At 38.3% G+C, this 144,179-nt stretch overlaps 2 protein-coding genes and 1 long non-coding RNA gene across 5 annotated transcripts; 2 read left to right on the plus strand and 1 right to left on the minus strand.

The window, feature by feature from the left end:
* The first annotated feature begins 18,641 nt into the window (after positions 1 to 18,641).
* Positions 18,642 to 43,697, plus strand: LOC135413468 (uncharacterized). Its single transcript, XR_010430251.1, has 3 exons — positions 18,642 to 18,955; positions 23,399 to 23,447; positions 43,626 to 43,697. It is a non-coding gene; the product is annotated as an uncharacterized LOC135413468 (long non-coding RNA).
* A 6,211-nt stretch (positions 43,698 to 49,908) lies between these two features.
* CLNK (cytokine dependent hematopoietic cell linker) lies at positions 49,909 to 77,350 on the plus strand. Its single transcript, XM_064653229.1, has 14 exons — positions 49,909 to 50,062; positions 51,462 to 51,538; positions 51,843 to 51,888; positions 54,095 to 54,123; positions 54,466 to 54,485; positions 55,902 to 56,030; positions 58,948 to 58,975; positions 62,084 to 62,102; positions 63,062 to 63,125; positions 64,292 to 64,332; positions 68,207 to 68,340; positions 68,695 to 68,772; positions 68,904 to 69,059; positions 74,511 to 77,350. Exons 1-14 carry the CDS (start codon positions 49,918 to 49,920, stop codon positions 74,652 to 74,654), a joined length of 1,110 nt encoding a protein of 369 aa, XP_064509299.1. The 5' UTR covers positions 49,909 to 49,917; the 3' UTR covers positions 74,655 to 77,350.
* Positions 68,955 to 89,167, minus strand: ZNF518B (zinc finger protein 518B). Of its 3 annotated transcripts, XM_064653227.1 has the most exons (3): positions 88,980 to 89,167; positions 88,550 to 88,630; positions 68,955 to 81,766 (listed from the first exon to the last, which is right to left on the minus strand). In XM_064653227.1, exon 3 carries the CDS (start codon positions 81,553 to 81,555, stop codon positions 78,325 to 78,327), a length of 3,231 nt encoding a protein of 1,076 aa, XP_064509297.1. In that variant the 5' UTR covers positions 81,556 to 81,766; positions 88,550 to 88,630; positions 88,980 to 89,167; the 3' UTR covers positions 68,955 to 78,324. The 3 variants fall into 3 exon arrangements, with proteins under 3 accessions (XP_064509297.1, XP_064509298.1, XP_064509296.1); XM_064653228.1 differs by lacking the exon at positions 88,550 to 88,630; XM_064653226.1 differs by lacking the exon at positions 88,980 to 89,167 and having other exon boundaries at positions 88,550 to 88,927.
* Between the last annotated feature and the right edge of the window lie 55,012 nt (positions 89,168 to 144,179).

A 144,179-nucleotide genomic window follows, 5' to 3' on the forward strand; every position in this document is an offset into this window, starting at 1 on the left:
GACATGGCTCGGAGCAACCCAGTCAGTCTGGGTCTAGCTGAGCAGGTCGTGGGTTAAGATGGCCTCTGAGGGTCCCTTTTCATCCAAACTGTGATTCAGTAGCATTATGGTCACTGAGCGCTGACAAACAGTCCAGGGTACTGGTCAGCAATAAGGCAGTAAAAATGGACCTACAGTGTTAACATCATCCTTGAATGCTAGTTAAGGCAAAGCTTGTGGCATGAGCGATGAGGTAATAATATACACCTGATAAATGTTAATACTTAGATGCAAGTCTGAGAGAGCCTAATTCGCATGTTAAGCTTCTTAGAAGAGTTTCCTAAAGCTTATACCTGAATGCAGAACACAACAGATACCTGAGTAGGCGGGAAGCGCTGTTTTGACTTTATGTTCTCCGTGCTTATCAGCACTCAGTGACACCTCTACATGGGCAGGGAATTGGGCAAGGAAAAGTACATGAGAGGCAGTGTGAATGGGAAGGGCAAAGGACCTGTAAAAGAAGAAAGTATTTAATACTTGAAAGCAAAATTTAATGCTTTATATTTAGTTTTATAATAAATTCAAACACAAATCTATTAATAAGTTGATTATCAGTGGAACTTCTATAAATATGGGTCATTACTATTTAAGATTTGAAAGGCATTTCATTTACTTTAAATGACTGTATTTTTCTATTTACTGTTGAGAATTTGCCAAAGATATTAGAAAGAAGTGGTCTTTGGAGAAAGGCTCCTGCCATCCACTGTGTGCAGGGTTCTGCTAGAACCTCTCATAAGAGTCATCATGTTCCCACTAGCTAGCTCATGCATTTGGGGACTTAACTAGCATGTGTACAAACAGAAAGCTGCAAGGCCTTTCACACTAAGCCTAATTTTTCTCACTGGACCCTACAAACCAGGTCAGACCCCAGATGCTTTCACAGGAAGCTGTCAGATACACATATATGAGGTGTGTGAGAGGGCAGAGAAGATTTCTGACTTCCTGTGGGCCACTTCAGCAGTTAAAATATGTTAATGCTGATGTTTTTGGTAGTTAACATCTCCCCTATAATTCTGGCAAATGCTCCACCAGCAGCCTTACTGTCTCAAGCCCGTTGTTTTCTTTCCCTTTTTTTTTCCTCATAGAAAGAAAGCAGTTGCCCATAAGTTTAATAGTATCATGGCTGGTTCTACAGTAGTGTTTATCTAGGAATCACCCTTTCCTAGTGTCAGCTGACATCAGTGATGAAGCAGATGCACTACATGAGCAAACACACTTTGTAAAGTTAAAGCATTATTTCAGCCAAAGTTGTGATTCTGCAACAAAATCAACAGTATTAACTCCAGTTTCGCTGGGGGGGGAAATCAACAAGGTTTGTCAAAGTAATGATAATTTTCAGTCCTCTTAAAGATTGTTGCAGATGAGAAAAATATCTTACTTCATTCTCCAGTTTTACTTAACTAGTAGAATGCCTTTCTTCCTCATAACAGATTTTAGATGAAGAGGCCTTAGCACTTTGATCTGCATACATTGTTTTACTGTATTTTTGTTTTAAAAATTCCATGCAATAGCTGGCTTCACCTTCTTGTTTAGTAACTTTTCAACAGAAGAAAAATGTTAATTCTAAATCTTTTATGGATAGGTCCTAAAACAGAATGTGTTTTTCAGAAAGGAAACTTGGCAATGATAACTACATAACCTAGTGAATGTGTATTTGTTTAGCCCTGACTTCAGAATGGAAGAGTTTTAACTGTTCCTTCAGTCCTGCTTGTCAACAATTGGCACAAATTTCACAGATTTCCATTAACACTAATTAGAATTCATTTGCTTTGTAGTAAGTGACAATTTTGTCACCTCTTTAAATTTTTTTGCAGAGTTATCAGAATGAAAAATTTGAAACTATGTGACCTCAAATGTTCAACAACTACTTGATGCCAGCAAATGTCTATTCCAAATGGCATCTGTTTCCCTTTGAGATAAAAAAGGAAGTATCACTTCCAAGAATACTTTTTTATTTACATTTCCCATTCCATCCATGCATATAAGCCTAAAGAAAACCTATTATAACATAGAAGTAAATCAGATGAAATTTTAGATGTGCCTGTACTTTCATAATTATATAATTAAGTCTGAAACTTCTGCATGGTTCCCGTAGCTGTATTAACTCAGCTTTATTTCATTAGAAATGGATTAAATTATATCAGATGAATAGTCTGCTTCTTATTTTGATAGATTGCAAAGACAAAACAAAAAACAATGAGCTTATCGTGATTCCATTAAGAAGGTAGTTCCATTCTGACAGGTCTGCAGTAGCCATTGACTCAGCGTTAAGTCTTTCAATGCTCAAATCCCCTACTCCTAGTGGAAATCAAGAGTAGAGTGCTCCTGAGTGGCTAAAAGGCAATTTTAAATATTTAAAAAATGGAAGATATGAATGAACAAATGATTATTCAGTTGGGACAACATTTAAAGATCCAAGTGCTCTGGACATGCATTACGAACGTGGGTCTTCACAGTCCATTACTTGGTTCAATTAAATTGCCCATAAAATGTTTTAACTAATTTCCAAAGGCATTACAAATGCTATTACTTTTTCCCTGTAGACATACACATCTATCCTGATTGTTTTGAAATCCATGAATAAATAAAAATACCTTTAATCCTGCATGAATAGCTGAATTTCAAATTCCCTTTGCTGAAGAATGACTCATCACAATGAAAACCTACTAATAATTAAAATTAGCATGTGATTAAAAATAGGAAGAAATTAATATACATTTTAGAAAGTGATGATATTCCCTTCAAGGACACACTTGTCCCAGGATCTATCCACATAACTGCTCCAGAAGCTTCTTGGGCAGCATTAACTAGTGCAAAGCAATGCAGATAATGGAGCCCCCCCCCTTTGTAAGTAATGAATGTCAAGTTACAATTACTTGTAGCTCCACGACAGATCAGCAATGCAATAGGGTGAGTAACAGAGGAAGGAAGAAGATGAAATGAGAAATTTTGTGATGATACATAGTAACTAAACACAGAATATCAAAGATATCAGGTGGCAGAGCTCAAACTTTTACTGCCCTTTTCTTGCCAGAAAACTATTCTTAGAGCTGAACTGTTCATATAACAGCATCAGATATTTTAATTCGGTTTTCTTATAAAAATGAAGTTTTAGTTTTCCAGTTTGTTCTACTGCAACCTCTTCAGAAGAAAATTTTATTAAGACTTCCTTTAGACATTCATTGTAATGTAGATATAGAACATCTATATGAATATAATGTAGTCAAAGATTTACTGTGCATCTCCAGGGTACATTGCTTCAGCATTTAGCAAACTATAAGAACAGCTATGAATGTGTTTTGTTTCATACAATAATTTCAGAGATTCCCACAAACACCACAAGCAGGAAGAAGTGTGCCCTTCTTCCCCCATCTCCCACCTCTGATTGCCTTGACAAACAGGTTGATGTTAATTCACTGTTAATTCAGGTCTATTATTGATACATAGCTCATATTTCCTACTTAAACATTTTTCAATTTTGCCACAAGTTGTGTTGGGAACATGCTATCACTTATTTGAAGAGGTTCTGTAATTTTGTTTTGAAACATGAGCATGCACTGTTTTATTGTTTAATTCAAATATGAACCACTCTCCTATAATGCATTAATAGAATAGAATAATTTAGGAACTACATGGGCAAACATGGCATTGATCATTGGATTGTTAACGACCTTGTCCAAAAATACTGTCAGGAAATTTATTAGGGTATTCTTGGAAAAATTTCTTTCTGATTAATCTCCAAGGCATTTTGGAAGGGGATACTAGTTAGTGACTTACATACAAACCCTTCAGTAGACCGAAATGCTTATCAGCAGTGAATCTGAGGAATGGATTTTTCAGGGAGAGAGTTAAATCTCCACCCCCAATAAAACAATATTAAATGCCATATGATAATCTGATCTTAGGTTGTTCTATGTGCTCCTTATCCCTCTAACATAGGGTTAGCCTATACCTACACCTGGATCCAGACTAGTTTATTTTTATCAGTCATTAAAACTGGTATTTCCAGTATTTTTAATAGCTGTTTACTGTAACAGTGTTTGTTTTCCACCAACACCTACTTTTTAATGGAAATAATTTAAGCTTTAAGCTTTTTACCATTCTGTTTTTCAGCACATGAAAACACTGCCAATTGTCAGCTTTCTTAATAATTTTCTGTTTTAAATAGCCAAATAGCCAAGCACTACAATATTTCTTCATAAGTGAAGGGGAGTTTACATCTAAGTCTGCTTTGTTTCCTCTACAAGTCCAGTCCATCACCTTTGACAAATATCATCAAAAGCGATGCAGCAGGATCAAAGAGTCCTGAACAGGTGGAGTAAGGGATATGTACTCCAAGAACCCAGTCTTCTAACACTAAAATCAGTGATTAAGTAGCAAATACAGCTTCTAAAAAACTGAAACCAACTGCGACTACTATAAGGTATCTTTTCTGAAGAAAAGTGATGGTAGGAAGGAATGTCCTCATGAGAACATTGTGTCACTAGGATGTAAGAAGCATGAAAGTCCTTTCCTTCCCAGATATGAAAGCCAAAGTGAAAAGACAACCTTTAAGAATTTCATGATCTTCTAATTACTCAGATCAAGAGAAGGGTTTTCCTTCTGGATTTACAATTTCCAGATGTTTCAGTATTATAATGCCAGCCTAAATTCTGATTTGACATCAAAAGGAGAAAAAAGGATGGATAACAAATTTCAAAGGGAAGCAAAGGACAAAACATGTTTGTTGGAAACTTCATACATTTTTAAAAGGAATTATTGCTTTTAAATGTCACACGGATCTCCCTGCAAAAGTGACTTCTCCCAAAGCACTGATACTTCATACCCACAGACTAGACCCTGAGCAAATCTCTCAGCTATTTTATGTCTTCATTTACCCAGCTATAAGGCTCAGGAAGATAGGAGGTTTTCCAACCTCACACCCTTTTGGTTTCAGATTGTACAATTTTTTAATTTGTTTATTCACAATTACTACAAGCTTACACGGTTTTGCTCCTTTACAAAGTTATATCTGGGCAACAAGTAGAAAAGTTTCTTCATCTTCTTTGGCCCAGTATGTACACTGTGAGTCAAGAAAACCTGGAAAAGGGGGAAGGTTACTCCTTCCTCAAGGGCAGCAGGGGGGAAGACAGTGGGAAGAAAGTAATACTCAGTGCTGTGGTAGTATCAGATCACAGAATGATTTCTTGAAGGAAAAGCACCCTAAAAAATTCATCAATATCTAACCAAGCTGGGCATATGCTAACTTTAAATATACATACATACACACATACATACACATACATATATATATATGTATGGATAAATAAACAAATTTTGGAACACTTAATCCAGTATTACCCTTTTTTACTTGGATAACTGGTATTTCACAAAAATAACAGAATTTGGGATCTTTGAGTACAAACATTTTTTTTACTAAGCCTTTCAGGGATAAAGAAATAACGATTTTTTTTGTCTCAGAGCTGCAAGGCACTTTTAGTCAATACTCAGCCACAAATTCTCTCAAGGCTGATGTTTTTGTAGTCATAACAAGTTTTGGCATCATCGGTTTTTCCCTCTGTGCTCTGGCTTGCTTTTGCCTCTCTCCGAATACCTCCCAAATAAAAATAAAAAACATTCCACCTAAATAGCTTCAACCTTTAAGTGATTATACAAGTGCTTTTTTTTCTATTTGGAAAATTTTATCTCATGAGTTCTGCAGTCAGAAGTTCAGGACAGGGTTATGTCCACACTCAGATAAGCTTTTTTAAACTTTATTAACTTTGTATTAATAAGTATTGAATTCATTTCCTCTTCTTTAAAATAGGCTATTCTTTTATTCACTTTGAGCTTCCCATTAAGATGTTGGATTTTTAAACAACATTTTTACCTCAGCATACCAGATGATCTCTAAGGTCCCTTCTGACCCAAACCATTCTAGGATTCTAGGATTCTACAACATTTACTGTCTTGATAAAACTTGCATATTTAAAAATTGCTTAATATAATATCAAATATAATATAGATAAATACCAAATAATATATACGATACCAAAAAAGGTATTTATCAGAGCTCTTTGTTGGTATTGAGGCATATTTATTGCAGTGCCAACAAACCCCTTATCTTTCTCTGTGACAAAGAGATATTCTTTCATTCCTCTGCTGTGAAGAGGTCCTCAGGGAAGCTTAAAGAGTAAAGAAATGGTAAAGACTAGTGGCCTCCTTCCTACGAAGTGCAATATCTGACTTTGTTTCTTCTGCTTTACAGGATGGATTTGGATATCCAACCTCTGTGTGTCCCCGGCTCCTAAATACTTCATAACACTTCTCTTTTTTTTTCCCCTCAGAAGAAGGTAACTGATTCTTCTGAAAGAGGATTTTTCCCAATTTAAAAGGAGGCAGATTCTCCCTCCAGCAGCTCTCTTCTTTGAAAGTGTTACACAAATTCTTTTCATTGATTTATATTACCTTCTAAAGTTAGTCAAATATATATATACTTATACACACTCGTTGCAGTGACATTTTTGCTTAGTTTAAGTAATTCTTCCCTCCCTGTAAATTTCTCTCCTAGTACAGAGAATCTGCTCTCCGACTTTATTGTACAAATAAAGTTTTAAATAGCCAAATATTTCTGTTTATTTTCATCTAGTACGTGTGTTGGTCCCATTCTCCTTATATTCCACATTTCAATTTCTTATTTCCAGATAAGGTACTAGGAATCATTCTTGCTCCACACTAACCAGACACAAGATTTACTTAAGGACTTATGCTGGGAAACAATTTAATGAGAAGAAAGAAGTTGAGTATTGTAATTCTCTTGTTTTGAATTTCTGAAGAAAAACGGACTTAAGATCACTCAAAAAACAAGCAGATAAAAATGGCAACACAAATACATTCACATCCACCTTGGGCCAAATTTTTGTGAAGAACTGTCAATGATGAAGAAAAGTAATGAAAAGTTAAATCCTGTGGACATTCTGATAAAAAATTCACAGTGAAACTGAGGGTTATCTAGAATGATAATTATCCTCTGTTTTTCTTACAAATTATGAAGACAAATAGACATCACCCACCAGACCTTTTTATGCCCAGTTTCACATCTGTCTTCCTGTTTCACAAGCATCAAGTTATCTGCTTCACAGTAGCAGTTAAACGGGTACTTAACTTCTCTGCTGAATGAGCAGCTATCAGAAAAAGTAAATTGTTATCATATAGCCCACAATTTGGAGGATAAAATAATATGCCTAAAACTTTTCAGTCATGGTACAGCATTGCACTCAAAGCCAATGAAATTTCATGCAAACATAAAGACATGTCTGTGTCAGAATGATCTAAGACCAGTACCACAAACTGCAGGACTCTGAATCTGTTATAGAATAATGTTCAGAAGAAGTTAATTTTCCTTGTGATGTTCACATAGACTGAATGTGCAAGTAAACCTTGTGCAGTCTGAGCCCCACTCGTGTACAACTAATGAGAATGTTAAAGTTGAAAATGTTTGTTTCCATATAATCTTCCTAGATGCTTCTGTCTCTCCTAGAGAGACATAAAAAAATAAACTTCCTAGATGCTTCTGCAGGATATAGCTTATTTCTATCCCTACTATTCACTTCATATAAACTTGAGTAATATGGCAGCTTTTTGGGTGAAAGCATATCCTGATATTTAAAATACTAGCTGTTTCAATCTACAGCTCTTTGAGTTTGTTTTCTCTCAATTTTTTCAATTAGTTGTCTCTTTAAGTTCAGTTTCCCAACAAGAAATTATTCCAGGGAGAATTTAGTACTGAAGTCTCAGCCACAGGAATACAAGATTATGTGGCTGGCTCAGAAGATCCTCATTATTTTCTGACAACTCCTTAGGAACACTTGTTTTGAAAACACTGTGAAATAGGTTGCATTTAAATAATGTAGAGGTGGCTGTAAATGCAGCCTGATTCAAAGAAAAGCAACAAAATGTCAAGGCTGGCTAATTTTAGTACAGGTAAAACTGAATAGGTTCAAACTTATCTTTTCAAATTTTCAGGTTCCACGTCTGCCTAGATCCATCCTTCATCCTCTTTTTCCTTCTCCAAACCTTTACTCCTGCTTATCCCTGTCCTTCTATTTAAAAACCATCAAAATAAAACCCACTCTAACCTCAGCTCCTCAGTTCTGGCACTACACTCAAGCCCCCACACCTTTCCACACTTTCTTGATGACTACAAACCCCATATGGGATGATGCAGCCTGGATCTGTACCCCTGTAGGCAGCCTCGCTGATCCTCAAATTTGGACATTCAAAGCAATGTTGCTAAATGAGGACATTCAAGAGCAGAAGAATTTGGAAGGATTTTGGATGGGGGTGAAAAAACCCACCCTCATAATTTATTCCAAGGGTGTTTGAAATGTTTTTTTAAAGTATGGGATGTATATATTCAAGCTTTTCCTCTGAGAGGTAGAAACATAATTACCATTTAAAGGAAAGCTGAATCTCACATAACCATGTGACTCTGGGACTATGGCCTGTTAGAGAAAATATATTGTACTACAAGACTCACCCATGAGAATTGGCAGCAATGAGTGCAATGCTGGCATTTCAATCATCATAACAGTGTTTGGAATCAAATATATCAAATCAGAATAAAATGCAACAAATACTTCCGTCAGTCTCAATGGTATAAAAGTCTGTTTATATGCAGTCTACAAGTCAAATATAAGTTGGCATGGTCCCTGTAAACCAGAATGAGGAAGAAAGCTGTAGACAAACATGAATAATACTTTTTTAAGAATAAAAGCTTCTCTGAATCTCAATAAAAGTAATTCTGTTGAAGACAAGATAAACATTATTTCTTATTTTATTTTCTTTATGTCATGTATCTCTAGTGACTATTTAGAAAGCTGTAGAAATGGATTTTTAAAGGCAGAAGCATTAACATGTAAAAATGAATAAGAAATGTGAATCTTTGTCATACTTTTCATAATAGAAAACAGTCACACCATAAATTAATAATCACAAGCAATAACCTCTAAGAAATTGAGAATCACACTCTATTTGTCTATAAGATGTTGTTTTTCTCACAGTACTTAACATCATGATGCCTTATTGTGGCATGCAGTTAAGAAATTTACTTTTCAGTGACTTCAGTGTGCTTTGTGCTAGGCTCTAGCTGGAAATCCAAACAAAATATATTACATTATGTGAAACAGATGTATCTGTTATTTTAAAAATTCCAGCCACATATAAAAGTGATTATTTGAGCGCCCAGGAGCAATAATCACTGTCTGGGAAAAAAATACTGAAAAAATTGGTATTATTCAAATCAGTCTCTTGCATACACACAGCAGTAGTGGAACAAAGTATTCATTGGAAAATAGCTTGTGATCAACCTTCCTCCAGCAACACTGTTCATTTCTGTAAGTCAGTTCTCGTTCTGCAGACTGCTACTTCAGAGAAATTTTCATGGAGCCATCTCTCTTAAAACACCTGCTCTTTTCTATCACTATTTCATTTTTCATTCCACGCACTTTTAGAAATTGTTCTATCTGCTGTTTGAAGTAACCATCTGCATTTTATATATGTAGTGGTAAAGCACAGTACTGCTCACTGGTGTGTACTCCTGACACACATACACATAAACACACTGCCCAATTAGTTCATACAATCATTCAATTCAAAGCATCAGACATCAAAGTCCTAGAATACACTTTCAATAAGTTTGTCTCCTCAGTCACCTCATGAGGTTCAGAAATTGCTCTTTAGTTGGGAAGGTTTGGCTTTTGGTGGAGGACACTGTTGGAATACACCCAGTCAACAGGATGGACCATGTATATGCTGAGAAGAACATGCCAAGATGAAAACTGCTGTAGTGACTGCACAGAAGTGTCTTGAGGGACTGAACCTATAAAAGCAATATGAACAACAAAATGAAAAGCTGAAACCACATATGTGACCACAGTGTAAGAAGACACACTCATTTTTTACACCAAGGAACTTATTCTCATTGGGTTTGCTAAATGCTTTTGATCTCATTTGATAGGATGATAGGTATTTTAAGCTTTTGTACTCCTATGTTAGAAAAATTACTTTTTCTGTAGTATTCAGGGTGGAATTATATACAGGAGATTAAAATAATTTACAGATGATTTTTAACATATTAAATATATAAAGCAAATCCAAAAAAATAATAAATATACAAAGTTCATCTGTAGATTTGCTTGCAAAATCATGAATACATTGTATGCAGCTAGAGCCCTAGAGGAGTATTTCCTCTGTATATTATAGGAATATAATAGAAAAGTTAACTTGGACAGGATTGTATGTAACACTAACAGTATATAATAGACTCTGGCAACAGTGACAGGCTAATAAGAGGCTCTGTCAATGAACAGTTTTGGACCAACATCCATAAGACACCTGTGCTAGCAATGTTGTATCTTCTCTATTGTCCAAAGATGAAAGATGTAAAAATGCAAAGGCAGTTCAAAAGAGGGCCAAAATGATGAACTAAGGTATACGAAAAATAAACCCCATTATAAGAGACTTAAAGAGCTCAACTTATTTTATAAGTGCTTGATCATGAATACATGAAATAGCTTCTTGATAGTGGGAGGCCTTTGAACCTTGCTGACAATGACATAACAAGATCCAATGACTAGAAATGGAAATTAGGCAATTTGACTTCAAAGTAACTGAAATTTCACAAAAGATGAAATTTCAGAGAAATGACACTGATTAAATACTTCAACAACTTGGCTTTACTAACACCTTGAGCCTGTAAAATGAGATTAGATACATTTCTCCAGAACAGAATTAATCTATCTTTTGGAAGAAATTCCTTGGCTTGTGATCATGTTATGAAAGGAAGAGTAAGGCTGGAGAATCTTTCTGGGTTTGAACTCCTTGGATTGGATTGGATTAGTATCAGTCATGTCTTTTATTTCTGAGCCCCAGTGAGACCAGGACTTGCATGCACATCCAGTACATGCTCTGTAGTTCTGCATTAAGATAAGGATTATAAACTTCATGCTTTTGGATTTGTCAAAATGTCTGTAAAGAATTGAAAATAACAGTTTTACCATGACGCTTTTTTGGTGCAGTGGGGCAAGGGTTCTTACCTCCCTCAGGGCAACAGAGTTTAGTTATGGGGGAGAGTAAGACATGGAGAACTATCACCCTCTGAGCCTCCCAACTAGCTTACTTACTTACTTACTTAATTAATTAATTAATTAATTAATTAAGCTGATGTAGGGAAATAAATTTTGTCTCCACTGAGGATGGCAGAAACCTTAATTTTCCACAATTTATGACTTAAGAAGAGTAATTGTACTCTCTCCGTGTCCTTTTCACTGCAGAAAACTCAATTCATTGTTATATATGATAAGCATTTATTTTCCAAATACTGAATTCCTTAGTCTTGCCTGATGACCTGTAATATAAACAAGACCTAACAAGTCTTTGATCTAATAAATTAATTTAAATTAAATTAATTAAAATTAATGTAAAAATCTTAAAAACTCGCATTTAATATTTAGCCAGTCAGTGCAAGCAAAAGGTGATACATAATACCTACATACATATGTATACAAATATGATTAATATGCCTAAATAGAGCAATTTGACAAATGGAATCTTCCTTTTCCTTGTGCTACTAAAATACAATTTCTGTACGAGCTGTTATTAACCCATTTATTTTAATTTTTATATTCCTCCTGCACTTAGAAACTCAAAATCTGAACCAAGGAAAACATTTTTATCATTTTCTGCCTCAGCCCAAATGACTCAATTATTTCTAAGATGGATACTAAGGATTATTATAATATTTTGCCCATGTAAAAAATCTCTAAATATATTTTAACCATATGAAAATTATTTTCACCTTTTTATGTAGAAATCTAGTATTTCAGCACTCAGACTTTAAAGAAAGCCTGTGACAGAGAAATCATATTTATGTTAGAGATTTTTTTTCTACTAGGAAAAAATACCTATATTTCAAAATTTTATGCAAACTAAGTAGTCTCACCAATCTATAGGTGCTTAGATAAACTGAGCTGCAAGTTTTCCAAATGACTTCTAGAGAAATCTTGACAGCTGTGACTGAGAAGTCCCCTCCTTGCAGACTATTCCGGAGTCTTCCAATGTCCCAAGGCCCAGCTTCGCAGGAAAGAATATATAAACAGGGAAATGTGACTTACGCTGAGTGGGCTCCAAAAATTAGTGGAAGTTTTTACCTGAATTCCTCAGTTTCTCATTAGTCAATTGGATAATATCAATTTGGATAATACCATGCCATCCCCTTCCAAGGGTGCCATGAAGATTTATTAGCTAATGTTTATGAAGCACTCAGATACCACAGCAATCGTGCCACAGGAAAGTGTCAAGCAAATACTCCCTCATCAAAGCAGGTTTCCAACAATATGAAGTAAAAAGGTGAGGCACAAACTGAACAGTGAAGAAAGAATAAACTGTTTCTGAGCAAATACACTGAATGCACTTAGCGAGCCATCTTAATGCTTTTTTCTTTTCTTTTTCTTTTTTTTTTTTTATCTAAATAAGAAATTAAGTTGGGGGAAAGAGAATCTGAATAAGTTTGCCCACACAGAAATTACAGCATTTCTTAATTCTGAGTGCGGACTGTGCAACTTCCAGAAAGCTCTTCTAAAGCTGAATTTTTGTATAATTCTCAGAGATTAATACACATGGTTAGATGCGGTTTACCACATCTGTTTAATGTCTTTATCACACATCCAGAGATATGTTTCGCTCTCTGCTTTTTATTTAAAAGAGAATCTATCTGCTGAGCTCTACAGTGAATGTCTGTGTAGCAGGTAGTTTATTAACTGAAGGCTTAGTTCTAGTAACCTGTTCCAGGGAACATGGCCAACCACAAAAAGTTTAAATTCAAAAAAAGTACCCACACAAAACATGAGCATATGCAGAGTTTTTCAAGCATTTTAACTCAGTGTAAGTTTTTACTGACTTGTCGATTTCTAAAATTGGTCTACTCCCATCTAAATTCATCAAATTCAATGTAAAATTTTAAGTATTCAGTCTTGGATCAGACACAAGCATGGGAACTGTTAATGAAAAAACTCTAAAATTACAGTGTAGTCATACAACACAAAATTACAGTGTAGTCATTCAACACAAATTCAGTCTCAGCCATTGACTTATTTTCTGAACAGAAACTTATGCTTCTGAACATAACATCAGCTAAATGCTACTTCTGGTAGAAAACAGCTGAACTGGGGGATGTGGGCAAAACCAAATGAGAGAGTCTGAATTCTCATCTAGAAAGGTCAGGTCAGCTCAGCTCACCAAGCATTACATTTCACAATGGCAAAGATAAGTGATAACCTTGTCAACAGTATCTTGTGGTTCCTGACTTGTGCTTCCTGCTGAGCTTTGTGCTCAGCATCAGCAGAAGGTCTGTTATGCTGGGGATGGACACAGGCTTTTGGACAGGCAGCATGTCCTACCCAACCTTTTTTTCCACTGCATGTCAGGACAGAAGCCCATGCTCCTCAGGGTGGCAAAAAGTCCTTAGCCAGCTACCAGTGATCCTTTGCACTGCAGAGGTTAATGCCTGATGAGAGCTGGGCATCTGTGCTGGACAGTGTTAAATCAGTGTTATATTGGTGAAACACTGTATTTATGTCTTCAGTACTTGATACCGAGGCACACAGCGTCCAGGTGGGCTAATTGTAACTGCTTGAAAATGCTCTGTATGCAACCATTTCAGAGCTTGCATAAGAAGCAAAAACTTTAAAAAAAAAAAAACAACAAAAACAAACAACAAAACAAAACAAATAAAAACCAAATAAACAACAACAAAACAAACAAACAAACAAAAACGCACAAAAAACACCATGCTTCTTGTCTCTGGAATTTGGAGTCCAGGTTGACTGGTGGACTGCTTTAGAAAAAAATGAAAAGACATAATATGACATTACTTTAGTGCCTAGTGACCGTAACTGTGACACTGAAACATAGATAACTGAAAAGATACAGAAAAGCAACTGCTCCAGTTGTTCAGTTGCTCCTTCATGTCTCAATTAGACATGAGACACTGAATAAGTTATCTCACCACATCCACTGATTGGGAAGAGACAGTAATAAAGTAGGCTTTTGCATGTTTCTAAAGGCAGAGAAGTCAGTAACCCTTTCATGACTTTTTGGCAATCCCACATTAATACCAGGCAGCCGTGTGACAGAGTGTTCCGAAAGCATGCTCACATTGATGGGGAATTTCAAAATATTTCACAAAAATATCACTGGGTTTACTTGAAACTTTCCATTGAACTCCTTTTCCCCAGCCTCAAACTTGATCAGACTCATTGTAATTTATGTGAACTAACTCGAATGCACTTCTTTCTGCAAATGAATTGACTTCAGCAACTTTTACCCAAGCCCATATTTGGTAACTGCTAGCTGAGTACAAACAGCTACCTAAGTTGAAAGGAACTAAGCTGCTAACAATTTATGCTACATTTTTAATTAGTATATTCTATAGGAAGCTGAATTGGAATTAAATATTAATAGATACTATTTTCATTGTTCAGCAGGCTTGATATGTTTTTATTTCTTAAACAGTGCTAAAACTTTAATCTGATTCAAGTCAGGTTTCCCGGCAGCACAGTGTGCTGATTTCAAAGCCCATGTCTCTGGAAAAAAACAAAACAAAACAAAACAAAATAAAATAAAACCCACACAAATGAGCTAATCAGCATAACATCAACAAAAATTTGATTTGTTACCAGTCAAAACCGCTATCATTTTTTACAGTACATTTCTGTACCTCACAGACCTACATTTTTGCTATGTGCAATTATCACATTTCTAGTCAATTTGGAGAAAAGGAAGTTGCTGCAATGCAAAGGAGACCAAAAATATTGATAAATTTGATCAAAGTATGATGTCCTGGTCTAAAAATTGCAAAACTTATTCTGCCAAGAAAAATAATAATGTACTGCAACCTCCCCTGACCAATAACTAAGCAAAGGCTCCCATAAGGCTTTCCTGGCATTATGGTCTTTGAATTTAGCTTTGAAGAAGAATACATTTGAATTAAAAAATATATGTTCTGACCTCATATATATTGGCAGAGTTGATCTATTACTGCAGAGCCTGTGACCTTGATAACACATAAACATTTTAATATGGAGATGGTCTCCAAAATATTGCAAAGGCATATTGTACACAGAGCTTCCCACCCCGATACACCAGCCTTGTTTTTACTAGCATAACATAGAGGAGGACTTGGCCTTGTAAGGGACACTGATGAATGTATAAGAAAGAAAACTGAGAAGTCAGCAAAATGCCTTGTAAATAGAGGGAAATACTTTGCTTTTCAAAGCAGTATTACAAGCAACAATAGTGAGAACAGTCTGTAAGTGATTGAAGAATAACCTTCCTAGAAAGGTTTAAATCCAATTCTGTAATGCGACAAGTAACTTATCATTGCTTTGGGGAAGAGATGCAAAATAGACATGTTCCACGTATACTAGAAATTCCATTATAAAGATGATCTACCCATAAAACTATCCATCATCAAAGCATAAAACTGGGGGGAAAAATGGACAGGCATGTGTTATGGGGTTTTTTTATTGATCAAAACACAAAGAAAATGTCTGTCTTACAGGATGTCACCTGTAGGGCACAAACATAAACAATGTATAAATAATAGATTTTGCCCTGCCATTTACTCATTCCTTTCCTGGGCATAGTGTTTAGATAAAGCCAGGTAAGACAGAAGGTTCCTGCTAAGCATCCATACTCTTAAATATTTTTATAGTCCTTTCACTGAAATAGGAAAAGCAAAAGGTTTTTATTCCATACATCTCAAATCTGAGTTTATTCATCATTCAAAATTGTGTTGCAAAAGCTGTCTTTCTGTGTTTACTTTCCCATCACAATTCATCAGCACTGACACACAACAAAAATTATGTTGTTAGAAAATGAGTTTGGTGATTCTGGCATTTCATCCTGCATTGATGGCTGCCTGTAGTATCTAAAAATATGAGGGCTGTCATGACTAACAAGATAATTTACTAAAAAGAAAAATAAAGGTGCAGAAATGAATGTGAAGCAAAACGGAGACCCAAATGTAGGGCCTTAGTTCTTCATCCAAGAATCAAAGGGAAGAAAGAGAAAAGGGAATGTCCTACAACACAGAAAAGCCAATGTCCTCCAAAACACAAAAGGCAATGAACATTCTTCTCTCTATCTCATGGAGAAAAGTGCTCTATGCCCATATAATTCATTAAAGAGCACTTCTACTGGCCCTATTAAGGCTTGATTCTTTAACATGGTAGGCCTGCAAGAGTGGCTTTACCTTGGCTAGGAAGCCTTCTCCCCAGTACATGAGAACTTGCATGTCCAGGGCTGCCCAGCGTGTTTGTGTGCATTAAGCCTCTCCCACGCGCAGTCTGCAGGCTGTACCAAGGCATCCATGCAGATGGAAAGCTTGCAGGAGGTGAACCATGTTGTGTTTACATCTGTCCTGGGATGCTGCTCTTTCAAAGGCACAAATACACGGCCATTGAGTCCCACCACTGTAAATGAGACATTTTCTCACAGTGAACAGCTTGGATATTAAAGTAGTAACATATCATTTACTAAAGGCAAAGTAATACTAGTGTTACTATTATGTTAAAAGAATATTTTCTGAAGAAAAGAGATTTTGAGGGAATTTAGAAGCTAATCATTTAGAGACACTGAGAAATTTTCTGGAGAAGTAAGATTTTTTTAGCTTCCCCTCATTGAAATAGGAGCTCAGGGCTTACAGATTTAAGCTTTGGTCAATGTCTGTTGCTGGGATGAAGTTTACACAAAGAAATTGTGAGATGGGTCACTCCATAGCAGTAGCATGTACCTTATTGATCAGCCTTAAAGAAGATACATATTTGTCACAAACACTTTCGTATGATCCACAAAGTCGTTCAGGAAGGTTTGTTCCCTGGATTCAAATAGTGCTTTTATAAATCGTACTTCTGTGAACTTTCTGAACATAGTCTGAAAAATGTTTAATTTCAGAAATATCAAAATAAAATGTATCAAAGATTTTATTTTTCACTTTTTCTTCAGCTGAATTATTACTGGAACCCACTGGTAACAGTGTCTGCAAGTAGATGTGGGTAAACTGAAATTATTTTTATCAGCAATTAAAGCAAATAAGTGCAGGCAAAAAAATACCATAATCATAGAGTCATAAGTACAGCACAAAAACACCATCTCTCAGAAACTGCCTCACAGCTCCAGAACTTTCTGTTCTGTAAAACATGAGCAAGGACAGACTTCTGGAACAAAACCAAAAATCATGTTGTCATTCCTTCAGTCAGATGATACCCTGACTTGAACAGAAAGCAAGAGAGGGTGAGAAGCTGTGAAAGCACTTCTGCAATATACAACCATAAATGTCTATCCTGCAATGGACAGTATTAGCGTCATCATGCACTGTTGTTTCTCCATCAAAACTCTTCCCAAGAATTCCTGTAGTTACCCCCCCTCAGCAGGATGGCACAGACTGCCCATAGAACAGCAATAAAAGAAAGAGGAAAACTGAACTTGCCCAGGTATTTTACTAAGGAAGTAGGAGGGTTCTTACTCATTTTCTAAAACAATTCAAGAGAACAGAGGGACTCATGTTGAATCCAGTTTATGCTAAATTGAGACTCTGCAGTTTTATAGATAATAATTATAAATTTGTTCATCTGCCATAATTGTGGTTCCATGCAATATTTTAATTATAATATTTTATTTATGCACACAGTACTGGAAATGCTATGGCTTCAAATATTTGCATTGAAAATCTCAAATAAAAACAAAGCATGCTTTCTGAATACAGACAAAATATCAGTTGATTTGTAGGTCATTTGCTCATTTGATTGAGAATTGGAAATATCTATTCTATTATTGACTGATTTCTTGCATGAAAAGCAGATTTTCAGATAAAATACTCTTTTTTCCTGAATAACACAACAAGCTTGCAGCAAAGCTGTTGTAAGAGGAGTCAGCTTATCACAGATGTATTTCTTTTGGAAATTCTATTAAAAAGATTTGCTTGGGCTATATTGTGAGTGCCCCATGCATGTTAGTTTCTGGACTCTCTCAAATGCTGCCATGCTCTTATACTGGATACCATTCCTGTGTACTATGAACAGATGTTTTCAGGATGTACAGCTTTCTCCCACAGAAATATTAACTTTTTTTACGAAATGCTGTTTTTAACAGAAAAAAAATTTACTAAATTATATCTTTTTAAAAATCTCATTCATCTTTTCTATTTAGATATAGGTCTGATGTTTTAAAATACAAAGAAAAACGTTCTTCACATTCTACATAGTAGTCCTATACACAGGTACAAAAATCTACAGAAATACCTTGAAACCATAGTGTAAGAATAAGCACAACATTCCTAAATTATTAACTTTGTTCTGAGAAACAGATAATGAAAATAGTTAAACATATCTTGAAATAATTTATAACCTGTTTTAAAAGCTTTGGAAGAGGAGAAAATTTTAAATCAGGAGGTGTATTTTTGCCTGTTAAAATTAATCAGCAGCCTATCAAAAGAAATTATTTTCTCTGTGCTAAAATTTGAAATGGCTACTGTCACAGAGACAGAGCTGTTGAATATGGGTTAAGGGAGATGAGAGTGAGAGAGCATGTTGTCTGTCTTATCTCACTTTGAGGCAGATTCACAGAGCAGAAATGCTGAGTATCCACCACTCGGGTCTGACAGTGCTGATTGGTGCCCAGACTGTGGTGGCCATGCACAGGAAACTCACCAAAACCCCACAGAATATCTGCCTACTTGCACTGTTTCTACCTATCAGTACCACTGACCTTGAGACAGCTTTGTGAAGCATTTACCAAGGCTGTAAAAATTTGCTTTACAGGGGAAATCAGCTTGGCATTTTGTTAGCTCTGAACCCATACACCGTGAAGGAAAACATCCGTGAGTTGCCCTTGATTCTTCCTATTCTCTTCTGCTTTTAAAAGGTTTCTGCCAAAGAAAGTTTTATCCAAGGGATTATTTTGGGTTCCGCAGTTTGCTTTTGCTCCAGTAGATACCTGCTATGACTTGAAATATGTGAATTTCATGGGATGAGGGTCCTAGAAATAGCCTGCCACCTTGGGCAGCCTCATGGCATAGAGCAAAAGCTTGTGCCTACTTTTTTAACTGTTTTCTTCCCTTATCCCTTAAGAAAATCAATAGAACCCCTACTAAGCAACTGGAACTTTTTTGCATAATACCACTGCATGTTTTTTCTGCATTGCTAATTTATGTTTCAGGGTAAAAGTTATGCATTAGAACTGTATTATAAAGTTACACTTAAGAAACTGATGCAAATAGTTTCCTAATAGTTTCTCTGTCTTTACAGAGAACTTTGGCAGCTCCTGTTAGATATATTTTCTTATTGTTAAGCTTCTGGTTGCATTTCTGGCAAGAACAGGAATCAAATTAATGTGCTATTAAAATAAATAAATTAAAATAAATTGAGCAACATGCTAATTATTGCCAGAAACAAATCAGTGAAGCCAGACGGTATTAATTTAAATCAGATAAATAACTGCTTCCTCCTACATGTAATTGTTTGCTGTTGTTGTGAAGACAGTCTTTGAAAAAAGTCTTGGCAATGCCATTTGATGACTGCTTTTTACTCACTGGTGAAATGACTCTTTCAGTTTCTACCACTGTTCCCTCTTCTACCAAATGCAATTTGCCTGGGAGGATAAAGCACTTCAAAAGGAGATAGAGCAGGACACTGGCAGCATAAAAATTAAGCTTCCCAACAATTCCTTCACCTTAACTCTAACTGCACAACTGGTTTTCTGAACCAGGCACATAGTAGCATCTACAGCAACTTCTACACATTTCCATTACACTCTATTGTGAGAATACAGATGGCCAAATGAGCAAGGATAACCAGTGACAAGTTTACATAATGCCTCTGTAGTGTCACAGTGTCTGCAGACTATGAAGATCTGGCTCCTGGCAACCATTTTTAGCTGTTTATAGAAATTTATATGAGACAGGTTCAGTTAATTATTTACAGAACTGACAACCAAATTCTTCAATTCCTCCTTCAGTGGTATTTGACAAGGAATCTGGCTATGTGGTTACCTGGATTTTCAAATCTGCTTTTCAAGGGTGTCTAAATGATTTCAGAAGCTTATATCCCATTTTCAGAAGCAAATTATGTGTTTGTTAACTCCCCTCCCATTGGGGGAAGAAGTCCTTTTTTTTCTGCACCCACTTCATGTAGGTTTTGTTTTTGTTATTTTTCTGTTGAGTTTGGGGGTTTAGGGAGGGTGGTTATTTAAGAAAAATTTAAATGTCCAGAAGAACTTGTACATTTTCTTCTAATTCAAATAATTATGGCAAAAAAACTAAGTAACTAACTAACTAAGATGTACTGTCTAGCAAGTTATTAACAGAACAAACTAGCACTAACTATTCACATGAACACACAAGGACCTTCTCAATTACAAAATGAAACATTTTTAAATGCTCAGCATTTTAATATATTCGCTCACCCCAAGGATAATGTAGGTTCCTATGATTTGCTCCAGTTTGATGTTTGGACAAACAGCTAACAAAATTTCCTGCAGGGGCCTGAAATCTGTTTGCATTGCACATCCTTCTTCTGAAAGTAAAAGCCTCGGGAAATCTGCTGCCTTTTGTGCAGCAGAGCCAAAACAAAAGCAAGACTACAGGTTTTCACATTTTTCCCCTGACTTTCATTTTGAAATTTCATTTAAGTAGCAATAATTGAAACTTTTTGAACATTTTTCACTGTTGTTGGCAAATAGTACTTGGCTGGCTTTTTAACCATGCTTCATGTGTCAACCAGTCATTTTTTTAGACAGCATATAAAAGCTAATTTTCATTTTCTCATTACACTTAGTTATGCTTTTTAGAAACTCTTGATGGCTTGTGGTCTTTTATTTCTTGTGCTTCTTTTTAAGTTGAATAGAAGCACCCCATCTGAACCTAGCTTATAGGAGACTAGATTTTTTTCTTGTTGTTGAAATGAGATAGTCCTTTTAGGACAGGGACATGATTGGCATGTGCCCTGTGTCAGTTTGCTTGGCAAGGGCCCTCTGCACCACAGGGTTTTAGCCAAAAGAAACAGACCGTCTCCTTGACTCCTGCAAAATGCACTGCATGTCTCCATGTTCCTGGGTTTGATGGGCAGAGGGAGAAAGGCAGAGTAAAGCACACCATGAGGCCCCCAACTCTTGTTGTCTGCAAAAGATTTTGTGGTGTTGCTGAAAAGCAGACACACAGCTATGGTTTGTTTTCACTACAATTTGGGCCAAGTTTACCAGACTAAATGGTTGCAAAACTTTTTCTTAATCAATAACAGGCATGGTTGGTAATTTTACTAGCTGCATTTATTCAAGATTTTACTTCCAAAGGCCCCCCATGCCCAGAGTAAAGGCAGCCACCCAAATTCTGTAGATGTAAACTGGCAGAAAATTGGCTTATCAAAACACTTGTGTAAGGGAACTTTGTATAGTGTTATTTCTGTACTCTGAGCAATTTCCAGCTTGGTTAAGTTACAAGAAATGAGGAGGTATTTCTGTGATTCATCTGAATAGGGTTTAGATGATCCTTCAGCTAAGTTCTACTCCTTGCACCTTTCTCAGTTGAATCTGCAAATTTATTTGAAGTTTTCTCCCTACTTCATCTTACAAACCCACTAGTGACAACTTCAGGCTTTTCATGCTCTCAAAGCAAGCCTTAGAAAAATGGTAAGGTCTAATTTTTTTCATGTGAGTTTTTTCTTTTGTCATCCCTCTAATTTAGGCTTTGTACTTTTAAGCTCCAATCTATACCAAAATGTCTATAACTATTAAAAAGATATTATTACATAACTATGTATTAAATTCATAATAACTCATTTGCAATACTGTGAGTTATTACAATTTGGTTCATGCCATCTTTGAACACTTTGCACTTTAACAAGTGCAAAAACCCAAAGAAAATGTAGACAGAACTGTTTCATAAATGATCTTTTGATCCTATATCTCACATTTGATTTTCAGGTAGCTTTCTTCAGAATATTAAGGTCTTTTCAGATGCCTGAAGCATAATGTCCGCTATTTAAGGCAGAAAAAAGAGCTTTTCATCCCTTAGTATGTGATAAGTGAAGTCAACACTCTTTAGTGACCTTTTTGAAAAGGAGTTGTTTAGAGAAAAGTGCAGTTTTCTTGCACATCTGCCAAAATTTTAATCCTTTCTTACTTTTAAAAAGTAATTGAGGAACTCTTTGTGAAAGATATCCATCTGCTTCTACCAGTGCTCCTTACTGTAAATCACAAGCCCTCATTGGCCATTTCTACTATCATACACCCTATTATTGTGATTTCAGAGAAAGAGCAACCTGCCCTAGAAATCTACCATGTACCCCACAAACACTGAATAAATATAATCAATACAGAAAAACAGCAGGAGAAAATTACCTGTAGAAAAATAAAACATTTTGTTTCACTACCAATACCATTTGGCAATAGCTAAAATTGTATTAAGGTATTTTAAACTAAACTGAATGTGCACATACATGGGTTAAACAGAAAGCTTAAGAATTTTTGTCCATGAATTTACAATTGTAAAAGAAAATGTAAAATAGGGTGAGGACAGTAGAAAGCTCCAAAACAGACAATGGCAGAGTAAACTGAAAAGTTATAAATTCCATTTTTATGTCTAAATTACGTGACAACTGAGGTTTCTATTAGGAAATATCAGGCAGAGACAAGCAGACAATTGGAAAACTGATTGAGTTATCAGCTTAAACATCTTGGCAACACAATAGCTGAAAATTCTGTTAGATTTCTCCAACAAAATGGCAAAACCAAACTTTTAAAAACTGTATGTGCATGTGTGTATACGCACACATATTTTAATTACCTCTTTTGTGACCAAGGAGTTTCACAGACACAAAATGTTCAGATTTGGGGTTCAGAGAGACTTTTCATAATTTATGCTTGGTTTGTAAAACTTAAAATCCACTTCACAGCTTCTCATATAAGTACAGACCTGTATGTACAAATTCCATTACTGACTGCAAAGACAGTAATGGTAGAACAATGTGTAAATAAATGAAAACGTTTTCGTGTACAAATGGAGATATCATTAAGGCCATCTTTAAAAACATGACCACGCTATACACTTTCTGATGCTGGTCATAGCTATCATCACACCTTCAGACTGATTAACAGCCGCCAAAATTGAAACATTTTCTCCTTAGAATAGCAGATAATTCAAATTAAGTTCTTTTCTAATTTAGCAAAAAGTTTTCAGAAAAAAAAAATTTAAAAAAGTACTGCAAATTCATACATGTACATTTTTAAGATTCTAAACAACCAATATATTTACTTTTTCATCACACAGGCTCTTTTGAAGGTTTGCATTTCCCTGAGTCAGGAATCATGAACAAGGAGTAAGTACTGTCCCTGAATGTTTGCCAGCCTCTTTTTGACACTCAATACTTAGCTGTTATTGCATTTGATTATTGATGTTAATTTTATGCTTCACTCCAGGATGATTTCTGAAGAGTGACCTTAATTTCACTACACTTACCTTTAATATTCAGTATATAGACCTCATTTGTCTTTCTAGCAGAGCATATCAGGGATTTTTAAAAAAACCTTGAGAGCCATCAGCCTCATGCTAGTCAAAAAATGTCATTGCCAGTGCTGAGGGGATGCAGGGAGGCAGTGAAGTCATGAACAAATTACACACATACAACTACGGATCTTCCAATACCTGGGAAAAACAGCTGCAGCACTCTAGAGTTAGCCTGTAGGAACTTCTAGTAGTAATTGCTGACACCAAAATTGAGGTTCGATTTTGAAGCCAATTAAAATATGTTGAATGCATGGCCAGAGAGATTTACCCAAGGTCATACAGGCATTCAGCAGCATGTTCTAGCAAGGAATGCAAGCTTTCCAAATCCCACTTGGATGTCCTTAACTACAAAATACTCTCTCCTGTGTTTCTTTTCAACTGGGATCTTTGAACATAAAGTTTTTCAAAACAGTTCCAGAGTCATATATTAGTGGACAGAATAGGTTTTAAATAACCTGGAGCCAATGGATTTTTTCCATGAGTAATAGATGGACTTTAAAATTATTACTGTGTCACAGGTTATCCCTAAAAATACTTCTCTTGTGTAAGCATACAAAGTGAACAACTCATCTGGGAGTTGGATTCGATAACTTTTCACTTCCTTATGAGTTTTTTTTTCTCTTGCATACTTCTCCAAATTTATGTCTGCCTCTTGCAAAAAATATTAAGACAGAAAAGAGAGGCAAAGACCAAAAGGGACTTCTGTGTTTGCTGTTGAGATATTTTCCCCAAAGGAAATCTAATTCACTAATAAGGTGACACATCTTTCTTCTACTGTGAGACATCTCGCCTCTTAATCATGATAAGTATCTGAACTTCTGCTCAGGGTACCTCACTTACACCACTTACACTGGTGTTGCAACATTGTACCATCGATGCAATCCCTTTGTCTTCATTTTGCTTCTGGGTAGCATCACAAAACCACTGTCCATTTGCTGCTCTTAGCCACCCTCTTCTCCTCTGTAGTGAACATCTAACAGCACACTGACTCATATCAATTGCCTGGAAGTGTATGTGTTGCATCAGGATTCAGCAGCACACACAGAAAGGAAATATTCAGCACTGAAATGTATTCCCTTTGCTGCAGACCAATTCATTTATAAGGAACAGAACAATTCATATGCTGCCAGGAATATGTGTTTTATTTCAAAACATATCTTAGGTAACTGAGAGCAATTACTAAATTGACAAAGGGTAACAACCCCCCACATTAGTCTTTTGGTTTAGATCTTTGTGTCTCAGACTTTAAAACTTTACCTTCCTTCTCCTTTATATTTCTCCTGCTCCACCCTTTGACTCACTTTTCACGGTTCTTCTTCTTCATAGTTTTTTTCCATGTCTTCTTCAGTCCTCCCAAATGATGGGAGCCACTATGTAGGCCTTCCTCTAAAGACAGTTGCATTTCTTTAACAGATCCTCTGACTACTAACATGAGAATGTCTTTTTGACAGTTGAAAAGCTTTAATTTGCTGTAATATTTAAGTGAACAAATCACAGAATGGTTGAAGTTGGAAATTATCTCTCAAGGTCATCTAGCCAAGCTTCAGGGAAGGACTCAAATTTGCAGGAAACATGAAGGAGACTATGTAATTTCTTTTTTACAGGCTTGCAAAACCCTTAGGTTTTGCATGTCACAGTGGCTACAAGAGAAGCTGTATTTCAGATGTTATTTGCAACAGCAGCAAGAGATTGTAGTTTCGGGAGGGGGGTAGTGGGGTTTTCTAAGCTATGACACTCCTTTGTTCAGACTCGGGTCCATCAGTCAGGATCACCTCACAACACAAAGACCAGAGGGCTTGCAGCTTCTGCCTATCACCACAACAGGAATTATAAGGAACTGTGAAAAAGTTTTTTTCCATAGAAAACCTCAGCCTCTATTTCATTTCTTTTGTGGTTATTTTTAGGCACCCCAGACATAATGAAAATGTTACTGCAGAAACATCCTGCAGATACCAGATCTTGTAAAGAAGCAGCTAACTCATCTTAAACTAGTTAGCTCACTACTGATAGTAACATACAAACAGCTCAATGAAATGAACCACGGAGGACTTACCTCCATGACCAGGCAAGGCTCTCAGTTAAAAAACAGCTTTAGCAGGTCCACCTTGACTGAAGTCCCTCTAAGTGTAATTAAATTAAAGATACAGAGGTAGGTTTTATGCACAGGATGGGGGGTTGAATTTGTGGTAGTGTAGGAGCACTGCCATAATAACCTATTACAAATTTGTGTTCTGGCAGGTAATGCTGGTCAGCTCTTTACAGCAAAAGAAAAGTTATGTGTATAATAGCCAATATTAGGTCATTCTGTCTGAAAAAATGATACCTATGCTGCACTTGCAAATTTTTTTCTTGTTCAGATGGGTGCAGGGAGACTTCTTCAGCTATCAGTGCTCAGCTGAATGAGAAGACTTCATAGATACCCATTTACTCAGCTATCACAAAAAACACACTTTATGTTTTAGGAAGCTGGACTTTCATGGGGCACTGGGCCTACAAACAAGAAGGCACAAACCCAAATTTGAAAATTAAGAAAATTAAAAGGTCCTTAGTTATAGACAGTTTTCTATATATTTTGCTATAGCTTTTACAGATGTCAAATATGTAGCTAGCCAGTTCTCCATCAGAACTTACCCTTCTTTTTGAGACTGTGATCCTTGTGGGTCCCTTCCAACTCATGATGTTCCATGATTCTATGACTGATCAGTGGCAGGACTTACCCAATGTGGGTCTATAATTTTGAAGGTGTTTAATAAAATCCAAAATTATGACAATGTATTAATTTAGACCATGACAGATAACATTCTGTAAATACAGAAATTCATTGATCACTGAATGGACTACTGTAGTTCCTAGATCTGCTGGCAGCAAAACACACGTGTGGGCCTGACCAGTAAAACCCTTTGTGGAAAAATCCCCTATGTATAAAGTCACTTAGCATTCATCATATCAGAGTTATAGTCAGTGAAACAATACAAAACACATCAGAGGTGCATATGCTTTTCTCTCCTATCAGAAGGTAAAGCCATTTTTTCCCGTCTAACATGGAAATCAATTGGAAATAACAGCTTTAAATACATGGGATTAAACTATGTTAAAGTCAACCTTCTCTTTCATCCTTAAGCAAAAGACATTTCCAAAATCTCTCAAAACCTTCCCACAGTCAGTCTTCTAGCAAAAAAAGTAAAGGCATAACCCAGTATTCCTGATATTTTTAACTAAGACCATGAATGAAAATAATGTTTCAAATGGCTGTCTTCGTACATCATAAAATAACATCAAAGAGCACAAACAACCTTTGTGGCTCACCCTTCCATATCCTCTCACTCTCAAGGTGCAGTACAGAAATGGGGTTAACACAGAGTTTTTGGAACAGTGCACTCATCCTCCTTTCTGTTTTTTCTATTTCATTTTCTCACAAAGCTGACCAGAGGGAAAGAGTATGCGGCTACGATTACTCTCTTCAAGGTCTAATAACAGCCATGCAATATATCACTTTAAAATACATTTTTTAAATGAACAAGTTGCCCTCGAGGCTGAAGACTGGTGAAATCTCCCATGCTAGATCAAACCACTGCTTTTGGTTTCAGCTGCAGCTCCTGCTGTGACTGCTCCTTTGAAGTGCTCGCAGGTAGGGGCAGCTCAGTAGAGAAAGCCCTGCTGTGCTAAACCAAGGAGCTTGAACCCAGAAAGCTTATTTTCTGCTTGTTCTGGAAAAAATCCTGCTGAGCTGCAGGCATAGGTATTCAAATTGGAGGGCTATAGGTAGATCAGAAATATTGCAATTGATTAAATGACATTTTGTATGGGAAAGAAGCTCAAATTTAAGCCAAGGTATTTGTGCCTAAGTGTAAGACAGCTACAAACTGAATTTTAACCTGTGTTTTAAAGCTGGTGGCTTACCTTCACTATGGCAGTGGGTTTTAACTACACCTGAGATTGAAGATGTGGTATCACCTGCCTCTAAAGTAGATGCAGAGTTCTCTCTCCACGTTGAGAAACAACTCCTTAAGTCAAGTTCCAGCTAAGCTACAGAAAATTTAAAGCCAATGTTTTCAGATAGTGGGTTTCTTTGTCTGCAGAGAGGAAGCTTCAAACTCAGCTGTGAGCACTTCAAAGGCACAGATTCCACAGCTGGTACTAGAGCTAGAATTAAGATGCCAGCTTCAACACATGCTAGATTTTATGATCCAAAGTTTTTCATCATCACTTTTATTAATGTACACATTTTAATAAATTGGAAGTAATCTCTAACACTAATTTGCAATTTTAAATATAGCTACACTCTAAAATATTACTTAGATGAGGAAGATGTTTTAAAATTTGTGAATTATTTACATTTTTCAGAGGCCTTCCCTTCCAAAGGATCAGAAATATACCTCCTGTAGTTTGGTAAGGTGCTGAAAGTAAGATTTGCCTTAGTTAGCATGTCAGGTAGAACTGTTCCTATGATCAATCAAGGCCTCTGAAATATTTATACAGTATACTGAGAAATGACTCCATATACTAGCCAAGTACAATGTTCAAGCTGGAAAAAAGGCCAGTGCTACTATATGTAGAGACAGCATTATTTCCCAGACTTTGTTCTGAAATAACCAAAACACTTCAAACACACAGCTTGGCATGTGAAGGGAGAGCTAAGAGCAACACTGTGGCTTTTGCCACTCTGTAAGTGTGGTAAGGCAGGTGAGAACAAGCTCCTCATCACAGAGACACTGCATCCAGAGGGAACTTGGTTCACGCTGGGGAAGAGCACACATTTCATAAAATTGCCGCAAAAAAAATCCCACCAATATGTGTTTAAATAGTATTTCCTACATTAATCCACACACCCCCTGTCTTATCCCTGTTCCACAAATAGGTAGTTCTGCCCGTCTCCATCTCCTGAGTTTGGAGCCTAAACAGAGGATTTAGAGGTGGACAAGAGACACAGTAAGAAAACTCCTGCTGGTCCATTGTCTACAGAGGGTATTGAGCCACAGGAGTGGAAAAATATCTTCAGAAAATGCTTTTGAGGGGCAGTCAATTCCATTTTTAGTCATGGGTTTTATTTCCTCTGAAATGAAGCCTACTTTTAAGAGTTTGCCCTTTTATTTTTAATGAAAAATCTAAGTCAATAATTTACAGCCATGGTGACGAAAACATCTCTTAAAAAACTCCTTAGGATTTTCTTGGTGAAATAGCTTTATTTTACTTTGTCTGAACTATTTGATGAACAAATCATTCTCGCGTATTTGGCTTTGTTTATATGTTTCTGCTCCTTCAAAATAAAATGAAAAGGCTCAAAATTGTAGAGAATGGGATGAAATCAGGAGGAAAAGCTAAATTAAATTGGAGACAGCTTGAAGCTTCCTGAGAGTCCTTCCTATATATTCATCACACCTCCCATTTCCTCCCTCTCTTCTCTAGCCAGAGACAACACTCCATTTCAGTAGCCCACGATAAGAAGCAATACGATGTTTGCTATCTGGCCAGGCTGGAATTACAGTCAATTAAGCTGCTCTCTGCAAGAGACATTAAAGAGTATCTCTTATTCCATACCAGGGTTTACGTTTTGTCTACAGTTATGAAGCTTTTTCAGTTAACAAGGGCAGTACAATGTCTTTGGAGGGATTATATGCTTGCCCTTTTCTTACTGCAACTTAAAGTATAATAGAGAACTATGGAGTAACTATAATGCTGTAATTAACTGGAGTGGCTCTGCTGATGTTATTAACCACGAGTGTATAATTCAAGTGGCTTCTGAATCGCCACAAAGCCCCGGGAGTGAAATACAGCTCCATATTCACTTCATAGCCATCTGTTATTATCAAAATATGTTGAATTTTCCAGTTTATGCTGAAAGTTTTAAAGTAAGGTATCACTGTGAGATGTTAGAAAATACTTTTCTGATTGGTCCGTGATTGGGGGAGCAGGCAAGAATTATAATACATTGGTACTAAATATTCATTTTATTATACTGTATCAGAGCAAAGATGGCTGTAATGCTGTTACCCTTTTTTTCCTCCTCCAATGCAATATTCTTTTTCATTCTAATTCTTAGTTCTGAGACATTTATGTACATCCAAAATAACTCTAGCCTGCATTAGGGAGGACTGAAAAACACATGGACAAAGCCATTATGACTCTCCCTGCTTTGTGGTGCAGAGCTCAGCTTGTGTGAGTTGTCATAGCTTTATTAAGGTCAACGTTCCAGCAACTGGTAGAGCATCTGATGCTCCTTTGGTTTTGATCTGAACATGCTCATGATTTCCATCACATCTGCTTTTCCTTAAATGCTAAGCTTTTATATTTCAAAACCTGTGTGCTTAGAAATTCACCTTTTAATTCACATGCAAGCACTTGAAAGTTTATAAGTTTTTAAGGTTATGCAATCTCTGGCTTCTGGGAAAGCAAGACAGGAACCATGGCTGGGAAAGCAAAGCTTTAGCAGGCATCAATACTTAAGTTTTTGGCAGACAACTGGTATTTCTTGGGTTTTTTTGCTGTTTTCCTTATTATATGCAACATCACTCTAGTTCTATTTTTTTAGAAATCAAAGGTATTTCAGGACAAATTATTAAAAACATAAAATGAGTCACAACAGAAATCACTCAAAGGAATTCAATAAGCTGGGTGAGGTGAACTATACCACTTCTTTTTATCAGTAGTCTGGCCAAGTACAGCCAAGTATTCACAAGTTTCTGCCAGGCCACTGTAGCTGTGTGAGAAGAACAGGAGGCTGAGTTGAAAACAGACAACAGACATGTGAATCCAATTGCTGATGGGTGGGGTGTGGAGATGGGATTATGGAGCATTGTTTAAATTTGGGACACAATCAGATCTAGGACAGGAGTTTAAGACTAAAGTAACTAGAAGTTGTTTATTACAGGACTCTGAAAGGCATTTGGGGTTACATGAAGGCAGCAGATGCTGCTGCTGCTATGGATAAAGATCTTCTGTTTGTTTGAGGCTATATTATAATTAGTAATAGAACTGGAGTTAGTGTAAAGTTATCAGACAGTAAGCACTGAAAGGATAATCATCCTTTGGTTATCCTTTGGTGTTGCTGAATGTTATGAGACCCACAGAGACAGCAAATGCACATTATGAAGGTGACTTTTACAAATGGATATGGTTTGTTAAGACACCGTAGCACCTGGGGTAAGGTAAGGGAATTAAATGAGCATGGATTTGATCAGCTTGGAAGAGTTAGGATGAGAACTATCCCAAGGGATGCAGAGCCAGGAGCCAAGGGAGTTGATAGGACCATTGGAGAAAGGGCCTTGCAAGGCAGTGCCCAACATACCAGTGGGATATGTGGGGGTGATAGTCAGATTCAGCCCAAGGATCCAGATCAGACAAGTTCATGGCAGTGAGGCAGGGACAAGGTTAAGCTGGGAAATCAGTTTGCTGGTCAGGGTTCCAACCTTGTCTGATGACAGAATCACAGTATCACAGAACATGCTGAGTTGGAAGAGACTCACAAGGATCAAGTCCAACTCCTAGCCCTGCACAGGACCATCCCAAGAGTCATACCATGTTCCCGAGAATATTGTCCAAACACTTCTTGAACTCTTTCAGGTTTGGTGCTGTGACCTCTTCCTTGGGGAGCCTGTTCCAGTGCTCAACCACCCTCTGGGTGAAGAACCTCTTTCTAATATCCAACCTAAACCTCCCCTGACACAACTTCAGGCCAATGAGGGTAATCAGGGCCTGAAGATATAGCCCTCTGGTTGCTGGTCAGGATCAAAGTCATGCTGAGAAGTCCTTTGTGGATTGGGGTATCAATCAACAGAGTCCATGCACAGACATGGGCATGGCTGTGGCTGAGCTGGAGTCTGGAACTTCTGTGATGTCATTCATTGGGTAGGGTATGACAGCCCCCACTGAGCTGAAATGGGGCTCCTGGGTCAGGGGTGGAGCTGAGCCAGAGGCCCCAGGAGAGGCTGGTCAGAGCCATTAAAGACTATTAGTGCCCTCAGGACCCTGACGGTACATGATGAGTAGTAACAAGAGTCTCTGACCTATCTTAAAGGTTCAGAATAGGCATTGAGGCTCAAGGCATAGATTTAGGAGATAAACTGTGTCGGATAAACCCCACAGAATGAGGATGTGGGCTGACAACAGCAGCATGGTTAGGTCTATATAAGGTTTCAGTCAAGAACAGTTCCACTCAGAGAATAAGTAACTGGTATAGTAAAAGGCACAGTTTATTGCTGGATCAGTATAGGCTAGGATAAGAGCTGTGGCTGGCTTAGTGAATGAGTTGTGCTTGGTTTTAGGATGAGAATAGATTAACTTGTAGTGTCTCTCTGTAGGGCTAATTCATATTTTTTGATGACTGAAAATGAAAACCCAGGTATTGGTTGAGCTTATTAAGAAGTTAAAATGGCTGTCCTGGCTTCAGCTGGGACAGAGTTAATTTTCGTCCCGGTAGCTGATATGGTGCTGTGTTTTGGACTTAGGATGAGAATAATGCTGATAACACACTGATGTTTTAGTTGTTACAGAATAGTGCTTACACTAAGTCAAGGACTTTTCAGCGTCTTGTCTCGTGCTGCTCTGCCAGTGAGGAGGCTGGAGGTGCACAAGGAGCTGTGAGGGGACACAATCAGGACATCTGACCTCAGCTAATCGCAGGGATACTATGGACCGTATGATGTCATGCTCAGCAAAAAAAATAGGGGAAGTTGCCCAGGAGGTGGTAACCACTGCTCAGAGGCTGTCTGGGCATCAGCCAATGGGTAGTGAGCAATTGCATTGTGCATTGTCTGTTTTGTATATTCTATTATTATTATTATTACCATCATCATCATCATCATCATTATCATTATTATCATTATCATTATTACTTTCCCATTCTTTTCTGTCCTATTAAACTGCCTTTATTTACCTCAGCCCACAAATTTTACCTTTTTTCTGATTCTTTCCGCCATCCAACTTGAGTGGAACAAGCAAGTAGCTGTGTGGGTTTTAGCTGCCTGGTGGGTTTAACCACAGCAATGGCCCAAAAAAAAAATAAAGATAGCTTTCTGGTGTGGTTTGTTTGGTTTTTTTTCAGAGCATGAACAGGAATAAGTGCAGATTGACTTAAAGCAAGGATGAAGGGGTTAGCTAATCTTCTTCCTTCAGAAAAATAGATTTTTTTTAATGCGTGTGTCAGTGGTCAATTTTGCATGGACAAATACTGAATGCTGATCCCCTTTTCAAAGAGGTTTTGGTTGTAACTGACATTGTTGAGTGTTAGATCTTACTAATATGATGTTTGAAGCTGAAACCAAAGCATCTGGGCTTTAGCAGTTCCAGTGATTTGTTGACTAAGATGGAAAATTGTCCAGTTTTTCACAGGACTTTTCTGAAGTCACTCCTTTGGGCACACCATGATAGTAGAGCTGTCTGGGTACAGCACTACCGATCTTAGCCTTGAAAGTAATTCATCTGGTAGCATTTTGAACATCAGCAAGGGCAAGCAGCAAAGCCTGCACTAATACTGCGCCAGTGGGTTAACTGAACATATGGAGGCACTATTTAGTCAGAATAGTTTGTGGTTCCTAGACTCTGCTTCTGCTTCCATTGAATGGCCTTCAAGGAGAGAACTGAGACAAGGATTAAACATCAGGCTGCAGTTGAAAGTGATGATTTAAGAAATGTTTTCCAAAAGCAACATTGTGCTTCTTGTGAAATGTGTCCGGTTTTCATCTTTGCAGCTACCAGAGTCAGGCACTTATTTGCAAAGGCTTCAGAAACAGCAAGATCTATTCCACTCCAGTACCACTCTTAGTAAGCTGTTCATGTAGACATCCAGCATTTCACCTAAGCACATCTGGAGTTGTCAGGCAGCGTGAACTGAAATCCCAGGAAGCCATGAGATTGGGTAGCTGAGCAGGTATCCAGCCATGACTTCTACAGAATTTTTACCCCCCAGAATGGGTTGCAACTGTAGATGAGTGGTCAAGAGCGAGAAGAGAGTTAATCTGAGATTTGTCAGGAACAGACACAGATTACAATGTAGGACTGGTCAAGAACATGAGTTTTTACACCAAGTTGGATAATTGAAAGACAGAGAGGAAGGAAGAACTCTTCCTAAGTGGAGGGGTTTGGGTGGGTTTTTTGTTTTCAGAGGCACATAGCTACAGCTAGAGAAAAGTTACTTTTTTCAAACATGTATGCTGACACTGAGTCAACAGTAGGTTAATTCAAACATGTAATTTATATTTTAAGACCCCAATCTGAGTGATATAAATGTTTAAATAAGCAAGTATAACCTATTCAGCAAAGCCCCTTCACCTTCTCCCAAATTTAACATTTCTCACATTTGAATTTTCAGTGTGAGTTCTACAGATTGCTAAATCAAGACACTAAAGTATTCTGTTAAATTTACATGTAATAATAAATATTGTTTTCAGTCAGACCCCTGCAGAAACCACTGATTTACTATTTGCTCTTTTCCCTGAAGAACTTTGTGTTTAGGAAATGTCAATGGCTATTTTTCTAAAAAACCACAACGAGGCAATAAAACAAACAAATTAAAATAATGAAATTAATTAATTTTGTTTGCATTTTGCTGATTATTCAAAAACTCCATCAATATGCATATAAATGAAAGAACCCATAAATGAGAGAATACTTGGAGCAATCATTTTCAACCCCCTATAAACTGGATTTCATTGGCAACCTGTAAACACAGTGTGATGCTGTTGAATTCACAGATACTAAGGACATGGTAAGGGTTTATAGGGCAGCAGCTGTGAACTGAATTGCTTCAGTGTACGCTGTTCTTTTCACTAGATACACATTTCTCTCCAACCTTGGTCAGGGTATTTTTATTCTCCTTGAATACTAAGAGCCATATTTTAGGTTAGATTCCATGTCTGTGAGGGAGGAATAAAGGACTTACATTATTACATTTATATGCAGATTAGCCCACCCTGTCTCAGATAGAGTGAAATTAAATTAAAAGCTGCTTACCTGTTAGCTTCTTCCTGACAGCAGGTAGCAAGGAAGAACAGAAATGGCATTTCCTTCAAATTCTACCTTGTTACTTGCCTGTCATAGGCAATAGGTAGGCTCAGTGTGTTTTATGATTTGTTGTTGTCATGTCATGGCTAGGCTTCACGAACGAAGATTTGGGAAGGGCTCTACCCAAATTTGTTACAGGCACGCTGGTGGCTAAAAAGGCCAATACGAGACAGGCACGTCCAGTTGCAAAAGGCACAGCAGAAAGACTCCTTAGGTGGTATATTCTGCAAGGCACGATTCTTTCTGTGTTGCCTTTTCTCCTCAAGAGTGATCCTGCTTGCGTTCTCAAAGGCATCAGCAGCGTTATAGATGATGTGTCTCCAGACCTCCCGATTGGAGGCCAGAGTAGACCAGTTATGTTGATCAATATGGCCAAGGCTGAGATGTTGTTTCAGGGAGTCCTTGTATCTCCTCTTCAGGGCTCCTCTCATGCGGCAGCCGGTGGCAAGTTCACCAGACTACCACCTCCCTGAGATCATTTGCTGTTGTAGAGAAGTAGCAACCATCGGTATAACGGGAGTAAGGAGAGCATTTTGATTCAGGCACTTAACTCTGAGTCAAATGTCTGCTGAAACAGCAGGTTTGCCTAGGGCTATGGGGAAGATTGCCAGACTCTGGTACATGCTAGAAAGAGCTGCACATATAATGACAACACCCCAGGCAGCGCTGAGTCTCACCGCACTTCCAGAGATTCTCTGGCAAGTAGCTGTAGCCAACATCGCATCCTCTGAGATCCACTATCATCTGCCTGATGTCTGCTCCCAGGATGTTGCTTATCTGTGAGCAACCTCCTCATCTGTGGAAGAGGAGGGAGATAATAAGCCTTCAGCTCCTCTGACCACTAAGGCTGGGATACCTAGGTATTCTCTAGGTGAGTGGAAATAGTGGAAAACTAGAAGGGTTTAACTTCCTTTTTCACATCAAGCAGTCCCCAAAAGGTCTGGCAGATGGTAACTCCAAGATTTCAAGGACTAGTGAGAGAATTAAGAAGTTAAATATTTTTCCCTCTGACTTCCCCAGGTGAATAGGGATTTGCATTCTTCATTACAAGATGCAGAGACAGAGATAAGCAATATATTCTGATGTATGGACTTAAAAAGGCAGTAAAAATAACTTTGTAAGTAAAACCACAGAAAAACTCTGAAAATTATGAGAGAGACAAAAGAGAAAAAAATTTAAAATACATATATGAACATTCAGAAAGACACATGTTGTAGGCAGAATTATCTTCAGATGGCATGTTTTCAAATTCTCTGTCCTCTGAGAGTGTCTCTGTTACCAGGATCTTCATGAAAAAGTAAAATGCATTTGTTTCCCACTCACAACTTTGCTCTTCATTCCAGAAAAAATCCGCTACTATTTAAATGTGAAAAATCCCAAGGGTTTGCACAGAAGCTAGAAAATGTAAAAATGAAAGTAGTCACAGTGATGTAACCCTAAGCCTCTACAAAGTGCTAATGTCATCCCAGGATCAAATTCAGATGAGGCATTGTAATTCAATGTCTTCCATTTCTAAGATCACAAGCAACCAGTGCTTCAAAAGCATTTTTTTAACTGTTATTATGTTACTATAAACCATTTTACATGCATAAAGACATCTCTCAGTCATGTCCACTCAGTTTAGTATTTATCTGCTTGAACTGAAAAATGTGAAAACCCTGTCCACAGAATAGATTTGGTTCCGCTGTAGTCTTCCTCATCTTCTCATAGAATACATGATTTTAGGCCAGTTTAGCAAAACATACTTCTTAATAAGCACTTCTCTTTCAATCCTCTGCTTGCCTAATCTGTCTGCTCTATACTGTGCCATGGCAGAGCTGCTATTGTAGATAAGAAAGTGCTTGGCATAAGCAAGCGCAGTAATATGAACTGTAACTACAGGCACCAAAGCCTCCCACTAACATTCTTCCAAGTGTCAAATGCCTGTGATTACCTTTCAGGTACCCACAGCCCCTATCTCTCCCAACAAGTCACTGTCTGAAAATTTATTAGTAGTCCAAACTCCAGGAACCTGGGGTTGTCCTGTGCAGGGCCAGGATCTGGACTCAATCATTCTTGTGGGTCTCTTCCAATTCAGCATATTCTATGGTTCTATAAAAGCATATTGGTCTCACATCTATGGACTTGAGGTGACAGATGCTATGCTCAAACAGAACATATTATTAATGAAGCTCGTGGTACTGCCTTGTGCAATATGTGCCATTAAGAAAATATACAGGAAGGGTAATGCAAGGAGGAAGTAGGCTCATGGTTCATACCATTTTTTTCAGAGGTAAAATTTTCATGACACAACTCCTCAAGGAATCATTGAAACATGGTTCAGATTATATTGCAGCATTTGGCTTCAAATGCCCCAGACCACTCTGTTGCTGTGTGAACGTTTTTTCTGAATCAATACAAAAGTTGTGGGAAGAAAACCATGCCAAATACTGAATTTTTCCAGGCATTTCTTTGCAAGGCGTGGTGTCGTGCACAACAACAAAAACCAAATCTCAGTTTCAGAACATCAGTGGCTTAAAAGGGGCAGTCTCTGTCAGTACTTGCCATTAAAACTGAGTAAAATATTTCCTTCTTCTAAAAGATTTCAAACTTTTGGCTTGAAACATGCCTCAGTATAGTGTCAACTTTTACTTCAGCCACAGTGGCTTACCACTGGTTCTCTATTTCTCTCTCTCATCCAGTGCAAAGTCACCTGGCCATGAATCATTACAGCAATTCCACGAGTCTGTAATACAAATCAAAGTGCATTCTGCGTATCCTAATTTTTAGCCTGAATACCTGTATTAATCAGTACTAGAGAAGTGGGATTCATAACACATTCACCAAAAAACCTGATTCTCTGACAAAGCTAGTTTTGATATCTTTGTATGTGGACCTAGAGCACTGTATCCATCTATGGAGTCCCCAGCACAGGAATGACATCAACATATTGGAATGAGCCCAGAGAAGAGCCACCAAGATGGTCAGAGGCATGGAGCACCTCTCCTATGAGGAAAGCCTAAGTGAATTGGGATTGTTCAGCCTGGAGAAGTGAAGGCTTCAGGGTAATCTAATTGTGGCCTTCCTGTACCCAAAGGCAGCCTTCAGGAAAGATGGAGAGAGACTACAAGTGCATGTAGTGATAGAACAAGGGGGAATGGCTTCAAACTGAAATATAGCAGGTTTAGGTTAGATATTAGGAAGAAATTTTTTACTGTGAGGGTGATGAGGTGCTGGAACAAGTTGTTGAGAGAAGCTGTGGTTACCCCATTCCTGAAGCATTCAAGGCAAGTTTGGATGGAGCTCTGAGCAACACAGTTTAGTGAAAGGTGTCCCTGCATATGCAGGGAGTTGAAACTAGATGAACTTTAAGGTCCCTTCCAACCCGGGCTATTCTACAATTCCATGGTTCTTGCAAAGAGCTGGCACTTTGCAGCTTGTTAATGAAGTTTGGTACTACAGAAATATTTCTTTTTGATAATTTTTAAATCTGCATTTAACCAGTACAATAATTAATTACTGTTCATTGTATTTGTGTTTCTGTGGGGTTATCTGAACTGATAGTGTGCTGATTAGTTGCTGTTTTTTTACATATCATTTTAAAGGTTGCCAGGGAAACATAGAGCACTCTTTTTGGAAGAAAAGAATTCAAATTAATTGCACCAATCATAATTTCTAAGTAGTTTTGCAAGTGATCAGTTACATAATTTTGCTAAGATAATATAGCCTTTAATATTTATTATTATATTTCTAACATTTCCTCTAGGTATTAGAAAAAAAAAAAACCAGAACAAGTCTTCTTAACATACTTGGAGGACTATAGCAGTTTAAAAGTGCTAATTATACGAGCATCTGTTTTATGGAGTTTTTTTCTTAAGTCGCAACACTGAACACAATGCTGCTGTGGATGACCTGTGGATGACTGACTCATAAAACTGACCTTCAAAAACTTAAAGAAAAAAAGCAAAAAAACCCAAAATCTCCCTTTTAGGGCAGTAGCTGGGATATATTTTAGAAAAGTGGTTAGGCCTTTGCCTTGGACCCAGATGATATTTATATGCCTATGTCAAAACAGTGATTCCGAAACCTCCATCATCAGCTAAAGGTCAAATGGCTCTTCCCTCCCTTCCCATTGGCTCTGCTCACTGGGGTGCCTATGGTGGGTTACCCCATCCCAGGGGGAGATGGAAGAGCAAAAGTAAGAAAACCTGTGGGTTGACATAGATTCAGTTTAGTAAGCAAAGGAAAGAAAAAGAAAAAAAACACTGAAACAAAACAATGTTTTGAATACTATCACTGAGCAGTGGCTGTTTCCAAACCAACTCACTTGGGTTTTTTGCTGAGCACATGCTTTGTAGTGTGGGTTATCCCTGGGGTTAACTGGGTCAGCTGTCCCAGCTCTGTCCACTCCCAGCTTCTGCCCACCCTCAGTCTGCTCGCTGGGAGGGCAGAACAGGAAAAAGAGAAAGCCTTGGTGCTGTGCAAGCACTGCTAACAGCAGCCAGAACACGATGTGTTGTCAACACTGCTCTGGTCACAGCTCCAAAGCACAGCACCCTACAGACTGCTCTCAACACAATTAACTGCATCCCAGCCAGAGCCAGTACAGTGAAATTATCTCACATATGTAGGGAGGCTACTCTGTTCCTCTTCGAAACTACCTCAAAAGGGCTTAAAAGATAAGCAAGCTTACCCCAGGCAAGTCAGGGTATGGAAGCTGTGTCTCAGTCTGTTAAAGGCCCTTAATAGCCTTGCTCAGATCAGAACTCCCCGTCTGGACTTCCCAACCACCAGCAGGATTAGTGGCAAAGTCACCTCTCACTGCTGAAAGGAGGGAGCAGTGAAACACTCACACTGTCCTTTTGCACATCTTTACAGCATTCAGGAAGGTTCAGGCTCATGTCCTTGGGAGATGAGCCCTCTTTCTGGGCTTGGGGAAGAGGACTGCAGAGTATCCTGCCCATCACATGCCTCAGAACACCTCCCCTCCTTCATCAGGGGCATGAGCAAATTGTGAGGGAAGAGCCAAAGGGTGCATGTGCTCAGCTGGGGTGCAGGAGCACACACCAGGTTTCTGTATCTGTGTTTTCTTTTCAGTGGAGAGTAAATATAAGCAAGACACAGTAATAGTCAAGGTACAAAGCTACATACCTTCTCAGAGCACTAGATTATTTCATACAAAAGATGGTGGATAGCTACCCCTCATTTTTGCTCAGAAGAAAGCATCTGCCTGATGCTCCCAGCTGTGTACTGCAAGCACCAGGCTGTGCCTCATCTGCAGCCTGAGCAGCCGCCAAGACTGATTTCAGGCAGCTGCTCTTTACTAGCTCAGAACAGCTCCCTGTTCAGCAAGCTTGAGATTTTGTACCCTGCTTTGAGGTGTCTAACTCTACAGGCACCAGCCAAAGAAGTTCAATCCAAGATCTGAAAAAGACCTAGATCCCTCCTAAGAAGCATCTCAAGGCCAGGCAAGACATACCCAGGCATCCAAAATGGCAAGGCACACCTGTGTTCAGGCAACTTTGAAATCCAAGTTTATCTTCAACAGTGACTTAGCCCAGTCAATCCAGGTTCATAATCTCTCTTACTTGCAGGCCTCACTTTCAAAAAGTGAACTTTCTTCTACACACTCCCTTAGAGACTTTTGACAATGTTATCTGTTGCTTGATTTAAACTACTTCAAAATTACTTCTGCCCTTCTGACTTCACTTTTGCTTAATCAAGGCCACAGTTGAAGTGGCTAAGTCTCCTCCCAACCCAAATCCTGCTGTTAAATAACACATCCACAAACACAGATGCTACCAGAAAACAAATGAACAGTACAATGCACTTTCAAACCACCATGTAATCAAAGGACCTTGTGATTGCAAAGTCCCCTAAAGTCCAATCACACTGACACATGCAGTGCACATAGTACCTTTCATAACCATTTCAGGAAACAGGACGGCTTCTAAATAATCTTCCTGGCAAAAATTTATTCAGAAAATAGCTTTAAATCATGGATTGATATAATCAGAATGCTAAATAGTATGATCCTTTTGTTGTATTAAGTAGCCCATAAAATATAATACTGGCTTCTTTCAGTAGTGATAATGATACAAATGTGGTTTACTCTCTCCACAGGCCTGACAGGTGCATGTTTTTCAAACTGTGGACTGACCCCCTTCAGATGCCAACAGTCAGCACAGAGTTGCATGCTTCACATTTTATTCCTTTACCTCTAGCAAAATTCTTTTTACCTGCAGCTTGTTGTTTTAGCCCCATTTTTCAGTTGAATGTGCCTGTTTTCTCTTGGTTTATGAGACTGACTTTATGATTATGAGTCATCTGTCACAGGAGGATCTGTTCTGTGATGGGAGCTCTCAAACATTTCTGCAAAACCAAATAATTATGCAAATAACTGTAAAAATAAGTAAAAACAAACCCAGATAACCATGATACTGTTTAAGCAATAAAGAATTGCTTCTGGATATTTTGGGCCAGATTATGCAATCAACAGTCTGTCATGAGGTAGGATTTGACACACGAGTATGACAGGGCCTCTGGAATGTGGTAAATGATAGAACAAAACACTAGGAAATATTTAAGTGTTACATGCAAAATGTTGCAGTCAGAGGACAGCTAGTTAATATGATTGCTACTTTTGTTCTTGTTGTTTAACAGTTGAAACAGATAAGAAAAAATGGACTTTTTTCTCTTTTAACCACCTATACTTAGCCACCTTTTATTCCCAACAAGTAAAATTTACCCCAGTAACAATCCCCTTAAAGGCTGTGAAATAAATAAACTTTCAAATGGAGTGTCTTACAATTTATCTAATATTTTCGTGACTCTTGGAAATTTTAAGATCTTTGAAACAGACACTTTTATATAACCAATTCATCATAAATTAATCATAATTTATTGCAACAGAACCCATCAAGATGAATTCAGTTGACATTAATGTAAATGTCATTCTTATTTCTGTAAGTGATCCTTTACAATTATTGTTCATTTAAATATTAGTCAATCACCACTTAAAATGAAGTCTACCCTCAGTTTTTGTCCCCAGTATATCTTCTGGCCATATATAATACAACTTGAATCTGGCCATATATAATATAACTTAAATCTTGAGCAGAATGATTATTGCTGTTCTGTCTGTGCCACTAAACTGCACTATCACAGACACACAATTTAGGGGTTTTTATCTGATCAGTCTGATATGAGCATCATAAATGGAAAAAGCTATAGAATACACACAGTTAAATGAAATTCTACATTTCCCTTAAGTAAAAAAGGTGAAAATGTATTCAATTGCATAGGAAAAAAAATCCCACCTTTTTGCAGGAGAGAGCAATGTTGCTGCAGCATTGACAAGAGAATGAAGAAAATTCTGTGAAGGAAAAATGATTTGGCCCTATAATTAAACATCGGGATTTTAAAAATGGCACGGATGTATTTTAAAGCAAAAATGGTGAAAAACACTTTCTGTAATCTTTTTAAGCAAGGTGGGGGGATTTTATTAACACAGAACATCCAAAAGGGGTTGAATGTCCCCCCAGTCTGAGCCATGATATGTTTCTGACAAACCCTGTGCTTCTGACCCATTTATGCTACTAGTTACCAGTAACATGTATGCAGTTGTGATGGACTCATGGAGATACCAGTAAAACCTCTGTGCTGCACCTGACACACAGACAAAAACTAGCTAAACAGGCTAAAACAGTTCCCTGCCACAGGCAAAGGAGAACCTGCAGAAGGTCGCGCTGCAGGTGCATGTTGGGAAATTTGCTACAGAAGGGGTCAGGGAGGAATGCAGTAAATTCAAACATAAAAATTACATTCACTATGTGTATAATACTCGTATGCAATAGCCTTTTGCATTTGGAACACAGACTGTCTTGGAGGAGTTGGTTAAGGGTTTTGCAAGGAATGAAATCAATTTTTTAAAAGACAGAAAAAATTATACATGACTAATAAAGAGCATAGTGATGACAGAAATTGGTTACTTGTTCATATTCCCCATGCTCCAGAGACATGACTCAGCAGTATAGATTTAACCATTTAACCAAAATTCTCTATAGCTGTGGCAACTACTCAAGCATACCTCTCCTGTTAAATCCACAGCTGAAAATAAAATCATACCTTGACATTCTTCTAAAATTCGCATCTTTGCATTTGTGCCCCTTAGTATTTCCATACAGACAGAAAAATTAATTAGCAATGTGCACATTTAAATATTTATTAAAGGGCAGGAGGGAGATGTTGGTGTTTGTTTGTTTCTTTGTTCATTTGTTCTGTTTTAAATAGGTTGGGGGGGCATGTTTATAAAGAAAAACTGAAACCTGATTTGGCAACACTGATTATAGGATCTATGAATTTAAATGAATTTGGGCAAGACTGTGTCCAAAAGGACATGACCATCTTTTCAATCTGTAGGAATTATTCAGTGAGATAATACTAACTCTTCTGGTGCAAACACTGAAGTCTCTGCTAGTCAAATGGTAAAAGTGTAAATCATCTCAGTTTTTATTTTGAGGATTTACAGATCAGTATTATTTCACATGAGTGAAATATGGAGTTCTGTTTCTAACAGGGGCTCAAGAGTAGTCAGAAGTAGAGAGGCCAAGAGAACTGAGCTCTGTTGCTTTGTTAGCTACATCACTGGTGTTTAGCAACTACTTTAGTAGCAATAAAGATCTTGGGTAGGTTTCCCTGGGTTTTAATTCCTATTCAGTTGAAATGAATAAGTAGCCTATTCTAAAGTAACCAAAACACTGGATGCAGGAATTCAGTTTCCAGCTTTTCATTCTCTCAGCAGGAAACAGTTGTTCTTTTTTTCAAATAGCTGAAAACAAAAAAGTCAGGAAAATATTCATAGATTGAAAATGTTTGAGGAAGAGAGGAAGAGAAACATTTACATGTATGCATTTCCCAGTTTTGAAAATTACTTTATCAGCTCTGCTTGCACTTGCATTTCTTCCCCACTTACTGCCACTCACTAACAGTAAACTTTGTCCAATTCTGGCAGAGCCAAGAGGAAAACAGTAGTACATAGCCCAGCAGATACAAACAGGGGGAAGAGAGCTTTGCCAAAAATTAAGTAAGTAAATAAATTACCTTTTTTAAGCACTGGCAAGTAACATAAGTAAAAGTTTTATGATTGATGTGTCCATGCTATAATCACACACTCTAGTACACTTGTGCAGTCTACAGCCTGCTCACTGAACAGGAAACCACTCAGCTTCACTCTGTGTTTAAAAGTTCCTGCTAACCTAAATTATTTTGTAATTGTAGAGTGGGCTAGTTGAAACTCAGATGGTTGTGCTGGTATTTCCAAAACTTTGGGCAATTCCAAGGGTGGATGCTTAGTTATAGATAAAACAAGTGTGCATTAATGCAATCTTAATGTGATCCCTGGCCACATCTTCATTGCAAAATAACTCTTGGTGTTGTTTCTGAATATTAAGTACTTCTACTGCAATGATCCACAAATGTTACTGGACAGGCTGATACAGAACTAAGTGGGTAAAGAGGGTCACTGTGAGACAACCAACACCAGAGTAAGGCCTAAGGTCAAGATCTATTTATATGGTTCTTTCACACCCAATATATCTCCCATATTCTCTGTGGCAGACTACTAGCAGGATGGAAGAATACCTCACCAGGACTAGGGAAAATGTTACACTTATTTTGCTGGCTGGTAGAATTGAAAGGGAGCCATGTGCAGTGGCACAGCTGCATGCAAAAAGAGAGATTTAGCTCCTATCTCCCTATGGAAACTCATCCCTTCAACATCACACTGAATATACTAAAGTATCAATAAGGCTGTTATGATATTTATGTCTGAAATGAATGTTTGCAAAATGAGTAGCACTCTCTGTAAATGCACCAAACTTGGGGCTGAAAGTGAACAAAAATATAAGGTTTGACCCAAGATTGTTGAATTTCCAAATTTGCCCAGTCATTTCTCAACTGTAGCTCTTATCCTTGCAGCTTCCACTCATTCATTTAAGCTGAAATATTTGAGCACTTTTATAGAACAATGGCAATTCCTAATATTTAATGAAGTTGATGGTTTTTTTCTTTGTTTACGTATTTAGATCTAGCCCAAACATATGTGAAGCAATGAATCCAGATATACATCTGAAAGGTAAAATTCTTTCAGCGGTGAAAAAGGATGTACCTATAGCACGTCCATCTAGCATACTTATTACTCAGAGCCAATAATAGTTTGTTACGTGCAAGGTGTGGCAGACATGAACATTGTAATATTATAAACATTAGGATGAATTGTAAGATGCCTATATACTCCAGCAGGACAAGGTTTTGCACCATACTTTTGGACCAGACAGTAAAAAAGTGACTCTGAAAATGCCTATGCAGTTCTTCTTTGCAGCATTTCCAGCTTCAGGGTTTTTTCTACTGAAGTGATTAGGAGACACTCTGTCAGGATAACAGTGTTTATTAAAACACAAGCCACAATACTTTATCGCTTCCCAACACTGGCTGGGACACCACAGTGACTAAAAAACCACTGTGCATTCATAGACTCACAGAAACCAATGGGAACAGGTTTACCTTCTGCTTTCTCATTTAAAGAAGGGCTTTGTTTCTGATGTTGGGTTTTCCTGTATAAATTGCTAACCTGTCACCCTTTTAAACAGAATTTTTTTAGGTCTCTATGAAAAGCAAGCAAGGTTGCCACAAAATGCACACATTGTTTTATTCCCTTGCAAATTAAAGAGAAGTTAATTTTTTCCATTTTGTGCCTTGACATCAGGCATTCTCTGTCAACTGTAAGAAACACACCCACACATATGCCATAGCAATGTAACACCTTCCTAGTGTTATAATTTATATTCTCTATTTATTAGTTTCACATAAAATGTAGCAAAGCAACAAAAAATTTTCAGACTGAATAAAATATGATCAGTTCCTATAGCTTGAGGAGACTCTAACCCATGCCAGCTCTAAGTCTTTAGATTGCAGCGAAAAAAAAATTTTGCCAGAAGGTCCAGCTGATTGCAACAACTTGCAACAAAGATTCTGTCCTCTTTCATCCCTTTACAACAGCCAGTGCACCAGAAGTGAGAAAATTTGAAGATGTCCCTGCTCATTGAAGATGGGTTGGACTAGATAACCTTTAAAGGTACCTTCCAACTCCAACTATTCTATGATTCTATAATAAATTGGATGTTCCAGGGTGATCTATATATAGTAGACAGCAGAAATAGTCTCCCCCTAGATGGTGAGCCTCTGCAACAGTACCTCTTCTACTGCCTGGACAGCGTGCAGCACTTTTCATTCTGAAAGCCTGTTATGTACAGCAAGGCGGAGAGAGTGAGATATTCATCTTCACTTCCAAAATGACATTCTTAAATATCAGGAGGAGTGGTTTCTAGCTGGTTTGCACTCCTCAGATAGCATGGAGTAAATATTTGGGCATACACCTTACGTAAAAGGCACACCCACAGGAAAGCAGCACCAGTGCTGCTCCCTTCACTGGCCCTGTGCAAAGGAGGAGTAAGAAGAAAAGGAGAAGGAGGGCTGGAGTTCCTCCCAACTCCACTGATTCATTCACAACAGAATAGATTATAAACTAACTTGGGCGTCAAATTGTAAACCGGTATTGAATAGCAATACATCACCCCAAAGCCTTGGGTCAAACAGTCCCCCTTCAGCATTAAGCCATGAAATCAGTGGATAATGGCATTGATGTTTACCACTGTTATTAATTTTTTATTGTTGAGAATAAAACAACCATTTTTTTTATTAACAGAAGTAGAAAGGCTACAATTTAAGACACTGAGCAGAGATTAAAGTACTGCATGTATTAAATAAATGAACATTCAATGCCATCTGCTGGGGTATACAAAAATATGCAATACCAGGCTTACAGAACAAGAGCAACAAATGTAAAAAGGGTGTTCAGGCAGAAGCAGTCTTCTTTCAAAACACAGTTGTAAGGGAGGGTTGTGGGATACTGCCTGTCCTTAGTACACTTCAGCACCAAGGTACAACCCCTGGACAAGAAGTAGATTTGGTTTTAACTCTCTCCTTGACACAAAAGCCTTTCAGTGTGCAATTATCCCTTTTTCCAAAGTATTAGAGCATGTTTTAATTATATGTTATTGATTAGTCTTAATAGAAGGACTTTCACGTTCTACTTTGGAAATCAAGCTATTACGTAGCCACAGATGCAAGGTTTGTGAGGTTACAGGCAGTGTAAGAAAGGATTGCAACAGTCCAAAACAAGAGCAAGTACTGGGCAAGGTCATACCATGGCTGTTTTGCATTAAATAGACACTGGATTAAATGTGTAAATCAGGTTAAGTGCAGAACTTGGGAGTCGCTTCTGAAGTGAACTCACTCTCATGTTCACCAGCTCTTTGGCCCTTGTGCTCTCCTGGCTGTACCATTAGACAACTTTGTGGGCAGACAGACACCACTGAGAAAAGTTTATAGCCTGATAGCTGGAGTGTTCTCAGTTTTGGGGTTTTCTTCTGCTGCTAAGGGAACAAGACACATTTCTATTCACAAAGGGATTTCCAGATCAGGATCCCCAAACTCATCATGGTGAGCTCTCACAGTTCTGCACCAAGCAGCAACACTTAGGAGAAAGAGAGGAGTTCAAGCACATCCTTTTTTGGGTGTTCTTGGTAGGCAGGCTTAGACGTGCTTATGGTTGTGAATTCCATTTCCACACAGCTACTTCCTCATGCACTGTATAGGTCAACAAACTCACGGGTGGATTTGCTTAATCTCCTTTGTTTCAGTATCTCTAAAATACTGTGCAGTTGGCAGATTTTTATTCTGTTAGATAAATTATTAGTTAGTGTATCATTTTCTACAGAATGAGATCTGCTGACAGTTTTTCTCCATTTCATACAGAAACCAGAAGAACTATTCCTGACAACACCTATCATTCTGTAAGTACCACACTGTTCTTCCTAAAATTTTACTTTTGTAATTTTAATTGTAAAACACTTCCTGGCATGTGATAATCTTGTCTTGGCTATAATGCTAGTAACAGCAAATGCAATTGTCACTGTTTGCTAATGCAAAATAAAGCATGAGTATTTTGACATATGTATGAGCTAGATTGGAGAAGTGACTCACTCACTAGTCAGTTCTCCATTTATGGGCTGAATTTAAAATACACCTTTACATAAGATCATGTGAAAATAACAGGAGTGAAGTTGAACAAGTATATAAGTCATAAACCTCAAGGTTTAATATGTAACTGATGCAGATGAAAGCCTAAAAGCCAACAGTACACATTTCAATGTCTTCCCATTTTTATCTGAACGCTGGTTTTGAGCTTCAGTTCAGACGTATAAGAGTGTAAATACCTTTTAAATCACAGAAAGATGAAAATAAAGCACAGGTCTATGGTTAATAAGCAAGATGGACAAGTAAACGTTGACTAAAGAAGGTTGATGGAATCAGTACTTTGACTGCTTTATATCTCACTGAAAGATTAATAATAATAAGATGCTATATGGGATTAATATCAAACAGAAGGGAGTAATAGTACAGAGCAGAACAGGGAAAGAACAGTCAGGAGAATATTTATTTAAGCTAAGGCAGTTAAGGAATTATTTGAAGAAATTTCTGAGACATTAATTGATTATCTTTGGGAACTCTCCAAGGAGTCCTGAGTTCCTAAAGTACTGAAAAAGAACAGTGGTAACATCAATTTCTTATGAGAAAGCCTGCAGAGACTACTAAACAAAGTCAATCTGAAAGGATCTTTTGGAAATAATAGGTCTGATCATGTAAAATAATTGCTAATGTGAACATGAAGAACATCTCATCAACTCCTCAAACCAAAAGTAATTTCCTTTTCAGCAGAAATATGACCACAGTAGCGAGAAAGAAAATAGTAGATGTGATATATCTAGGTTTTTGTTAGGCCTCTGACATTTCCCAGAAGACAGTCTCACAAGCAGATACCTGGAAACCTGGTCTAGATGAAAATGCATGAAGTGTTTGCACAACTGATTGAAAAAAACAGTCACCCTCAGCCTAGCTGACAGCAGTCTGCTACTGAACTAGAGAGATGTGCAGAGAAGTGCCTGAAAAGCCAGATACCCTGCAGGGGTCTCTCAAGGGTGTGGTGGTATTTTTTATGTGCTGCTGCAAAAATCCTGCAATGTACTGTCAAGAACACTTCTTGGAGGTCCGATTGATGTTGTAACAAAAATGTGTACGACCTGGAGAGAGATGTGTACAATCAGGAAAGTAACACTTTCCTGATGAGGTTCAAAATCTCTTAAATTGGTTGACAACTCAGGAAAGCTTTCAAGAAGTATATTTGCTTAGTGAGAAGACTAAAAGGAAATATAATTATAGGCATTAGCATGAAAAAGGTTGAAATGAAGTGGATAGTAATCAATTTTTTTTAGTGTCCCTGGAGGGTAAAACAAATTGGTTTAAATTTTAGCACTCAAGAGAAAAAGCATGAACTGAAAGGGCAGCTAACTAGCAGAAGAAGACATCTCAGGAAGCTATTGATTCCCCATTGTTAGTGAGTTCAAGAAGAGAATAAAAAAACCATCAGGGAAGATCCAAGTGCATGATGTACCTATATTGCTGGTAGCAAAATATGACTTACAAAGACTCGGGGCACCCTCAGCTGAGTTCACTCGGCAGCAATCTCAGCTCTGCGCTGAAGGAAGCCAGCAACTGTGTTCCAGCATGTAAACAGTGAGTATGAAGGGTGGAGCAGGACTCCAGAAAATAACCTTGGACAAACCTAGTACAAGTGTATAGACACATGCAGAGACATCCTGAATCACTCTCAGCATCATATTCTATGGATTTCACTGTTCAATATATACTTGCTATCGCATTCACTTCGACTGCACATTTTCTAGCACAAATTCCCCAAAATACTGCATGGTTTTATTTTAAAGTGTCACATTTGTGATGAGCTAGTTAATATATTCTTGCAAGTAACATATGTAAACAGTCAGTACAATATAAATACCACATGGATAATACTATAATGAAAGACACAATTTCAAGTTATCATAAAATTAAACACTATCATTGTATTTTCAAGATCAGACAGGCAAAATTCAGAGAGACATCTAAACTGCCTCCCAAATGGCTATTTTATCAATCTAAATTTAAAAAATTTAGGTACTCAAAGCACTTGCTCACCTACTTTGCAACCCTTCAATTTCCATCAGAAAATTTCCTGTGTACCAAAATATCTAGTTATGGTTATCAGATATTTCCAAATCTGAAATTAATCTTGACCTTAATTATATCATCTGTATATCTCTCCTTCTGTTCAGAGCAAATATCTGACAATGAAGGGAAGGGCTGACTTACAGTCTTCCCCCAAGTTATCCGAGGAAGAGGATGATTACGAGACCATAAGTTCTTCCACTCTGCAGGCCATCCATGCTTTAAGAATTCTTCCTGCCAAACCTCTTCAAGAATCTGAATATGCAGGTAACTTCTGTCTGTGGAAAGTGAGAAAAACCTAGACATATGTAGGAGCAGTACAGACTTAGGGTTTTCAGTGTGGATATCTTTTAGAATTAAATGGTTCAACTGAAATATAACACTGGTAGGCAGAAATAGAGAAGAGTTTTGTCTGCATCTTCAAATTCAAAAGTTACCCTTATTTCCATTAGATTATGTTAAATTAATAATTACACACTGTTTTTTTAATTTTAATATTACCCTCATGGGAGAAACTCTATTATCCCATTCCACCTTGAATGTGCAAAAAACCTGACTGATAAAACTCACAACTGTTTCAGAAAAGCTCACTGCTATTTAAGCCTAGAAATTTTTAAGATGGAAAACATATTAAAGAACACATGAAACTTCCCTCCAGATGATAATTTGCAGATGAAGAAATGTACCCTTTTAAAGGTGTTCTCTGCTGCTTTCAGTAACTGTAATAGCTATTGCTTTATGTTTATTTCTCAGGCATTCTTAACCTTGCAAGATAGCTTCATTAATCCCCTTTTGGTTTACTAAAATGCCCAAACAAATTTAAATGCCCTAACATACAGAGCTAATTAATATCCTGTTTATGGATGTGAAATATCATCATAGCTATCCATTGCTCAAAGCCATTACAAACAATTTCTGGAGGTTTTAAATCATTAAAAAACTGGAGGGAAATCCTAGATGAGGAAGAATAGAAACCAGAAACCAAAGAAATCTGAAAATACAGGATCAATATATTATGAAAGCTTGCTCCAGTTCACATCAAAGTCAGCAAAGATTTATCTACTGATTCTTTGTGGGAGTTTGTTTGATGTCTAAACAAATAGATGGCTTTTAAAGTGAGTAAATTTACCAGTGTCTGAGCAGATTACAATCAGTCTGAACATCCAGATATCCTACATTATGTTCCAAAGACTAATTTGCACATTTTATTTGGAAATCTGAATTCCAAATACTGTTTTTGTCTTAGTTAGTAGTAAAAACTTTCAGTCAGCAGTCAGCATCTTATGTTGCTTATGTAAGACTGTCCTGAAATACCCAAAAGATGCAATTTTTGTTTTGTGAATTCAGATAAAACACATTAAATAAAAAGCTGCTTTTCTCCTGTAATCACAGTTAAGGTTAAATGTCTGCCTTAACTGTGTACCACCTTATGAAGGCTTTTTTTTTAACCACAGTGAGGAGTTAAGCATGAAGCTCTTATGAGGGTCATGCTTATGTCCTAATGCAGCTGCTAAAATGACATTTACATTTTGAAAAGGAAAATTTAAAATGCTATAAAAATGGCAAGACCTGATCTGAAAAGCATATTTTGAACATTAAAACCTCTTCTTCTTAAAACCTCACAGTACCGAATTACTCAGGCTTGATTTTTCTTCCTCTTTTACAGATAAACGTTGTTTAAGGCCTTCAGGTTCCACTTCCCCAATGAGCGAGCACCCATCTCAGCCCCCTCAACACTCAACTGTAAGTATAGATACTAAACCTTATTCACAAACAGATTTCCCCTTTTCTTTAATATTCTTTAAAGTTAAGTGCAGTCTATTTAAAGTCTTAGCCATATAAAATTCACTCGCACAAGGGCACACACATTCCTGTGAGCCGTTCCTGTTTCACTTTGCACTGATGCCTTCACCACTGACTTCACTTGTTGGCTGCAGGGATCCTCTAAAGTATTAGAGGCATCCCAGTCAGGAGCACCAACCCTTCTACTAGACAGAGTTTTAAGGGTGATGACTAACATCACATCTTTACTTTGTTTTATTAACAGATTCACACATCTGTTCCGGAGGGGCAGAGAGTGCCATGTGTTAGAGGTAAAATAAAAAAATCTACCCATTTCTGCAAATAGAAATAGAAATAGTTACTTCCATATTTATCTTTTGTACACAGGAAGAGACTGCAGATGATAGAATAGACAGGGTTTTCAGAACAGCAGCTGCTTTTCCAAATAATCATACTGCAAATTTTGCAATACTGTTTCAACTATCTAACATCAAAGTAATTATTTACTAGAAGGAGATATGTTTTATCTCAGGAGCTCCCTGTTCCTCAAGGGGTAGGAAAAAGCAGCCAATCAATTTAAAAATCAGATTTTCCTTTTCCTATATTATAAGGACATAAGGGGACAGGGGGAAGCCTATGTCTCCCGAATTCCTCCACCAAAGGCTGCAAGATTCCTGCTAAGCTTTACTTCACCTCCTCATGATCTCATGTTTTTTCATTCCCTATGCTTCTCAGACATTTCATCTGAATATATTGTAAAGGATAACCCAATAACAATTTTTAAGTAGCAATATCAACTTTAGCAATTCCTACTAGGTTTACATCCTAGGGTAGTTATTTACAAAGGCTGTCTGACAATGTTCACCTACTAAGCACATGTTAATTGTGTGCTACATCACCTAGAATATATTTTTTCTCTGCTGCTTTACCTTTAACTGCAAATTTGCTTCAAAATCAAATGTACCTTTACTTTTTGTTCTGTTTTGTTTCTTGTGGTGAAATCACAGACAGATTGCTATCTTATTCTTCAAGAATCTACTAAAGTGTCCAAATATTAAATACTCTGATTGATGGTTTTACTCAATCATAACATTATTTTTAAAGTAGTTTCTATACACTTTTTTATATTTCATATACTTTGATGTAGCAGTACATCATGAGGTCAACCACTGAAGGATTAAATATCTGATTAGCTTTGAAAAGGAATATTTTTTTCTTTTACCATTTTCAAACCTTTGAGCCGTAAGCTAAATATTGTCAAAAGGACTGCAACTGCCAAGCCAAGAAAATATGATCCTTTCTGTGTTTGCTTCAACAGTTGATTTTTAGAAAGTAAGTATTGCAATTGATCAGCCAGAAAAATAACTCAAAGATTTCCATATAAAACAGAATTTGCTTTTTTTCCCTTCTATTTCATACTATAATGCAAAACATAGATCCAAATAATTCCTACAGTTTATGAGAAAGTAAACACTACAAAGTTTGAAAATTAAAGATTAGATTGACTCTTGTGTGCAAATCTTGGTGTAGATTAAAAAACATCTGAAGTAAGATAAATTCCAGTAAGCCAGCTTCAAAACCTGCAGAAATCAGTAAACAAGGACAGTTTGCCAGTTTATCTAAAACTCTGAATTCCACCAGGATTTAGTAGGTTGGATTTACATGCTTGTCTGCCTCCATGTGATGTGTGCTGATGTTAAGATGAACCAAAGCCAGTGCAGGCACACAAATTAAACTCTGTAGTTTTAGAATGCAACTTATAAGTATTTTTAATACATCCTGAGCAATAGTGCTTATAGAGGATGCTATTATTTTTAGATAATGACTAAACATATCTTAGTCTTAATGAATAAACATATCTTAATGTTTATTCTCATGCCCAGTGCTATAAAGAGGCCTTGCCACAAGATGGCATAAACAGCACAGAAGAATTTTTGTCAGAGTATTTTCTAGAATTGTTAAACACTTAAGGTACCATTATTTTAGTTAGACCAAATTGTTATGGTTTACTTAAAGGAGAGCTTGAGATATATTGCATCTCCTTTACATTAGTTAGGATTTCAGCAAGTAAAACTTAGGAGAATATTTTCAATATCAAAATCTAATGAAAATATAGTACAAATATTTTTTATTAGCAAGACATTAATTTAAATAATCAGACATATTTTGGTAAATTTGAAAACAAAAAAGTATATTTACTTTAATTGTTTTTCAATATTTTTATTAATTTCTATAGAAAAATTAAGACAGACAAAAAATGCATCCCAAATCTGATAAGCATATAAAGTCTCTGCACAATAATTAAACAATAATTAAATTTACAATACCTGAATAAATATCACCCTCAAATATTTCATTCTGAAAGCCAGAGCAAAGAGTTCTGGAGGTAGAGCTGGGGGAGTGCAAGGAATGGGACTGGACTGTCAGTAATAATAACAATAACAGAATAAAGCTATAACTTAATTTGTGAATTATGTAAGTAGCACCCTACTAACAATTATTAATAATTATTTTTAGGGGGAAGAATGAAAATACAGGGACACCAGGTAAGCAGAATCTCTCATCAATTAAAATTTTTATAGGTCATTTTGCCATTTAATAGATTTTTAAAAGCAGGCTGCCATTTTGCTGGCACTAACTAAAGGATAAGAGAACTCATATCTGCAGTCCTACATTATCTTTCTTACTTGCATTCGTGGTTTATGTAGGTGTCTTTTATTCCTCAGTGATTTTAAAATGGCATGCTAAAGCATGATATTTTGTGCTGTAGAGCACACAAACCCCTTGACTCTTAACATGGGCATGTCTACTTAATCTAACTTCTTCACATTTCTCTCTAGTCAACCAAGGAAAAAAGTTTACAGGGATTTTTGTTTCCTCTTTTCCAGGAACCTGTGCCTCCCCCACGGTAAGATCACATAAGAGATTTCCTGCCTTCGATCCCTGGGGAACTCAGTGCCAAGGAATGCTCACATCCATCTGTACTGCCCATGATAATTAGGTGACTGGAAGTGAGCCAGCATTCTTTTACTGCCTGGCACTTTTTGGACTCTTACAGGTTCTGATGTGAAATTAGGGAGAACAAAACATGAGCTGTAAGTGTTTGTAAGGAGGATCTCAGGCCTGCATTTTCATAATCAATTTGGCTCTGCCTACAGACAAATCAAAAACCTAGAAATCTTGAATCTGGTTCAACCTACATATAAATTGCTAGGGGAAAAAATCTTGCATCAATTTGATTGGTGCCTTAGGCTCTGTTCACTGTGATAATATTGACTTCATTCCCTCTTAAATCATTCTGCCAATGTTTTTTGCTACAAATCTAAATCATGTCCATAGAAATCAACTGGAATATTTCCACTTACTCCCACAGAAGGTGGAACAAGCTCTATTCCACAAATATATTTTACTATGATATGCCCACAAAGAAAAAATTAATTGCTTCTTGATCTTTTCAACTTCAAAAAATAACTGCTACAATTAAAACATCCTTCCAAAAGGTCATCTAGGACTTACCAGCTTATTCCTCCATGCCTACACTGACTGCCCCAAAACGTATAAAGAATTTTAAAATATGATTATGTTCAGATAACATGTTCAGATTTTACTTTAAAAATGTGAAATAGCATAAAAGGGCAGTGTAACTTCACAAACTCAAAATTATAAAAGTGCAAAAATAAGAACATTCTCAATTCATTATTCTACAATATTTCACTGTTTATTTCTTTTTGTATTATGGTGGCCAGTCCCTCCCCAGGAGCCCACAACTGAAGGGCAGTTCTGACAGGTACCATGGATGCACCTCCAGTTTTATCCAGCCAGCCTCTTTGTGCTACAGCTTCCAACCAGAGTTGGGCTGTGGCTGCCTGGTCTCAGAGCATGGGCTGAGTGTGCCCACATCTGGCAGAAAACACTAGACCCATGTTATCTGTGAGTTTTCTGGGATGAAGAGCATTTTGTCCTCTCTGTCTGAAACTGCAGTGTGTTCTCTGGCTGGACCATATACACAGGCCTACCCACCCAGAAATATCCACTCTGGAAAGCTGTAAGTGATTGGCACACACTGATGAGGCACACAAAAGCGGTATTAAATGGCACATAACACAGCACAGAATTGTCTTACAAATGTAGAATATTATCCAATATTACTATTGCTATTGAAGGGCCCTAAGGAGCTCCTGGATCTGAGCTTGGCTCAGCAAAATACATTGAAATGCTCTCAGAAAATTCTAGTCTCTTACTTCTAGAGCTTGAACTTACAACACAGTCCCTCCACCTCCTCTATTCTGTAATAGTTCTTCAAATTCTCCTTTGACTTCTCTAGGCCTCCAAACACACTGCCAAAGCAGTATCAGCCACTTCCTCCAGAGCCAAGGATAAGCAGCCAATTCTTTCACAAGAGGAACACGCTCAGCCAAGCTCCCACCTTTCCAATATCAGCAAAAGTCTCAAGGTATGGTGCATTCCTCATCCTCGTTCCCTAAGAATCAAAACACTCTCCCTGGTCAAACCGCAAGACTTTACTTCCATTGCACCTCTGCTTTTACTTAAGAAATTATTCTTTAGACAGCTGTGAATAATTAAGAGAAGTGGTATTTAGTGTAATGTGACACTGGCATTTTTTTAAGAAAAAAACTGACAAAATAACAGTAAAGGAGTAGAAAAGTAGGCAGAACTTTCAAGAATACTTTGTTTAAGGTTTGTCCTATTTTTTTCTTAATAACATTTACAGGTCTTGCAACCACTTTTAAGCAGAAAAATTCTACTTATTTAGCACAGTTGGTGAATCAAGTGATGGGGAAATACACTGACTGCATCAGAGATATAGGAATACATTCCACATCCCAAGGATGCGACATTCAGCAAAACAAATTACTTCTCTGTAGGCAAAATCTGGCTTCAGCCCATGAAGCCAACAAATTCAGACTATGATTCGTTTCTTGCCCTCTCTGTCTTGCACTCCTGTCATACAATGCCCGTGGTCATTCAGGATCCTGACGTGGCAGTGAGGATGAGTTCTGCCAAGTCCTGAAGAACAAGTTGCTTGTGTCCAGCTGTATGACCAAGCATATGCATATGTCAGGTTTTGAGTCTGGTTGCTCTTTTCGCAAAACTTGTACCTGGTGGGATGAGCACGTACATACACTGCTCACTGTCATGTAACCAGGTGTGCATGTGGTCTTGCACCGTGACCAAAATGCACGTTCTTAACAGGGGATGGTGCTCAGACACATGCTGGGAAGGGGAATGACACAATTCCAGGGCCCACAGGGTATAACGCTCAAATGGATACTGACAAAGACCTATTGCAGCCAGAAGCTGTGTCAATCCTGTCCATCCTTCCTTAAATGATTTCAATTTTATTTCATCAGGATGGAATTTTGCTTCATTTTACAGAGGTGACTACAAATCCCTTGGAGGGAAAATAAGCTTACAAACCAAGGAAATAATCTTTTGCTTAAAGTTAAGCATGTACTTAATGAGTGAGCTCTAAGTATCGTTCTTGGGTCGGGTTTTTTCCTGAATGGTGCCTAAATTTTTTCACTGATTATGTTCCAAAAGCTGTTGGTTGCTGAGACATTTTATTAATGTGAAGTAGCTTCATATTCAATGCAAGATCTGACATGGAGCTGCAAAGTTCCAAATCCCATGACTGATCCCCTCCCTCAGTAAAGCAGCACACAGATCGAAAGCTTTGTGAGAAATGTTATAATATATGTTGTCAGCAGACATCAGTATGCAGAGCACTTGGATTTGAAAGGTCCTATTATAAAGCCAAATTCTGTAATATAAATACATGTCATGTCTATTGCAGTAGGGGTTTTAATCATATGAGTAAGAAAGGAGTGGCACAGCATAAGACCACACATGATATGGGGAAGGCAACTGACAAATTTCCCACAGGATCACTTCACTCAAAATATTTGTCCACCAACTTCAGTCCAGTTACAGCTTTGTAAGGAGAAAACATACACATGAGCTGCAGTGTGAAGGAGTTCAATGATACAGCCGGTATCTACCAGACTGTAAGCAAAGCTGTCAAACCACAGATGTGATTTAGGAGTGCAAGTTCTGTTTTTCAACAAGATTTGGAGGACTTCTAAAATTTAACACGTCATTATTTATACACGCTATAAATAGCTTCATTAAAAAATAGGTATGTGCAGGATCCTGGAATACATCTTAGAAGCTTTGGTGTGATTTAAACTTTTACATGCCTGTGGTAAGCAGGCCGTGCAAGTGGCATGTCTGTTCAAGGCAGAGGCCAGCCCTGGAAGCACACCTTTAATATCAGTAAACTTTGCCATGCACCCAGTGGCCTGAATATGGGCTTTCACACATGAAGTAATGGCCCTGGAGACCAAGCTAACAAATTGCAGAAGCTAACATAAAAGCAACTATCCAAATGCAAAACAGTTCCTCTCCTTTCCCCTAGCCTTCCTGAAACTGCCTGAACAGATCATTCCCAAACTTCTTGCCTCTCTATCCCTCCATGCTGATTGATATTTTCTGCACAGACATGATGAAGAGACCCCTTCTCACAGCTGAAAAATAGCTCTCAGGGTTTTCTGTACCAGATCTTCCTTCCGTGTTCCCTCTGATTGATTTAGCAGAATAACTCACTGTCATATCTTCTCAGTCCAGGAGATAGGCTAAACAGGGCCTGAATCACAGGGCTTTTCAAAAACTACTAGATGCTTATCCACATCTTATGTTGCTAAATAACTTGTAAAATCTGGTCCTCTGTCTCTTTTATTATGAGATACGTGATGTTAAAAAGCATGAGTGTTCACCATAACCAAAACATCTAACAAAAGATGTCAGAATCAATACTTGTCCATTATTGGAGGGAGAATATTTCCTTCCCAGGAAAGGATGATACTCCTGTTGATCAGCCACATCAGAAGAAGGCAGAAAAATACCTAAACAATTACTTGATTCAGGACCATGAAGAACATTCTCCATTCCTCTTCCCCTGGTTTTCACCTCCTTCCTTCTACACTTTTCATTCTGCCTCTGTGTTTCATTTTTGAAACTCTTCAGTCTTCAAGGAACTTACCTCTCTATATAGCTAACTCTAAAGTGTGTAATAAGACCTTTTGCCATGAGATGAATAGTGTTAAGAAAGCTGATACTTCTCTCTCTTATTCCCTTCCTCCAAAACCTTCTCCTGCAAATAATTTATGTAAAAAAAAAACCAGCCTCTGAACTTCTATAGCAGTAACAAAATCCTTCCCTTGCCAAGGGTTGTTAGTTTTCAGTGATAATGTAATCAAAGTATTTAAGTACTCAAAGTGATTTTTATTTTATAATAATTTATTTTATTTTATGATAATTAAAATTTTTGCATATTATTCTTTTTTTTCCAGACATTTATCTGTTAAAGAACTAAATGAAGTAAGTATTCATCTTTGTATATATCAGGACCATAAAAACCATATACATTCCATGGCTACACAGCATCTCTTGTAATAGTATGTTATGTAAAAGAACTAGTAGAATTACATTAGCTTTGAATCATAAAATGTCTATCTTTAACACGTGTTGCCTTTCAGTACTGCTCCCTTCTGAATGGCAGGTAAGTTCCCGAAGTTGTTTCCTGAAATAAAAACATAGATATAGTGCAAACTCCCCTTCCCAACTATCCACATAAAAGCATGTCTCATAACTGCCAGAGGCTGTGGATGCTTATGAACAGTGAGCAGTAGGAGAGACATTCTCCTTCAGACAAACATAGATTCCACATAGATTTTTAAAAGCAGAAGACTGAAATTATAAGGTCATTAGAGGAGTGTAATAGCGCTAATGTAAAATAAATACCTCAAAAATAGGATGACCCTTTTCAATAAGAGAAACAAAAAGAGACAAATTTTATATCCAGATTTAACAATGCCTGTTATCCCTCAGCTCCATTTCCCCTCTCCTCCCCCACTCCTTCCCCAGGGCCAAGCTCCACTGCCAGGCTCCAGGCACCACGGAGGCATTTCTGCTCCCAGTGCACTCCTGAAGCAGTGGCTCTGAGTTCCCCTCTCTGACAAGCTAGAAGGGCTCTTCCCTCCCTCTCTACACCTCCCAGCTGACCCCTTATCTCCCAGCACGTGCAGTCCCACCTCCAGTGACCCCCACACCAGCTGGCTCTGTCTAAGGGGCAGAAGCCAAGAGGCAATGCTGGGAATGCAGTTATAGGCATCTATAAAGCAGAAAGCAGTAACTTTTACACAGAGACTAGTAAAGGCAAGTGATTTTTTTTTATTACTTTTTTCAGATCCCTGTCTCTGTAAAAAAAGATTTTAACAAGTTCCTTCACTTTCTACCCAGACTAAGGAAGTGAAGCAGAGGAAATGGGTTTAGCAATAAGGGAGTTTAGTTATGACAAGTGGTTTTCCCTAAAACTTATTAAGAGATACAGTCCCTACAATCATGCAGTGTTGAAGATTGTTTGTAAAATTCAGAGATAGGTTATAACTTATGGCATCTTGTGCTTCTTACTGAGTGTTTTATTTACTGCACTAACATGTTCCTACTGAATTGGTTTTGATTTTTTTTCTCATTGCAAAGAAACAGAAGAAAGGAATCTCTATACTAGTTAAGTCCAACAGTAGGCTGTAGCACAGATCTATAGACTAGTCTAGCTCTAACTTTCATATCCATTGAGTTTTCCTTCTCCACAGTTCTGACTTGGAGGCTGCCCCAAACCTCACTCCTCTCGTGGTCAGAAATTCCTTTAGTTTGAAAGATGGTTACAAAAACATGGTTTGATAACAATATTGTAATTAACACTTTAATCTGTTGCCGAGAAAGATAATATTTTGAAACAAAAAGCTTTGTCTTGTCCTAGATACTGACTCACTACAAATATGAAAACACTCCCAAGTACAATAAATATCTTACACCTCTAATTAACATTTCTGTCTAGGCACTGTACAGTTGCACAAATACTGCAGCTCTTAACAGGCTCTTAGGTTGGCTGCTTCTTAAAGGAAAAATACTGTGTGTCTCCTGGCATGGAAAAGATAAAATATTCATCATTTCCCATTCATATAGATCTGAACATTTAAATAGTTTTGATGCAACATGGAGGAGGAGAAGAGCGGGTCCTTATCACGATTTCAGACACTGAACAGCAGGTCAATAGGTTTGAGAGAAGGAGTGCCCTTCACCAGAACCAGTCTACAGGAAAAAAGGGTGCAGAGGAGCGTCTTGAAATTGGAAAGGACAAATGCAAAATCCTGCCCCAGAATGAACTAAACCCCTGGGAAACAGCTCTGCTCAGAAGGACCCAGGGACCAAAGGCTGAGCATGAGCCACTGGCATGTCCTTGGTGGCCACAAAGGCCAACAACATGTCAAGCTGTATCAACAGAAGCATAGACAAGAGATCAAGGGAAGGGACTACTCCCTTTTACTCAGTCAGTCCCTAGACAACAGCTGGAGTACTGCACAAGGCTGAAGCTGACAGAGAGGAGAGGGTCAGCAGAGGGTCACCAGTGCAGCACCTGCCCTGTGAAATGAGGTTGATGGGGCTGGCCTCCCTTCACCTAGAGAGGGGGCAGCTCTTGGGGAACCCAATAGCAGCAAGCCAGTTGCTGAAGAGATGATTATAAAGAAGGCAGAGCATGGCACTTTGCGGAAGGCACAATGGAAGTACAAGAGGCAATGATCTTGAAATGATGGTTTCAACCAGAAATAAGGAAGAAAAATTAAATATGAGGGTATTGGTACAGGTTTCCCAGAGAGGCTGTGAAATCACCATATGTTCTGGGAGGTTTGCAATACCCAGCTGGTCAAAGGTCTGAGACCACAGGTCTCATGTCCCAGTTCACCATGCTTTAAGCAGAAGCTTGGGCTAGAGCTGAATGAGACTTTGAATTCCTAAGTAATGGATAAACATTACTGGGAAAGCAACTTACATAGAAGGCTCAAAGTGCAACATCTACAGAGTCAACAATTCTCTTAAATATTTATGTTTTATAGTCTTACATGTATCAAATTAACAAACAAAATAATTACTATTCCCATGTAATCAAAATAATATAGAAATAGTGTGAAAGTTTATGAGTCAAACTCTGGTCTTTAGAAACCTGTGTATCATTCACTTATATGTTACATAATATGAAGGATTAAGACTCTCCACACAGTGATTTTGAATGAAGTATCTGCCATGACAGTAAAAATAATTGTACTGTCTGCACTGTACAGTCAGAGTCTGAAAAGAAATTACTGATTTTACTCTTTGGATAGTGTCTCTCCAGTCAATTAAGACCAAGGAAGGAAAACCACATTTTAAGTTAAACTGGTGTACAATAGTCATCATGAATTGGTGATCATTGCAACAAACCATATGTTCACTTACACCTCTAAAAAATTCAGTTCTCATTGTCACCAGTGGACTGACATAAGCATTCAGCCTGGGTTTTTGACAAACTGAAATAGAGTTGGGTTTATTGGGGTAAATTAAAGTCACTAATCCAAAGAAAAATATTTACTATGTTATCATTTCATACAGGCACCTGGAAGAGAGCAAGGTCAGTATTTAATATATAATAATAATTTGATGTCTTTCTTTCATATTTCAAAACTGAAATAGTCTATCATTAAAATTCCAACTGAAGCAAGATCTGCTGGGAACAGAGAGATTTAGAGAGACCTCAATAGTTGTGGAAAATGCAGCAGAAAAAAGGAACTTAACTTGGACTTAGCTACAGCTATGTGGGGAACCAGGGTATCACATTTTTTCTAAGAAAATAACTTAAGGTTTTGGGAAAAATAAGTGTGTTGGAGACTAAAAAACCAAGAGAAGAATATCCAAAAGAGATCTGCACAGAGGACATCACTCTTCTCCATCTTGCTGCTCTCCCATAATTTGAGGGTGAGAATTTTGAAACAAAAGGTTTTTTTATTAAACAGCTTAAGCTGTTTATCTGTGTGTCTGTGAAGGTCCATGTGTGCATGTGTGTTTATGTATGCGTGCATGAAGGTCCATGAAAAACATTACTCCAAAATACTTGGAAGGTAGATACAGGTTACGTGACTTTTATGCTGTTTACAGTTCGTGTTAATGAGTTCATCATTTCCTCTGGCATTTCCTTTTGTGGATTAAGGCACTGTTTCCTGATTTTCAGCAAGAAATAGTATTGACTGCATTAATAAATTCAATGCCTATTCTGTTCTATAAAAAGGATTTATGAACCCTCCACATACCTCTAGTTCAGCACTCTACATTATTTACTATTATGTTCAGCCATATTTGGCATCAGTAAACCCTGTAATGTTCCCCATGTAACACTCACTACTAGGATAAATGTTTCCCACCAAAATCATTAGCTGACTCATTCAAGCCAGATTGATTGCAGCCTTTTAAGTTTTTCTATTGAACTGCTTCACCCTCATTTATGAATGTAGTTAATTTATTTCACAGTAGTTGCTAGATACTGTCAGTTACACTTAAGAGGAAATAATAAGTTCTTATCGTTTTTACTAATAGTTACAAGTTTGGGGAAGAAACCTGAAGTATCTTTTCAAGCACAACAGCATCATCCTGAAGTCAGGTAGGAATATAAGAATTTCATGAGTTTGTACTAGATGGTTCAAGGACTAAATATTCTGCCCTAGAAAATTATGCCTCACTATGCAGTAACAGCAAGATGATATCACTTTCTGATGCCATGCAGTGGTATATTATATTTTGCCTTGATGCATGACAAGAACCATCTTTGGGAATTGCTTTCAAGCTATTGTAATTGCATAGCCAATTTTTATCTTTGATAGCATGCTGCTGTATTACATTTCTGTTCCTATTTCTGTGATATGGTGTTAAATATACCGTATAAAGAAGCTCTGCTATCTCAAGCCTCAGAATTTTCTCTCCTACTCATTTTCTATTTTTATTTACAAAGGATACATACCTGGCCTTTCAAAGGCCAATTATTGTTCCATAGAAATTTGCCACAGTTAGTCCTATTTTTCTTTTCTAACCCACACAAATCTCTTTTCTAAATGTGTTTTTAAATCTATATTCTCCTAAAATAACAACAAACCAAAAGTATAGCTGACAGCATAGGAAGTATATGAATCATTTGACATCTTTCCTAGACAAATACAGAATCTCATATCTAGCCTTTTTTACAATGATGGCATTCCTCAAGATAAAAGTATTGTCTGGAGTAAATGCAACAGTATTTGTCACCCTTAGTATTCTGTTTCTTCTGGTATGGTACCAGTGGCTCCGTTATATGAAGTTATTTGGTCGATGCTCTTCCCAGTGTAACTGTTCCAATTAATAGCACAACAAAATACCAGCTGGGCACTCAGCAGAGGCCTAGAAAATCAGAACAGGCAGGGAACAACAGTTCCCTGGGTCTTCCTGTAGAGGGACTGGAAACATCAGGTGAAATTAGAAGGGAACAAAAGTAAATTGTGCTTCACTACACATGCAGTTAAAATGTGGACCTCTTATCAAATACTCTTCTGGAGAGTAAAAAAAAATGTATATAACTTCAAAAAGTGGCTGGTGAAATTAAGGGAAGAGAAATCTAGCAAAAGACACTAAATACAAAATTACCACCCAAAACCTGTGAAGGTCCAAAGCTGACATGAGTAGAGGAAAGGGTATTCTGGGGAAGCACAGCTATGCATTGCCCTCTAATTTGACTCTTACACTGCCACTAAAAAAAATATTTTTCTGATGATGCCTTCATTCAATGCTTTTTCCTAGCCCTCAATGTACATGGAGCCCTAAAACCAATTGCAGCTCAGGTAAGAACCAGAGATGGCTTTGAAAACCAAACTAAATGTGGAGAAATAAGATTAAGAAACAGATTTTGGTTGCTACGCATGTATATCTGCACTGAGGATTTTCAAAGCACTGAGTTAGTGCAAAGGGATTATTAAATAAAGGAAGCAGACAACAAATAAAACAATGGCACAGTCGATAGCAGCACAGAAACAAGCACTTACTTGCTATTACCCTATGCCTGGTTCAAGCAAAGAAATACCCAACCTACACTGCAAGTGTTAAACCATTGCAGACCCCCACACCCAGAACAGGAGAGGGATTTGGAGGACAATGGAGAGAGGAAGAGAACTCAAATTGCTTGGGAGTACAAAGAAAGGGCATGCTGTGAGCACAACCTTCTCTGCTTTTCCAGGCAGAGATGCAATCAGCTGGGCTAAATGGAAGCTAGAGATGTTTGGAACATCATAGATCAGCTACTATGGGGTAAATGCTTTTGTGTAAACAAATAAACCACTCTGAAGAAATTGCTTTAGATTTATCCCAGATTCCTAAAGGCAAGGACATGTAAGTGCCATTATCAGGCAGGTCTATCAAATTATGGTTGGAAATAGGACTTCCCCTGGACTCTGTGGCTTTACCTAAGGGAACACACTGGAAGCCAACATTAACATTGATTGCTGGGGTGCTCTGCCAAGAAACTGCCTGTGGTATGACTTCCCCAGGAACCAAGGCCATGTCTCTCTGCTCATTTTCCCTGGACTTCTTAAGACTGTCAGAAGTGAATCCAGCACACAGGAGTAGTTTCACTAGATTCATAAGCAAAATCTCTATAAGCTTGAAGACAATACTTCTTGTTAGTTTTTTGCTGTCATATCATAGTGTATCTGTTATTCACTAACCCCTCTACCTAATTTTAGAAAAATATGGTCTCATTAGTATTTAACCCAAAATTGCTATGTGGCTCATCCCTACCTTTTAATATACCTACACCTGCTTTAAAAAGTACTTTCATAAACCCAAAAGAGACCAAAAAAACAACTCAGCATGTACTTACATACTTTTGAAGAACAAGGCAAATTTGATTATGAATTTGTGAAAGCACAAGAAAACACTTATTCTGTTTTGTAAATATTATTTCTTTTTGCAGAACATCATAAAAAATGCTACAAAGGAAATTCCATATATTTATCTTTCACAAACAGATTGGTTAGTAAAGAGGTGTATCTGTACCTTACATGGAATACTTAGAAATAACATGACCTTGGTCTTTCTGATTTTTTGAATGTCATTCAGCCAAGTTAGCTCATGCTGTATCTCCATTCCTCAAAAACAGAGTTCATGACTTGGAAGACCCAGGGGCTTTGGGGACTGAGGATCTATAAGAATCATCCACGCTGGTGTCTTCCTGCTGTCCTTGATTACATAGCATACTTTAACTCTCCTGTAACTGCCTCTGCAAATACCATTTTCTATCAAAAAACCAAACCTCTAAGCTGTGCCAGGAACCTATGAACTGCATAATGTGAACTTATGGTAAAAGCAAATACCATCAGGAAGAACATATGGACGGTATTATTTGTTCAGATCAAGCAGAATTCAACTTAACTTTGGTCACTGCCATGCTAAACAAGCCCACCTCCCCCAGCTCTGTTTCACAGGTCCCAGCTCCCAGATTCTGGTGGGCTCCCTCCACTGAGCTTGTGCTAGCTGAGCACCCCTTCTTGTGCTAGGGGTGCAATCACACACATTCTCCTCTGGATACTTACTAAAAGTCATTCTTTACATAATTCACAAAGCTCATTTAGATCTCTGTTTGCTGCTGCCACTTCAGACACTTCCTACCATCACTAGTGGGGCTCTTTGGGAGCTCTCTGGAACAGCACAGTATCTTTTTCCCTCTGTCACTGCCTTGCTCTCCTGAAGCAACAGGGAGAGTACAAGTAGCCTTTCCCTCTGGTACCCTACAATTGTCTTTTATGTCCATATTTGTATTAAAAAATATTTCAAGACTTAATTTTATTAAATTTATACTAATATCCTTTTTTTTACTCCTATATAAGAACATGAGTCTTAGGTTCATGGTTGGACTTGATGATCCTAAAGGTCTTTTCCAAGCTAAATGATTTTATATTTCTCTCTCTGGAAGTTTTAGCTTTCATTATTAAAAACAAATTATTTTCTGTGCAAAAATCTAAAACATTCTTCTACAATTTCTTGACAAGCTGTTGTTAGCTCCATCCCAGCCAAACTCAGTACATGAGCATTACAATAGAATTCTACATGTCTTGTCCCACAGTCTAAGATGCAGCAGAAAAAAAAAAAATCTTTAAAACATACACAGCACAGGTCACAAAGCTGGGGATAGCCACTAAAAATACAATGCAAACAAAAATGTAAAAATCATGATGCAATCATGATCAGTTGAACAGTAACAATAAAATCATGATGTAATCATGATCAGTTGAACAGTAACAATATTTCACATTTTGACAACTCAAACTGATTACAAAAACAAAAGGCAGCTATCTGGTCCCACTGTTTATTTTGAACAGTGATTTAATTGCTGAATAGACTGATTGCCTGCTGAAGATCATGGCTGTTTGACTACTGCTATCAGTGGATGTTGTTTTAAAAACAAATATAATGCTATTATAAATCACAACTTGGTACATGTACGAATGGAACAGTGAAACACAGTGAAAACTATTACTCCTCTGTAAAAGAAAGTCTTCCAAGTAAAATGTAATATTCTATCATATGCTGCATATGAGCAGAATAATAATAAACTGATAAAGCTTGAACAGATAAAGCAATGAAATACTGCTCTGGCAAACAATACTGTCTCAGGTGACAGCAACCAGAAGGAAAAGATGGAAGCCATTGGTAACCACATTCTTCTCATTTACTCTTACAATAGACACTAGGTCATTTCTCCCACCAGCACTGCATGAAACAAACAAAAATGTTTTCTGTTGTATAGCAGGATATGATTCTTTTCAACTTCAATTTACAATCTTTCCCCATATCACGTACCTGCAAACTATATTTGATCTTCAAATTGAAAGGAAGTCCTTGCTTTTCTCAGGCTGTTTCTGCTGCATCCTGATCAGTTAACCCAAGCCTCTCATATTACCCCATGCTTTGTGTTCCTGCCCCATCCCCTGTGCTTGCACAGCTCCCCAGAGACTTGGGGAACTGGGTCTGTCTGTTAAACAGCAGCCATAATCTACAGACAGCAAATCACATTTGCTCTGGAAGGAGCAAGCTCTCTTCATCAGTGGCCCAGTATGGAGCAGGTGCACAAAGCCAAGGACCATCACCTTCATCTTAATGCAAGAGCAACCTCACCCCTCAGTCTTGAATTTGTTAATTGAAACAAGTCACAGAGCAGATTGAAATTCATCAACATGGCAGAACCTCTGAATCCGTCAAGGTTTCAACAGCTCGGTACAAACAATGCTGGCTGGCAATGGATAATGAGGGGATATAATATGATCCAACATAACAGCAACTGGGACCCAAAGCAAATAAAGGGGGCTCAAAAGGTGAAAACAGAACAGAATGAACCATTACCCTTGTCCCACATTCAGTATTTTATTAAGCATTTGCTATTTTATTAAGTTTATTATTTTGGTATTGTGCACTGGCAGATTGAAGTGAATTAAAAACCATCAGGAAACTGTGTTAAATCTCTGGGGACATCACAGAAAAGTCTGAAATCACTGATGCTGCATTAGCACAAGACCACTCCTCTGAATTTTAAAGGTTAATGTCACAATATTTCTAAACTAAAATTGCTATTCTCAGACTTACTCAGTAAAACATTGTGTAAAATGAAACTATGAGTTTAATTTAAAGAATACAACTCTTTTCCTTCTGAATTTACTTTTACAGGTTCCACGCTAAATGTAGAGAACTTGACAGTGAAGAGGTCACCATCTCCTACACCACACACAGTATGCAAAAATAAATCAAAATATTCACTTGTAGAACAGGAAATGCAATTTCTTACCCAACCCACTGAAGAGGTAAAGACCAGCTTTGCTTCATAAAAACACAAGTTTTTAGGAAACAGGATTAACACTATAGGGCACCACCCCCTCTGAAAGCTGTGGTTATTCAGCACTCTTCAAAACAATCCAATATGAGCTCTTGAAACCATAGATAAGAATTTGAATGTCTAATTTGACTAACATTTCCTAACAGGACTATATATCTACATCTATATACACCTATAGATATATATGGATATATGCATATACTTTTATATACTATGCTGAATGTGCTTTAAATGCAGATTAGATACAATCTGTTTTCACTGGCTTTGCTTCTGCCAGCTGTTGTTAATTTCTATACACTGATTACGATATCTTAAAATTAAGGATTTAAACAAATGTGAATGGTACGTTGGAGAATACGATCGCCATGAAGCAGAGAAGGCACTGCTACAGGAAAGCATTGTAAGTACCATTTATCTCAAAACCTGGGGTATAAACTCTTGGGGGAAAATTTCTGTAAATTGTCCATAATGGCTTACAAGTCTTGTTGTGAACTAACCATACAATCTGTAATTTAAATCTGTATCATACAGGATGAGACATTCTTGGTTAGAGATTGTTCAAAGAAATCAAAGGCTGAACCATATGTTTTGGTTGTTTATTATGGAAGAAGAGTATACAACATTAAAGTACGTTTTCTGGAAGAAAGCCAACAATATGCACTGGGAACAGGTCTCAGAGGAGATGGTGTAAGTAAAATCCCATCTGCTGTTACAGTCTATAGCTTTTATGTTGCACTTCACAAGTTCTTAACACTAAATATTAGTTACAAACTCTCCCACATAATGAACTTGCTGTTTCATTAGCTTCTTTTACAATACTCTCATTTCAAATGTCTCAAATTTTCAAGCAGCTTACATAATAATTTAAAACCAAATTTTACATACCATACTCAAATTCAGATTTACATCAATGTAAAACTTTCCTAAGTACTTACAATACTTCTATCTACTGTAAGTAACACCTGCAAAGTAAAAGGGAAAGAAAAGTTCTATCTTTTCAAGTATACATATTATTTTAGCACATTTTTAAACTTGTGATAATATAAGCAAACATTTTCAAATACATACAACTTCACATATCTGACAGCAGGGCCTGGTGCTGCTTTTGCTGTTTAACGTCTCTTGTTGTCTGTGCCTCATACAGCAAAAGGAGAATTTTTTTTTTTAATGAGGCAATGGGACAACAGTTGTCATGGATATTCAGAAGCAATTAAATCATGTGGGTCCCCAGCAATCAGTCTTTCAGACATTGTTAAATTTCAATTAGAAAATCCCTTTAGATTAGCAATGCTTTTTCACATAATTCAATTATAGTCATGATAGGAGTCTAATTCCTATTCCACCTATATTGTTAAGTAACACTGTATCTGCTTTTCTTTAACAAAAGAAAAAATAAAACATTAAACCTGAAAGTCATCTCTATAAAAATGTGATATGTGCAAAAAAAAAAAAATCCTAAAACTTCAAGAATGCTCAGCTGCAGAGCAAAAAAACAAAGCAACAACCTCCTATGTGTTATCAGCTATGTAAATGACTAACAAATCTAACTCAGGTTAAGCAGCAAAGCCTCTGTAGCTAAATCTTCAATTATGCCCTTTCCATGCACATCAATACTTCTCAAAACTTACCTTTTGCATAGAGAGACTTAAAAAAACCTGAAGTCACAAGTGACCGAAGCCAACTTCAACCATTTGACAGGTTTAGAATTTATATTAGAATTCTTATTAGAAAACATGGGATAGGATTTATGAGCTTTCACAAGAGGGACAAGGTTTACTGGCAGGTTGTTCTTCAGGAACATTGGTTTAATGATGAGGGGCGAGAGAAAATCCTTCATTATTCAAGCACATTTAAACACTTTGGGAAGCTGAACTGTAGCACAAATCGAGAATTGTACTGCAGGTACCATTGTCCTGGTGCTGCTGTAGTGACCATCAGTCTTCTGTAAAGGACTGACTGCATTTCTGAACTGTACCTCACAGAAGATTTCCTGGAGTTTAAGTATGATTTAGGAGAAAGCAAGTTTAGTTTTCCATGGTTCTTATATTGTTTAATCTTCCTGGCTCAGATCAGAAACAACTGAAATATGGCACACTGCAGCATAAGGTAGTATGTGTATGGTAGACTACAGAATAAAGACATAAAGCTAAATTTTCATCATGTTAACAGCTTTAACAATTAAAGCAACTAGAAAATTACTTGAACAGTACATGAACAATTTTTACTGAACTAAAAGGAAGGAGAACACAATCCCTCCCATCTCAGGAAATACCAAAATATATGTCTGTTGTTTGTTCCAACTTCTGCACAGACAGAACATATCTTAAGAGTGGGTCTGGAATGAAAACAGTCAAATTGGAAAGTAAAAATTGCAGAATAAGGATTCCAAGCACCTAGCTAACAATCAAGACTTGGCTCTACCAGGTCAAATCCATAATCACGGCACCTTACCTTAGGCCTTCTTTTTTAAGTACTGTTTCTCTTTAACTCAGAAATCCTCCTGTACTTCAAGTACAACAGAAAAATTCCAGAATCGTGTTGCTAGTCAGTTAATTAAGTGTTGTACCAAAGAATGACAGACATGGCAATCTCCTACTCCTGTGTATTATGCTCAGCAGCAAGACGTGAAAACAGAACTGGGTACAAGGCACATGGGCAGTAATGAACAATCAGTGGCACCAACATTGCTCAGAAGAGCTTCTTCCATTTCAGGCAGTCTCAAGGGATTCCCTAAAAATGCTCTTTCTTGAAAACTCTCATCTCAACTTCTGCAGCTCGTCTGAGGTTCTTTTCTCAGGAGGGTGAAAACACTTTGTAGGGCGGTGAATTACAGCAAATTGCTGCCTGTAATTTTCCAGTGCCTGTTAAAATGCTTTCCAGAGCACTCTGCATTGTCCCTCAGCAGGGATACCCTTTGTTACACCACATTTTGCACAGCACAGTGCAGCCAGACCAGCTGCTCTATCTAGATTAGCTGAATATTCCCTCTTCACCTGCCAAAGAGAAAGAAATCTGAACACCAGCAAACAGGTGCAGACCTACTACATTTCTCCCCAGTTGGTGATTTTGTTCAGAGGTTCAGTCTTAATAGATTTTCTGCAGTGTGTTTTCACTTTCAAATTAGTCTACTTTCATCCATTAAAAAGATGCTTTTTTTATATGTAAATATAATTGTTCAAAGTTTTCCCTATACTACTGCAACTTTTGATTTTTCACATACAGTTTACAAGTTGTTAACGCATTGTATCATCGAATAAGATTTTCAATTAACAATTACTTTTAAAACTTATTTAATTCAACTCTCATGAGTACTTCTATCATTAGCTCTGATGTAGCCCTATAAGGCCTTGAAGAGGGGGGAAGAGGGGTTGATGATCAGATTTTTATGTTTGAAGTAACTGAAGTTCCACGCAGCTAAATTAGTATCAAATTCTAATATAATGAATACAAGTAGGGATGGTGGGGGGAACAATCCACCACTAACTCTCTTGGTGAAGGTACATCTTTTGCTAGCAATTTAGCCACAGATGTTCACACCTAAATACATATTTAATATATTATACTGAGCTTACTAAAGGCCAAATCATATAAAGCTATAAAGATCAGATCCCCAAAGGAGGCATACATAGAATTTAGGCATTTACATTCAAAATAGCTGTCCTGAGCACCATTTACTTGGATATTGCCTTTCTCTATGCCAGACAGTTTCACTAGTAAAGACTCAGAGATCCTGTACTACTGCCTCTTTTCATGTGCACAACTCTTTTGAAGATGAAAAAATACAAACCTTGATCACATATAAAGATGATAATGACACAAAATTTAAATATATTTCTTATCTCCTTTGCAAAACTAGATCTGCTGCACACAAAATACAGGGGTTTAGCGTGTCTGCAGCACCAGGCTCAACTCCCAATTCAGTAACTAAAAATCAAAGGCAGAAGTAGGCTTCTCTTCAACTCCATGCCTATTTTACAAAGAAGCTTAGTGATGGCCTGCTGTAGATCTCTGGATCTCCCTGTTCTGGCCAGAGATATTTTCTCCATTCTCACCACTCCATTTGCAGCTAACTTTCATCTCCAAACTATCAGTCATACCAGCTACATCATTTCAGTCAGTTTATTTCTATGTGAGTCAAATGTATTAGTTCCACCTACCTTCACCAGCCATCAAACTGGCCTGCCTCATCTGAGTAGATTAGGGAGCACTTCCATGATGCCTTCCACTGACAGTGTTATGTCAAAAGTTACTGCCAGGAGAACAAGCACAGCAAACAGCCAATACTTCCAAATGAGAAAGATATTTACAAGGTAAACATCTTGTCCACAGCTTAAATGACAGCTCAAGGATGAACAGTCTCATTCAGGCTGTGTGACAGAGCCCAGAGTCCTGCCACCACCCTAACACAATTCAAAACTATATCTTTCATGAGCAATCCTTGAGACCCTATTCCCATCTCTCCAGAACAGTCTGGAGACCAGCAGATAGACATTCCTATGACAGTAGAGATTGCTTGAGTTTCTTCACACAGTGAAGGGAAACAAATCAAGTACTGAGTTTTCTTCATCTCTATGTCTTTAGGTGTCTTTACACCTAACGAAGTGGGGGGGGAGTTCCATTAAAAGATCTGAGGACATAAAATTCTAGACCTCATCACTATAGTGTCTAAGTCAACTTCATGTTCTAGCAGACATAAAGAAACTCAGAGCTTAATATATTAAAATTCATTAATTCAAATAAGAGTAGAGCATGAAATAAAATAGAAAAAAATACCTAAGTAACATCTGAAACATTTTTCCTCATTACCAAAGAACTACAGCTTAAAGGTACAGCAATGAATAATGTGACATTAGCCTAGTTAAATTTCCAAAGCAGGTGAACAATTACAGTAAGACTTTTTAACCTCCCAACCAACGAAAAAGCATTAGAAAGCAGGAAAAGAATTGGTGCTCACAAAATGTTTAGAATAAAAAAAGTAAGGGTTACTTTGTTATGGTATGAAATACAAACCACAGTTTTTGCCTGGATTTTCAGTAGCAACAGGGACTTTGAACATAAACAAAGACAAGACAGCAAAGTAGAACAAATGCATACAAGTAAAAATTATCAAAAAAACCCTAAAAAAATTAGCACAATGGCTTTCATCTTAATACAGAAACAGTTTCACCAAATCACATATTTAATCAGATTCTGCTGTTATAATCTAGGTGTGAAACAGGTGGGGATGAGAGAAGCTATGACAAGATACCACCAGGTGTACAATGAAGGTTCACACTCACAGTAAATGTTACATAAATACATGATAAGTATTAATGTCAAAGTAAGCTTGCATTACTGTGTGCAGTTCTAGTGATTTAATACCAATGAGTCCAAGGAATAGACCAAGAGGAAAAACAGTAATATGGTGAGAGCTTCGTGGTGTGATGAGAGCTTAGAAGTTACACATAGGGAAGAGAACTACTTAAACTGAAGGACTGCTAACCAGTGGATTGGGAGGATTAAGATGCCTTCACTAGGACAGATGAGAATAGACACCTTGGATAGCTTTTTGTTGCTGTTTAATCAAGTCAGCAATCTTAAACCACACCTTTATCACTTTAGTAATGTGCTTGGAGGTTGTCTTTGTTTTGAGCACAAGAGAACAAGACTACTACTCTGCTGGGATGCTCCTTGTTCCACACTTTTACAGCAACTTTCTCAAGAAACTGAATGGGGGGGAAAAGGTTACATTTAATAATGAAACTTGCAGCGTAAAGTATTATGTACTGCTAATTAAGTGCAACTTTTGCCAGCAAAAATTAGTGATGATTTATAGTTATTTTGTCATTTCAACATCTGTCATCACACCTGGCATCACAAACTTTTATAGGTGATATTGCATTATCAGAGCTTAGATATGCTCCCTTTTTGCCCTAAGCAGCCAGCTACTTTCTCCTACACAAGACAGAGACACACAAAGGAAATAAGAGGATCAAAATATGGTACTTTTCCTTTTATAATCACTTCCATCTAATCATAATTCTATGCAAAATACTACCTATTTTTAATACTGTCAATTAACAGTCTTTTAATATTATAGATTAAACCATACAGCAATTGTATTTTCAGTCACTGATTACTATTTTTTCCCCCCCCCAGAAATTTAATTCTGTGGAAGAGATCATTGAATTCTACAAACATGTTCCCATAAAACTCATTGACGGAAAGGATCAGTCAGGAACTCACAGAGAACAATGCTACCTCACACATCCATTCAAGTCACGCAGATGTTTTCTGCCTTAACATCGCAGATTCATTTGTACAGATGTAAACAGAACAGTTATTTAAATGTCTCAAAAATCAGATTAGCCTTTTGAGCGAGGAGCTCCCCATAATACGTAGCATTCTACAGATCTACTCCATTTTTGGATTGTTGCAATCTAACTTTGAGGATACAGGTAAAGTGTATGTCAACGTATTAATTCACAGAGAAGTGCTGAAACCAACTCCTGGTATCCTGACAACGATGGACCAATTTGCTTATCTTGCACTTTACCTTCTACCGTAAGATGGAAACCAAACTCACCCTTGCTCATTTAAATGTCATGGAAACTCCACTAAGTAGCAAAAGCTAATAAAGCATATCACAGTCATATAAAAAAAAATATTCTTATTTTTAAAAATACACATGAAATGCTACATGCCAGAGCTCTCACTGTCTAACAATTTCATGTGGTGTGCGTATGTTTGCTCAACAACAAGCTGTGCTCAGCCAGCACTGAAGGCAGCGAGTGTTAGCTGCTGCTCATAGGTATTGGAGCAGATTATAAAGATGGTTAAGTAATAGAATTTACATAATTACAGCTAACACTTACTCTTTAACTTGCGTAGCAGATACTTGTATTCCATCCCTGAGCCTTCAAACACTTACATAAGTAGAACAATTACGCAGTCACTTTGGATTCATACTATGTGCAAATATAGAGATAAAAATCAATAGGAACAGTAGATGTGCTTCAAACTCAGCAAGAAAACATGCTCCAGTGTGTATCAAAGAACATGAGAATGTGATTTTTTTCCAGCAAAAAAATAGCGTAATACTTATTCCTACAATCTGAGTTTTGGAAGCCCTAACTAAATTCCATATGTATATGAAAGGCAAACTTCAGATTTTTTTTCTGCATAGCATCCATAGTCTTCCTTTCTAAGCACACTCAGAAAGTTTGGCTAGGTAATTGGAATATACAAAAAAGTAACCTCAGTTACTTTATCCTTAAGAATAGGAACAAGAATAAAAACACTCAGGCCCAAAACCACAACATTCCAACCCAATTTATGACGTAGTAGGTGGCACAAACCAGCTCTAAAAAAATTTAGGTTGTTATTTTTTTGACACATTTTTATTTCTCGATTCTGCATCAAAATGCAAGAGAACATTCACTGTAATTATTTCTCTCAAGCTGATGAACCTGTTAAAATCAAAGGAAATTACTCTGACATAACATTTTCTAATAAGAATAAAATTAACAAAACAGAAGCTGCTAAAAGTAGAGTTTAGCAGAGCTCATAAAAAGAAAAAGAAACATGATGTAACCTGCTTTAAGAATTTCATAGCCACAATACAATTTAACTTACAAAAGACTTCCATGTTAAAAAACAAAACAAAATTCCTAATTAAGAACCATAAAACCCCCACATCTCAACAATTCAGATAGCAGGTTATGGCAGTGACATATCAAGTTTTGCAGATTTTTACTCAAGTAAACAGTAAACTTGCTTACAGACGAAGACAAGCATTACTTGTATACTTAATCCACCCAGAGCTTTTAAAGCTGAGCAGCAACACCTCCCCCACCGCTCCCCAGTACAACTTTCACAAGCAATGTTTTAATTTCGCCAGTGACAACTCTTACAAAGCAAATTCAAAACTATTTATTTAGTAGCTTCTACAGAAACAAAATTAATTCAAACAGTAACCTGGACTGAAGGAGTTTGTGGGGTTTTTTATGTTAACCATTTCAGTATTTATTGTACATGATATGCCAGAATTTTAAAATGGAAACTATTCTCACTATTGAAAATGCAAAGAGCACTGTTAGGTTTGGCATCAAAGTATATGAAGTGAAAAAAAAACCCTCTAGTGTACCCATCTAAAAAAATATAATTCCATTTGAATACAAAATGAGAACTGTCATTTCCTTATTATTGACAAAACAGGCAAAACAAAGTTTGTTCTGTGGAATAGGTTAGTCTGATACAAATGATACAAAAATTTTCAATGTGTACATGACAAAAAAGATCTGACTTAAAGCACCAACTGTCTGAAGGATTTTAACACTGTATTGCAAAATTATGGGAAAGCAATAAGTGGTTTTGAAAATAAACCTCAGTCAAATGTAGTTTTAAAATATTTACATTTCAATGCAGACATGACAAATACTTTATCAAAACAATGTATAATCTGCTGGAGTATATAAAAAAAATATTCCCAGCTTAAACTGTTTACAAAAATGCACCAACAGTGGAAAGAGTCAGGGACTACCAGTTTTTCAAGAGAAGTCCCAGTTCAAACATAGAACACACATCCAGCATTAGAGTCAGTATTGATTTTCTTATCCCTAAAACTGTAAGAAGTTATTTTAATTGTATGTGCTTCAATATATTTCATTCTATATGATTCTAAATTTATTTAAAATTGACAAGATGAAGAGAAACATCTATAGTACACGTCCAGAAACAGTAGACTTCAGTGTCATTCTTCCCTCTTCTTTACTAAAACTTGAAATTTGGCCCTGATTTAGAAATTTAAGAAACTGAGCAATGTTCACACTGTACTGAAGTCAGTAGGTACATGTTAGACATAATCTATAACTAGGCACATGCTTGTATGAATTTGAGGCTTACAAAAAATATATTCTAACATCTAAATTCTTAAGAATGATGAAAGATTGCACTGAAAATCTGATTCAACACTGTCAAAATAAAACTGTGCAACGTGGCTTTTCATTTTGAAAAGTCTTTATCTTCAGCAAGTTCCTCTGTAAATAAGCTCACTAACTAGAGTTCTAACCAAATGCTGAGTTCTGTAAATATTCTATCACACACATGGTCGTAGAGGGTTTATGTTTGGCTATTACTATTTCAGAACAGCCTACAGGCCATAGAGAAGTGCTTCTTGTTCCTATCAACTCAAGCCTGATTGTATATCTGGCTTGATGGTACAGACACCTGACCTGTCTGTTCTTTCACATCTACACAATACAGGCTAAGTAAAGTCTAAGTACTAAACAAAATTAAACTTATTAGTGCTATCTGACCTAGTGGGGAGTAACTGATTCCACAGATTTTTCACTTACACCCTTGTATCTCCTCTGAAGTCAGCAGAAGTGTTTTTACTCCACTGAAACAGAGCACTTGCATTTAACTTTTACTTTTTATGGATAGTGCTTAGTTTGCCACTAAAACCTATGATATACACTTGCTGTCCACGGAGGACCAAAGGTGCTTTTCAGTATACATGTGCTCGATCTCTGACACACCATGCTGTAATAAAGCAAACTAAATCCTATTATCATGGCTAGGTTTCGCGAACAAAGATTTGGGAAATTTACAAAGATCTCACCATCTAAGACTTTAATCCACAGAGACCTAGCACAAACCAGTTACAGCACAGTATCCTAGGGTAAGTAGAAAGATGTTTGCATAGCAAATCTTTTTCACATTTCTCCCGTGGAACAGATGAAATTGAACTCCAATACAAATTTCAAGCATGAGAGTGCAAAGCAGTACTTAATCCTTGCTATCGGCTTCTCTCTCTCTCTCTCTCTCTCTCTCTCTAATTCTGCTCTCTTCTTCCACTTTGCTAACAGCAGAGATCTTTTGGCAAAATAAAGCAGTTATTCCAATCCTCCATCCCGAGCATGTTAGTGGCACTCATTAAAAACAAGAGGGGAAACCTCCGCTAGTCTCTCACTTAATGGTTTTTTGCTTGAAGAGAAAGAACATCCCAACCCTTGGTTGCCTCTATTAAGTGCCTTTGTCCATGACTTATCCATTCTTCTTGGTCCATATATACTCTTCCACAAAACCAACACTTAAACAGACACCGAAGTGTTTCAGGTGGTGAGGTTTCCACCACCTGGTAGTTGTTTTTATGGGTCTTTTTCAGCTTCATTTTTAGCATACTCTGCTTTTTTGTTTGGTTTCCTATCTCAACATTCTGAAGAGTAAGACGCTTTCGATAACGTTTGACACCAAGACAACTACTTGTCCTTTCTGACAGAACTACTTTCAGGACTTGACCTTTATACTTGTTGATAGTCTTCATGACATTAATTATCTCTGGTGAATCAACATCAGGATGGTTTAGTACCACAACTGGCTGGTTACGACGAGGGCATTTTATCAACTGATTCATTTTCAGAGGGACAAGCCGAAGACGTCGTGCTGTCAACAGGTACGACATGTCAGAACTTGAAGTGGTTTCCAACTGAGTTCTTGTTTTCCTCTTAGGAAGTTCTCTGAAGCTTGCTTGTTTTGCCTTATTTTTGAGACTTAATTGACTTTTTGAATAGGGCTTGCTTGGCTTGCTCATATCACTGCTTTTCTGAAATGGTACCCCAGTTTGTTTGCTACTATTTTTAACACTTGCCTCTCGCTTTGGTCTTTGTCTGAGCGATATACTTCGGGACTCGGCATTTGGTTCACTCTGATTAGGCAAACATGGCAAATTATCACTAAGTGTCTCAGAAACACTGACAGGGACCGGGCGAGGCAGAAACATTTCATTGCAATACACAGAAGGAGCTGATGTTTCACCACTGTTTTCTATTCCAGCTGAGTTTTGACTGCTAGTAGCATTCAGCACTCTCAGCATTGTCCCTTTGGGGATAAATACGGGAGTAGCAACATGGGAATTTTTAGTCACCCTGTTTTTAGATGTTCTTGCAAATGTGAATAGCCGATCTTCACTGTGTTCTTTGCTACTAATCACACTGTTTCCACCATGCTCTTGAGTTACAGGTTGTTCCACTTCAGTGGCACATACAACTCTCTCACAACTTGCTGAACTTTCTTGAGGCAAAAGCACCTTCTTACGAGAAGTCTGACATCTCAAAGGCAGGGATTTCACGTTAGATTCAGACATGAGCTGAGCAATCTTTCTACACAGCAATGTTGCTGACTTCTTACTGCGTGTTTTGTCAACCCATCTGACATCCTCTGGAACGTTTTCAGCCCCAGAGCTAAGGGAAAATACAGATGAAATAACAGGTCCTTCAGAAGTACTGCCTTTATTTTTCATCTTCTGTAGTTCTAGTGATTCCAGAAGACAACTGTTCTTTTGACTTATGGTTTCAGCTCTCTTTACTTTGCTAAAGCCAAAAGTTATATCCTCAAAAGGTGGAGCTTTAGTGATGTGAAATTTTTTTCCTGCCTCAGAAGATGTAACACATTTTTTATCAAAACCCATACCAGCTAAATGTGCTTCTGTAGAGCTGACTGGCAGACTCTTACATTCTTTGTCATCCCTTTTCACAGGCAATGAATACTTTTCTTTTAGGACTGCAGAATAATTTCTGCTCTCCTTAGCAGCCTCTAATGAAATGTTCTTGGAACCTTTATCTTCAGAAATAGAAGCATATTTTTGCAGGTGTATATCCTCAGCTTCTTCATAATGATACAAATCACAGTGGAAATTACTTTTTCCATCTACTTCCCACCTTGAGGACTTAAGATCACTTTTTTTTTCAGTACTGTTCATTACCAGAGAAGGAGAACAAAGTTTTATAACACCTGAATGGACATCAACACCTTTCACCAAATGAAAGCATAATTTTGATGCATCTTCTCTCTGTATAGATACAGAGCTACAGGTTGAGAGTTGAGAATCAGAAGCACAAAGACATTCAGAATTCTTGTCATACGTACTATCCAAATTAAGCTGGTTACTGACACTGGATGATTTGTCTACATTCACTTCCATGGTTAGTAAGTCATTTTGAGACACAGATGATGGTTTTTTTCCTTCTGTAGATCGTTCTATACCTTGACTCTCAAGTTCCACTTCAGCACAGTTCACAGGTTTGTAAGTTGCGTCTTTCATAGGAATTAGTTTAAGAACCAGCTGTTGTGCTCCATTCACTATTTTAATCTCTACTATCTGAGCTAAACAGTTAGAAGGAACTACAAGTTCAGACGGCGCAATTACTGTTAAAGGCATCCCAGGCTGTAAAGGCTCTGTTTTTGGAGAATAAACCTCAACCTCCACACTTTGATTCTCACATACACTCATTTCAGATGGCTCCAACACTGTTTTGTCCCGGAGTGACGCTGCATTCACACTACATTCTACATTATGAGATGAACAGACTGTTTTAGTTGCTTTACCTGGAATCTCACAAACCATATTTGAAGACAAATTCGAAAATTCATTCTGAAAAGGAATTTTATTGTATTTCTGCTTTTTACATAAAGTGCTTTGACTCGGCTTCTTTTGCTTGTGTTTTATGAGAGTATTTGACAGCCGTTTTGTGGGTGTTTCATGTACTCTTCTCGTATGTTTCACTATATAGTCATGTCTAACAGCACCATATTCACAGTATTCACACTGATATGGGAAAGTTCCAGTGTGTTTCACCAAATGTCTCTGGAATTCTCCTTTGGTGTAGGATACATAACTACAGTGGGAACAAAGAAACTTAATTTCTTCATGTTGCCCTACGTGTTTCTTATACTGTAAAGGATCCTTTGTTGAAAATCTACATTTATCACAGTAGTATTTACCTGGCAGAAAATTTTTTACTTTAAATGTTTTCTGGGGTTTACTTGGGGTTTTCCTTTCACGTTCTTTAAAGTCTGCAGCATTGGCACCTGTGGGAACAAAATGGAAAGCTGGTGGTGTAATATGACTACACTTCTTGCAGATGAAATTTTTTTCTTCAGTCCACCCAATCTTCTTATGCTTCTCTATATCTTGCACTGAAATTTTCTGAACACTTCTGCATTTTAGACAGCTTATCAGTGACAATTTATTGTTCTCAGCCTCAGTTCCTTGGTAACAACAGTTTTGGTCATCCTCCCCATTTGATGGATTTGTTTTATCCTCAGAAGATTGCTTTCGGGGTGTAGTTAGGGAATTATTCCTATCATTAACTTGGCCAGGGTACAATCTTGGTAATAGTTCCCTCATTTTTTTCAACTGCATTTCAGAAGACGTGACTCTGCACCAGTTTCATCAAACACAGCAGCAACAGATAAAATTTTTTCTCGGTATTAGTCTTGTATATGCTGCTTATCAATCAATCAATCATTCAGGCTGCCAATCTGCAGAATATATGCTTTGGAAGAAACATGTTCAAGCAACTGCATCTGTATTATATTCCATGTTCTTAATTTTAGTCAATCAACTTGCAGCACTAAAGAATAAAAAGCAGAAGATTAAGTCAGTTAGGATTCAGTGATCACTTAAATACAATGAACTAATAAGTGAACTATTAGCAGACTACAGCTGAATTACACAGTGCACATACACCATTAACTCTACGCAAAAAATACCAAATCAAATAATCCTTTAACATTTGCTCTTATTCAAAAATTTCATAAATACATAAGTTATCTGCTATGTATCAAAACCTAAAGAGTTCGTGCTACTTCCCCCATGTCAAGAAAAATTTTACATTTAAGAAACGTTTTTAGAAACCTAATAAGAAAGATACTTGGCAGCAGAACTGAGCAGCAGAGTTTGACTTCAGTTCATGTACAGCTCTGGATTCAGGACAAGATATTATGAAACAGTGCAAGTGCCACTCATTTGTGAATCCCATCAGGGAAACAGAACATGGTTACAATGGTTACTAGAAACACAGAACTATTTGTTTGTTTTTAAATATAAGGACTTTTAAGTTAGCACAGAAATTCCTGACATATAGAGGGAAGTTCTTTTCTAATCAGTGCCAATGTTTCAGATCCAAACAGTCTTGAATGCCAATTCATAAGAAGATATGATTCATGATTCACATGTTCTCAAAGTAATGAAGTCAAAACAATCTGTGGCTGCAAAATTAATTACTTTCTCTTCTACTAATATCACAGTGTAATCACTTCTATATATGTGGACAAGCATATAAATAATTCATTGCATCCTGATAATACAGAATGTCAATCAAGCAAAATAGACAATGCAACATAAGGCAGAAGGAGAACAGCAATATCGCTGTAAACCACCACATGAACATGTGCAGTATATTTGGCCCCACAAGTTCCAGCACTCTGACTGTCTCTTTACTACATTTAACAGGAACAAGATCTCAGCCTTTAAGTTTTTGGCAAGACTATGAGACCACTGTTATTTGGAAAATAAACAACTAAATCAGGCTTTTGAGACATATATAAAATAAAATCCAAAGCTAACACCAACAAATAAAATCTACTCAACATCTTTCTTATTCTAACAGTTAATTACAGACATGGCATTGCACAGACCTGCATTCCACAGACAACAGAAATAATCTATTTCATGAGGTTAATTCTAGATGCCTTTTCAATACATCCAACAGAAGGCTTCTGCTTCTGAAATCCAGTTCCTCATCAAGTCTATCTACAGAGATCAAGACCTGATTTAGACTCCAAAAGCACAGTGCTGAGATCACTTAAGTAGCTTTCCATGACAATAATCCTATGTTAATGAAGAAATTACCCTATGGTACTGAAAAGACATTGAGGTACTGGAGCATGTCCAGAGAAGGGCAACAAAGCTAGTGGAGGGTCTGGAGCACAAGTCTTATGAGGAGTGGCTGAGAGAACTGGGGGTGTTTAGCCTAGAGAAAAGGTTGGTTTGGCAGTGCTGAGTTAATGGTTGAACTCTTGGAGGTCTGTTCCAGCCTAAATGATCCTGTGATCTCCCCAATGGCTTGATAGAAGCCAGCATCTCATCCAAACAGTTTCACCCACGTTTTATGTGCTCTCAGCCCAGAGAGCAACTGTATCCTGGGTTGCATCAAAAGCAGTGTGGCCAGCAGGTTGAGGGAGGTGATTATGCCCCTCTACTCTGCTCTTGTGAGACCCCACCTGGAGTACAGTCTAGATGTGGGACCCTCAACACAAGAAAGATGTGGGCCTTTTAGTGGCTCTCCTCTGGAATCGTTCCAAGTTGATCACAGGGCAGGAACACCTCTCCTATGAAGGCAGGCTGAGAGCTGGAGAAGAGAAGGCTTTGGGGAGTCCTTATAGTCCCTTCCAGTACCTGAAGCAGGCTCTCAAGAAGGCTGGAGAGGGACTTTTCACAAGGGTATGTAGTGACAGGACAAGGGGGAATGGTCTCAAGCTGAAGGAGGGTGGATTTAGATCAGACATTAAGAAGAAAATCTTTACTGTGACAGGTTGCCCACAGAAGTTGTGGATGCCCCATCCCTCGAGGTGTTTGTGGCCACATTGGATGGACCCCTGAGCAACCTGGTCTAGTGGAAGGTGCCCCTACCCACAGCAGGGGGGTTGGAACTAGATGATCTTTAATGTCCCTTCCAACCCAAACAATCAAGTGAATCTATATTTCTGTGCTCCATCTGCCAATATCCCTAACTGCTATAGCAATGCTGCCCTAAAGATGGGGCTCTGTGAAGAGTAAGTATATACTGAATGCAACTTCAAATAACTGCAAAAATAAGATAGAAAACTGGTTAGGGACAACATAATGAGCTTTTCACTCTTCAGAAGATGAATGGCTGCACACTAAAACTCCTTAGTAGGTAGTTCTAGGACTGTAGTAACCTCATCTCAGTGCAAGGCAGACAGCTGTGAAAATACTTATGAAAAATGTGAAAAAGAAGTCAATGGCAGCCTTGCAGGAAGGAGAAAAGTATACACGACTGCTGTATCATGATCTGGAGACTTTTTTTTTAAGCAATTCTAATCTGGGTGACATTATGCCCTCTATTATTCTGATTCTAAAAAGGAAAGAAAAAGCAAATGTGTAGTTCATATGAAACATTCTTCCTCTGCTACTACCACTTTTTAGACTTAAGATGAACCCGTTGACAGACAAGTGTGATGGTAGGCCTGTGTTCAGGAGATCCACTGTTTTGCTTCAAGAGAAGGATGGTAAGAGATCTTGATAAGCTCAATATCCAGACCAAAGATGCTTTGCACATTTCTATAAGCTTTAAGAAAGAACTAAAACTGCATTTGAAAGGAAAGGGTGACGTTAGGTCAGCACTTGCCTTTTTTTTTGCTGTTAACAGCTATCCATTGACACTGAAACTGCCTTCCATATGAACTGATCAAAAGCTACATATAGAGCACTTTATGCCACCAACATGCTTAACCACAAAAAAAAGTATTATAAATCCAGAGAATTTTCTTGTATTTTTTTAACATTGTAAACTTCATCTTAAGGGACAACATGAAAAACAATCCACATGCTTTAAAGGGCAGGGAAGTACAAGAAACACAGTCCAGCATTTTAAGAACACTTCACTTTAACAGAGAGATCTGGGCTGCTCAGTCCAAGAAGACACTAGAAAAATTGAATAGAGGTAGTTCAGAGAATAGGCTAGCAATCCTACTAAACTTTCCTAATTCAAACAGCTTTATGTAAGAAAGTGAAAACAACTAGGTTTGTCAGGGTTTAACCCCAAAACCAAGCTTTTATTCAGACCTGTGACAAATACCATGTTGCTAGAATCCAGGCTTCAAGTGTTGGTGTGTGACTGTCTTCCATGTGGGTTGATCCTAGCCAGCAGCCAAGCAGCCACACAATCTCCTGAGTACGAAGAAGAGTGAAGTAGCAAAAAAGTACAAGAAAGTTTATGGGTCAGGACAAAGGCAGCTGAATAGAAGGAAAGAGTCAGGGAAGTGACATAAGGGAAATCACTCACCACCTTCCACAAGCAGACAAATGCCCAGCCAGTCTCCAAGCAGCAGCCACACTGGAAGGCAACCCCACTCTCCCCTTCTTTTACTTCCAGTTTTCCTGGCTAAGCATGACATTATGTGACATGGACTATCCTCCTGACCAGTTCCAATCAGCTGTCCCAGCTGTGTGCCCTCTCAATCTATGGCCCACCCCATGCCTATTCACTGCAGCAAAGGCAGAGAGAGGGGAAAAAGAAAACCTCGATATTGTACAAAGACTGTTCAGCAATAACCAAGACACTGGTGTGTTATCAACATTGTTTTAGCCACAGATCCAAAACACATCACTGTACAGGCTGCTTTTTAACTCCATCCCAGCCAGATCTAGTACAAGGTGAAAAAGAAGTGAATAATGAGTTGATGCCAAAGTAATATCTCTGCTGTCTTCCTAGCTAGTAATTCACCATGTACCCTGAACACTGAACAATTAATAAGAAAAGTTTTGATACAAACAGGTCCAATTTATCATTATTTTAAATAAAACAAGGCCAAAATGAGATTGTAATTTCATGTTTATATTTTAAAAAAAATAAATTTGCTTTTTCTGGTTACTTCAAAAAACTGAGATCATCAATTTACAAAGCAAGGAGAACATTACATACACTCCATATCACTGGGGGAGGGCAGGAGAGGGAGGAATTCCCCTTAAGACTTGTTTTGGTGTTTAAAGGGCTGGCAGAAACACATTTCAGAAAATTTAAAGATAGATACTTGATTCTTCATGTGCAGTTCACACGGACCAATCCAAAGACATCATAAAAGGAAGACCTGAAAGTCTACAAGGAGTGAATGGTGAACATAGGAACGGGATGGATGAAGAATGGAGTAAGAGACACTAAGAGTGTTAACATCAGTTCCAGTCATTATCTTTACAGTAATGGATTCAGAAAAAAATGTAAAAATACTCAGAAATACAATAAAGTACTCGAATTAGATGAAAAAAAAAAAAAATCCAGAGGCCCTAGTTTGTTTTTTTTTTAAAAAAGGAAAATAAAGAAGTAAAAATTTAGAGGCACATGGAAAAAGGACAGCAGAAAAAAGATAAACCGAACTTCCTCATTCACTCCGTTTACCAAACACCTGAAATTCAGTGACATTAAAAACTCAGGCATTCAATGAAAAGAAGTATTCCTACCTTTCACACAATGCTAGCATATCTTGAACTGTGCTGCTCAACACACAGAGATTAACAGATCCACAGGAGTCAAAAGGTATTCCAAACTGTGGATATAACATGTATGTAATGGTTCAAAAGATCCATTAAAACAAAGGAAAATAGGATGAAACATCCTGTGCAGCCTGACTATGCCAAATTCATCCAGTAGAAGGGTTTTTCCTCTGCAGAAGATTACGAACTACTGATGTGGACCTGTCAGACAGGAAATTTCTATTTACTTCAAATACATTAACACTTTGTTCATCATTTCAAAGAAAAACATTTATATTGCAGAGGTTTAGTTCCCTTTAGCTCAAACTATGTGCTGCTATCAATGAAAAGGGTGTGATGAACAGCATTTATCCTATGTGTTCAAGCAAATGAGCCCTTACTTCAGCAAAGCACACACCTCTCACATACTAAGTTCACAGGCTGCAGCCAACAACCAAGGTGTGCTTTGGTAGTGAAAAGCCCATATAAGTTATGCCTAGGAGAAAGAAGTTTAAGCAAAACTGGAAGACACGTATGCATGCATCTCGTGTGCATGACTGTATCAAGAGGATGCAGTATGTAAAATTTGAGTCCCCGTGAAAAATTTAAATCTCTGTGCTTGCTTAAAACTACCTTCTCTATATTTTGCAATTATATATGCATACACACCATATACTGGCCGTTTAACATCAACTGACTATCTCTGTTAAGCAGTTAACTGTTCTACTGACTCAACTACAAAGCTGCCAATTATCAGTCACTAATTTTAGGCCTAATGACTGGGAGAGATACAAAGTGTTTCACTCAAGTATTGCATATTGTATTAATGAATATAATTAATTTTGTGTTAAAACAAACTATTCAAATACACCACATAAATTTTGTCTACAATTATTCCTTCTTAAAAAGACATTTTGTTTCACAGTAACAGCTAATCACAGTCATAACAGTTTTTGGTTTGTATCTGAAATTCACGTGAAGATTTTCAATCAAAATTAATGAAGAATGACAATGCAGAGAATTAAGAACAGCAAAGACCATGCATCAAGTTTTTAGAGCTCATTTTTATTATAAAATACACAGTTCTTTCACTCTACAGAAAAAAATCGATTACATTTAAAATGTTTACTACCTATAAAGTCATGCAAAACATTGATTAAAACACTATTTTTCAAAAGCATAAGTGAAAAAATGTCCAATCTACTGACGTTCATTGGCATTGTATGAAGGCAAGTACATGTATGTACTATGCAGTATTCTACTGAAATGGAGGTCTGCTTCCCTGTGGCTCTAGGACCTAGGCCTAGCTTTATTCATATCTGAAAGCTACCCACTTCTATTATATCATTCAACTGCTTGGTGGTCTTCCTGCAATAAGCTTAACAAGGCATTTCCAAATAACTACCGTATCAAAAGCAATAGTCTAGAGAGTGCTCAGAGATGTTTAAACAGTTGTTTATCATTACATCTATGACCAACTTTTTAAATCTATGCTGCTCATTTCATCATTTCACACAATTCACGACCATTTTGAGAATCTTTCTGTATATCCAGAGCATACTGACTAGTATGTAGCACTGCTTTTCTCTAAGCTCTAAGGCCTGTAAGCAATACAGCAAGGAAGTATGGCACTGAAGAAAATGGGAGTGGAGGGGGAAGAGTGTCATTAAAAGCACATATCCCTCCGTGCTCAGTTCTCAAAGCACTCATGCAGATGTTAAAACTAATTTCTACAGATTTCATTCCTGCTAAGATTAGCCACATCCTATCTGCATGTGCAAGAAAAGGGCCTTGACTGCAACCACCTACTGCAGTAACAATGCACAACAGACTGCTAGAAAAATCCTGTAAAACACCATTGGTTTTCCTAATCATAAAATAGACTTTTTTTAATTAAATATACATTGTAGGACACCTTGGCTACATCTATGATAACACTGGATCATCTATTTAAAAGAAAAGGTAATTCAGACATACAAAATGTTTAAGTGTCCAATGTAATACTTCTGAATGATAGATTCTCTTGCAACAAAACTCAACGTGAGATTTAATTAAGCGACTCTTACGCCCAAATATTCAAAAGAACCTCATTTGCACACAACAGAGAGGATGTTCTATTTTGCTCAGGAATACAATTACTAACCCGAGAGCTCCTTTTCTTCGGGAAGATGACCAAGACGACAAACCTGGACAACAGCCTTAGTCCAGACGAGTCCAAAGCGGCCTGATGGCGTCCACGAGACAAAAAAAACCATCAAGAAAAAAAAAAATCTCCTTGTCTTGGGCATCCAGCCCACCCACGCATCAGTGCTGCCGCCTCTCCAGAGGCCTCGCTTTCTCCTTCCCTCGCTCGCTCGCTGCCCGTGTCCCGAGGCCGAGCCGGGCGCTGCGCTGCGGGCGGTGCGGGCGGTGCGGCCCCTCCGCGGGCCGCGCAAACCTCCGCCCTCAGCGCCCCCGCAGCGCCGCCGCCGGCCCGCAGGGGGCAGCACCGCCGGCACCGCGGTGCGAGCGGGCAGGGCGGCGGCGGCGGCGGCGGCGGCGGGAGCCGCTGGCCCGGGGCAGGGGCGCCTTACCTGGCTCGGGAGAGGGCGAGGAGGAAAAAGAAAGCGCTGCCACCCTCAGGGCAGACCCCGCCAGCCGCCGCCGCCGCTCCCCTCGTCTCCGGACACACGCGAGCAGCGCAGCGCCGCCCCGCGTCCTGCGCGGGTGCCGCCCCGCCCTGCGGCACTTACCCCGGGAGGGCGGGCGCGCTGGCGAGCCCCCCGCCACAGCCCCGGCCCCGCGCGGCCCCCGCCCACCGCCGCGGCGGAACTGACCTCACGGCCCGCCCCGCCCGCCGCCGGGGCACCGCCGGGTAGAGCTCTACTGAGAGCCGCGGGGTTCTATTGAGAACCCAGCGCGGAGCTCCGCCGAGAACCAGGGAGCGCGGCCGCGCCCGCCCTGAGCACCCGCACCCGGTCACTTCAGGTGACAGCTAACCTTATCAGAGAGGGAAGTCTGGAGAAAAAGAATCCTCTCAACTATGAATTTTTTAGTTCCAAAATGTGATGTCGCCCTCAGAGTATGTTACATCTTTTGATTAGTAGTGTAAGAAAACACTCTTAATGGAGGAGTTGGGAACACTAGTTTACTGAAGATTTTTAAACATGTGAAGAAGGTCTTCGGGCTGATAGAGCCTGTTGGGATTTCTAGAAGGCTTTTGACAAAGACTGTCAAAGCAACTAAGCAGTAATGGCATAAGACCAAATATCTTCGCAAGAATAGCTGGATAAAGATGGAACACGGGGAGCAGAAGTGAATGTGTCATCCTCGTAGCATAGATACAATGGGTGTGCTGCTATATCAGTCTCTGCTTGGGCGTGCTCAATGTACAAGTGACTTGGAAAAGGAGCTGGGCGCTCGAGTGACAGCCTTCTGATGGTACCGAGCTACTCAGGGACTTAAGGACAGAAGCCCACTAAAGATCTGCAGAAGGACGTGCAACTGAATAACTAGGAAGTAAAATGGTGGTTAGATTTTCGGATGGCTAAAAGTGATGCACAGTGAAGAAAAACATCATAACTTCAAATATAAAATTATGAACTCTAAACTGACTAGTACTGTGCAGGAGCAAAATCACAAAAAGTTTCTGTTAAAAATCTCACCTCAGTGCTTAATAGAGTTCATAAAATCAACCTGTATGCTGAGATTTGAAAAAGAACAGAGAACAAAGCAGCCTTATGCTGCTGTGTAAATTCATGATTTACACATCTTGAAAGCTCTTTGGGTTTCTAAGTTCCCTCAGCTCAGGAAAGACAGAATAGTAGTGGAAAAGGTTCAATGAAAGGTAAAAAGGATGATCAAAGGTACTTTGCTCTCAACTTTCACATAAGGAACAATTAAGTAAGCTTCTGTCTGGAAAAAAAACATGACTATTGATATAACAAAGGGCTAAAAACCATGAGTGTACATTGTAATGTGAGCAGTTACATCTGGGAATTGTGTATGTGGATGTCATGAAAGATATCAGGGAAATTTTGTACTTACTGACTAGTGACAGCTATTCTGCAAAGGTGATTATGTAGTGTTATGAAAATTTACTTCCCTAACTATTGTATCAATCAGTCTTCATAATATGAAAATGATTGTCACTATGAATTCACTTTGTCACTATGAATTAGTTCACAGTATACAGTGCAACAGAATGAGATAGTGGAATTTTAGTGGAGTCTTTGGTATTGTTCTTACTCAAGTAATACAAGCTAAAGGACAGCCCAGCCCTGGAAATAAGGGCTTTGCTTCTTGGAAGCATAGAACTGTTCACAAAGGATGAAGGACACTCATAGACAACCTAGATAAAGCCAGCATCCTAACCCCTCTACTATGTCTTTGAAACCCTTCCACTGTTATCTGGCAAAACTGACCCCAGGAACATCTGGATCAATAGACAAGCAGCAAGAATCCTGCAGAAATATGGTTGCTTGGCAAAGTTCCACTATGATTAGAAATCAGTCTTGCGGGTCTTAGTAATTAGTCAAATCATGTTGTAGCTGAGTGGTTGAAGATTATAAGAACCCTGTGTAAAACCACTCAGGGGGACCCAGTTTGGCTAGGATACCTCAGGCACATGAATAAATATTTGCACTTGTAATTCTATACTCTGTTTCCTGGCCTCTCTTGGTCAGCACCAACTGATGCAATTTTCTTAACACACTTAGCAGTTCCGATTTTTTTAGTAGATCTGTTTTTTTCAAAACCAGAAAAATTAGAAACATTCCTAAAATACAACATTATAATCTTTAACACAAGTAATAATTCAAGAAATAGTTCGCTGTTTTTTTTATCTCATCTATCTGTATCTGAAAAGATTCAGTCTGCAATAAATATACTTCATATCAGTAAAATGGAATTGGTTATCTGATACTCAACACTGATTAAGCACTTTTACCTCTCTTTCTTAGGTATACATAGCTAGCTTGCTCTGAGGTTAGAACTGCAATTTCCTGTAACAAATGCAAATGTATTATTCAGTGTTTAAATAAGGCCAGACTAAACAGTGTCGTAGAGAAGAGGCTTTATTCCGGAAAGCTTGAGAGACAATTTACATCTTTCTCAGTGTTTTTCAGCTACATAAGTTGAGTCCCTCCTCTGCATTTTGTAAGCTTGCATTCAAACCTACTCCATTTCTTTTCCCTGTCACATGAAGGCTCTCTTCCCAAGGACGAGTCAGACCTGATCAGATCATAGTGCCTCTTTCTCACTCGGGCTCCAGCCCTGAACCTACTTAGAACACCAGACAAGGAATAATTTCCTCTGCAGTTTCCACCTTATCCTTTGGTTTGCCATTTGTAAGTCGTCTTTGGTGACCTCCAAATTCCCAGCTCTTTCCTGGTCCTTTGTTTCTTCTCAGTTTGTCCTGTGACTCACCCACCCCGAAAGTGCTAGTTAGGCATTTGTGAGTATCCCTGCCGAGGGCCCTAAAGGGAGGATTATCATTTAGTAGTGCTAAGGGTTGTTACCCAAGTAGGACCAAGTAGGAAACGCTGATAGTAATGCTACTAATTGGCAAACAGAAGGACATCCAAGCAAGTAGCCTCTTTTACTTCCTGCATCCTTTGCAGCATTGCTGTGCCTTGAAGCTGATCCTGTCACATGCTGTAGAACACCCTCATACCAGGACTGCACCGTGACTTCTCTGCTGCCACCACTGCCAGCCTGCATTTCTTTCTACCCTCTAACAAGATTATCTGACATGAAAAGTTGATTGTTGCTTGTGGATCCATGAGAACCACAGGTAGAAAGAATCACAGAATCACAAAATGGGCAAAACTGGGAGGGACAACAGTGGGTCATCTGGTCCAATCTCCCTGCTCAAGTAGGGTCATCCTAGAGCACATTGCACAGAACTGTATCCAGATGGTTCTTGAATATGTCAAATGAGGGAGACTCCACAACCTCTCCGGGCAAGCTGTTCCAGTGCACAATCACCTGTACAGTAAAGAAGTTCTTCCTCATATTCAGGTGGAACTTGCTATGCCTCAGTTTCTGCCCATTGCCTCTTGTCCTATTGCTTGGCAGCACTGAGGAGAGCCTGGCTCTGTCCTCTTGACACCCTCACTTCAGCCATTGATGAGCTCTCCTCTCAGTCACCTCCTTTTGGGGCTGAACAAGCCCAGCTCCTTCTGCTTTGAATCTCAACTGCAAAACTATGAAATAGCTATGTTTGGAGAACATGACAAAAGAGAATGAAGAGGGTAAGTGAACTACAAGATAAATCACATGCTCTAGGTGCTTCTCTTTGAACAGTTTTGCTTTGCGTGTTACTATAATCACAAGTCTCCCCCCCCCCCCAAAAAAAAAGTGAAAAGGCAATGTGCTGGAAAACCTAAAAAAAAAAAAAAAAAAAGAAAGAAAGAAAAATAAATCAAACCAAAAAAAAAACCCTCAGCAGTGATAACCCAAGCTGAAAATGAAGAAAGGCACTATTTTGGAGACAAACAGAATTTTTCTCTTGGCTATTGCAATAGCTGCAGTACCTTCACATAACAGCTTCTCCTATCCCTTTTCAGGACACTATCATAAAACCTTAGTCATCTGGATATTTTTTTTCACTCTATAGGCTGCAATAATGCAATAGCACAATCTGTTGAACTCAGGGAATGCACTTTGTAGATCTGAACTCTGTTGAGTGGAACATTTTGGCAGGGGGAAAATATACTACTTTGTAAGCCTTCAGAGCACTAAGAAAAGAGAAATGCAGTCTTCGTTTTCCAAAATGTGCAAGCACAAACTGCACACAATGACAATAGTCAGGATCTAGCGCAGCGGCAGCAGAAGTTTTAATTCTGAGTTCCCCAGCCCCACATATTGCAGTGTTGGACACTGAAACTGAAAGAACTAGCTTAGTTGTTGCTTTGTGTTTCTGCAGCTGATATTAACGCTCTGCCTCTTCAAGTGGCCAAGCAAAGTGCACGCATTAAATGAGCGTTCGGGAGGTTTCCTTAGATACAGGTTGCTGCTAATTACCATATCTCTCCCTCCTGCTAATTTGTTTGATTGTCAGGACCCTTAAGAAGAGTCAAGAGGGTAATTTTACATTATGATGTTCGTTTCTGCCTCCGTGTTTTGGAAAGCGCTGCTGCGGCCCCGAGCGCCCCACTCGCGGTGCTCTGCTGCGCTCTGGCGGCCGCCCGGGCGCAGCGCTGCCGCACCGCGAACGCGCCCGCGGGCGAGGCTGTCTCCTCTTCGGTTTAAGGAAATTGACACTTCGAGTACTGAGGAGAAAAAAAAAATACAAGTCTCTCGTGTTTTTCTTTCCTCTCTTGCCCCGACGTTTCTAATATTCCCACCTACTTCCCCATTTGTCGGCGACCTCACCGCCTCACAGATAGTGTCTCTTCTCCACCCCAAAGCGCACACAGACAAAGCCTCGCCCCTCCGTTCTGAGCTACGTGGCAGTGCCATATGCTGCCTCTCGCCAAGCAAAACACATTTTGACGGGCTGCTAGCAAGCAACGCAGTACGGCTGCGAGTTGGGTTAATTTAGTTGTTCTTCCAGCAGGTAAACTGGTTTCAGATTCTTACAGGCAACACTCTCACTTAGAACTCAGCTCATTTGTCAAATTTTTTTATTTGGAAAATAGATTTAAGCATAAGGGTGAAGGCTGTGGGCTGTGTGATCACATAAGCCTTGATCCTTTGGGAAACCAGGTTAACAGCTGAAAGTCAAAGCGAAGAAGAGAGAAGCCAGTTGAGAGTGTGGTCAGGGTGGAAACTGGAACGAGGTTCTGAGCTACCAGAGGCTGGAACTTCTGCAACAGCTTCTCAATCATTATTTGGGGTGAGCAGTCATTAATTTGGGGAGTGACTTGGGCACATTTTTGAAGGGCAGCACACAATGATTACCTGCAAGAAAGAGACCAAAGGTGAGCTAGAGACACTTCTAGCTCTGTGTTCCCTGCTGGTGGCAGAGCTGAGAAAAGCCCCCGGGGGAAGGGCCCGGGAACTGCGGCTGTCAGCCAGCACATCTCCACTGGCAGCACCCAGGAAGGAAGACAACAGGCAGTGGCAAGGATTCCAGTGCACACTACAGCTTCCCAGAAGAGAATGGGGAGGAAATATGAAGTAATTGAAAGCAAAAATCAGTAGTAGATCAATTAGATTAAAAACATATGCAGTTATAAGTCACCAGTTCTCTCCCACCCCTTATTTTTGTGGCTTTTAGCTATTCCTTAAAAAACATTTGAAACCACCTAAGGATAGAATAACAATCTTAGTCAAGCACTAAAGAGTGTTCATGGTGAAGATGTGTCCTGTAAACCAATACAGTAGGAGAAATCTGAAATAGTCTTGTATTTTACACAGTAATTAGAAAACTGCTTAGCTAAATACCATTAACACATCTTACTCTTCAGGCCTTTCATATACAGTCTGCAGGTGCTCTAGAACGCAAATTAGATAGTGTATTTTAAGTGCTATGAATACTCTGCTTGATATCTGTTTCACTTATATATATGCAGCAACACAATCCATTACTACTGTATGGTGGTATAATTTGTCAAAAACAAACCTTGCAGTAATTTTTTGTTTTGACTCCTCACAAACACCCAGTGCTTTCCTAGGAACCACTACCATCAACACTGGCTCCCCAGGCTTAATTCCTCTATTTCAGATTCTCTAAAGGAGTGTTCATACGAGGAAAAACAACCTATCTAGGAGAAATAGGAGAGCTTTAGGATGCAGTGATGACAAACATGATGACAAAATCAGTGTGGGTGTTCTCGTATCTGTGATACCAAAATTATGTATCTTTTTCTTTAGAAATAGTTTCATGTTTTTGTGAAAGCATATTTGCCCTACTGCAGTAGCCTCATTCCCCTAACTTAATCAAAATTTCAAATTTCATTGCCTTAGACTTCTTTAGTTGTTATAACTATTACAAGAGCTTTTTCAGATAACTACCCATTCTGTGAAATTTTTGTTTTGTCATTTATGAGAAAATTAAAGACAGGTAGATGATTATCCCTGTTAAATCTGTACATAATTAAACCCTGATAAAGCTATAGAGGTCTTAAATGGCATTCCCTTATTTAAAATAATTTTACTGTGTGACTTTTTCTAAAAGGATCCAGTTCAATATTGAAGAAAATATTCAAGAATAATGTAAATCCAGACTGCTCAGTGTGTGCCTTTTTCTTTAGAATAATGAGGAAAGGCCAAAGAAGAGTTTGGGACCAGTTTTGTTTTGTTTTTCTCCAATAGCTTAGAAGTTTGAGTCATCATTATCACTTGTGTTTCACTTTTGTATCTGTGGATTTTAATTCCTGAAGAAGTAAAGGTGAAAAATCAGTAGAAGGAAATGTTTTTAATAATTTTCAAGGTTCTAGAATTACTAAATATGTAATATTTAGTAATATTCTCTAAATATGAGAACAGCATTTTCTTTCTCCTACACAACAGCCCAAAGCACTGGAGCTGCTCTGTCAGCACAGAGCACTGAGAATGGCACAAGACAGGACTGTGCTTTATGAAATATGAGCCTTTCAATACAACCCTGAGACATGATGCAGTATCAAAACTGCCTGCATTAAAATCACATTTAAGGGGCACCTTTTAATTTCTCATCTTAGAAAGGATTAGAAGATTAAAAGTTTATACAGTTTCTTGTTTATTTTTTTTCTTGAACCTGTAGATGCTGTAAAGTATCTCTGACATCTAATAGTTAAGGGTGCCAACACTGCACCCAAACTATTTAAAAGAGAAGAGGGAAGTTTTTAGGACAGTCTTCCAGCAAGCCTACTGCTATGGAAGTTATTTCCAGCTTCTCATTTGATGCAAAAGAACCTGAATTTTAGAAAATGCTGCAGAGTCACAAATTTTCTGTATGGTTTTTAAGTTTCCTGCTGCTATGGCAACTTTAGCAATAAATGCACTTTAAATACCCCTTTGATGAGTCACAAGTATCTATTGAACTCTGTGGTGAACTACCATTTCATTTTGAATCAAAGAGTCTCATTGCTCTTCTAGTAGTAATCATTCACTCTCTTCAATCTAATAGTAAGGAACAAAGAGATAATGTCTCGTATTCATACAATCACAAAAGAAATCTTACCAAATTCCTTGATCTTCTGACATAATCATAGTGAGAGGAAACAGTGCATCACATTACCAAGCAACTGCAAAATAGAGCCTCAAAGGTCTTGGGTGCTCAAATATCTGAACAACAACTTTATAAACATCAGATACAACACACTGAATACTATAAATTCCAGGTTATCATCTCTACTGTTTACCAGAAATTAGAACTGATAAATACTGTGACGCTTGCTCCCTATACATTAGAACTGCAGATATTTTTATTTTAAATGTGCCCAGGAGAGTGATAAACAATAAATTACTTGAGATGAGGCAAAAAAGTAAGATTTTTAGTCTAACCACTTCTAACCCCACATATGTAAAGTTACTCTCTTCCCTTTGGAGTTTTACACAACTTGAGTTCTACAAAAAATCTCAAAAGATAGTTGGTGCTGTGCAAGAGCTTGGATAAGTAATTGGGGAAGTCTCTTAGGCTTTTACTTTTAGCTGCCTAGGTCTAGTTTGATGGCATCGCTCTGGACAGCTGAGAGAACAATTCAGATTGGGAGGATAACTGTGCTGACAGAGCGTTAGATACCTGGGGACTCCTGTTTTAGGACTGATATACCTCATTTCTTTTGCAGCTTTTACAAGCTACATTGGAAGGAAATAGATATAAATAGTTTATGGTGTGGAAAGACCTAGATATATATGTATTCTGAAGTGTATTATTCTTTTAATGTATGTTTAGTCTTGCAATCATCACTGAAAAAAAATGTGCACAGTTGTAGAAAGGATTTCTAGTTTTAAATAAAACTCAGTTAAATTAGTTTGAACAGATAATGGATTCAGGTAATCTTTTGAACACACCTCATGAGAATACTTGGCTTTTTGAAGTCAATTTAATGTCTCAACAGACATCTTTAGTGATATTTTTATCTGCAGTAAATAATTCCTTAAAATAATGAGGTTTGCAACAGAGTCAAGTATTTAGTCAAGTTAGAATTTCAAGACTAGAATACATTTCCTAGCAGCTGCAAATTGGTATTTTTTTCAAGAAAAATATAGTCTTCCATCTCCATTCCTGGAAACTGTTCGACATAAAGGGAACCAACAGAATAAAATTCCAATGGACACACTGCTTATACTGTTACTTTATTGTAGAGCATTTTATTCTCCACTGTTATAGCTAAAACATGGCCTGGAGTTAAAATTGATTAAATTTATTAAGTCCTTAAAATGAGCTACTCTGCATAAGTCCTTGAGTTTAGACTTGTAACTTTAAATAGTGGTTTTATTCTAGAAGCAAATCTATAGTCTGTTTTCATGTTATTGCTGAGAGTTTCTGAGAGTCCTGCCTTAAAAAAAAAAACTGAATGGTCCCAAGACTCCATCTACCTCTTCAGCTACCAACAGAACTTTAAAGCCCTTGCTCAGCACACATCACTGACCTATTTAACAGCACAAAGTTCTACATGGAATTGCTGGTCTCTTTAACTATATTTCTGCAGAACTAAAACTAAGAAGTGCAAATGGCTCCACCTTTTCCATTGTCCTCCAATTTTACCAATATTAAATTTATTTATTTATATTCCTAATTTCTTTATAACTAATGTTTATCAAGACGCTTCGTAACACAATTAGAAACATCATGAGATCTGTGTTCAATTCTGTATTTAAAAGTCAGTCATTAACTTACTAAAACAAAATATGGAAGTATGATCTGTTCTTTCTATGCACAGAAGTGGATTCCTTGCTCATTGCCATCCTTATTCCAAGTTTCAAATGCGGGATTCAAAATCCACTTAAGCTAATGGGAGTCTTTCCATTGATTTTCAATGGGCTTTAGTCAAGCCCCAGATGACCTGGATAATTATGTCAATAAACAAGCTGAAACTCTTTGAATCTGCTTGTTTACAGAAGTGATGAAACAGGTAAAAATTCTCATTTAATCTCATTATACTGTATAGGCTACTGATGAAACAGCGCACTAGCAAAAGGTGGATTTTAATGAGACAGACCTGAAACAACCTACTGTCCAAGTGTCATTTAATTACCTTAGTTCTCTGATCTTAATTTCTCTTGATACAACCTGCTACAAACTGAACATTTCAGAATTAATATAAGGTTATTTCTATTCCCTATCTTTGTTTTCAATTATTTTTGATGTTGGTAAAGTAGATGACTGTACACAATGTTATAGAGTGCAGAGTGGAGACCTGTAATCTTGAAGGGAGTTTTACCTTATGGCTGTGTGGCCCTCTCAGGTCACCCAGGGAAATCCTAACCTCCAGCTGCTTCCCTGTGCCCAACAATCCAATGTCTTTGTGTTGCACTTTTCTCTCATACACATGCTTCTAAGTTCAAAGTCAACAGCAAATAAACTGTCTCAGTTTTTTCTTTCTACCCCAACATACACACATTTTTCTTAAAAGTGGATAGTCAGTTGGATTATTACATAGGTTATGTAAAACTGAGTGACTTTTAAAAGACACCAGCACTGTTCACTATGCGGCAGCCACAACAATTTTAATGAACCTGTTCAGAGGGTGAATCTGAGCCTCCACACACAGAAGAAGACCCCCCCAGACTGCAGGATAAGTACAGTGAACAGACAGTACATGAGGATAGCAAAGCTGAGTATGAAGTAGGCATTGCATAGCAGGCACACCAGTTCTGAAACCCAGCATAACAAAGGATGAAAAGCCAAGCCATTGCCTTTGCACACCATTTCTAAAAGAAAACATAATTTTCACATTTTCATAAACCTAGATGAGACTGCAGGAGAAAGCGTTCCTGTGAGAAACCATCACAGCTTTGTTGTCTCCAAATCAGTGACCTTTTACATCAGCCTGATCCTGAGATTAGCTCAGTTCATTAGAGAATGGTGCTAATAACGCCAGTCAACAGTTGTGGGTTTGATCCCTGTATGGGCCATTCATTTAAGAGTTGGACTTGATGATCCCTGTGGGTCCCTTCCAACTCAGAATATTCTGTGATTCTGTCTGTCCAGAAACGTAACCCAAAACTTATTCCTCCTGAGGAATTTGCTTCTGTACTAAGGGCAGTACAGAAGCCTCATGTGGTTCTGGTTGATGTTCATCTCCAAGAATGTTATCATAACATTTGCAACTAGAGAGTATGATGGGTGGTATATTCATAATCCCAGCATGATCTTCAATTTACAGTCTTTCATGAGAGAAAAACCAAAAATTATTGAGGCCTCTGGTCCCTACTCAGAGCACACACACAAAAATTCTTCTGTTGCAAATATCAGCTCTGTCAGCACAAAAGGAGAAACTAATCATTTCAGTGTTGGTTATCAAATATGTTTGTGTCTATGTTTTTAAGAATTTTTAGAAACAGTTTGAATTTCTGTTTGGTCTTGTATCAGCTGTTATACAAGAAGGGGTCTACACATACTGCTGATTTTAGCAACTGAATGCTTGGATATAAAATGAGCAGACCCACTGAAGCAGATGAATAAGCCTCTACAGAACACCCACACATTACATTTTCTTCCATGCTACTGCAAGAACACGAAGAGAAAAAATAAACTCAATAGAAAACAAAATTAATTCTCTTTGGATTGTTTGAACCATTATTCTGAGCAATCTGAAAGCCTGAAAACTGTTAAATGGAAAAATATACTCTATTGATAGTACTGTACACTTCCACTGGAGTACTGCAAGTTGATAAATGAGATATGGTCATAAAAAAATTAAATCAATTAAAAGCCTTTTCCCTAGTTCTTTGGCATGTAATTGCACATGCAGTCTGAATCAGGTATAACACTGTTTCAGCCTCAGGACAAGAAATATGTAGTTTTTTCTTCTCTTCTCCCTATCCAAGCACTACAGGTGTTCGTCATGAAAGAAGACAGCACAAACGGGGAAAAAGCATTTGTTGCAATTTCCAGCTCTGTGGCACTGGCACAAGAGAGTCTTTTGTGCATCTGTATACTTAAGGCATTAAATGCACAAGATAGATATTGACAGGAGAATTAGGGTCAATATAGAATGTTATACGTCTGTGAACTCTGAATTGCTTCACAGATGCCTGAAACTCAAAAAATGTTGCAGCATGACCAAGTGCAGTTTGCCAGATGGCAACATAAGTTTTGTAAAAAGAAAGAATACAGAAAATCAGGAAATTTCATACCTAGTAGATTCCACTTGGAATATACATGCTACTGGAGGAAAACTAGATAGTTATGAAGGACTTTCCAGGAGAAAAGCAAAGTGGGAAAAGAATAAAAGATGATAAATCTAACTTAAAAAAAAATACTGATAGAAATTTCTTTGTGAGAAAAAGTATAAGGACATTTTATTTTTAAGAAAGAACTGCATATAGTCTAAGGTAGAAATCTTAGAACTATCTTCTGTGATGAAAACCTGGTTGAATTAAAATATGTGTCTGCATAAAAAAAGGGGATATTAACCTTTTCTATTCAAATTAAGCATGGCTTTGAAGGAGAATTTAAATTGAGTAGTAGCCTGGAAGCTTTGATTTACATCAAATAATTGGATATGTACTTTCAACATACAAAGCAGGAAGCAGCTGAAAATGATCTGAAGCAAAATAAGGTTTTCAAAATCATCACTGAATTATTGGGAACAAAGGCCATGAGTATTGGGAACAAAACCAAGAGTGAGAAAAGTACTAAAGAGCAGATGATTCACATATGAAAATCTTACATATAAAATAATAGTCTTGCTGCCTGCTACAGGAATTGAGAATTTTATTACAATGTCAACTAAGTGGTCAAGTGCTCAAGTCAAACAAACAAATCAAATGCTAAAAATGACAGAGAAAGGAGTAGAGAAGACAACAGGAAACATTTTTTCCCCTATATGAACCCCATGTGCCTGCACTTTGGGTATTCTGGGATGTTATGACTCTTCTATCCCAGGGACTACAACGTGTTCAGAGAAGGGCAGAGATGATCAGGGTCTGGACCAACTCTGTGAGGAACAAGTGCTAGCATAAAAAAGAAATGGCTGAGAAGGGAATACAATGGAGGCCTCTGCAGCCATTAGCAACACAGAGAATAAATGGAGAACAACTGCATTTTACAGTTCAAGGGACAGCAGTGTTATTCTCAAATAAAGCAAGCAGGCAGCAGATGCAGAACAAACAACAGGAGATGAACTTCCACACAGTGAGTAAATAAGCTATAAGAATTCCAGGGATATTGTTGTTCATTGCAAAAGTGTATGTGGATTCAATAAGTGGTTGGGCAAATAGATGAAGAAATATCCAGGGGGGACTAAGTAAAGGGACATCACACTCTGAAAATATCACTACATGATTTCGGGGTTTTGTATTCTATACTAGGCATCTGCTGTTGGCTGCTGCAGATTACTGGGTTGGAAGGACCATTGGCTTAGTGAGTCATTTTTATACTCAGGCTGCTGCAGGCTGTTGTGCTTCTGTCCTAAATTTCTTTTGTATTGTGTATCAGGTTGATGCACAACACAGATGATCTTACACCCTGTCAAAAAGGACGGGAGCAATGGAGAGCTGTTGCTAAGGATCTGTAAACTAGAATTAAATAGTAAGTTATTGACAGTGATTTTACCAACAAAAACAAGAATAGGTATGTCTTACATAAAAGCAGGTTTGTTACCAGACAAGCAGAAGGAATGTTAAAAAGTGATGTGACAAGATTGTAACTTAGAAGTCTAAAGGCATTTGGGATTCTTTAGCACATGGAAATTTAGGCTATCCATTGGTACTTGGCACAGATTTCAGAAAATAGCATAATTACCTTATAAATATTACATAATATGAATACTTGGCATATCTGGGTTTATATTATTCCTCCATAAAACAATTTTATAGCCCACGAGAACTGATATAAAGTTTGAGACATTTTGGTTGTGGACATTGAATATTAAATAAGGTAGAAGCTCAGAGTCAGGGACAAGAAGTTCATTAACTAAGCACAGGAATGAACAGCAGTGGTGTAAGTACTCTTTAGGAAAGTAAGCTATGAATAAAGTGAGAAAAAGTGAGTGCGAAGGTCTGTGGTGCAGGTGGGAGTAGGAGCTTCAGACAAAGTTTGTTAGAGAAGCCCTCTCATTGAGTCACAAGGGACAGAATGGACCCCCTTGCTTTCTAAACTCCTTCTCAGAGAGGAACCTGGGTGCAGCTGGATCCAATCTTAGCTCCAGATTTTGTCAATAATTTTGAGTACAACTTTGTTCCGCACAATTAAAGATAGCAAACCAGGTATATTTATTAAAAAAATGAATTATTTATTATGACAAATGATTAGACAAAAGATCTTAATCAGAATTATTTACTACATACTATAGAAGCTAGAACTACTAGTATAGTATAGGATTGGATAAGATAGGGCACTATATCAAAGCAATTATATTAAAACAATTACAATAAAGCAATTCTATTAAAACTAGCAAAAAAGAAATAAATTATTACTAAGTAGAGATTGATGTAACTCACCCATACCAATGGCTGTGGACACATCTCTTTCACTGGAGGAGGAACCTTGAGGGGTGTCCTCTGCTCAAGGGAGGAATCTCCACACATCCACCTTGAGAAGGGTTATGTTAGAAGAACCTGCTGTATGAAAGTGGACCAAACTTTTGTAGTATAAAGTGACTGACTGCCAGGTCAGCTTAGCAGCTTCTCTGCCAAATCTGTGCCTCACTATCAGGTTGTTAATTTGAGGTTGATGTGTCAGAGTGGTTTTAGCATAATTCAACACTAAAACCAGCAAGACATACCCTCTTCTCAGTCCACCACTGATAGCCTTGCAACCAGGGCATTGTTAGGGTTGTTTGACCACATTCTAGGGCAGAGCATCCTGCTACAGACTGTCAAAAAAAAATCTTTGGGATGTATCAGCAGAATGACTGATGTCTGAAAACAGTTAACAAAACCTGTCTGTACTTTAAAGGTTATCCAAGAAGAGTTCCAAAGACTGTAGTGATACTATAACATGACTAGCTGGAAAAATTAACTCCTTCGATTTTACTGGGATTAAAGTGTATCCTTCAAGTGTTACTATTCTTCTGTATCTTCAATAATTGAACTCATTTATTTGGCTGAACTAGTTCATGGGAGGATTTATTGCTCATAGAGCCTGTCAGTGCTGCTCAGCAATCCCAAAATGATTGATCCACAGGACAATTACTCTTCCTTTGCAAGGTTGTGGAGGCAGTAGGTGAGGGATGATGGATGTAGGCAGTATATTCAAAAACTTAACATCTTGACTTCTTCTAGCATCAACAGTCAGAGCTGGGGTCCTTCAGAAAGATTCAGGAGTGAAACTCCAATTTCACCACTTTGAATTTCTCTCTGGAGAGCTTATCTCTCTACACTGACTGTGCAGGGAACTAGGGCAATGGGGCTTATTATGCTAATATTGAGCTTTGGGATGCTACTGCCCTTTGAAGGTCTGTCACTGTGTGCCAGAAGCCTGTTGGATTTTGCAGTAACATCGCAAAGCCCCCAAGAGTGCCGGCAGAGGCTGAGAGCAGGGGCTCCCCAGTGTGGGGAACCACAGAAGGTCAACGACTCATCAGTGCAGGAATGCAGCCTTGGGAGCCAGGCAAAGGTGAGTTTAGGGCATAGCAAAGAGAACAGAGATGTATCTATTGTAAGTAAACCATCTCTTCTACAGTGAAAACACAAAGAATATAACCGGGAAATGTAAATAACCAACACAGTTCCTACTAGGTAACAAAGGAAGAGCAGAAATAAATAAGTTGCTCCAGCATCCTCTCTTCCAGTTACAGAGGAGTAATATCTGAGTAATGTCACTGCTCCACCATAGCTACCAACTTTAGTAAAGAAGGAGCACTTTCTGATTTGTCACCCGCTTCCTTTTGTTCTCGTGATCCAGCAGTTACACACAAAGACTTTTCTTTTATCAAACCCTCAGGTTAAGTAAATAAGTATGTTGAAGAGTAGTTTCTGTCTCTCTGTTTCCTACTCCAACTTTCCCACAGGACATTGTGATTTATTGCCACAGTGATTTATTATCAAAGCGATGTAAAATAGGTGCAACAGTTGTGGTGGTGTGGAGGCACTGGAAATGTTTAACGGTTCAACAGTGAAATTAAAATTATGAGATAGCAAAGTGAACTGTGAAAATGCCTGTTAGAGGAGAGACAAAGAAGAACCAATGACTCAATGAATCCCACTAGTTTTTCCATAGTGTTTAAAAAAATGGCACTTGGACACACACCAAAAGAATAATTTCCAGAGTAGATAACTGGATTCCATCTATTGAATGTAAAATAGTCACCAGTGACTGACTGCTGACCTGTGAAACTGTTGTTGTAATCCTTCATATATAGATTGTGCCACAAATATTACATTCCATTTCTGAGTAGACTGGATTTTGTTTGTCTGCCTAAAAGGCTTCATATGTATCAGGAAAAATCTTTGAGATGGAGTAAAGTGAACCTTATTTCCTCCTGTATGAAGTGATACTATTATGGCTGCAGCTTTCAAAGATAGGATCTGGACTTCAGTCCTCACAATGCAAATATCACCCTGAAGTAAGTGACTCCCGTACTGTTTGTTCTCAGCTAAGCACCACTGATGCACTGCATGGGTAAATCTCATCTGCCAAATGCCTGTCAAATACACAAACTTTATAGCTCACCAGGTACAAGTCAAGGAATGTTTATTTCTTTAGTAAACAAACAGAATACAACAATCAAGGCCAAGATATATCTGCTACGAGCTCTGTTGAAAGAAGTGAGAAAGTTCTTAGTTTAGGGAAGGAGCGTCAAAGCAATCCCTAAGGATGTTAGAGACGAATAAGGAGAGCTTCAAAAAAGGGACCCAATAAAGGAGATTTTTTTCTGATAAATGATAATAGTCTGGATGAAGAGAGAAGTTTCTCATTGTGTGGGCCAGGAAAGAGCCTACAATAGGTTGTCTGATTGCAAGCAGACTTCAAATTTAAATTTTTTATAAAAAAAAGATAAAATTACAGTTTTATTTCTTTTTTTACTGGTGCCTTTTACTAACACTTGTAACTGTGTAGCTGTACTGGCTGTTTGAGAAATTGTAATGTACTTTCCACTCCACTTATCTTAACCTAAATCAAGTGAAACAGGATGTCAGCCTTTGGATAATATTACACAACTTTAGCCCTTAAAAGTAGGAAACTGACATTTTCAATGAGGACATTGTTTCCCAACAGACTGTTTTCGGATATTCAGCTGGTAATATGGTGTTTTTTCACAAAAGCTGCTCAGGTCAGTCTGAGATGTAGGATCATAGGAGCCAAGAAAGGTATATACTCATTACTGAATTAATTGAAGTAATCAGTCATGATTTTAATGCTTATCATGTCATCTGTTTAAAAGAAGTGGGTATAAGCATAAAATAGTAACAACATTGGAAATGGAATTCAGTATAATGAAATTATACTAGTCTCTAAGCTCACAATGTTAAAACACAATACAAAGCAGAATAGGTAATTAGAATGAAGGCAAAAAACTTGTTATATTTAAAGTAAGCAACAACTCTTATAGGTTGAGTTAGTCTAAAATCATACAAAAATATAAACGAAGCTAAAACTTCCTATTGAATCTTACTTTAAGTGGAACTACAGCCTGAATTAAGCATATAAACAGAAGAACAGATCATGTGTCTCAACCAAGGGTATATAATAAAAGGAGAGTAGATAAAAGAAAAGAAAAAAGCCAGTGTGTTAAACTGAAATGACAGTTGTCTCATATTTCTAATTATGAATGAACTAAGTCAGAACAGAAACAAAGTCTAAGAAATATCACTATTCAGGTACTTTCATCATGTTTAATCTTTTTTTCACCAGATGAGAGAAAGAACTCCTTGAAAAGAGACAGTTAAATAGAACAAACTCCTTCATACAGTTCATATTGAAGAAAAAAAAAGAATCAAAGGTCTAGTAGTTAATAAGAAGAATACAGTATTACATTATAAACAGCATGCTAACAATAGGGGGGAAATATTGGAAAGAATAAAGGTCATATCCAGTCAATACACAGCCAAATCCTCCTGGGTTTCACCTTATATTTTGAATAATATAAACACAATTTTACAAATGTGTCTGAGCTCACACTCCATTGAAAAATGGAGGAGAAATGGTGCAGAGTGGTAATGGGCCAGGAGGATGCTTCATGCCTGCACCTCTGCCACTGCTACTGCCACTCCAGGCTTTTTGGAGGACAGTGGAAGTCTGAATCCATGCTTTTTGCTCTCTGTCTTTGTTTTTTTTTTTCTGGTTTTCTGCTGTGCTGCTGCTCTGATGAATCTGATGGATGCTGTTCAGTCCAGCAAGCGAAGGGGTTCCCAGTGCAGGACCTAACAAACTTGTTAACAGAACCACTAAACTATTTTGTTATGGCTCCAGCTAGGATATTTGCTAAAAGCTTCCTGCCCATGATACACTGCAAATAGTGAAGGCTTCAAACGTATTACAGCTGTCGGCCAGCTGTAAATAACAACCATTTTCATTCAATGAGTCAGACCAGTGTAAGAACAGAACTTGAGGAATCTATTTTTGTTTGGAATAGAACCAAACCTTAGCCATAATTCTGTCCAAATGTTTAAACTGAGGCTGCAGTCCATTTGAGAAATGAATTAGGATTACTATTAAATAGAAATTGAATATTGAAAACCTTCTTGCTAGGGACAAAATGTCAACTAAATGTACATTTGCAGCCAGGACACAGCTCTGGAAAGTCGCCACAATTTAAATTACTGATCGAGGTGTGGGAAGTAAAACATCACATTCCTGTTACCTCCCCGAAGAGGAGAATGGAATGAGAAGTCAGTATAACTGAAGTATTTGTTTATTCCCCAAATAACCACCAAACATGACTCTAGCATGATGCAAAATTTGCAGTTGATGATAAATGCCTGAAATAGTGAAAAACAAATCTAAAAGTAATGCAAAATGAAGCAGAAGCAGAGGAAGCACTGTTTGGGGAAGATGGTCAAGAAGATGCAGATTTGCATCACAACAGCTAACTCAAGTGGCAGCTGTAGCAGCAGTCAGTTGATCTGTGGCCGATGTAATAATGAAGGGATGTTGTTCCTTTGCCCAGAGAGTTGCAGATACAGACTTCTTATTGATATGAGTTCCTGACAAAGCAATACAAGTTTTAAGAGACACCATATTATATTTATAGCGATTATAAAATGTAAATTTTAGAGCCTAAAATTACTCAAACATTTATAAGGTTTATATCATGCCTGAGCTACTTCTTTGTGACTTCTGGCAGGAGATGGGCTTTCCCTGGCAGCAGCAGGATGTGATGCATTACCAGCTGCAGTAGAGTCTGCTAAAATAACAGCAGAGATTTTCAGATGCAATAGCTGTCCGGTGACTCTTATAATGCATTATTAAAATGCCAGCTGGAGACATCAACCTCTCTTGCCAAATAACTACCAGCTATAAACATAGAAAGGAAAAAAACTTGAATGGGCGATTTTGGCGTGTGTGTATACCCATTATAAATTTCTGCTACCAAAAGAGGTCAAGGTCAATGTAGAAGCCTTCACATTTTACAGATTAAGTCCCTCATTAATGTGTCCACAGTACATTTTAATTTTTCGTTTGATGAATACTGAAATCCTTCTGTTCTTGGCAGATTTGAACATTGGTGAATTTGAGATTTTGTGTAGAAAGAAGCAGATAATTTAGCAGAGCTGCCATTTTAACCTTAGTGGAGAACAGAAAGTTAAACGGGTTCATTTTGTTCTGAGCTTTGACAAAAATTAAAATATGTGTTTTTTCTTTCTTTAAAAGCTTGCTGGGAGAAGTGCCATCAAACTAAATCTTTCTACATAATTCTTTACCAATAAATAAATATTTTCAGCTTTTAATGCAGTTACAAACAAGACTAGTTCCTCCAAACTGGAATTCAAGATGCTTTTTATTCTCCCAGATCTCCCACCTGCTGCCCATCTGGAACCCATTCCGACTCTGTCTTCTGGAAAGTTAATGCAGCCATTGATTAGCCATTTTTTAAAACAGCACCAATTACATGACAGTAATAAGTGTCATTTCACTTTCAAAGGTTAAACATTTGCATGAACTGATTTTTCAGAGTTGTCCAGGATAGATTTGTCATTATTTTCTTGGGTATGGTTGTTAGCGTAATTTTTTTTTCTATAATGTCCCAATTCTTCTGGAATCAACAACACTCAGAGTGTTTGTTACACTGTAACACTCAGCTAAAATGCTGTACACTGTCCAGGATTTCAATTTATTCAAGGACAGTATTTTAGTTCATAGATGTATCTATGAATCTAACATTATTAATACATGAAATGGTGAGATTAACTTGTTTCTTAAGAGGGAAAGATAATCTCTGTCCTAAATCATTTCAGAATAGTAGAAGTTATTACTACAATTCAAGTCTTTCCTTTTACATGATTTACATCCTGTTTTCAAGTCCAGACTAGGCAGAGCTTCTCTATAGCCTTTGAAATCTAATCCCTGTCTTTTCATAGGACTGTGGGTGGGTTTGGCTAGGAAACTTCTCAATGGTAGATATTGTTATAGTGCAATTTCATTCTGAAAACACACCAAAATTTTCTGCTTAGTAGTCCACATCTTGTGGATCCCTGTTTGACAGCCAGGATTTATAAACTACTATGAGCCTTACCAACAGTGTATTTTATTCAAATACTTCATAAGTTAAAGGGAATTTTGTTCAGATAATGTAAGTGATGTGAAAGTTAGACCTCTTGTTAGGCTGCTTTTTAAAAAATTTCCTTACAGGTTTCAAGGCAATGAACCAATTCCACCTGGATGTCCCTTTACTCTCTATTTGCAGCACAGAAATGAAATCTGAATTGCATGTATTAGTATCAGAAAGAATCATAATTACCAAATTTGAGATCCACCAGCTGCTTTTTCCTAGTTCAGAGCTATTTTCTAAAACCTCAACCTGCCATTCCTATAAATCAAAATAATTTATACACTGCACTGGTAGAAGATTTCTTGTAAATGGCCCAAATAATAATGACTCTTGGGACAATATCTCTGCTTCTATTGTGGGCCATAGTTGATTTCCCAGCATTGCAGTTCTTGTATTTGTGTGGTTGTTTACTTACCTTCACTTTAGCAGAAAGGGAATGATCATATGCTGTGGCCTCAATATGACACAGGCAGAGCATGTTTCAAAAGCCACATGCATAATCTCTGTGGAGAACTCACACATGCTGCTACAAGGCACAGAAAGCTGGTTTCTTGCTAAATGTCATTATCTTGTCCCACAGGGCAAAAATAGAGGAGAAGAGAAGAGAACCACAAGCAGATGAAACTTTCTCCTACATCTTTCTCCTTCATTACTTTGTCATACCAGAGACAGGTAGCTGGTCCACCTTGGGTAGGTGACCCAAGATCAGGAAGAGGAATTGGCAAGATGACTTTCACAGGCGTTGAATCCCCATTAAAATACAGAAGATACTCTGTAGAAAAACTTCTTTTGTACTATGTCTTTCTCTGCATAACAGAAATATATTGTACCACCAAATGTCAAACAGGGATAAAAAGACTGAACTCCTCCAAATTTCTTTAGGGTATCTTTCAAAAATTAAACATGCATGGAGTTTTGTAATTACTGATCGTACCACAATACATAAGGAAGAACAAACATGAATGAAAATCTTACCAATTTACCCATGAAATTCAATAACACCTTTTTCATGATCAAGGATATGACTCGCGGAAACAAACAGTAAATATGTGCTTAGAAACTAATTATAGTTACTGTTGTTTTGGCTGACAGTGAAACCAGTCTTGTGGTCACCTACTGTTCCTACTCAATTTTAGACAAGCTTACTTAAACTCTCTATAGTCTTAGAAACATGAGTAAATAAGCAAATGGGAGAAAATACTGAATCAATTGCATAAAGAGATCAAAACCCTCAATAGATATTATGTAGAGAGAGAGAGGTGCAGTTATATCACTATATGGAGAGATATATGTATGGATGCATATACATATATTTAAATAAGCCACCTTGCCAAATTGGCTACTGTTTAAAATATATACACAAGATTTTAAAGAAATTAGTGCTCTTAGAAAACTGATACAAAACTAAGAATATGAGATAGGGCAAATTAAGGTGAGTGAGAAAATGTTTCTTGGGCCAAATAGCTTTATGATGAAAATTTATAACATGATTTGAAAGTTTAAAATAATAACTCGGGGTGTGGGGGGGTTATATCTCTGAGAAATTATACTATCCTAAATACTTGCACCAAGTTCAGTGCAAGACTGACAGCTATAATGCTAATCAATAAAATAAAAGCTTCTGATTTGCACATTTCAGAAAAAGTAAAGTAATAGTCTGAAAAATAATCAAATCAAGCCTCTTTATCAAATACAGAATTCATACAAAATCACATCTATAATCTCATACACCTATAGAAAGTGGATTTGCTTATGAAGATTACCACATTTTGCTAGTTCTTCATAGTTTAAACAGGTAATGCCTAAAATGGAGCATGACATAACTCCAGAAGCTGTCACAATAATGGCAAACTTACAGTTGGACCATCAAACCTGCTTGAGCCAGGCTTTAAGACATGCATGTATGAGCAAATGCTGATCTTGAAGTCCTATGGTTGCTCTAATCTAACAGTTAACCATAAAGAAAAAGGACATGACATAATGCTGCTACCGTGGAACATTAGTAATTCAACTTGCTACTCAGGTTAGATTTTTAATGATGAACAATGTTGTTTGGCACTTCTGGTCTCCAAATTACCATTCTTGTTTTGCTGAACTAATGAAACAGAGGCTACCCAATAAATCAGGCCAGTGATGTGCTGTCTTGCTCTGTAAATACAGCAGTTGTGTTCCTGGATTATCTAATAGGCGTCTGCAAAAGACAACAAAGAAAAATAAATACATTTTCAGGTTTAAATCCAATTCAAACAACTCTACAGTGCTGGAAGAAAATATTTACAGGCTTGAAAGTTGAAAATGGTAGAGATATTACGAGGAGATATCACCAGGAGACTTAACTTTGAAAGACTGAATGAAACCTGGAAGGAGGGATTGCAGTGTTCTGTACACCCTTGGAGACATTACACTAGCTTGATGTTAAAGTTGTCATGGACTACACTACAGGGTACCACATCTCCAAAACAGGCAATAGATTATTCATGTACTTCGTCTGTAATTGTCCTGAATACAACCACTGACTCCAGTAAGCAGTTGGCAATTCTAACTATGGGATTAATAACTGTGACAGCTATGAGCATATTCCTCTCCCAGTTAATGGTATACTATGACAGGAAATATGCATTTTTTACATGCTATAATGGTTAATGTGAGGGATATCTGGGGAGTCCAAGTATGTATGCTTTTCAGTCATCTTTGGACCAGATGCTACTAGTTAAATTGCATCCTGCTCCACACTGCTCCTGAATAACAATATAACTTAGGATTCCTGACAACTCATTAGGACCCAGATGGCCTATGAGTAAAGTAATGAAGAAAGAACTTGTATTACTCTCTACTGTTTGCTTACAAATCTCTGGCTTTTTCTGTGTATGCAGTTAGGGCTACTTAGGAAGACATGCTCCCTGAAAGTGCTGTTGTAGCTATATCTCTTTCTGCTCATCTGTTATGACACCAGCTGTCTCAATGATTGTATATTATCAGAGGCTAGGTACTGCTCATGATTTACGAGCCAGTATCTTATTCTGTCTCTCAGATTTAAGGTTTTTGCACACCCAAAGACTGTAAGCTACAGCCACGCTACAGTGTTTGCAAAATATCTTGTTCCAACCAAGAGTGCTGGAACAGGAAGTGACTAGACTGGTCTTCAATATTTCACTTTGTATCTTGCACCAGTAATCTGTGTGCCACCACCAGCTAAGCTTTTGTTAGCTTACATCAGGAAGGAAAAGTTTTGTGGGCAATCCAAGTGACCATGCTGACTGGATGAGTTCCCTTCTATTTTTGCTTGGGAGATACCTGTCACCCCCAAAGATGAAAAACTCCAAAGTGAAAAAGACACAGTCAATTTATATTATGTAAACAGTAATATAAATAGAAGGGAAAGGAAGTTAGGGGTGGCAAAAGTGTGTTTAATACTGTGTATTTTATTACTTTTTACTTTCTATTCTGTTAGCAATAAGTTTTAATATTATTCCTCATGTCGAGTCTCTCTTGCCTGTTGTGAAACCTCTCTCACCTTTGGCCCAATTTTTCCAAACTCCCAAAAAATTGCTAAGAGTAAACCCATGACATGGTGTTATGAAAGAAAGAAGTCGCAGTGGCTTCCATACTTCAGTTACTGAATGCTCTCCAGGGAAAATATACACAGAATTCTTGTGCAGCTTTTACCTTAGAGTTATCAAACCTAATATAATTAACATCCAAAGCACTAATTAAGCTGTCAGTCCTATTTTGTATGGCAATGCAAAACCCCTTTCCCAGTGGGTCCTTATGCAGTATTATTTTCACATAACCATTTTTCCCCATATAAAACAAAAGCAATTTGCCCCAGTGTTGATCACTGATTTCATAGCAAATAAATCATGATGTCAGCCCTAGCAGTGGGTTTCTAGGCATGCACTAAGGAAAGGCACAAATGAATAACAGTGTTTGTGACTGGCCAACTGCTCATTTGCTAATCATTAGGTTCACCTAGTTTATTATTTTCAGGATCAGAGAGGAATTATTCCCATCCACCCCCTTCCTCCTCTAGCAGACTGGCCTGAGATTTCATGCCCCAGGAAGTAGGGAGGGATTGAAATACGAGGTTTCTGCTTGTCAGTGGAGTGCTGCTGCTTTGCAGAGGGTAAAAGGACCCTCAGGGGTTCTGACAGACTTTATGAGATACTTTGAAATTTCACTGAAGTTCATTGGCTTGTAGGATTTCAGGTTGTCTGTCACTGGTCTGCTATAGCAACAGTCTCTGGATGGCTAACTTCATTCCAGCATCCCCAGCTGAAGTGTAGCAAAGAGACTGGTATTTTGTGAGACCTGAAAATAAGCTTCCTGACACTGGTGGACAAGATCAAAGTGAACTTTCAGTCATCAAGGAGAGGGTTGAGAATAAAGGAAAAGAGAAAGGGGGAATAAAAAAAAGAAACCAAAAAAAACCCAAACCAAATAAAACCAAATCAAAACGAAAAAACCCAAATCAAACAAACACACACACACAAAACAACAAAGCAAAACAAAAAAGAAAAAACAAACAAACAAACAAATTAAACAACAACCACCACCAAACTAGAAAACTCAGAGACCCCTGAGGGCACAAACAGGCTTCAATTGACCTCAAACCAGGCACCTAGGACCTCCAATTCAGCTTAGACCTGGGCACCCCATCCTTGCCCAAGCTACCTTGCTAGATGTACCTGTCTCTGGTCCTATTTCCTTGGCTTCTCAACAGACACCTGGGCTGGACCCTGGCTTTGGTGCACTGATTGCTGTTTCTGGGACTGTGGCTGAACCCTGTTACCCATTCCTGGCTCTGCCCACTGCGTTCAGCCTCCAGGGGACAGTGTCCTGTTGGCAAGGGCACAGCCTGTCAGTGTGCATCTGTAGAGAAGAAGCATCACTAGGAACACTATAATCTGGTAGAAGAGATCTGTAACAGGAAAGGAGAGATAAGGAAGTGAGATATAATCATAATAATGACAGTTTTTGAATTTTGTAGGTGTACTTCTTGTAAAATAGTCTGTTTCCTATGTAATCTTTTAAGAAAAAAAATATAATAAAGGAAAAACCTAATGAAGTGTGTGACACTTACTGAGCCTACTGTTCCTTACTTTATTTTAAAATTTTAGATTTTTGTCAATCCAGACAAGAAGAGAATGCAGTTATAATAAATTCTTAATGTCAGCAGACTAGAGTATAAGACGTCCTAGTGACTGGATTTTTTTCCCAAATAATCCAGGGCTTCAAAAACTAATTGCTGTATAACAAAAGGCAGATTTGATCTGCCTACAGAGCAAAGACATCTCTGCAAGAACTAGTGATTGCAGAGTGCTAACGGATCAATGTAAGCCCATCTGCAAATACCATGACTAACAAACTAGAACAATTGCAATTATGTTTGAGGAAAGCTCTATTACCTGACAATTTTGTGGTCAGCTTGTTCCACCTCTCCACTATTTGTCTCCCATAAGCAAGGTACAAATGATAATTTCAAAGCCACAAAGATAGACTATTTTTCATTTCACGAAATGTACCAGTTTATATAATCTGACAAATCTTCAACATCAGTAAATAAAAATGCTCAGAAAGGGTAAGGAAGGGAAGATCATGTCTTTCTTCCTTGCACAGTTCTGGGAAGGTTTGGCGCCAGGAGAGCATTTGTCTGTCCTTTTCTCAAAACACTTTTTTTTTTTCCCAAATAGTCATTTGGGAAAAACTGTTTACATGGTTCAGAGAATTTGTAATTTAAGTGACAGAAAGACAATAATCTGCTGCAAGAATGAGGGTATATATGAAGCTATGTTAACACTCAATTCAAGCATTTCATTCAATTATTTCTTTTACAACTAGCCAAGTTCTTTTAAAGCTATTATATTACTTTAGGGTGAGAATTAATTACAACTATATGTCCAGTGATCAAAAATACTAGTCATATCTCTAAAAGCAATTATACTATTGTAATCAGAAATCTGTATTTAATACAAAGAGGTGTTTTTCTTTTCTATCCAGCTTTCTTTTTATTACTGACAGCATTTTCAAAAATCAGGATTATTTTAAGACACTTCAAAAGCCTAATGGTTAAATCTTCTTATCCACCCTAACCAATTAATGCCAGCTAAAGGGACTAGGGTGATACAAATATTGCTTCAAAAACCACTGTTTTCTCTGGATAGACTCCACTGGGCAAAACATCCTGCCAAACAGCCAAGAACCTGCTTCCTTGGAATCCCCTTGCATGCAAGGCATACAGGGACCCAGCACAGAAGCTAAAAAGACTCTTTCTTAAGTGTCTTCAGGACAAGGACGTACGCATACGCTTTTGTGTCATCTTTCTTCTTATCTTAAATAGCTCCTCTCTTCACCTATGAAGTTTCTACAACAAGCATTCGCAGTCAGAAAACAGATCTCCTTTAAACCCTCCCTTCCGCAGCTCTCTCAGTAGCCTCTCCCTTTTCCAATCCTTTTGAAACATAAGTGGTCCTGCAAGGACAGTCCCTTGAGGAATCTCACCAGACCCTCTCTCACTGACATTGATACCAGCACTGCTGGAAATGCTTGTGCTGGAATTACACTTGCCTTTTCCATGGCAACTTAAAATGAGTGAGGAATACCTACCCTTCTTTGTGTTTGCTTTCTAAAGGAGCACTAAGCCTCTAGAAGGACTTATATCTGTCAGACTCTGAGTACAAGACCTTGTCTTTTCATTCTGTGCTCTGAATTTCATTCTAGCTTTAACTGTACAGTGGCAAAAGTTGTTTAGTTCTTTCTTTAGAAGTTCTGGCCCTCTTTGGTTTTGACAATGCATCCAAGTCCAATGCAATCAGAAATTTTCATTTTTAAGCATTTACTGAGTCTCAGTCATCAGAAAAGGCTTCAAACAAGAGCAGTTCTAGGAATGATGTTCAAGAATGGTCATTGCTCCATGTCCTGATGCATTCCTTTGCAACGCAGCCCACTGTTCTCTCCTTTTTCACCAGTTCCCTATCCATTGTCATACCAATTCCCATCTGTGACAACCCACCTGTAAAGGGAAGAAACCACCAAATCCACCGTGAGACTAAAGCCAACTTCTCTGGGACTCTACACCATCTTCTATACTGTACTTAGTACTTTCCATGTAGTGCCTTTGAACTACAGTAAGGCTACTAGGATAGTTCTTGATTAATAAAACCTGACAACATCCATCCATCTAAAATGTAAGGACTTGTACAGAAATGTCAAGCACATTTCACAAAAGAAACGAGTCAACAACATAGTGTTTACAGAAAGCCACATGAGATTCATATAATGTCCTTTCTGTAGGAAACTGGAAAGCACTATCAGGATAGCCTGATGCCATCTATCCTGGTATATCTATATTGCATTTCACCCTACTTTCCAGGTAGCTTCATGTCTTTAATTATTCTTTAAAACATATACAAAAGATTTATGTGCTTCAAAATTTATACACTTACTCTCATTGCTGTAATTGTCCTAATTCATGTGTTTTGTCAGGCTTCAAATTAAGAGTGGTTTTCTGCATTTGTAGGCTTTGAAGTGTTACAAGAAAAATCCCCCCAGCACAAGCACATCAGAGCAGGCAAACAAAAATTATCAGCTAAATTTTTGTTTATTTGTTTAACATACTTCAAGTGAATTAAAGACTAAAACTGATTAGGCTTGGAAGTATTTCTTTTGATCCACATTCATCATGGCTGGTGCACACCATTCACCAAGCTGAGGGGGAGGAAATATCAAATGTGACATGCAAAAGAAAAAGAGAAGTTACGTTATGCAGAGAGATAGGGGACAATAAGGCAGGCATTTTAGTGTCTTTGGCCCTTTGACTATGGTCAGACCTGCCTTTTTGCTTCCCCACATGGAGTACAGATCCAAGGCTGACTCCAGGCTGTGGGGATCTGAGCTGACCCTCTGTTCTTCTCCACAAGATCCAGTCAGGGCTGTATTTCAGAAAGAGCTCTGACATTTTCTCATTATTAAAGACCCTCCTCATTCTGTAGCTAAAGGGGCTTGTGGGGGGAGTTTTCTGAGGGGTGTCTCAGTCTGAAGAGACTGGAATGTTTGGTAAAGAGGATGAGTTATGAGACAGACCAAACTCCTCTCTCTCAGCAATTGTAAATTCAAAAATGAAGGGGCTTTAATCAAGGAAGTGTGGAAAAAAAAAAAAAAGAAATAACAACCCTTTATTAAAAGATATATGTATATTGGCAAGAACAGTAACAAAACATAAAAACAGCTAAACAACAGTCCTGTACCCAGAAGTTCCCTTCAAACAAAAGAAAAAGTCTGAACACTTCTCTGTCTTTAGCGCAGTTCTAATCACGGCCGGCAGGGGGCGCTGTTGGATCGCTGGAGGTCCCCACACGGGAGAGGGGTCTGGGGGGTGTCTCGGGTCACGGGAGAAGCCGAGAAAGAAAATGGGGGACCCTTCCTCCCCAATGGAAGAAAGGGGGGAAGGAAAGCAGTTCACCCCCAACAGGACTCACTGTTGTTCCCAGATGACGGTGTCTCAAAGCTCTTCTCTCTCCCTCTCCGATGAAAACACAGTAGGCTCCGGAGTCACGAGGCAGTGTGCAAAGCCAGCCGAGACCAGTGATCCGGCTTCACCAGGACGGGAAGCCAGAAAAGCCCAGCTTCCACGCCTTTTCTCCAAAAATGCCCACACACAGACTCTGTGTCTGTTCAAGAGAGAGAACTCAGCAGTCTGCCCCTCTCCCCTCCAAGAAGAGCCAGCCACCCCCTCCCAAAACTCCTCCCCTCTCCCCCCAGTCTCTGATGTGTCATCAGCTAGGAATGCGGTCCAGCCAGCCAGACCCTTTGTAAGGCTAATTGACCCCTTCCCCCTTTCCATTCAAACTCCATCTTTCCTACAGTGGCGGGGCAGGGGGAAGAAAAATTCCACTCTTAAATTTATAACCTATAACAGGGGACTGTTGCCTGGAGGCTGAGTGGGCATCACTCAGTGGGAAGTGATTGCTTTTGCACTGCTTTGAGTTGTTTAGTTTAGTTTTCCTTTTTTTCCTTTTTTTTTTTTAATCCATTTACTTATTAAATTGTATTCTCTCTCCCATCCCACTGAGGGCTGTGAGCAAGCAGCTCTGTGGGACTGAGCCAACATCCAGGGTGAGCACAACACAGTCCTTCCTGGCACCCAACACAGGGAACTAAGCGTTCAAGATAATGACGGATTTGATCAGAGCATGCTGGAGGAAACTAGTTATCATACCTGTTAAGCCATTGCTGTTGACTTACTTTCCTTAACACTGGCTTGTTTGTTCCCTTACCTGCTCTGTGCCGTGCTCCTTGCTGTACATCAAATTTAAGAGTATGTTAAGGGCTGGTTTTGGCTTTTGCAATTTGCTGTGCTATGTAGCACTTGGTCATGTTTCGCCTGGGAGAACTATGCTAAAAGTTACCTTGCTTTAAGGTTAGTCTGGTATTTGAGCCCAGCATTGCAGCCATCCCTGCAACTTGGGAACCATCTCATGAAAACAATTAATGGCTACACATTTTCCCTTTTCTTTGAGACCCAATTTATGGTCAAGATGAAGAACTATACCTTCCCCTTCTCCTGTGGGGAGATGTTTCCTGCCTTGTTACAATGGTCTCTCAGTCCCTTCAGCATCCTCGGATAATCAGAATGCCCACACTGGTGTGACTCAAGAATCTGTTTCTGGCTTTTCCTAAGATAAACCTATTTAGGAATTTCACATAGGGACATGTCCTTCAGCAGTATGGTCATGGGTAACAAGATGTGTGGGAGAATACGGGCAGGTACCAGGAATGGTTTTCACCCCTGAGGGTGTGGGACTTCACCCCAAACAAGTGTAGAAGGATGGGGAAATCTGATGTGCAGATCAAGAAGAACTAACGTTGGGTGAAAATAACCCACAATTTGAATTACATGGTGTTATCACTGTACGATGTCATTGCTGTATGAGACAGTAAAATATTTTCAGGATAAAAAGACTGATTTGGTCTAAAATGAGCAGCGAGCAAACAGTACATGAAAGACTGGAGTCTACCTACAGGACCTGGGTTTTGAACCCTTTTCTTTAAGCTAAAATGACTCCTCATTTGATGCGTCAGAGCAGTATTGTGTCTAAGATGTCTTGCCTGTGCCTGGTCCCACAGTAAGAGCTTGCATCAGCAGCAGGAACTGGCTGGCACTGGTGTGGAGCAAGGCAGGGCTGCTGGAGCTCATCACTGACTGTATGCACACTCCTCTAAGAACAAGGAGACAAAAGAAAGGACACGATTACAAGCCTAGTGCTCATATTTTCTAAAACCAGATCAGCCTGATCACCCCATCTGCCCAAAAGGAAGGCCATGCCACCACCTGTCCATGAGGGAAATCCATCTGGATCAAGCAGCGATGTTTGTTTGTATAATAAATGAGTTTGCATTGATTATACTCCATTCTTCTGTCCCACTTTTACTCACAAGCCTGCACTATAATCCCAAATGGAACACTGTCTGTTTGATCAAGCCAACATAATGACACACAGGGCTGGTATGATGAGCACAATACATATATATTCTCTCATACACACAGAGTTTAACTCTGTGTTTAAAGATTGCTTGATTTTTCACAGCAGTAACAGCATACACCGAGTACTTTATGTTTTTTGCATTTTTATAATGAGAAAAAAAAGTTTAAAAAAAACAATTCCAGAATGGAGAAAAGTGAAGATATTAAATACATCCAGATTCACAAAATTGTTTTGAATTGAAACTGCACACTCTCAACTGGGAGTGAGCTCCATATTTTACACGCTGTAAAGGACAGACATTGTTCAAAATTCCTTACTGTCCTCTAGCAAACAGCACATACTGCTCTGGGAATGCCACTCTTCAGGCTGGGAAAGCCAGGATTTTATAATTAAATTACAGAAACTAGTAAAGAAAATATTTCATTGTTTGTTTACTGCTTTAATAGATATAACAATAATATAATATACAATAAATACTATTACACAGACGAACAATTGGTTTTAACCCACAAAACCCAGATGTATAACCCAGCACCCTGGGGCATGAACAGAGTGGTGTTTGTTGGGATCCCCTCTCTGTGCTGAGCCCCACATGGTCCCCCTAAGTCCAAAAGTAAAAAGAAAAAAGAGAGAGAAAACCTGTTGGTGAGAGTGCTGGTTGCAGTCCGGTCGAGGGTGGTGATTGCAGCCCGGTTGGGAGTGCTGTTGCAGTTGGGTCGAGAGTGGTGGTCTCAGTCTGGTTGAGAGTGGTGGTCTCAGTCCAGTCCAAGTTCTGGTCCTTCTCTGGATCCTATGAGAGGTACCAGAAGTCCCAAGACCCCAAGATTATATATCTTCAGGTTCAGGTAGGAATGCCCAGTACCTCCCTCAGGGCAGGGAGTTCCACAGTGGGTGTGAGGACAGGAGCATCCTCCTATCTCACAGGCCTCTTAACACCCAGTTTATAGCCTGAGGGGTCAGGCGTGCTCTGAGCAGCTGCTGTAAATGGTCTATTTTAACAGTTTCTGGGAAATGGCATGGAAGGCTATAGAATACACAGTTTTGGGTTACACCCACACAATGATGAGCTGGTCCCAGCTGTTCTAACTAGGAAAATAACTGTGTACAGTGTTGACTCTCATGGCTGTTGCTAAAATTTGTATTTGTTTATAAACAAAACATATAAATAAAATATTTTTCATCCAATTTAATTTTCATTAAACACTGATTTACAAGGCACATTACAGGTACAAGCATGGTAACATGGGAATGTTGCAAATAAATCAGCATGTATTATTTCAATTTGTGATGATAAAATAAGAATCACATGCAAGTCTGTTTGAACATGTTAAGAACAGGAACAAACATTCAGTCCGTATTTTGCTGGAGATTGTCAGGATTTTCATATTATGTAGCAAGCAAACTACTACAATGGAAGAGAGAATAGATGGGGAAAACAATGCTTTCCTAGACAGCAGAACATAACTGGATATTGTATTTCAGTTGTCACCAATCTCTACCATCCGTGTATAGTCTCACATTCAGCTGATAGGAAAGCAAGGAAAGATAATAGTTTAATAAATTAAAATTACAAGATTCATGCTGCAAATGAGGAGCATTATCTACCTTAATGAGTCCCTATCATCAGCTAAGAAATGCAGGTATAATGGAATCAATGGGAAAGAAACACCAGAAGACTTCATGCAAATTTAAAGGTATTTTAAATACAGGGATGAGACAGATCTCTCAGCAACTTTTCTGGAACACTTATAGAAAAAACATAATCATGTGATTAAAACATATTGTCAGAAGACATTTGTTCCTGATGTCTGCACTTGCATTCCCAATGGCCATTTCAACTCAGTAAGACTTGTCACCCCATATTACAAAAAAGGTTGCTTGTGTATGCAACATAATAAAAAAAAATACAGTTTGTATCTTAAAATCTATAGCAACATGTTACAAGATTTCTCACAAAGTTACTTGCAAGGCCTGACAGCTAGGCTCATAAAAGAGACAAGAGTCAAAGCCAGCCCTTGCCTGAAAAGCTTGCAGTCCTACAGATGGACATAGGTTAAGACAGGGAGATGCCAATCAGAAATTCAAGCATTTATGCCAGCACGTTGTTAAAGAACTGGTAGTGTATGAAGTGTCTGACAGCTTCCCAGAAATACTTTATGAAAGTATAATACTCTTTATGAAAGCTTTGAACCTCTGATTGCAAGTCTAGCTCTAAAAACACAATGTGGAAGAATACCTGCAGAGAGGAAGAAAGGAAGAAAACAATCCAGAGAAAAGACTGGAACCATTACTGGACCAAGGGGAGCAAGGTTAAGAGAGAAGATCAGACTGCTGAACGAGATGGAGCTACAAGGACCTTCAAGACAAAGATGAGACATTTAAAGTTGCTGTTGGAAACAAGTAAAAAGGAGAAACAATGGCAGGGGCTGGAGGGCATTGAGTTTTGAGAGGCGAGGAGTGAAGAAATACAGTTCCCAATGAGACTGCAAGGAAAGAAGCTATAGCAAGGGAGGAAGGATACCTGAAGGACAGTGAGTATGGTTAACCTGTATTTAACCGAGTAGAGGGAAGGAACAGAAAGACTTTCACAGCCAATTCAGGATGTAAGGGATGGACAAGCTTGCTCAGTTAGGAGCCTGAGTGCCAGGCTGTTGTCAACAGCAACAGATAAAGACGGCAGTGAGAGGATTAAGGACAAGAAATAAGAAGCTTGGTGTCACTAGTGTGTTAAGCCTGAGCTGCCAGAGACACTCTGCAGCACAGCACTGGACACACAGCAAAGGGCCAGGAGTGGATTCATGATTCACCAGTGAAAAACTAATAAGTTAAATAGTTCAAGAAGTTTTTCAGGGTTAACACATGAAGCAGTGATTTAAGTTCCATACCACAAATTCCTCTCTTTCCTCCAGAACATTTGCTCTCTTTGGCCCATGACGTGTACTAGCTTTGTGGACTGCCTGGATCCTTCTCAGGTACCTTCAGTTTCCATCATCTCTTGTAAGCATCCTTTTCTAGAGTGTCCAACAGTTTCTGCAGTTTTGTTTAAAGCATGCACACATCTGCAAGGTCTTCACTACTGACCAGGAAGATGGTGCTCGCTTTACATTAGACTCCTGTACCTCAGCTTTTTGAGTCTTTAAAGGCTTGTCACTTCTTAGAGCATATTTGATCTACCAGTTTCTTCTCCTACATTTATTTGTTTTGCAAAACTAACATGAATATTTTCACTTTAAGACTTCATTTTTCTGACATGAGTTTTTGTATTCATAGAATTTCAGTCTAAAGAATGCAAAATCTTTTCTTCACAAAAATATACCAAGAATAATGCTAATAATTCTGCTGTGACCCAACTCCAGCTTTTCCTGGTTTATTTTTACTTAGGCTGTCTGACATAACCAAGATAGATTTTGTTTCCTAATATGAGTATTTTATTTTGCCTTATAATTGAAAATGGATCAGGCACTCAACAGATCTGTAGGAGAACAAGTTACCCATACAATATCTTTTATATGAAATACTAAAAAAGTGTGAGTTACAAGAAAATTCACTAACCTATTTTAAAAATTTGAATGCATGTAGTAGGATAGTGCATTTTAGGATATTCCAGTAAGGTGGGTTTTATTAGCTAATAACTATTGCTGTCTAGCTTTAAAGATAAATATAATTGGTAAAAAATTAATAAACTATAGAATTAAATACTTAGAATTAGGCAAACTTGTTCCTCATTCAGTGAAATACAATTAGTAATATTTTCATGTCTTAATCTGCCTTCTGGAGTGCTTTAAGACACACAGCATATAACTAGGCATTAGAGAATGTAATCCTGACATTTGTCCCTACAATAAAACTTAAAAGATACAACTGGCCCATTCTTTTCAGGATAACTTGGAAACCTGAATTAATTTAGAATTAATGAGTAATGTTACACAGGGAAATACATTTGACATAGCTGTCATTAATCTCTTCACTATGAACCAAGGCTAAACAGACACTTCTCCCTTTCAACTCTCCAAATATTAACCACACAGAGGTTTATGGCTCGCAGCAACAGCTGTAACACTGTTTAGGGGAGAAATTTTGCAACAGGAGCCAACACGAGAGTTCTCATCACCTTCTAAATGCAGTAGGAATGAAAAAGTTTATGTAAGAAATTTGCATAAAAGTATAGCAGATTTTAATTCCTGCACCAGAAAGAGAGGATGGCTTGAAAGTGAGAGTAACGCCAGACAAGTGGCAGATGAACACCCCTATCTTTTCTGTCCCACTAAAAAGAGTAGAACACAAGCTATGAGGCAGTGTCCCTTTCCCAACACCCAGCAGGCAGCCTCACACTTAGCATTTAGATTAGCAGCTGCAACAAAAAGCCCCTCAAGCAAACCTGAAGCTGCCATTTCCACAAAGGGTGCAGAAAGCCTATTAACCTATAACAGAGTATAAAGCTATTCTAAGAATAGAAAATAAAAGATACAGTCAACTTAGTAGAGAAGGCCAAGTACTTAAAAACACAGCAAAAATCATCTGTATTGTTGGTATGGTCTGTAAGGAAGAAGAGTTAACATGAGTTACTGAGAAATTGATTCAAACAGGAAATCTCCGCTACTTCTTGCCTCTGGGAAGCCAGGTGTACACTCCTGGGGATATCAGGAACACCCCCAGGAACAATGTCACAGACATATGAACTCATCAGTTTTGCTTGATAAGAAAGGCAGAAATACCTAAAACTCAGCCTAAGATCCCAGGAGACAACACAAGCAGGGATGAGATTGGCAAGTGAATGAGCACCAATTCAAAAATATCAAAGCTCCTAGAATATCTCCATGTTTCAGTAAAAAGGGATGCAGATAAAGACTATAAATATTTTATATGTAATTAGCTCTACATTTAACAGCGATTGCAGTGGGGAAGACTAATTTCTGAACTTGTCATTCTGAACAAGGACTCTCCCTGTAGACAGACACTGATTAATGATACCATCCTCTGAAATCTGAGCCACAGAGTCCTTCAGACTTCAAGAACATTTTAAACTGAATTTATGTGTCCTTCCTAGTTCACTGAGCTCACTGTTTCACTGTGTCATGAAACAAGAGAAGAATCAAGACTTTAACTGGCCGATATTTTTCATGTTTTCTCATAGCACATTGACACAACATTTGGGAAAAAATTATAATTTTGAGCAGCAGTGGTCGCTCTGATCATATATAAAGGAAAATCCATGCACACTGAAGAACTGCATGTCTTTGCCATTGCTGTTTATGCTTCTAAATTATTTACAGTTCACATTTTTTTACCTGATCTCATTATCTGTGTATCACAGTGGCACTCTGCTAATGAGACTAAAATGTATTCTCATCAAGAGGATAAGCCACTTTGACTTGTTTTAGAGAGAGTTTCTCGCAGCTGGACTATCTTCACTGTCTGGCTGATGAACTCCTTCCATGTTTTCATTTATTTAACCTGGTCCAAAGTGCAGATGATGGTGAGTCCTGAAATCCTGATCATTGCAAAAACCTTTCAAGGTCACTGTTAGGGATGAGCAGTGAAAATTAGGGTCTCTGGCAAAGAATCACAGATAATGCTCAAACTGATATCCAAGCTTATACTTACTGGTATAAGCAGGAGTATAATAACCTCAGCTGTCTTACTGTCGTTTACACTTCTTAAATTAAAGTTTTCACTTTTACTCTTTTTAGGCATAATCCCTAAAAAGTAAAACTCCCAGGAAATTCACATACTTTTATGTTACTGGATCAAGTCAATCTCTCTGAACTCTCTGCCCATCTCCAGGACAGGAGGAAGGAAAGGTATGTTATTGCAAGCAGAAGGACTTGTGCCAGAGACAATTCTTCCCCAGCATGTGAGTTAATTACAGAATCTCGTAGAAAACTCTAGGTTTCTGATAAGCAAATAGTAAAAAGACTTTATTGCTTACACATTTTAAGGTAGATGTATCAGGTTACAGAGGTTATAGCTTTCCAGCATACCCTTGTCTTGTGTGGTACTTCTGCCACTGGAAAATCCCTTTCCCCACTTCTAAAGACATCCTGGATGAAGTCAACCCTGATACTGTATATGTTTGGGAACATGAGGAACAATCCCGACAGATGAAATATTTTAATTTTGTCTCCCTAGCTTGTGACAGGTTAAATGGATAAAAAACAAATATAAAATGGCTGGCAGAGACCAGGAAGATTGTCAGCTGGTCATAACTTCTATATCCAAGTGAAAGAGAAAATGTGTCATCAACAAAATGGATACTGGACATGGCTCACTATTTTCATTGTAACTTCAGCTGGGGATGCACTGCATGTCCCATTTATCTACTAGGCACATCAGAGCAGGTGATAAGTGCAATATAACCAAAGGGCAAGTTAGGACCCTTGCCATGTACTGTGGAGGCTGCAGCCTCAAATCCAACATCCGCTAGAAGAATGAGTTATAGAAAGATTGCGATGAGGGAAGGGGGAGTGAAGAGTGATACTGTTAAGAAAACAAGACTAAATACAATTGCCTTCACGCAGAAAACCCGAGTGGAGCACCCTCCTATCCGAACTCCTGACACTAGATGTCGTTGGCACCGCACCTCCCGAGGCACCAGAGCCGGCTCCTGCGGCGGGGCTGTCTCAGTGCCTTGCTGCCAGAGGCTTGTTATTTGCAACATGTAGGAATATACAAACCTTTTGTTCTTGTTGCTGTAAATATGCTTGCCCTTTTCTTCATCCTGTTTTTAGTACTATTGTTTCAGATGCAGACTGGTGCCTGAACACACAGGGTCAGTCAAGGAAGGAGGCTATGGAGAAATCTCAATTCCTTGAGAAAGTCCCCAACACCCGCAAGAGATGTCACACACCTGTAATTCTGTCCTTGCATTATGTCAGTAGATATACAAGATACATGTGGACAGATATCTCTGCCTGTGCACATTGCTGGCAGGAAGGCAGGAAGGGCCTTCTATTGCTCCAGTTTCATGTGCTCTTTGTAGGGAATCACAGGGCAGCATCCTCTTCACACTCAGCATACCTTGCATTTTTCTCTGAGAGTGATGAAGGACTGTCTTCAGTCATATCAGCATTTCAGTCACATGCAGGGTTAAAGATTTATCATCCTTCAGCTTGGTGCAAAGGAAATTCCTCTGCTTTCTCTCATAACAATTCAGATGTAGCTGGGGGTATCGGAAATAGTGTATTAAGGTTGCATCATGAAAAACACTGATTAATTAAAAATAGAAAATATTCCTACACAGTTGGTAGGTGGAAGATCATGTTAGAGAGAGAAAAAAAATGCCATAAAAAATGCCATATTAAATTAATGGAGCATCGAACTAGCCCAGTAACTTTTCACTAACAAAGTTTTCCTAAGGTAGGAAAAAGTGATGCTCTTGATAATTAGAGAATTACTGATCTCCAGGAAATATTTTCATTGAATCCTAAAGAATCAGAGGTTACAATTTACTCCAATACAGAGAATTTTTATATTTAGAAACTTTAGTCTTATGAATCGTAAAACTCTCTTGAGGTATTTACTGATTCTTAAAAACAAGTAACTCCAAGATTTGATTAACTAGATTGTTCTACCCTGCAAAGCATTGAAACTCATGTTTTCATACTACAGTTCTCACCCATGTTTTGAAGAGTGCTTCAGAAGATGGAATGTTTTTAACTGAGTGGTGCATTTCTGAATCCAAAGAATGTGAAAGAGATTTTATTGTGTCCAATTTTGGGTCACCTACTGCCAGAAAGATAGATGAGGCATCCCAAGGGATGATCAAGGACATCTGTGTCTAGAGCACCTGCCCTAAGAGAGCACCTGCCCTAAGAGAGGCTGAGGGAGCCTGAAGAAGAGATGGGTTCAAGGGGGGGCCTGATAGCAGCTTTCAAATTCTCAAGCTGCCCTTAGATCCAGCTCCATGCAGTGCAGCTGCCTTAGTTTCTGGATAGCCGAACACCTGAGAACACTCAAGTTCCCTTCTGCTAGCACAGGAGCAGAGCACCACAACTCCTTATTTTCCCTCTGCTTTTATCCCTCTCTCTGTAAAACAGGAAGAACAGGACTCTGTTTTTCACCTTTGTCTGTCTGAGCTGCAAATTCTTCACCTCTCACTATCAATGTGTGTGGTATCTAAAGCAGCTGATCTCTGCTTGGGTTTCTCCTCACAGCGATGACACAGATAGATAGTGAAAATCATTAGAGTGCTCAGTTAAATCTCCTAGAGTGGTTTCAGAGGTTGAGGGCTGCCATCTGCAGTTTTTAGCTATATTTTCAAGGATTAGGTTTTTCATAAATCAGATATCACCAGAAGCTATTGTTCTCAGGGATCACTGCACCACTTGTAAGAAAAATTGCAAGTAATTTATCATCTGCTTAACAGGCATAATCTGCCAGACAGCTCTATGTTCAAATAAAGTGTATTGAGACATAAAACAGACATTCTTCATCTGTAACAGTGGATTTCTTCATTTAGCCTTTGGATAGTTTTTCCTGAAACTGTGGCAATCCCATTATGCTCTTACTAATTTTTCAGAAGGACTCTTTCTTTCATGACTTTCTTAATGCTCCTTGGTCTACAGGCAGCACTAGCAGAACAGTATTTTGGCAGCATCTCTGACTATATCTTTAGTTTCATGGTGTTTATTTTTTATTCTCAAAATAATCCTTATGCCGTAGTGTACCTTTTTGTGTAACATTAAATATTGCCTAAAAAGGATATTTTCCTTTTGGTTCAGTGATGCAACTGGGTTTGATGTTGACCTATATAAGGATGCAGCACATTAACTTTGCTAGATTTGAAGTACTGGCAGTCTTCTTCACTCATTTCTGCAGCCAAGGAAAGGGATCTAGTAAACACCTCCACTCCAGCCATGCACCCTGTTTCCAGAAAGATACAAGAGAAGTCATCATGGGGACTTCTTCCTTTGCAGGAATGAATCAGCTTAACCAACAGGATTTGTTTTGGTACACTCTATCTAATTTGCTGGAGAGCTTCTGATTTGCCAGAACAAAATGTCATAGTAACAGAGTTCAATAAACACTAGTACTTCCCTCTGCCCTAAACAAGAACAAGTGGCTGTCATCATGAACTTTCTTCTACTTCCTTCAGAGAGGCCAAAGAACACACCTTCAATGCAAGCCAAAAAGGCTACGTTTTCTGGTTTGGTTCCTGCGAGTGGAACACGTCAGCCCCTGCAGTGCTGCAGTATGACTGCAGGGAACATGACTGACCTGACTTCAACACAAGGAAGAAATCCTTGTGTTTTCAGCCTACTGTGCTTTGCAGCCAGGAGTACACAGGCAAGACAGTTACACGCCTACTCAGGAGTGCCTACAGAAACCATGGTTCCTGCAGAAAAGCCCTAACCCAGTACGTTGAGGGCAAACCCATTCCCTCAAATTTGCACTGGCCTCATGACAGAACTGCTGGTTCCCAAGCGGCTCACTCAGTTTTGTGTTCTTGGCTCCTGCCATGCTTCATGTTCTTGCGTCTTCTGCATTTCTCGGTCTCCTCACTCACATGCAGACAGTTCTGCTGGGCTGAAGTTAATATTGTATGACTGTTCGCTGTAGAAAAAAAAAAAAAAGAAAAAAAAGAAAGTTCTTTCTTCTTTTATTTTTAGGCTATGGCACAGTTTCAGATGATCCTGGGCTCATTTCTACATGAACTGACACTTGCAATTAACCTCACAGTTCTGTAAAGAAAATAGTTCTTAAAAACTAAAAAAACTCCTGTATCTCTAGTAAAAAGGCTATGGAAGTAAGCTGAAACTCAAGCCAGAAGGGAGAGCTGCTTCTCCCTGATGCTTGCTTGCCTGCCAGCATCACTTCTGCCCACTCCCCCAGGGAAGTCAGGCTTTCTGGTAAGTGGGAGGCTTATCAGATGGTGTCTGTCTACATCAAAGATCAAAAAATGCTGTTACACAGAATACAGAGGTGTTTTGTTTTGGTCCTTTTCCATAATTTTTCCTAAAAAATATGCCATCACAGTAAGAATATAGCTTTTATAAATGCTCCTTTAATAATGGCTCATCATTCTTTGGGAAACCACAAACACCCTACTGTTTCCCTTCACTTAGGAAATTAAACATCTATTAAAGAGAGGTTATTTATGCTTAGAAGTCTTTCAGAGTGTTGAGGCGGTGCTGCAATATATCCTGCCTTCAATATATTTCAGTGGATACAGACCAGCTCTATCATTTGAAAGTATTAGCATCTGTAGGCTAAATATCACTGTTAGAGGACAGTATATCATGCTGGATCTAACAGCCCCAGAGGTGAGGCTGCACCAGCCATGCCTCCAGATTCAACCAGTAGTGAGGCTTAGATGTGTTCCTAGTAGAGCCATGTACGCAGAGGACACATATGTGAAATATATACCTATAAACATGCCCAGACACACAGATCACAGATACACAGAGCACTCACTTGAACACTGAGAAACCATAGGAAATCTGCCTTTCTTCTTTCTTTTCAGTACTCTGTCCTCTCAAGGCTCTTTCTCCGCTGGCAAACCACAGCACTGGTAACTGCCACACCCAAAGTGTCTGTGCACAACTTGAAACGCAACTGAAATTAGTGTTCCTCAAGGAAAGGCCTCATTATAAACTCAACAGTCTTCTGTTTGCCTGCCAAAAGCAGAGAACAACACAGCTCTGTAAGGACTTAAAGAGCATAGTTGCCTGTCTCAAACACTTGTTAAGGCCACAGAAGACTTTGCCATGAGATAAGCACAGAATGGAGCAACAGGATGGTGCTAACTCCAGGCCTGATGGAGGCATGATCTGGTCAGCACCTCCTGGGTAATGCATCCAGACAAAAATTCCCACTGTGGCAAACTGTGTAAAGAAGCAGCTGCTTGTACACATATCACTGGTCAAAGACAACACCAAGTTATGGAAGAGATGGCATCTGTGACCACCACCAACCACCGAAGCCCCTCCAGTCCCAAATATGCCTCCAGGGACACCTGGAACTTGGACTGTAAGCTAAGCTACCACAGTGCCAACTTGGTACTACTGTCTGGGTGTTATCACAGACCTAGGGGGAGGTTAACAAAGCTGGGGGAGAAGAATGTATCACTGATAATGGACACAAGGATTGCAGAATTTATAGGCCACAAGGAAAGCCAACTCAGCAACTGTGCTGAAGTCAGCTCCATCATCTTGGAGTGGGTAAAAGGTAATTCTGGCAGGGGGAGATGGTGGCCACCAACTCACAACCCACTGACCCAAAAAACCCACTGACTCAAAAGAAGAGAAACACTGACCATGCAGACTAATTAGAATTAGAAGAAAGGGAATCATTTAGCCAATAGAATAAGAGGACTGTGTAGTCAATGAGCATTAACTATTTTGTTTCCTAAAATGTATAATGAAAAGTTGTGAATGACCTTGGGACCCCCACCACTAAGAAGCTCAGGCTGAAGAAGGGCCAGTTGGAAGACGCTGGATCTGCATGTGGTGACTATATTCTATTTCTTCTCTCTTTTCTGTTTCTTTCTATCTCTTTACCTCAAATTCATTGTTAAATGAAATCCATACTATTGACTTTGGCATGTAGTTTTGTTTGCACCTGGGCAGAGGCATCTCTCAATAATCAGATCATAACAAGCTCTGTACTGGACACAGCTGTACTTAGGTAATGTACAGGAGACTTGGTGTGAAAATTATGGTCAGCTATCAAGTGAGGGTTAGTGGAGGCATTACAGGTGTGATGAGTGTCACAAGGGGACAGAGCAGGAAAATTCCAATAAAATATAGTGAGAGGAGTGTATAAGGAGTACACAAAGCTTTAGAACTCAAGTGTTATTAGTTCCATCATTAATGTAACAAGTTGTTCTGCTGAGACTTCAGTGTAGAAAGTATGTCTTTTTCTTAAAGACACTAGAACCTCAATCTTGCCATTAGAGGAAACTTTTAATGTCATAATTTCCACCTCAGTATGCAAAAAGGGCTCTGTACTTGTGCTATCTCAGCTGGAATGCCTGAGGTAAAAGCAGACAAAAAGAGCACTTTGGATTAACAAGCTTATCTAAAGTAGGCCTTGCTTCATTGATTGTCTTCAAATGCTGAACTCCCTACTGATGTTACTAACAGGCACAAGGGTGTTGTTGTAGAACTTCTGGCAAACAATTGCAAATCCAAATTTCAAAGGTCCCCTGGTACATACAAAAGAAAATGAACAACAATATGAGTTTATGTAAAGTATTTCTTATGGGTGCATAAATGTAAAAAGCATTCTGTACTTAAGTCAAAATTGTGTCATGATTACAAGTTACTGCTTCTGTACTGCTGTGAACGAGCAGCAGCAATCCTGCAATCTTATACACAGAGTTTGGCTGGGAACCATTAGGATGCTTTCTGAAATTACTAAGATGTCAGTTATGAAACAACATTTATGCAAAAAAAAAGAAAAAAAAAGACAAAAAGGAGACTTGCAAAGCTCAGGAAGATGCACTTATTAGTCAGTGCCTATTCATGCACTGACTAATGTGAGATGTCACTTGTACAGAACCCAATGTGTCTCCACAGCCTGCAGCAGTGGAGGCCCACAGGTGGTCTCCAGACAGTTACAGACTTCCCTTAGATCAGAAAATATTCTGTTTAAAGTGGGTTGATATTTTTTACAATGCACAGTTCAAAATTATAACTGTCTTCCCTAGGGTGTTGTGTCATTTTCCTGAACTCATCACTCTTTGAGACTTTGCTGTCTGTACTCTTCCCTTTCCTCATTCTCCCATTTCTTGTCAGTATAAGGGAATAGAGGAAACCACAGATACACAATAATTGTGTCCTTGCGCTCTTACAACACAGACTGATATTATAACCCAGAATCTCATGGTCTGGAGGCAAGAGGATCCAGATGTGCTAAATAACAAGATACTTCAGACTGATGATCCAGGGTAACTCTGAAAAAGCAAAGACAAACCTTGGATGTATTAATTACAGTATTTCAAGCAGAGATAGAAAAATATCGATGTTCCTGTGTGAAGCATATCTGCTATCTTCTCTGGGGTAATGCATATCTGGGGTAATGCATATCATGCATATCACTCAGACTGAAATATGGCCAGAATGACCCTGAATTCAGAGACCCTGTCACACACGGATGGCTTTGCTTATTTAATTAACCAAAGCAGCACTGACAAGTGATATGATCATTGATTACAAATACATTGTTGCATTGTTATGAAAGGAAAATTCTCTCAGAGTGAGAAAATAATTTGTCACTACTAATTATACTCTCATAATAAATAGCTTCAGGGTAGAAAAACAGGAAAACAGCTCTGAATAAGAATTAAATTGGGCTTGTGAAATAGTCTTCCAGCTGCAACAGAGGATGCAAAAAAGATGTTAGGGCACACTTAGGGCAGGTGAGAGATCCCCAGGGGAGCCACCATGGCTCCCAAGAGCAACTGGGGGTACTAGGCCAGCCTCAGCCCTGGGCATCAAACACTTCCCTGGGGATTGGAACAGCGCAAGGCAAGGCCAGACCATGCCATAAGCATGGGTGGATCTGGATCAGGGGGCCCCATGACTGGGCAAGGGAGCTGGACACCACCATCCTACCATGTCACTGGGGCTGGGATGGACCCCCAAGGAGGGGCTGAAATGGTATCCAGGGCAAGATGAGGAGAGTCCACCGCAGGCTAGGAAGGGACTACCAGGCCTCTTGGTGCCCCCAGGGTGCAGTAAAAAAACCCACAACCTAGCTGTTACTAAATTGGGTTATGAAAGTCATTCATTATACCATGCCTGTAGTAGTAAAGGATGATAACTGATGCACACAGAGTCATTTCCAGTCCTATATTCCCATGCAGCGTGAAGAAACGGGGCAGAAAAAAGACTCCTATGGTTAATTCTTCCCAAAATCAATACAATATCTGGATCAGACATCTAAGAAGAAAATTGGGCAAAAAAATTGGTGCCAAAATCCTATTTTCTGCTTTCAGAATGAGTCACTCAGATGACAAAGACTGGCAGGCATTTGTCAGTTCTGGGTAGAGTTGCCAGACTACACCTTGAGGACACAGACCACAGTCAGAGACCAGGCATAACATCTGCAGTTTCTCTAGAGATTCCAAAGTGCTAGTCTCCTTGATGCAGAGGAGCAGTCATCTTCTGTTGACTCAACTCTAAATCTGCCTCTGGACATTAAAGTATCAGCACTCAGTGATCTGTCAATAAATTTCTCAACAGCACAAATGATGCTACACCAGTTTAAGCACAGTCTGTCTGAAAGGTTCATTATCACCAGAAAGCCTTCCTTGGCACACTTCACTACCCCCACTGGAACTGTACAACCACTAAGTGGAGAGGGCCCTTGGTACTCCTCACCTGACATGCTTATTTTTGTCCATATTCTTCAGGCAAATAATATGCATGAGAAAGAGAAGAGGAAATCTACTGGCTAGTGAAACCCTGTGAAAATATTCATGAAAAATTAATGAGCTGGAAGTCCTGAAGGGGGCACATAGTGGCTCATAGAACTGTTTACTCAAAAGACATATGTTCTACAGCTCCACTCTTTGCAAATTCTAACGAGACAGTCAAAAATATTGGTCATTGTAGCTCTAGAGCTTCACAGAGCATGTGTAAAAACTCTGACTGGAAAACCACTTTCTATTAAGCACGATTCTGGATTCTATTCTCCTGTGACGGTACCAGGTTCTTTAGAGACTCAATGCAGCAGTGTATTTGGCCATGGCAGGGTTGTCACTGCCATCACACTGCCGAGTCCTGCAAAGCCTGATGTGCTAAATAATGGCTTTTAGGCACTGGAGGCCATGGCTGAGAATATATACAGTACTTATGAACTCACTGTTCTTACACTGAGAGAACCAGCATCTGAATGATTTAACAATTCCATCTGCCAGAGATGTTTTTAGACCATAAAACCTACACATTCCTGATATAGCAAAGGAAAAACAAACACTCAAACCAACAAAACCCACCAACCCAAAGCTTTTAGCACATAATTTACTGTGGTATATTGGGAGGTATAAACTGGATGATTTTAAAAGTTTTTTAAAATCAGTACTGGTTTCCCTAGATTATGAGCATTACTTTAAATTTGAATGTGCTGCCTGAGTAATTTGGATTGAAGAGGAAGGGGGGTAAAGCACTCTTAGTTGCTTTCTTACATGTGTGTAAAAGCTGGGTAGCACGGTGCAAGAATGGAGGTACCCAGACAAAACTAACAGCTGATGCAAAGCCAGGTGAAAATTCAGCCTCTGAATAATTTATTAAAGTAACAAGATTGAATTTACTCTAAATTCCTTAAATGCCTGTGGTGTGATCCTGTATCCCAAGTCTCTGAGGTAGGTGCCCTCTGGACTTTGTCAGTTTGAGTTCACCAGGCTTTGACTGTTCAAATCTATTAAAACATAGGCTGGATGCAATATTACAAAGGTATTAATAAACATTTATTTACAACTCAGATGTGGTCATCAGCTTTGTTAGAACATATGGTGTTATTTACAATACCTTTTTGAATGAAATTGCAGGAATGAACATGGTATGTATATGTGCATATCTGTGCCTCTGCATGCAATTAATACATGGTTTGCTAAAGAGTAAAGAATGCTGTTAGAATTTGGTGTCTAATGTGGATTAACGAGAGTTATAGTAGCTGACCAGGGAGGGTGAGACCAGACCATCTCCAGAAGTCCCTTAATCATGTTTTTATCCAACAGTAAAACTTTTTTATTATCAAATAACTATTATAAGTTAGAGAAGCATGCAGGTCAGGCCCTCAGTACCATGCAAATCCTGGGTGAAGTTGTTTGTTGGGGTCAACACAACGGGTCACTGACATCTCTGACAACCCTGGTAAGCTCTGCCAGTCTAGCAGGAGTCACTCCATGTTCATAAAGGCTTCTGAATGACGTGTGACACTGCCTTTTTTTATGGGTTACTTATGATCTCTACAGCATGACAATATTTCTTGACAGCTAACTTCGTACTATAATTCTCTGCATTTATGAAAAGTCTTTCATCAGGGGATCTCATAGAGCCTTACAAGAGATGGATTTTTTTTTTAATATAGTAAGTTTACATAAAAACAGATTTCATGTACTGACTCTGCTGCTTTACTCAGTAGTCAAACCTATTTCTTTTTTAATAAGTATGTCCCGTTTAACCATCTCTCATCACCAGAACTGCATGAATTTCTGTCTGCTTTTTCTCTGTTCTCTGGAGGAATCTGTCAAGAGTAGAGTAAATTACATTCATATGTACCAAATAACAGCACAGGACCACTCACCACCTAAACTTTCTTAAGTAGAGATCCAGTGACAACAAAAGGGTGAAAACCAAAAGTCTCTTTCTCTGAAGAGGAATTAGTTAAACCTGTAGGGAAAAAGAAAACCAACAAAAGTCTACACAAGTAACTAGAGTCCCATATACCTGTTTTTTAGAGGATACTTAAGGATAAACACGTGAGAAGCTGTTATTAGTACATGGATCTCCTTTGTCAATACATTCAATTTCATTGAGCTAACTCTTGAAATCAGTAGACCCATTTTTTTTAATTCTGGCTGAAAATACTTTTTACCATTACTATAGTACATTCTTCTCAGTAATGGGTGATTTCTGCATAGTTTTGCTATGACAGAAGTGAAGATGTGACCAAGTACAGGAAGAGCTCTGTGTCACAAATTCAATAACTTCTAGATTTTTTTCTTTTTTAATGAGGAATGTCACTTGATGTCATCTAATGAACAGGCCCCCAGGACAATTTAATGTCCCCACCAGTAAATGCTGTTAAGCTTCCTGTTTAAGACAGGCCTGACAACATGTCATCATTAACAGCCATGCCAAAATCCTAAGGAACATCAGGAAGTTCTCTTTCTAAAAATTAAAAATTCTTATATGCTAACATCAGTCTACCATGAGGTGATCAAAAAGAGGTGTATGCTTATAGTAATTCATGGACACATAAACTGTTCCAAAAGCTATTTTTCTCCCTTTTCAATTATTACATAGCCCAAAGGTGCCCACAGATTGCACAACAATCAATAGATTACTGGTTAAATCAGTTTAATATCTCCTCATGGTGTTTCCATTATATATATATTGCAGGTGAGGACATTGGTGCAACATCATAGAGATTTAGGTTTTAACTTCTATTTAAAGACCTAATTGTCAGTGGTTTCAGTGGAAAGAAGGCAATTAAACAGGATTTAGGCATTTAATTCCCTTAAGGATGTAAGCCATTGTCTTTCCGCAGTAGACAGATTACCATCTCTCTCCCAACAGTTCAGTGTTGATGATTTTAGCTTTTGGCTCTACAGGCTCTGTGAAAGTTAGTTATTATACTTGATCCAGAAATTCTAGGAGAAATTTGGATCATTATCAGCTATATTTAGCAATCCACTTGTAAAGCATGAATAACTCCACCATTAGAAAAACTTTATCCTAATATCTGCACACAGACAAATAGAGCTAAGAAGCTCATGTGAAACTTCCCACATTTAATTTTTGTTCTGCTACTTCATATTTGTACACTTTTGCACATACATTAAAGTGCTCTGAAACTGGAAAAAAAAAATTTTTCTTTTTGTCCCATCTGGCAACTATTAAATTTGCAGATGTTTGAACTTTACAGACCTAAAGTTATTGGAAAGACTCTTACTTAAGCTTTGGATTAATATCATATTAGAACTATTTCTTATGCAATAGGAAGAGTTTCTTGACATTTAACACACTGAATCACCAGAGTGTAGTAATTTAAGAAATTGGTTACAAATGGAGTTAATCTAATCTCACTTAAGGAGCTTCTCAGTTAAGAAGATCTGATTCCCCTTTCAGTGGGGTCATCTTGCCAGACTCTACTTAAAATCCAGCTCAGAGAACCATGGAAAACAAAGGTCTCTGAAGGCTACTTTAATAGTTTGGAGTCAGATTTTGACTACATGGAAAATGTTACTAACCTGTCTACAGTTCAATTCAAGTCTATCCTCATAAATGTTGCACAACTAAGAGTTCCCTTTGCCAGACTGAGTAATCCCCCATGTACAACATCCTCCATGAACATTTGGGTGGTTTACATACTGGAGCTGAGAAAGTCCCTCTTCCAGAGCTCTGAAAAAAGCTTTTTGGATAACAACTTTTTGTGGATACATTATCACATCTTCTGAACCAAATCCTTCTTCACCATTTCAGTAGTTCCCTGTAGTTAGATGAATTATTCTGTCACTACTGCTTTTCTGAAGTCTTTTGCCTCTTTTTTGTTCCCCTTGCCTACCAGGCTTCTTTGTAATTTGCATATGTTAGTCTTTGTCTGCCTCATTTGCTTAATTAAGAATATGCTTCTGCTCTACTAATGAGAACAAAACCCAACTTCTAAAGAGCTTGTGAATGTAGAATGGAGAAACTGTCTTATGATTCTAATTCTTGGAAAGCAATCTATTCTCCGGCACAGGATTAATATTAATGTTAGAAGCAAGAACCTTCTCATGCCTCAAGAAATATTCCCTATGCTATTAACTATGCTATAGGAACCTTGACAATATACAAGCCACCATCAGAAGGCTGAAGATCAACACTTTCAAATCTGGGTGCCTCAAGGTAATTACTTTAAGCTGCTTCTATTATAGGTCAGATTTTTATGCTGGTACCACGTACATACCACACCCTCTCTTAATGGAAGTGAAGGAACATGTATGTGTTCACAACACCTGAAAATGAGGCAACCCTATTTCGAGGCCTACATGGCATTCCTTAACACAGCTTTGACAATTTTAGCTTGGATTCAAGCTGTTAAAAATCAGAGCACAGCGAATTCAAGCAAGTGAATGGTACAGGAGAGCTACTGCATCCCAGAGGGCTGTATCTTACAGTGTGCATGTCACATGGCAGTCAAAATTATTCTGGCTCTCACCAGTGGCATCAGTGGTATGTTGCAGGGAGCAGAGACTAGGTCATCAGCGAAACGTGACAACTATAAATGGAGTGGCTGACTACCAGCTGCAAAACCAGCATGTAGAAAAGAGCACCATGACTCAAAATAAAATGCTGATGTCAAAATTGAATCCCATATATGGCATCAAGAGCTTCAGCAAATGAAGGACACTGTCTAACCCTCAGGGGTATCTCAGGTACATGAGTGACAGCTGGAAGCCAATGAATTTTTTAAGTTCATGTTTGGCCATAATATCTTTTTTTTATTTTTAATAGCTAAAACTCCTTGTATGATGGGAAACTTCATTTTTCTTTGTATCCAGTATACTCTCACATTTCTCCTCATGTTGATAACAGCACTGTAACCAAATATTACAGCCTTTCTTGTCAGACCAAATCAACATTTAAAAGGGAATATGTTTCGTTTATAGCTGCATCTCACTACAGACAGTGCATAATAGATCTCCGGGAAGAACTGAAGCTTTCCTGGTTTAGAAGCTATGTATTCCTTTTGTTGTTGACTACTACAGGTTCAGCTTCTCCTCTGCATGGCAGTAGACCTGGAAACATTACTAACAAGAGTATCTACAGCATAGCAGTCATCATAACAAGTGTATAAGGTGTTCTATTACATGACAAGTCACTCTTGTAATTCCATATATGGTAAAGATCCTTTTTATGCCACTTAAGCTTGTTTAAAAAGAGGGGATCTTTAACTGCTCAACAATTGTTGCCATTGTAAATTGCCTTATTTAATTTGATTTAGGCTGCTGTGAAATACAGAGGTATAAATAGATATGGTTTCCTGAGCCTCCATTACATCTATTTCAGTCAGGATAATTTTCAACAGAATAAAATAGAGTAACCCATACCCTTTATAATGTTGCAGGCACCAGTCAAGCTATGTGCTCAAAGACATCACATTCAGGTAATGCTACATGTAGGGAAATTTACAGTACTCCCAGGTGGTGTACACTTTATGCCTTTAACCAGGAAAACAATTGCTTTTCTTCTTACTTAAGGCAATTACAGAAAGTATTCTAATGTATATGCCATTTTAAGTGTTACCTCTGTAAGTGACTGAATTCAGTGAAGGAATTCGTCTGGAAGTTAGCCAGAAGCAAAGAATTCCATGGGTTAATTATGCACCATTCCTTCTATCTCTTCTAAATCAATTGCCTCTTGATTTCAATGTCTGTCCCCTTAAGAGGGTGAGAAGGATCTAATTGCCTCCCTGTGGACCACTTGTGACTGCCTATCCCTGTGAAATTCACTTTTACAGTCCAGTGCTGTATTTGCAACTTAACTTGAAGGAAACTCCCTCCTTCCCCCTTCTTGTTAATTATTGTGTCATCTCCTCAGATTATTTCTGATACATTTCCTAACAAGATGTTCAAATCAGAATGCTGTATTATTGATGAAAATGCAGACTGGGCTGATACAACAGGTTTAATTTCTTTCTCCTCCCCCCCCCCAAAAAAATTTCCATATAATTTTCCTTTCTTCTACGCACTGAAGGTACTAGAGAAACAAATTTTTGTCAATGTTACTGACAAAAACTACCTTTGTTGAGGTAGAATTTAGTTTAATAACGTTATATCCTTGTAGTACTAATAGCTCCAGGTAAAGCTATATTGATTCAAACATAAAGACAGCTGTAGCTTCTGGAGAAGTGGGACTAGCGATAGTATTTCAACAGATAACCCTGTGTTTCAGAGCATCTGAGATTAACATTATATATCTTGGAGAAGAGCACAGAACTTAAAAGTCCATATATGAATGATCCTTAGCCTAAACTGTCAACAACCTTTTAGGGCTCCCACAGTTTTTTCCAACAGACTGAGGTCAGAGAGAGACAGGGATTCTACAACCATTCCTTATTGCTGGGGCATGTGGAGTGCATGAGTGGTTACTATTCCAATTGTCTCACGACATTCAAGCTTTCCCTCAGATTTTCCCTTGGCTCTCTGACAAAGCTTAGAACCTGTAAGCGTGGGAAATAGCCAAGGCTTAGCTCTGTAACAGCTGAAGCTAACATAAATCTGTATTGCTGGTTTTGCAATCTTCCTGTATCCATTTAACAATATTCTTTTACTTGAAAATCAACCTGGCAACAATTTCATTTGTTTTGGTCCAGTTCAGGTCTCACATGTAGGAATGGAAACATATGAATACCAGTGTCTGAGCAAGAGATGGGGGAACAAGGGGTGGCCTGGGGAAACAAGTCTGGGATTGCAGCAACCCAGAAGGAGATTCTCTTAAACTGCAGGGAACTTGATCTTCACCACCTGGAACAAACTCTGATCTTACAAAGGTCAGCAGAACCAGAATTTCACACTAATTCTTAGTATGCCTTTTTATATATTGAATTATCATGTTGCTTGCTACAGTACTTTTAAGAAGATAGTAACTCACACTATTATATTTTTTTACCTTTTAGCGTATTTCAGTATACTGGGGTCAGAAAATATTCATCATAGTCTGTCTTTTATCACTGATTCGATGATCAGCATTCTGATACTGACCCCACGTGAATCTAACTGAAATAAAAATTCAGTACTCAAAGTCTTGTTGGTATTTGTAATAAATGTAGTATTAATAATATATAATTCCTAAAGAACCCACATATTGACATCCGGTGATTTCTAAAATGTTGTTATAATAGCAGCAGATATGATGTGTAACATTAATTCTCATTTCAGACTTCTTGTTTCATTCCTGTTTGGCTATTTGGGAGCAGATTTCACTATTTAGACCTTAAAACATGGAGAAAAACCAGCTGCAGCCTGGAAGAAAAACAAAACAACAACCAAAACACAGCACAAAGAAGTATTTTCTTTAACATTCCTTTTAGAAAAGCTGATGGCTACTCAGCATCAGACAAAACTTGTATATAAATGCAATGCTATGCTAAGCGATGCGGAAATACCAAGACTGTGAATTACTTTCTAAGGAGTTGTTAACACGTGCCCGAGGCTATACTGCTGAGTTGCAAATCTAAAGGGCGTGTTTTCATCAGTATTCAAGTCATCTGTTAGTGAGCGAAGGAGAGCAGTAAACAGGTAAGAAACCGCAAAAAGTTGCTACGAATTTTTAGAAATTCCATGTGCTGAGAAATGCAACAGCATACTCTTTGATTTTTCATTACTTTCTTAGCTAATGCTCTGAAGTGTAGCCATAAGTTCACATACCTTCCTCACAGAAACTTACATTCTTTCTGGCCCAGAGCCTTAAGCATAACATTAGTTTTCAACTCTCAATACGTGGACACCACCTTTGATATCACATGCCTAATGGTATATATCTACATTCCCTGGAGAACTGAGGCTGCAGGTTATGAAGCTTCTGGAATAGAAATTGATCCTTACACGTTTCACAAGCCACTATATGTACCTATGATCCACTAAGTAAAGAATATGAAGTACATAATAACATTTGAGCATTCTCTAAAGCAACCTAATATGATGTCCATGACATCACTGTGTATTAATGCTATGAAGATGAAGCATTGTTGAAAAAGATGTAGTTTCCAAATAACTGACACATGTTTTAGTATGTGTCCAGCCCAGGGACAGCAGGCTTTTCCATCTCCACTTATACGCAGGTGCAAACTGCCATTGCAGAGAGATCTGCAACGTAGGCATTCAAGAGAAGAGCTCCAGGACCAGCTGGGAGCAGTAACTTCTTCAACTATTCCTAATAAATCTGCAGCCAAATATAAGTCAGCTGTGATTCCCCAAGAGGTTTATTGCTTGCAGCTTGAGCTTGCTGAAGATGTCTGTTCAAAAAAACCCAATACTTAAAACTATGTGTGGAAACATGAAAAAATTTCTTAGATCTTCTAACCAGGTTATTAAAAACTAAGTCAAGTCTTTGTGAAAGGAAAAGTAACAACTCGTGAATTCAACTCCCTGAAGAATGGAAACTTCAGGAGTACCATGCTGAGTCTTATTGGGAAGATCCAGACTTGGACTTCTTGCCTCTTAAATACTTGAGGTGCCTGAAAAAAAAAAATCTTCTGAAACTCTGACTCCAGATTTTTCACAGGAGTTTCTACAGACATACTTGCTACTTCCAAGCTATGGCCATCATTTGGATATTTATGAGAACTTAGTGAATAAGATACCTATAATGAATTGGCTACATAATTTCAAGCTATTATCAGATTTGTATTAAAAATCTTGGGAATGTGAGTAGAGGTCAGTGCTTTAAGAAACTACAAAGGCAATCCTTGGAAGTAGGTAAAATACCTTCTAGGAACTAAAGTAGTTGCAAAAATGTAAACATGATTCTGGGCATGTAAGATTTTATTTATATACATAAGAGATAATACAGCTTTGATTCACAAAAACTTCTTATGGCAAACATAGAATCTTCCTTTCATCTTAGCATGAAATATTGACGTAATAAATACATGTAGATTCATGTGTTTCTGGAAGATCCTATCAGGTGAAGGAAAAAAAAATCTGTTTTCATATGGATAATTTGCTTTTTAATGGGCATAAGGCAATCGATTGAGAGAAATGTAACTCTCTGAACGCTGAACAAGGGAAAAACTCAAATACATTTAGCACAGAAGTGAAAAGCACAGAAACTTCTTTCAGCAATCCTAGTTGCGAGCAGCCTTTACTGCTCCTTAAGCAGAGTGGCTGCACAGGCCAATTCAAGACAGGTTCTCAGGAAATTTCAGCATCCTTTCACCCTGAAATGTTTACACCACTCGACATGAAAGGCTTTATACCTTTGTACTGCAATGATGATTCTTTCTGCATTTGAGAATCTGAAGCTTTGTTTCTCTTCCTCCCTCCTCCCTCCTCCCCCCTCCCCCCCGACTTGTTCTCCCAGCCCCCAAAGGAGAATCCCACAGGGCTCCCCCATGCCTGTTTTACAGGTCAATGGGCCAAGAACACACCAAAAGCATTGCTATTATTATACACTGTATTCACATTCTGTGCAAGGCAGTCCTGTCATACCCATCTATCCTGATGCTTTTTCCCGTTTGATATGAAAAATTCACTTTATAAATGAAGTAAGATAAAGGGACAAAAGCACAAACCAGCACACATTTCATGGGTTTCTGCCCGTTAGATATGAATGGTTTGTCTTGCTGTATCATGGTGAACTGATGATATACTCATGATTTGTATTAATTGGAAGGAGAGGAAAAATACAATTTATCCAAAGTTATATAGGAGACATGAAGGACTCTATGTGGTTCAGCTTAATTTAAGCTGACATCCAACTTGGCCTCGGGGGACAAATCAGGAGATAAACTTGCAGCTTGTAAAGCATCTCAGCAGCATCTGGATTTGAACGACATAAAACCATGGGATATTAATAATTATAATTATATCTAAGGGATGAAGACTAAGACTGATTTAAAGGAAACAGTGTGGACAGGAATTGCTATCCAAACACCTCTGAGATGAGGAACTCAAGGATCAGAGGACCTGCATCGCCTCAGTTGTAGGAGGTCACTACAGCAACTCAAATCCCTGCTGACAAGGGCGATGGCTCACAAGCAAAAGCAAAGGTCTGTGCCCTGAAGGCGCACACTCGGTGTCCCCACAGCCTCCGCTGGGACAGACTCGCCTCAGCCGCCACGTTCGCAGGCGACGCGGGAGCCGCACGGAGAAGGGCGGAGCTGGGAAAGGGGCGGCCTTGCAGGC

This window comes from Pseudopipra pipra, chromosome 4, assembly GCF_036250125.1.
Source record: "Pseudopipra pipra isolate bDixPip1 chromosome 4, bDixPip1.hap1, whole genome shotgun sequence".
Lineage (NCBI taxonomy): Eukaryota > Metazoa > Chordata > Aves > Passeriformes > Pipridae > Pseudopipra > Pseudopipra pipra.

Coding starts and splice junctions, on each gene's coding strand:
- CLNK (XM_064653229.1), top strand. CDS start 49,918: ATGAAGGGAAGGGCTGACTTACAGTCTTCCCCCAAGTTATCCGAGGAA. Junction 51,539..51,842: donor AGCCCCCTCAACACTCAACT/GTAAGTATAGAT, acceptor TTTTATTAACAG/ATTCACACATCTGTTCCGGA. Junction 51,889..54,094: donor GAGAGTGCCATGTGTTAGAG/GTAAAATAAAAA, acceptor AATTATTTTTAG/GGGGAAGAATGAAAATACAG.
- ZNF518B (XM_064653228.1), bottom strand. CDS start 81,555: ATGCAGTTGAAAAAAATGAGGGAACTATTACCAAGATTGTACCCTGGC.